General features: G+C 43.9%; 1 protein-coding gene across 2 annotated transcripts; it reads left to right on the top strand.

Annotated features, from left to right (window-relative positions):
* The first annotated feature begins 41,699 nt into the window (after positions 1 to 41,699).
* TSKU (tsukushi, small leucine rich proteoglycan) lies at positions 41,700 to 139,727 on the top strand. Of its 2 annotated transcripts, none has more exons than XM_063431609.1 (2): positions 41,700 to 41,767; positions 138,529 to 139,727. In XM_063431609.1, the coding sequence occupies exon 2, from the start codon at positions 138,537 to 138,539 to the stop codon at positions 139,590 to 139,592; it is 1,056 nt and encodes a 351-aa protein (XP_063287679.1). In that variant the 5' UTR covers positions 41,700 to 41,767; positions 138,529 to 138,536; the 3' UTR covers positions 139,593 to 139,727. The 2 variants fall into 2 exon arrangements, with proteins under 2 accessions (XP_063287679.1, XP_063287673.1); XM_063431603.1 differs by lacking the exon at positions 41,700 to 41,767 and adding an exon at positions 111,435 to 111,648.
* Positions 139,728 to 144,179: the final 4,452 nt, after the last annotated feature.

Here is a 144,179-nt window from a genome sequence, read left to right as displayed (position 1 = left end):
GTGACAGAGTGAGGGAGGGGGTGACTAGTGACAGAGTGAGGGAGGGAGGGGGTGACACAGTGACAGAGGGAGGGATGGGGTGACTAGTGACAGAGGGAGGGATGGGGTGACTAGTGACAGAGGGAGGGAGGGGTGACTAATGACAGAGGGAGGGGGTAACACAATTAAAGAGGGAGGGGGTGACACAATGACAGAGGGAGGGAGGGGGTGACACAGGGAGGGGTGACTAGTGACACAGTGACAGAGGGAGGGTGGGGGTGACACAGTGACACAGGGAGTGATTAGTGACACAGTGACGGAGGGAGGGGTTGACTAGTGACAGAGGGAGGGGTTGACTAGTGACAGAGGGAGGGGTGACTAGTGGCAGTGAGGGAGGGGGTGACACAGTGACGGGTGACTAGTGACAGAGGGAGGGGTTGACTAGTGACAGAGGGAGGGGTGACTAGTGGCAGTGAGGGAGGGGGTGACACAGTGACGGGTGACTAGTGACAGAGGGAGGGGGTGACTAGTGACAGAGGGAGAGAAGGGGTGACTAGTTACAGAGGGAGGGGGTGACTAGTGACAGAGGGAGGGGTGACTAGTGACAGAGGTAGGGAGGGGTGACAGAGAGAGGGGGTGACTAGTGACAGAGGGAGGGAGGGCTGACTAGTGACAGAGGGAGGGGGTGACTAGTGAGAGAGGGAGGGTGGGGGTGACACAGTGACGGAGGGAGGGGTGACTAGTGACACAGGGAGGGGGTGACTAGTGACACAGGGAGGGGTGACTAGTGACACAGTGACAGAGGGAGGGGGTGACACAGTGACAGAGGGAGGGAGGGGTGACTTGTGACAGAGGGAGGGGGTGACTAGTGACAGAGAAAGGGGGTGAGTAGTGACACAGTGGGTGGGTGACTAGTGACAGAGGGAGGGAGGGGTGACAGTGACAGAGAGAGGAGTTGACTAGTGACAGAGGGAGGGGGTGACTAGTGACAGAGGGAGGGGGTGACAGTGACAGAGGGAGGGGGTGACACATTGACAGAGGGAGGGGGTGACACATTGACAGAGGGAGGGGGTGACACATTGACAGAGGGAGGGGGGTGACTAGTGGCAGAGGGAGAGGGTGACAGACACATTGACAGAGGGAGGGGGTGACAGCAGGGAGGGGGGAAACACATTGACAGAGGGAGGGGGTGACTAGTGACAGAGGGAGGGGGTGACAGACACATTGACAGAGGGAGGGGGGTGACTACTGACAGAGGGAGGGGTGACTAGTGACAGAGGGAGGGAGTGACTAGTGACAGAGGGAGGGAGTGACTAGTGACAGAGGGAGGGGTGACTAGTGACAGAGGGAGGGGTGACTAGTGACAGAGGGAGGGGTGACTAGTGACAGAGGGAGGGAGTGACTAGTGACAGAGGGAGGGAGTGACTAGTGACAGAGGGAGGGAGTGACTAGTGACAGAGGGAGGGGTGACTAGTGACAGAGGGAGGGAGTGACTAGTGACAGAGAAAGGGGGTGAGTAGTGACAGAGTGGGGGGGTGACAGTGACAGAGGGAGGGGGTGAGAGACACATTGACAGAGGGAGGGGGGTGACTACTGACAGAGGGAGGGGTGACTAGTGACATAGGGAGGGGTGACTAGTGACAGAGGGAGGGGCGACTAGTGACAGAGGGAGGGAGTGACTAGTGACAGAGGGAGGGAGTGACTAGTGACAGAGAAAGGGGGTGACTAGTGACAGAGGGTGACTAGTGACAGAGGGAGGGAGTGACTAGTGACAGATAAAGGGGGTGAGTAGTGACAGAGTGGGGGGGGTGACAGTGACAGAGGGAGGGGGTGACAGACACATTGACAGAGGGAGGGGGGTGACTACTGACAGAGGGAGGGGTGACTAGTGACAGAGGGAGGGGTGACTAGTGACAGAGGGAGGGGTGACTAGTGACAGAGGGAGGGAGTGACTAGTGACAGAGGGAGGGAGTGACTAGTGACAGAGAAAGGGGGTGACTAGTGACAGAGGGTGACTAGTGACAGAGGGAGGGGGTGACACAATGACAGAGGGAGGATGGGGGTGACAGTGACAAAGAGAGGTTGGTGACAGTGGCAGAGGGAGGGGGGTGACAGACACATTGACAGAGGGAGGGGGTGACAGTGGCAGAGGGTGACAGTGACAGAGAGAGGGAGGGTGAGTAGTGACACAGTGGGGGGGGAGGTAAGGGGGGGTAAGTAGTTCCTACCTGTCTCTCTGCTCGCTATGGTCTCCCTGGCTGCTTCTCCTTCCCCTGCTGATCGGTCCTCTCCCATCACACAGAGCCGTGGGACAGGGAGAAGGAGACCTGGCAGGGAGGAGGTGAAGCTGCCAGGTCTCATGTGAGGGTAAGGGGGGAGGGGGAGATTTACAGAGCGGTAGGTTGCTGGGGTCCTGCGCTGCATCAGGGGCCCTAGCAACCTATTAAAGGAAATTATATTTTATTTTTGTTGCCGTTCCAGTTGATCTCTGATCTCTCCAGCTGGAGCTTGGCTGTGCGGCCGGGCCCCTAAATGCCTCGGGCCCTCGGTCCATGACCGATATGCCCGAGTGGTCAGTCCGCCCCTGCCTATACACACACTCTCTACAGCCACTAGCCACACATATTACACCACAAACACAAATAAAATTGACCTATTTACACAATACCACACCACAATCAGCTCACTCTACACACACGCAATCCCACAAGCAGGCTCCAAACACATGCACCATATGCTTTCCTGGCCCTTTTGTCCTCTGGTGTCCCACTTATGGAGACACCAGAGACAATTTAAAAGCAAACACAGCGCAAGCATGTTATTAAATTTGCTTACGCTGCGCAGAACAAATACAGGGCCTTTTTCTCATGCTATGGCTCTTCAGCAGGGCTCTGTGTATTGAACCAACATGCTCACTTTGAGAGGGGGCGTGCTTGTCATTAGTGATGACAAAACACACCCTCTCTGGCCCCCGTCCCCTTCTCAGGGGGCCGCTCTGATTGAAAAATGCCCGGGCTGAATTTTTTCTCCAGTCCGGCCCTGGTAACATTGCACCTTAATTATTGGACTATTTCCAGAGTGAAACTGCACCATGAAACAGACTATCCAACCAGAGGACACCTGGCCACATGGAAACCAACAAACCCATAAAGCAGATAATTGCCTCCAGCTTAAAACTTTCCTTTTCCAAATCCTTATCTTCCAAAAATCAGATTAAAGTTATCACAGTATATGCTAAACACAGCACTGATTCTAAACATTCGCAGACAGTTCACTTAGTAAAAGGTCATCTATGTTTGCAGGAAATCCAGGTGAATACATGTGTATATACATATACTGGACTGTTTCACACAGAAACGAATGCTTTCAATTATTGCTGTACGGGCTTGGTCAGACGTGGATTCTATGTGGGAGGAAAAGTCATGTTTCATCATAGTGATGGAAGTAACTCTGCAACTTATTTCAAGGAAGGGAAGATCTTGCTTTACCTAGTTGGCTGGCTGGAGCTGATAGGAGTTAGTGTTGGCTCGTCTTGTGTGCTGAAAATGTGCTTTCATATTAAAGTTTGCCAAAATCACTTATAATTCCAGTGGGGTATATTTACTCCAGTGTACTACTTAGCAGAGATTACCGTCCAGGTTACGACAGTAATGTGCTGGCTAGCGAGAAGACCTGTCAGGGGTATATTTACTATAAAAGAAATCGGTAATCCGGGTCCTGCAGGACATATATATATAGAGAGAGAGAGTGAGAGAGAAATACAGAATATGTATGCACATTGGGACTTTAGGGCCCGGACCCCTTACAGCTGTATCATCAATATCCCCTGCTGGCGGCCATGACTACAGCACATTATTAGGTGGTCTTACAGTGCATGAATATTCGCTAAAATTAGAACTACCAGGAATTCTAAATGAATTTACAATTTATAGCCGAAATAGCTAAACTGAACAACTACCCAAATATACTTTCTTCTGTCCCAGGAGAAAAGGGTACAAGTGAAAATATAAAAGGTACAATTAAATTAAAAAAAAAAACATGTTTTAACTTTGCCAGCTCTGCCACAATGTATAGAATGCCAGATTTTCCAACCTGCCAGTCACACGTTAAAGAAAACAGAATAGAACAAATATGCTAATGTTACAATCAGCGTAAAGAAGAAAACCACTGATATCCCCGATGTACGGGAAAAGCAGCTTGACAGACAATGAGATAAAGGTTATTATGAAAGTAATGTGTTTTTCGTTTATTCTTGCTGAAGACAAATTGAGCAGGTAATTATTGAAGTTATCGGCAGGATGACAGGCGGCTCATTTCCTCCGCTCAGGAAATTGATTGCTGGATGGATGAATGATAGCACTGTTTAAATTTATAATAAACAAAAAGGAGCATATCCACTAAATATCGTTGCTGCTTTACGGCAGAGCTTCAAGGTAACGGTCACTTTTCTAGAATTTACACCTTTGTATAAAACATTGAAAATCGGCTATTACTTGTATAACCAGTTTCCTTTTTATATTGAATTTTTATTAAAGATTTAGAAAATGACATCATAATCCAGTTCAGACAAGGCACAGCACAAGGCACACAATGCAAATGAGGAGGAGACATAGAAACATTGTTTCATTTCTCCTCTCCTCTGTGTGACCTCTCTGTGCTGACTGCCAGGTGGAAACAACAGATCTTATTACAATGATTGACAGGGAGCTAAGATGGAGGCGCCCAGGTGAAGGATAAAGAGGGGTGGATTTCTACATGTTATAAATACATATTTTTTAAATGTAGAGCTATGTTAAAACAGTGACACAATTGAAAATCCTGTGTAGATACAGTCCCTCTTTAAAATGCATCTATCATGAAAAACTCTATAGTTGTATTTCACATTTACCGTAAGTAATACACACAATACACCACATTTTAGTGAACAGAAAAAACAAACAATTTCTTCTTAATTTTAGTCTATCTTTTGTAATTCAGTTTTCAACATTTTATTGTTTTGTTAATAAATACCTGACAGAGCAGGATTGTCGGGTCATCGTGTTCTGCTGTACACATGTCATTCATCCAAGCTGATGGGAACACAGGAAAAATGCTTCCCTGGAGTTTATAGTATTCATATGCTTCAGAAGAGAAATTTAATAAATTAAGAATAGGGGAGTGTTCATGACACATCCTATCTTCTTTAGGTTACTTCCTGTCCTTTCTACCCAAGTAAAGATGGACGGCCACAGGGCCGATTCTTGGGTCATGACACCTGGGTGCAAGAATATTTTTGGCGCCCCCTAGGTGGGCATGGTTATATTGCTAACCCCTCTACTTTACAAACATAATACTTCTAGCCACACCCATTTTCAATGGAAACCACTCCACCTTGGGTCCCCCGACTTTACCAGGTAACATGTCACCCACTTCCTACAGTGCCAGCTTTGACAACAAAGTGTCATCTTTATGTCCAATTCCCCAGTGCCATCTTTGTCCCAATGCAGTCTCCTGTGTGAAATAGGGGCTGTAGTTGGGGTGAGGGGCTGTAATAGGAGGGTTGGAGGCTGTAGTAGGGATAGGGGCTGCAATGGGGGAATAGGGGCTGATTTTTTATTAGAAGGCTGTAGTGGGGGTTATGGGCAGTAGTAGGAGGTTTAGAGGCTGCAGTAGAAGGTAGGGGCCGTAGTAGAGGGGTTAGGAGCTGTAGAAAGGGGTAAGGGACTGTAGTAGGGGGTTTAGGGACGTAGTTGGGTTCTTAGAGCTATAGTTATGAGTAAGGGACAGTAGTGGGGGGTAGGGCTGTAGAAGGTGGTTAGGTCCATAGCTGGGAGTAAGGGGCTGCAATAGGGGATAAGGGCTAAAGAAATAAGCACTAGCATATCCTCACCTTCCTGAGGCTTACGTAGGGCCAGATAGGGGGGAATACTGTTACCAGGTGGTCTAGTAGGAGCCTGGAGTTGAATGCAAATGGGCAGAGCCTAACTTGATGGACAGAGCTTAGCGCCGCAATGTGCTTCTACCCACAGAGCGCCTGGCACTATGCACCCCGTGCACCTGACCAGGATCGACCCTGGATGGCCGTGTGAATGTGCATCATTTACCCAGGGAAGAGATGGCAGCAGGATGAACTCTGGGCAATGTTGTGCCTGGGCAATGGGAAACCTTGGGTCTTGGCATTCGTGTGGATGTTAATTTGACATATACCACCTACCTAGAGATTGTTACAGACCTCATAAACCCATTCATGGCAATGGTGTTCCCTGATGGCAGTGACCTCTTTCAGCAGGACAATGCATCTTGCTACACTGCAAACATTGTTCAGGAATGATCTAAGGAACATGACAAAGAGTCCAAGGTGTTGACTTGGCCTCCACATTTCCCAGATCTCAATCCAATTAAGCACATGTGGAATGTGCTGGAACAACAAATCCAATCCATGGAGTCCCCACCTTGAAACTTGCAGGACTTAAAGGATCTGCTGATAATGTCTTGGTGCCAGATACCACAGGACACGTTCAGAGGTCTTGTGGAATCCATACTTCAATGCATCAGAGCTGTTTTGGCAGCACGAGGGGGACCTACACAATATTAGCCAGGTGGTTTTAATGTTGTGGCTAATTAGTGTATATGTAACATGTATTCATTTCCCTGTAAATATTTGTAAAATAAATCTTGGCACATTATATAAATATATGTGTATATTTGTGTCCGGGAACATTACAGCAATATAGAATGTAATATATGGTGTAATAGGACACCATTGTATGAACAAGTTAGTTGTGGTGTGCTGAAACTGACGAGTGGTCAGGCCTGTAATAAAGATGCAAAAAGTTTAAGAATGCAAGTTTATTAAACACATAATTACAATTATCATTACAGTGCTAGGTTGTGAAAAGCAGTTCTAACTTCTCAGGTTTACGGATATACCTACTGTATGCTGATGATTTCCATCTGTTCATATTTTTTATAACATGAGTTGGTATGTTGTGATTTGATGCTGATGGGGCTGCTCCACATAACCAAATCCACTTTGGCCTGTATGTCGAAAGAAACCCTGCAATCATTGTTTGTAAGGCCGTGCAGAAGATTAAGTGACCTAGAGATAAAGGAGGATCATGAAGCTGTTGGAAATTTCTTTATCCAAAAGTAGACGTACAGTAGGTGGATCATTTGAAGCAGACTGTAGGTTAGTGCCAGTTGGAAGGGACACTATACCGTATGAAACCCTGAAGTAAAACCTTCACATTGAAATTTAGTGAGATGACAAGAGGGGTGATCAGCCAAGTAATAATGCAGAATGTCAACCTTTATTGTTGATTGTCATTGTTTAGGGTACAACTTATTGGGGCACATGGTTTTAGCGTGGGCCCTGAAACATAAGGAACAAACGTGGAGTAACCTGCAGACACTAAAACCACAACCCCGGCGTTGAAATTATTGCATGACTGAGCCTTCCCTAGAAAGATAATGGGTCTTCCCAACTATCTTTCAAATCTCTCTCCAAAGGCCTGTTAGGTAGTTCAGTGTGAGCCTGGCTGGTGGAAGAAAGGTTTGCCGAATGAGTGGTGGATATACATATAGCACAACTAGGTACCTTGAGTCCTGCAAAATGCCTACAGAACAATTCAGTGTCTATCTGGCACCAATAAGTAGCTACTCTAAACTGTGCCAGCGTAGCAGCTGCTTTTGCAAAATATTACTTATGGTAGTCGTAGAAGGAATGTCCTCCATACTTATTCCCAAGGTCCACTAATTTATGCATATATAGATCTAGTTCTATTCTACGCGATCGTTTAGTAGAACAAGTGACATCTCTATACAAGCAGAAGGCCAGAACGAAGTCTGGGATAGTCAGTTTTTCATTCGGTCTGGGGTCTCTGGTTTTCAGAACCATCGACAGGTCTCCGAAAGAATAGGACTTATTGTCCACTATGTCTTGTGATGCAATTAATAGGAACACCAAATTAACATCGTTGCCCTCGAAGATATCTTTCCTGAGATTTAAGGGTACAAGATGTGCGTGTGTGATGATCTTTCTTGGCAGACTAGCTATTGATGATAAATTTGCAGTACTCTGCTGCACAGGTTCTGGTTGTGGGATAGGTAAGCTAGTGACAGGGTCAGCATTTTGGCTGGGGGTGTTAGCTGTTTCCAGATTTTCCAACCTATTATTCACACTGGAAACAGAATCCACCAGTGATGAGATCATACACAAGATCCAGCGCACTTGTGTATTGTTTATTGTATAATATGGCCCCCAGCAGCACCCCATTTAAGCATGTTCAGGTGAGTGCAACCATCCCCCCATGTTTCATAGTGATGAGATCATGCCACGGAGTTCCGTCAAACTATTTTGTATGGAACCCTCTTGGCTGGTGCTTGGCCTTTCACTATCATTATTTGTTTCCATCAAAAATAGTTCTGCTTTCCTAGCTGTAGCAGGGAAAGGTAACTATATGTCTTTGCCTCATCCGGCCTTAATTTTAGGAATAGTCCAAGATCTGTAACTGGAGGCTGGACATGGGGCATCTGTGAGCTTGGGGAGACGGCACTATCAGGGGTGCTTGGTAAGGAGATCTCTTCCTCGTGAGCAAATACGTGAGACATACTATGAAAGTAAAGAGAATTGGTACTTAAGTCTATTGTGCTGCTCATGACTATAACCTGCGGCTAAATATAATTCCAAGTGGGGAAATTGTATTATAGGAACTGTGGTACCTAGTTGCCAAGCGGCAAGAGAGGCTCTATCTATGATGTGGCCCATGAGGTACAGAAGCCACTGACGCAGGGGCGTACCTAGAGCATATGGCACCCGGGGCGGGTCCTAGTTTTGGCACCCCCCCCCCCCCGCACTTTAAAATGTACAAAACACCCACAATTTTTTTTAATGTATGTAGCATTGAGCAGTGCTTCCATGTTTCAATGTAAGCATGCTTTTGTATGGAGTAAGTGTGAGTGAATGAATGGGTGTGTTTGTATGTAGTGTTGGCATTTTAATGCAGGCATGCTTTTGTGTGTAGTGTTGGCGAGATGCAGTGGTGTGGTTATATATAATGGTGATGTTTTAATACAGAGGTGTGTTTGTATGTAGTGTTTGCACTGGAATGCAGGGATGTGTTTGTGTGTAGTGTTGGCAAGATGCTGAGATGTGGGATTGCCATATTTAAGGACACCAAATAAGGGAGCTATCTGCTAAACAGCACCCTAATTTGGTATCTTTACATATGGAATCTCACATAAGGGCACCAATTTAGGGAATTCTCTACTAAATAGCTAAAAGATCTACATTTTAAAAGCCTTTTTCTTAATTTTAATATTTAGGTTGTTTAGTAGATAACTCACTTATTTGTTATCCTTATGTGGGATTGACATATTTAAGGACACCAAATTAGGGAGCTATCTACTAAACATATGCACAACCACAGATATACACACGCATTTAGTTATTAAGAGGTCCAACCAACCTCCCTACCTTACTCTGGGAGTGACAAGCGGTTGCTGCTGGGATCTCTGTGCTCTTCCTTCACAGCTCACTTGCACGACCAGTAGTGATGCCGATGCCAGGATGACGTCATACCCCGGCTGCCGGCTTACTGCAGGGCGTACACAAGCTCCTATATGGTCCATAAAAAATTTTAATCTCACTGCCTTCCAGTATATATCTGTCCTATCTGTCTGGGGGAATGTGACAACGTGGATGTATATGTAAGTGGGTGAGTATTACGATCAGGAGAAAGGTATATGGCAGGGTGGGACAGTGTGGTGGATACTATGTCAGTGTGTGCCATTGCACACAGTGGATTGAAGGAGGTGACTGCAGGTGAGGTGGTGAGTATATGGTGTTTTATGTCACGGGTGGGAACAATGGGATTGGGTGTTATATGGAAGAGAGGATATTATGTCAAGGCAGGGCCAGGGTGTATGGCAGGGTGTGTATTATGATACGGTGGAGGTATATAGCAGGGAGGGGATTATGGCAGTGTGGGTATTATATGACATGTTAAAGGGGTATATGCCAGGGTGGGAATTATGACCAGGTAGTGGGTTTATAGCAGGGAGGATATTATGACAAGGCAGGGGTGTATATGGCGGTGGTGTATATGGCAGAGAGGGCAGGGGTGTTGAAAGAGGGTGTGACAGAGTGACTGAGGGAGGGGGTGACAGGGAGACTGAGGGAGGGGGTGACAGGGAGACTGAGGGAGGGGGTGACAGGGAGACTGAGGGAGGGGGTGACAGGGAGACTGAGGGAGGGGGTGACAGGGTGACTGAGGGAGGGGGTGACAGGGTGACTGAGGGAGGGGGTGACAGGGTGACTGAGGGAGGGGGTGACAGGGTGACTGAGGGAGGGGGTGACAGGGTGACTGAGGGAGGGGGTGACAGGGTGACTGAGGGAGGGGGTGACAGGGTGACTGAGGGAGGGGGTGACTGGTGGCAGAGTGAGGGGGTAACAGAGTGACTGAGGGAGGGGGTGACTGGGTGACAGAGTGACTGAGGAAGGGGGTGACAGGGTGACTGAAGGAGGGGTTGACTGGTGACTGAAGGAGGGGTTGACTGGTGACTGAGGGAGGGGTTGACTGGTGACTGAGGGAGGGGGTGACTGGTGACTGAGGGAGGGGGTGACAGGGTGACTGAGGGAGGGGGTGACAGGGTGACTGAGGGAGGGGGTGACAGGGTGACTGAGGGAGGGGGTGACAGGGTGACTGAGGGAGGGGTTGACTGGTGACTGAGGAAGGGGGTGACTGGTGACTGAGGAAGGGGGTGACTGGTGACTGAGGAAGGGGGTGACTGGTGACTGAGGGAGGGGTTGACTGGTGACTGAGGGAGGGGTTGACTGGTGACTGAGGGAGGGGTTGACTGGTGACTGAGGGAGGGGTTGACTGGTGACTGAGGGAGGGGTTGACTGGTGACTGAGGGAGGGGGTGACAGGGTGACTGAGGGAGGGGGTGACAGGGTGACTGAGGGAGGGGGTGACAGGGTGACTGGTGACAGGGTGACTGGTGACAGGGTGACTGAGGGGGGTGACAGGGTGACTGGTGACAGGGTGACTGAGGGGGGTGACAGGGTGACTGGTGACAAGGTGACTGAGGGGGGTGACAGGGTGAGGGGGTGACAGAGTGACTGAGGGAGGGGGTGACAGGGTGAGGGGGGGTGACAGGGTGACTGAGTGGGGGGGTGACTGGTGACTGAGGGAGGGGGTGACAGGGTGACTGAGGGGGTGATTGGTGACAGGGTGACTGAGGGGGGTGACAGGGTGACTGGTGACAGGGTGACTGGTGACAGGGTGACTGAGGGGGGTGACAGGGTGAGGGGGGGTGACAGGGTAACTGAGTGGGGGGGGGTGACTGGTGACTGAGGGAGGGGGTGACTGGTGACTGAGGGAGGGGGTGACTGGTGATTGAGGAAGGGGGTGACTGGTGACTGAGGGAGGGGGTGACTGGTGACTGAGGGAGGGGGTGACTGGTGACTGAGGGAGGGGGTGACTGGTGACTGAGGGAGGGGGTGACTGGTGACTGAGGGAGGGGGTGACTGGGTGACTGAGGGAGGGGGTGACAGGGTGACTGAGGGGGGGTGACAGGGTGACTGAGGGGGGGTGACAGGGTGACTGAGGGGGGGTGACAGGGTGATTGAGGAGGGTGAGGGGGTGACAGGGTGAGGGGGGTGACAGGGTGACTGAGGGGGTGATTGGTGACAGGGTGACTGAGGGGGGTGACAGGGTAACTGGGGGGGTGACTGATGACAGGGTGACTGAGGGGGGGGGTGACAGGGTGACTGAGGGGGGTGACAGGGTGACTGAGGGGGGTGACAGGGTGACTGAGGGGGGTGACAGGGTGACTGAGGGGGTGATTGGTGACAGGGTGACTGAGGGAGGGGGTGAGAGGGTGACTGAGGGGGTGATTGGTGACAGGGTGACTGAGGGAGGGGGTGACAGGGTGACTGAGGGAGGGGGTGAGAGGGTGACTGAGGGAGGGGGTGAGAGGGTGACTGAGGGAGGGGGTGACAGGGTGATTGAGGGGGTGAGAGGGTGACTGAGGGAGGGGGTGAGAGGGTGACTGAGGGAGGGGGTGAGAGGGTGACTGAGGGAGGGGGTGACAGGGTGATTGAGGGAGGGGGTGACAGGGTGACTGAGGGAGGGGGTGAGAGGGTGACTGAGGGAGGGGGTGAGAGGGTGACTGAGGGAGGGGGTGACAGGGTGATTGAGGGGGTGATTGAGGGGGTGACAGGGTGACTGAGGGAGGGGGTGAGAGGGTGACAGGGTGACTGAGGGAGGGGGTGACAGGGTGATTGAAGGAGGGGGTGACAGGGTGACTGAGGGAGGGGGTGAGAGGGTGACTGAGGGAGGGGGTGAGAGGGTGACTGAGGGAGGGGGTGACAGGGTGATTGAGGGGGTGATTGAGGGGGTGACAGGGTGACTGAGGGAGGGGGTGAGAGGGTGACAGGGTGACTGAGGGAGGGGGTGAGAGGGTGACTGAGGGAGGGGGTGAGAGGGTGACTGAGGGAGGGGGTGAGGGTGAATTTACAATAATGTTTCTTACCATGATTCAGGGGCTGTCTCTCTCTATCCCAGCCCAGGCAGTGCAGGAGGTGCAGGCAGAGTGGCCGCAGGGGAGAAACCTGGCAGAATACACGCTCTGCGCCCCCTGCTGGCACACTCCATAACAGCATCCCTGGTGCTCAGTGATGACTCAGAACACAGGCTGGGAATCCCCTCCCTGTGCTCTGACTCACTCACTGAGCGCCTGAGCCGCGAGGGAGAGGACGACCAGCAGGAGGGACAGAGTGTGGCACCCCCCTACTGGATGGCACCCGGGGCGGACCGCCCCCCCCGCCCCCCCCTTAGTACGCCACTGCACTGACGTAAGTGGCAGGGTGTTGGCCTCTCGGTGACAATTACCATATATAAGTCAGATTGGGGGTGACTGATGAAGCAATGACTAATACCATTGCGCGGCTATAGCTATGAGTTGGGCCGATGGGTTTTATACGACTGAAATGGGAAGGACGTTGGCCTTGCGGTACCCCTATACTAAGGCAAAGAAGCCTATCAAATTAGCATCTATTAGTTCAATTTAAGTGGTTGGGCTGGTCCTTTATTGACACCAGGGTGAGGCATTCATAGCACAGGGAATCGTGTATTTAATATGCACCTTTGTTCTAATTGTAGTATATTAGAATAATCAATCAATCTTACAGTGACCTGATTAGGTGACTAGGATAAATAAATCAACATGAGCTATCATATTAAAGTTGCTTTTTTTTTTCAAATTGTAATAAGACTTATACATACCTTCCTTTAATTATGGCTCAGGTGTGGCACTCCTGATCTGAAATTAGGTACTATACCCAACAAAACGTGTATAATTAAACCTCCAGCGTTGCTGAAATCCCCACAGGAAAGCATTGAAAGCATTTTTCAATGCTTTCCTACAGGGAGGTCTAATGCGTTTGAGACGCATTAGGTCTCCCCCGCCGGTGGCCGCGCATGCGCAATAGGTCTCCCCCGCCGGATGACCTCAGCGGGGGAGGAGCGGGGGCGAACCCTGAACCAGCGCCGAGGGACATCGGCGATGGATACAGGTAAGTCACTGAAGGGGTTTTAACCCCTTCAGCAACTTGGGATGGGGGGTGGGAGGGAGAGGGGACCTGCAGTGCCAGGAAAACGGTTTGTTTTCCTGGTACTGGAGAGTCCCTTTAAGTCTGGGGTCTCTAGCCTTCATTACTACTGATAAATCGCCAACTGTGCAAGATTCGTTTTTGATTACATCTTGTGAAACAATGAGGAGAGATACCAGGTTAACATCTTTACCTCTAAAATATCACGTTTTAAATTTACTGGGACAAGTGTGCAGGGTTGACAATGTTTGTAGGCTTAATAGGTATTGGGTTAGAGCAGGGGTAGTCAACCTGGTCCCTACCGCCCACTAGTGGGCGGTTTTGGATTTGAGATGGGCGGTGGTGGGTTCTGTGGAAAATGTCCAGTGGGCCTCGATGGCCATGGGCCAAGGCCGGCAGGGAAGATCCTTTCATCTCCCCTGCCGGCCCATGTAGACTCAGCCTTGTTGTAAGCCTTCTCGGGCTAGTTAAGAGAGCGGGAGGGAAGGGCCTGGGAGGCTCTGTTCCTCCCGCGAGCAGGCTGGTCGGAGCGTTGTCGTGCATTACCATGGCAACGCTCAGATACAATGGGGTGCTCGCATAAGGACAGGAGAGTCAGCCTGCAGCCGGAGGGGCTGCAGGCTAAACTTAACATGCCACCACTGAACCACCAGGACTTGCAGCATTATTTCCCACCTCTCTGGTAAAAGGTAAAACTAAGGGAGAGGGAGACATTAAGATAGATTTTTCACATCTCACCCACCTACACACAGTATAGACACTATGGACTCTCCACAGTATGCCCCTCATAGACACACTACACCACTCACCAACTGCCCCCTCACTCACACAGACTTCCCCCTTCACACACACACAGACCTCCCCCTTCACACACACATTGCCCTCTCACATACACTGCACCTCTCACACACACACACAAACACACACACACAGCACCCTTCACACACAGCACCCCTCACACACATCACCTCACAGACACACATAGAAAAAAAAAGTAGAATAGAAAAAAGGTGGAAAAATAGATACATTTAAGTACATAGTATACATTTTTTTTATAAATTGCTGTTGCGCTATAAAATTAGTTACTGCTGCACTGGTCGGCGGTAAGGGAATGTTACCATCAACAAAGATACAAAAGTGGGCTGTAGGTATTAAAAGGTGTCACGTATTCATCTGCACATAAAAATGTGATTAATGGCATTTACTGTTCTGACAGGAAAAGTTGTGCTGAGCAACATTACTGTCCTGACAGGAAAAGTTGTGCCGAGCAGCAATCAATCCACAGGAGGGTTTGTGCTGAGCAGCAATCATGCAAATAGGAACCTGCTAGCTGCCTTTGGGGACAAAGGCCAGTTACAACCAATCAGATCCACAGGCAGGGTGTTTAGGCCCAGTTCTCCTCTTGCTCTGTGCCCTGTCATGGTTTCCCTTGTGGTTGTCCGAGAGCGCGTTATTGATTCTAGTTATTCTGGTATTTTGACTTTGGCATTGTTTTTGACTTTCAGTTTTCTGGCATCCCTGACCCCTGGCTTTTCCTTATCGTTGTGTCTCTTTCTGTATCCCTTGACTTCGGCTATTCCTGATTATTCTTTGGCACGTTAGTCCGGCCATTCTAAGGTCCGGTATACGTTACCTATCAGTCCTCTGTGTTACACAATTCTACGTGCTGGAACATACTGTAATCCTGACAAAAGGTTGACTACCTCTGGGTTGCAGTTACCAACGAGACTTTGTTCTGGAGGAACTATGGGTTGTTGGATAACCGGAATTACTGAATGGTTAGTGGTTTCCAGATTATCCAATTGATTATTTATAGCAGCGATAGAAGCCACCAGTAATTGATGCTTAGTTTGTAGAGGTAATAGTTGAACTTGCCCCCAGGAGGTGTACTGATACCTAAACACAATATTTTTTTAGGAGGGAAAAGAAAAAGCTGATTTAATTTATTTTTATTGGCTTCAAGGAAAAAAAAAACACCTTATAACTACCTAGTTATAATTGACTGTTTTTTTAAGACTTATAATTAGAGATGTCCCGAATAGCTTGTTCGCGTTCGCCACGGCGGGCGAACATATGCGATGTTCGGTCCGCCCCCTATTCGTCATCATTGAGTAAACTTTGACCCTGTACCTCACAGTCAGCAGACACATTCCAGCTAATCAGCAGCAGACCCTCCCTCCCAGACCCTCCCACCTCCTGGACAGCATCCATTTTAGATTCATTCGGAAGCTGCATTCTTAGTGAGAGGAGTGACAGTGTAGCTGCTGCTGATTTAATAGGTAAATCGATAGCTAGGCTAGTGTATTCAGTGTCCACTACAGTCCTGAAGGACTCATCTGATCTCTGCTGTAAGGACAGCACCCCAAAAAGCCCTTTTTACGGCTAGAACATCAGTCTGCTTTTTTTTTTTACTGTGTAATCTAATTGCAGTTGCCTGACTGCCAGCGTGTGTGTCAGGCTCACAGCGTATACTGTGCCCACTTACCCAGTGCCACCACTCATATCTGGTGTCACAATAGCTTGCAATTAAAAAAAACAAAACTTTTTTGACTGTAATATAATAGCAGTGTACATTAAAAAAAACCTAGAAATTTGACTGTGAAATAATAGCAGTCAGTTTCCTTCACACGTGTGCGATTCAGGGCCTGCCAGGGCACAGTTTCACACCAGTGCAACTCATATCTGGTGTAACAGTAGTGTACATTAAAAAAAAAAACTAGAAATTTGACTGTGAAATAATACAGTCAGTTTCCTTCACACTTGTGCGTTTCAGGGCCTGCCAGGGCACAGTGTCACACCAGTGCAACTCATATCTGGTGTAACAATAGTGTACATTTAAGAAAAACAACACTTTTTTGACTGTGAAATAATAGCAGTCAGTGTCCTTCACGCATGTGCGTTTCAGGGCCTGCCAGGGCACAGTGTCACACCAGTGCAACTCATATCTGGTGTAACAGTAGTGTACATTAAAAAAAAAAAAACTAGAAATTTGACTGTGAAATAATACAGTCAGTTTCCTTCACACTTGTGCGTTTCAGGGCCTGCCAGGGCACAGTGTCACACCAGTGCAACTCATATCTGGTGTAACAATAGTGTACATTTAAGAAAAACAACACTTTTTTGACTGTGAGATAATAGCAGTCAGTTTCCTTCACACGTGTGCGTTTCAGGGCCTGCCAGGGCACAGTGTCACACCAGTGCAACTCATATCTGGTGTAACAGTAGTGTACATTAAAAAAAAACTAGAAATTTGACTGTGAAATAATAGCAGTCAGTTTCCTTCACACTTGTGCGTTTCAGGGCCTGCCAGGGCACAGTGTCACGCCAGTGCAACTCATATCTGGTGTAACAGTAGTGTACATAAAAAAAAACAGCTGGGGGCGTGGCCTAGACTCCGAGCAACATGGACGTCTAAACCCTGAGCTCTTCGCCACCAAGCTCCTAACAGCAAAAATCTGACTGATAAACACAAGATATGGGGCGTACTAAAAAACCGGATAACCCCCAAACACCCAGGGGAGCACCCCCAGGCCCACAAACGGGGCCGATGGACGGATTCCTGCAGATTGCGGCGGGGCCTACCCACGAGGCCCAACTTACAACTATGGCGCCGATGTCGCCGGCCTCCTCCTCTACCGACCAGGAGCAGATAACACTAGCCGATATTGGCGCGGAAATAAGGCGGCTGGCTGCTACAATGGTCACGAAAGCCGACCTACAAGCTTTGGAGACATCTCTCACAGCGAAAATTACGTCGGCGGTTACCGCACTCCAAGCTGAAGTGGACACCCACGATGGCCGCATCCACATACTGGAGGAACAGGCCCGAACCGCACAACAGCAAGCAACTGCAGCAGACACAGCTATCACTCGCCAAGGCACAATGCTACTCACCCTGAGGAGGCAAGTGGAAGACCTGGATAACCGGAGCCGCCACTCCAACATCAGGGTCCGAGGAATGCCTGAACCAGACGGCGAAGAGGACGTTGGGGAGAAGCTGGCAGGCCTTTTCCGCACAATCCTCGGAGGCGAGGCTCCCGCGGACATGAGATTCGACAGGGCACACCGGGCCCTGAGACCGAGGTTGCAGGACAGCGAGCCTAGAGACATCGTATGCTGCGTACACAGTTTTGCCCTGAAGGAACAAATCATGCGGGCGGCAAGAGCACGAGCAACGTGGAGGTACCAGGGGGCGGAGGTTGCACTCTACCAAGACCTCTCCCCAGCAACCCTGGAGGCGAGACGAGCACTGAGGCCAGTCACAACTGTGCTCAGGGACAGGAATATCCCGTACAGATGGGGATTCCCATTTAGCCTCCAGGCCCGACACCGCAACAAATGGGTCACGGCACGGTGTCCCGAGGACGTCCCACTCTTCCTGCAGCGCCTTGGCCTCCAGCCTATACCCGTCCAGAACTGGATCCTCGGCCCACTGACCCGCTCCATGCCACTCCAAAGACCCCCCAGAGGCCAACGCAGAAACCTGGGGGAGGGCAACAACCGTGCACCACCATTCGTACACCCCACTGAGCCGGAGGAGTAAGCAGCGGCGGAGGGAGGGGAATCTCCTCTGTCTATGCGGGAGATCAGCCCCTAACCACGCGGGGTGGAGGAATGTCTGGCCGGAGGAGCTACACCTGAACCGTGAGTTAACTTAGCCCACTACTGCCCCCTGATACCCTCTCCAAAACCGAATACCTACTCTGGGGTGGGGAATGGGATGGGGAGCCCTAGACTGAGATTGCTGGAGACTTCGCCTCCGCATAGCTGAAAACACCCGGTGCGGCCACAATAACGCTGCTACCCGGTTGGCGGAAGGCCGGCCCCTCTACCCCTTAGAATACTCTCATGCCCCTGATGAACCACGTTGAGGATCGCGGCATTTCTGCTCCCCGACATCTGGGCCTAACCAAATGCCCGACTTGGGGTGGGGGACGGGGGGAAAGCATTGGACTGGGACTACTTATCACGCTGCCACCGCCACCTGACATACAGCGGATTGGGTTACCACCCGGTGCGGCCACAATACCGCTGATACCTGGCCTGCGGAATGCCGGCCCCCCTACCCCTCTGACTACACCTGCACCCCTGCTGACCCACATTGAGGACCGCGGCATTTATGCTCCCCGACATCCTGACCTACCCAATTGCCCGACCTGGGGTGGGGGACGGGGGGAAAGCATTGGACTGGGACTACTCATCATGCTGCCACTGCCGCCTAGTACACAGCGGAATGGGTTACCATCCGGGGAGGCCACAATAAAGCAGCTACCTGGCCCGCGGGTTGCCGGCCCCTCTGCCCCTCAGACTTCACCTGCACCCCCGTTGACCCACATTGAAGACCGCGGCATTTACGCCCCTCCGACATACTAGCCTAACCAATTGCCTAATTTGGGGTGGGGGACGGGGAGGAAAGCATGGGTTTGGGACTGCTTATCATGCCGTCACCGCCACCCGGCACATGGCGGAATGGGTTAACGCTGACACCACCTGGAGACTATCTGGAGGGGACTTCTTCCCGGACTAAGTGAGGGCCGTCTGTTCATGATAAGTTAAAAGTTTTGTTAAAGTTCTGGTGCGGCTCTGAGCCGGTATGGGGGGAGGGTGAGCCATGCACGTTGTCCCGCTAAACACACTTACACCACGTAGGGATAGTTAACTTAGCTCACAGATAGGCCCCGCTACATGACAGGTGATGCAGGCCCGGTAACTATAGTTTAAGCGATACTGGTGGCACACTCATGCCTGGCCTAGGGATACCAGACAAATGTCACGGTAGCAGAATAACCCCCAAGCCGAGCCACACGCCACATCGAAGCATACTGCCTCGTTGAGGCGCAGGCGGCCACAAGTCGCAAGCACCCGCGAGGAACGTAGGTTGATCAATATCCACACCTTGAAAACGTGCATTAGGCAGGGAAGCGGCCCCTACACCACCCATAGCCATGACCATAGCGACAGCTAAGCAAGAGGTATATGCCTCGCCCCTGCCACGCATATACGCAAGCGCTACATTCACTGGCCGACATATCCCCGGCACCTACCCCTCTAGTCTGACCGCCCCCCTGCGGGTGCCGTTCCCCCTGGGCGGCCGCCCATAGGAGCTAGCCTCCCAGATCTAAGGCACATTCTACACGCAAGCAGAGTACCACGTCTCACTAAGTCAACGACCAGCGACATAGATCTAGCTTCACCGAAGGTAACACGCACTATTATTCTAGACTGATTTGGATGGATGTCATATGTAACGGTATCGGTGGGTGTGGACCGTAATATGTGTGCTATAACTGGGACGAGGTATACCTCAGTGCAGGAAATAATGTATGCAACACCTCTGCTTGCTCACTATCTATTGTCACACACAGCTACGCCCCTTGCTGTGGCCGTTGCCCCTGGGCGGCCGTGCATGGGGGCTGGCCTCCCAGACCTAAAAGCAATATGCATGTAAGCATCTTATTGCATTCCATTAAGTTAATGGCTAGCGGCATACACTCGGCTTACCTACAATAACACGCACTATACTTTGTTGAATGACTTAGATACATGTCATCTGTAACGATACTACTAGTTGTAGAATTGAATGTATATACCAATACTGTGACAATGTGAGCCTCTGCGCAGGCGACAGGGCATGGGAACACTGTATCTGCTTCCTATCTAATGATATACTTAACCACACCATGATATCCCGGGCGGGAATTCCACGACAAGGCGTGCCCAACGCTGGTCCCCATACTACACACCCTACGCCACATGACGATGTACACGGGGTCTTGGGGGGCAAGACTGAACCATGTTTAGAGACCTTCTATTCGAGACCTGGCACACACCCCCCCCCCCCGCCCTGGCCCCCACCCTCACAGACACACGGCAACTAACTTAGCTCCCACCCCGACGGAGACGGGCAAAGCTACTAACCCACTCATCCTCATGAGGCCCATTGGGGTGCACACACCACCCCGAGACGGAGGCAAAGACACCCACAATCCCCCGCGTGGGAGGGGGGCTGTTAACCTTCCCCCGCACCAAAAAACAAAAACCAATATACACGCACATCTCGACCCCTAACACGAGCCATAACTACATCAATAACAGTCACAGATACACAGCTACACCCACGGTGGCGGAGCGATGGTAGACAACCACTCGAATCCACGTTACATATACACCAATAGGGCTCACCCACTGGGACCTTTGGACACGTCCCTGGTAGGAGAGACCACCCCCCCGCCTCAGTTCGTGTGAACACTGAAACCCTGCGGTGAGGCGCCGACGGGATACCGCCGTTGAATAACTGGTGGACCGAGTCGCTGCCTGCTACCGCAGGCACACGAACCTCCCTTCCCGGACGGGAAGGGCATCCGACACCAAACCCAGGTGTCGTAGCTGTCTCTCCCTTGAGACGCTTCCTACTACACCTTCCTTACCCACCACTACCCCACCTCACCTCCTTTCCCACCCGACCTCGGCATCGGCCGGACCGCCGGGTGCCCGCGGCCGCGGACACCTACGGGGCTCCAGGAGTCCCGACACCGCTGATGCAACACATGGATGTGCCCCCTGCCTCGTGCCCGGCAAATGTCGCACAGACAGCCAGAACCCACAAGACCTACCTTCCGGACCCATACAGAGTCCGGACTCTGAACTGCAGGGGATTAAATATCCCAGAGAGGCGATCGCAACTACTCCGAGACTTGCGTAGGGACCGTATCGCGGTGGCCTTCCTGCAAGAAACCCACTTTAAAGAAGGCTCCGCACCGCCGCTTAAAAGCAGAGAATACCCGATGGGATTCTTCAGCAACCACCCACTCGCAAAACGAGCAGGGGTAGCAATACTCCTCGCGGCAAAGCTTCAATTCCGGGAGCTAGATAGGCTGACTGACCCCCAGGGACGTTACCTCTTTCTAAAGGGCGAAATTCTGGAGCGAGTGTACACATTCGCGACACTATACGTTCCGAACAACAACCAAGCCCAACATATCCGCAGGACCCTGACCAAACTCTCCTCCTTCACGGAGGGTACCCTGATTATGGGAGGGGACCTCAACACCCCCCTACACCCGCTACTAGATTCATCCACGGGACACAGCAGCATCCCCCAGGGAGCCCTGAGGAACATTCAAACATCCTTACGCAATCTGAGACTGGTGGACTGCTGGAGGGCTGCCCACCCCACGGATCAAGAATTCACCCACTTCTCGGCTCTCCACAAGCGGTACGCAAGATTGGACTACCTATTCCTCCAACAAGACCAACTTACAAAGCTACGGTCGGTGGAAATGGCACCGGCCCTCTGGTCAGACCACGGATCGGTTACCATGGTGATAGACTCGCCGCTGATGCGCCCTGCTGCGCGGACATGGAGATTGCAAGACTCACTCCTGTTGGATCCGGGGATACGGGACAAGGTAAGCGAGGAACTGAACAGCTACTTTGATCTGAACACAACAGACGACCTGTCGGACACCACCATCTGGGAAGCACATAAGAGCGTCATCAGGGGCACTCTACTTAGACTAACAGCCAAGAAGCGGCGAGAAAACCGTCAACAGATAGCCGACCTCATCGAGAAGATCGCAACATTGGAGTCGAAACACAAACGGTCCCAGCTACTTTCGACGCATGCTGCATTATTGGAGGCGCGTAGGCTCCTTCGGGACCACATCACCCAAACCCACTACCGTTCGATCAAACGCTCAAAGGCGTTCTTTTATCAACACGCCAACAAGGGCGGCAAACTGTTGGCAAAAATGCTCAAGGGACCCCAAACCCTGTCTCAGGTACATAAGCTCCGCACAACGGATGGCACAACCACCCAACTACCGGATAGGATCGCGACTGAATTTAAGAACTTTTACGCAACTCTTTACAACATAGCCCCACCAGCCCATCAGCTGGACGAGGTGGACAAACAAAGACGGATACAGGACTACCTGAAGACTCACGTCGCGACTAGGCTCCAACCGGAGGAGAGGGATGCTATGGAAGCTCCGATCACAGAGGCGGAGATAGAAGGGGCTATCAAAACGGCTAAGACAGGACGCGCGCCCGGACCAGACGGCTTCACACTTGAGTACTATAAAAAGTTTAAGACCATACTCATCCCGAAACTCGCCCTGGCCCTCAATGCCCTCACAACGGGAGCCCAGTTCCACCATGAGTCACTCTCAGCTACCATCACAGTTCTACCCAAACCAGGGAAGAACCCCGAACAGTGCGGCAGCTACAGACCAATTTCACTCCTCAATGTAGACGTGAAGTTATTCACGAAAATACTCTCCAACAGACTAGGTCCCCGGCTGCCGAAGCTCGTCCACCCAGATCAAACCGGATTCATACCAGGAAGGGAGGCCAGAGACAGCACCCTACGAACTCTCTCCATCCACCATCTAACGCGACACCATAAGATCCAGACCCTCCTCCTATCCACGGACGCCGAAAAGGCGTTCGATCGGGTTGACTGGTCATTCCTACTGACCACGTTGCGGGAGATAGGAATGTGAGTCCACATGATGCTGTGGATACAAGCACTCAACCACCAACCGAATGCTAGGGTCAGAGTTAATGGCGTGCTCACAGACTCATTCCTGATACGGAATGGTACGAGACAAGGATGCCCATTATCCCCAATGCTCTTCGCACTCTCTCTGGAACCCTTCCTGGAAGCAGTTCGGCAGTCGGAAGACATACGGGGCTTCCCATGGCAGAACTCCACTCACAAAGTCGCCGCATATGCCGATGACCTCCTATTCTACATCGTCGAACCGGAACGTACGCTACCCAGTCTGATGACACTACTGGAGGAATATGGACGAATATCAAATTTTAAACTAAACACGACGAAATGCGAAGTGCTTAATCTTACGATACCCGCCCCAGATGCCGCCACCCTAAAAACCCGATATCCCTTTCGATGGTGCTCGACCCACATGCGTTACCTTGGATTAGCTCTCACCACAGATATGTCAGAACTATACCGGATGAACTATACACCCCTTCTCCAGCGGATTACTCAGGACCTAAAGAAATGGACTTATCCTCACATATCCTGGCTGGGTAGAATAGCGGTCCTGAAGATGAACGTGCTCCCTCGGATCCTCTACTTATATCAAACGCTACCAATAGCCGTCCCAGCGGCCTTCTTCTCCTCGCTCCGCACGGCCATGATCAGATATGCCTGGAACGGACACCAAGCAAGGATCCGACACGACGTCCTCTGCCTCCCAAGACCCTGGGGTGGCCTAGCATTTCCAGACATGCGCAAGTACCACCAAGCAGCCATCCTACAAAGGATTTTAGACTGGCACACGCACCCCCGCCACAAACAATGGGTCGCGCTAGACAAGGGACACCTCCACCCAGACCTGATCCCGAGATTATGGAACACAGGGAGCTCAGCACCCACCACCTTAGATCCCAACTCTACCGTAGCTCACACGCTGAGAGTGTGGGACCGTCTCAGGGGAGCCGCACACGTATCCCCGACCCCAAGCCCACTTATCCAAGTCCAGAATAACCCCAAGATAGGGGGGGGGTATATCCCCACAAGCCTGGAACTTTATTGCGGAAGGTGAACACATCCCTATGCACCATACACTAGCCAACGCGAACCTGAAACCGCTGCGGGAATTGACTGACGGATCCCCGGCATCAGTCATTCAAACTTTCCGATACGCACAACTCAAAAACTTCTATAGGACACTCCCAAATAGAGACGCACTTCATCGGGACCTCACATGGTTTGAGGGCCTCTGTGATAACAAAACTGCCCCTGACAAAACCCTCTCCCGCATCTACCAACACCTCCTGGTCGGCCGACTCGAAACCAAAAATGCGCACAGGAGAAGCTGGGAAAGACTGCTGGACACGACATTCACCGAGCCTCAATGGGAACAGATACTGATTCTACACCATAAAAGCTCGTCCAGTACGTATTACCAGGAAATAAACTTCAAACTCCTAACCCAGTGGTACAGAACACCAGACAAACTACATAGAATATTCCAGACGATACCGAATGTGTGTTGGAGGTGTGGCACGGGCCCGGGAACACTCACGCACATTTGGTGGGATTGCCCCCTTATCGCACCATACTGGGAAGAAATACAACATGAAACGGAGGTAATACTGGGAGATATGGGCGAATTCGACAAGAAATTGGTCCTGTTACACTCCACGCCAACCCCCATTGGAACATATCGGAAATCCATACTCCGACACCTCCTGAACGCGGCCAAAGCCCTGATACCGCAGTACTGGAAACAAACCAACACCCCAACCATCTCGCAATGGCTGGAGAGAATAGATGAGATCTACACAGCAGAATCGGTACAGGCCACCCTACGAGGATCGGAAGAGAAACACACGGATAGGTGGCGCCCATGGCTGGTCTACGTGGCGAACCGGGCGGCAGAGGAGGGGAGACACACAGGAACATAAACGGTGCGGACGAGAGGCCGGTTGGAAGACCGCCCCACAACCAGACCTGGAGCTCCGGAGGCAGTATCTAGGGGGGAGCGCCCTGAGCGAGGACGGTCCGGATGCCTTCCCTCAACCCCCCTCCCCCACCCCCCCCCTCCCCCCTCTCACCCCCCCCTCGCACCCCCCCCCCCTTTTCCCCATCCCGACTCAACAAGGTCTAAATAGACCACCACCATAACTGGGATTACACCACACATCCCATACCCACTCGACACGACCCTACCTGTCCGCCACGATACACACCACAAATCATACAATAGACGGAAGCGGGGCTACCACACCCCGACACCGAAGGACGAATACAGCATACTGGACAATATTACCTGAGGCACCCCAAAAATGTCATACACCACATCATCTAAGGGGATGAAACTAACATACGCCTCCTGAAACACACACCAAACATACCGCCTGTCCTCCCCAATCTAACACCATGCTAGGACCCAACACGCCCTACAAACCACAGCTCCGACATCATGACACACCACACCGACCCGTAGCACCTGACCTCAACACAATGTTTCCACGATATAGCGGCCCCCAACTTTCACTTCACCAATACCCCAGCTAACCTACATGATACAACTTTACTCTACCACACATCACATCTTCCCCCCCCCCATACTAATCAATATATAGCACTATCTAAGCCCAATGTATGACCTTTGCTAGAGACCTGAGGGCCCCAGAGGGAGGGAGACCTCATACGCGACATATATCTACTGCACCAACACTGAACCCGGTGGGTCACTCACATACAACACCTTCCTTCACTGATACACTACGTAACCCCGCCCCCAGGTTACCTATTTGGAATAAATGTCCTTATACCTGATTGACAAAAACGTGTATAAAAAAGGAAACAAGAACTGGACATAAATTTAGGTGTATACGAATATGTATGTATATATCTGCAGCTATATAGGAGTATGCATAGACTTACGAAGAATGTAATTGCGGAACATAACTGAGGGTCAAACCCGAACGTGACTAAAGCTACCAAGTTTGCATTGTATTTCGAGCTTGTTGAATCCCACTCTTTTTTTTCTGTACCCCCCCCCTTTTAAAAAATCCTAATAAAAATTCTTGAACAATAAAAAAAAACAGCTAGAAATTTGACAGTGAAATAATAGTAGTAAGTTTCCTTCACACATGTGCGTTTCAGGGCCTGCCAGGGCACAGTGTCACACCAGTGCAACTCATATTTGGTGTAACAGTAGTGTACATTAAAAAAAAACTAGAAATTTGACTGTGAAATAATAGCAGTCAGTTTCCTTCACACGTGTGCGTTTCAGGGCCTGCCAGGGCACAGTGTCACACCAGTGCAACTCATATCTGGTGTAACAGTAGTGTACATTAAAAAAAAAACTAGAAATGTGACTGTGAAATAATAGCAGTAAGTTTCCTTCACACATGTGCGTTTCAGGGCCTGCTAGGGCACAGTGTCACACCAGTGCAACTCATATTTGGTGTAACAGTAGTGTACATAAAAAAAAAAAAAAACTAGAAATGTGACTGTGAAATAATAGCAGTCAGTTTCCTTCACACGTGTGCGTTTCGGGGCCTGCCAGGGCACAGTGTCACACCAGTGCAACTCATATCTGGTGTAACAGTAGTGCACATTTAAAAAAAAAAATAATAATTTTTGACTGTAATAGATTAAATACCAGTTAGTTGTCTGCAAGCGTGTGTGTCAGGCCTACAGCGTCTACTCTGCCAACTTCTGCCAGTGCACAGTGCCACTCATATCTGTTGTCACAGTAGCTTGCACGCATAGTACCACTAATCGAAAAAAAAATGTCAGGCAGAGGCAGGCCACCCCGCAGGTGCCGTCGTGGTCATGGTGCTGTGATTCCCTTTGGCGCTAGAATAATGCCCAGTGTTCAGAGGCCACGTACCCTGAACTCAAAAAGTTCTGAGGACATAGTTGACTGGCTAACACAGGACACCCAATCTTCTACAGCTTCCGCTCGGAACCTTGACAAACCATCCTCCTCCAGCTTAGCTTGGGGCACCTCTCAAGTTACCACTCGCCCGCCTTCCGCCACCACCAACACTAGCACCACAGCCGCTTCACTTGATCTGTCAGAGGAGTTATTTACACATCAGTTGGAAGAAATGAGTGATGGGCAACCATTATTGCCAGAGGATGTAGATAACAGGGATATATCTCAGTCAGGCAGCATTACACACATGGACGTACGGTGTGATGATGATGATGTTGTACCCGCTGCTGCTTCCTTTGCTGAGTTGTCAGATACAAGTGAAGCGGTTGATGATGACGATGCATCCGTGGATGTCACGTGGGTGCCCGCTAGAAGAGAAGAAGAACAGGGGGAAAGTTCAGATGGGGAGACAGAGAGGAGGAGGAGACGAGTTGGAAGCAGAGGGAGGTCGTCGCAAGGAGCTAGTGGCACAGTCAGACAGCATGCATTGGCACCCGGGGTCAGCCAGACAGCACGCCAATGAACGCATGCTGTGTCCACCACCAGAATGCCGTCATTGCAGAGCTCAGCAGTGTGGCATTTTTTTGGTGTGTCTGCCTCTGACAACAGCAATGCCATTTGCAACCTGTGCCAAAAGAAACTGAGTCGTGGGAAGTCCAACACCCACCTAGGTACAACTGCTTTGCGAAGGCACATGATCGCACATCACAAACGCCTATGGGATCAACACACGAGTACAAGCAGCACACAAACTCAAAGCCGCCATCCTCCTCCTGGTCCAGCATCTTTAGCCACGTCAACCACTGCTGTCCTCCTTGCCCCCTCTCAACCATCCGCCACTCCGTGTCTCGCCTTGAGCAGTTCCTGCTCATCTGCCCACAGTCAGGTGTCTGTCAAGGAGATGATTGAGCGTAAGAAGCCAATCTCACAAAGTCACCCCTTTGCCCGGCATCTGACAGCTGGCTTGTCTGAACTCTTAGCCCGCCAACTTTTACCATACAAGCTGGTGGAGTTTGAGGCGTTCCAAAAAAATTTAGCTATTGGGACACCGCAGTGGAAGGTACCCGGACGAAATTTCTTTGCACAAAAGGCAATTCCCAACCTGTACTCGATTGTGCAAAAGGAAGTAATGGCATGTCTGGCACACAGTGTTGGGGAAAGGGTCCATCTGACCACTGATACCTGGTCTGCAAAGCATGGTCAGGGCAGGTATATCACCTACACTGCGCATTGGGTAAACCTGCTGACGGCTGCCAAGCATGGAATTCGTGGCTCTGCAGAAGAGTTGGTGACACCGCCACGACTTGCAGGCAGGCCAGCTGCCACCTCCTCTACTCCTCCTACTCCATCCTCTTCCATAACCTCCTCAACTGAGTCCTCTTCTGCTGCTGCGTCTTGCTCCACATCAATGGCACCCCTCCAGCTCCCCAGGTACTATTCCACATCCTGGATACGGCAGTGTCACGCCGTCTTGGGTTTGACTTGCTTGAAAGCAGAAAGTCACACCGGGCCAGCACTCCTGTCCGCCCTGAACGCACAGGTGGATCAGTGACTGACCTGCACCAACTGGAGATCGGCAAAGTGGTTTGTGACAACGGAAGAAATTTGTTGGCGGCATTGAATTTGGGCAAGTTGACACATGTGCCGTGCATGGCACATGTGTGTAATCTGATCGTACAACGCTTTGTGCATAAGTACCCAGGCTTACAGGACGTCCTGAAGCAGGCCAGGAAGGTGTGTGGCCATTTCAGGCGTTCCTACACGGCCATGGCGCACTTTTCAGATATCCAGCGGTGAAACAACATGCCAGTGAGGCGCTTGATTTGCGATAGCCCGACACGTTGGAATTCAACACTCCTAATGTTCGACCGCCTGCTCCAACAAGAAAAAGCCGTTAACGACTATTTGTATGACCCGGGTGCTAGGACAGCCTCTGCGGAGCTGGGAATTTTTTTGCCACGTTACTGGACGCTCATGCGCAATGCCTGTAGGCTCATGCGTCCTTTTGAGGAGGTGACAAACCTAGTCAGTTACACCGAAGGCGCCATCAGCGACATCATACCATTTGTTTTCTTCCTGGAGCGTGCCCTGCGAAGAGTGCTGGATCAGGCTGTAGATGAGCGTGAAGAGGAAGAGGAAGAGTTGTGGTCACCATCACCACCAGAAACAGCCTTATCAGCATCGCTTGCTGGACCTGCGGCAACGCTGGAAGAGGATTGTGAGGAAGAGGAGTCAGAGGAGGAATGTGGCTTTGAGGAGGAGGAGGAAGACCAACAGGCATCCCAGGGTGCTCGTTGTCACCTATCTGGTACCCGTGGTGTTGTACGTGGCTAGGGGGAAGAACATACCTTCAGTGAGATCACTGAGGACGAGGAACGGGACATGAGTAGCTCGGCATCCAAACTTGTGCAAATTGGGTCTTTCATGCTGTCGTGCCTGTTGAGGGACCCTCGTATAAAAAGGCTGAAGGAGAACGACCTGTACTGGGTGTCCACGCTACTAGACTAGTAGCTAAATGTTACCGAACTACCGCAAGTCGGAAAGGATGCAGCCGTTCCAAAATAAATTAAAAAGTATGCTTTACACAGCGTATAAGGGTGATGTCACAGCACAATGGGAATCTAACAGGGTAAGAGGTGAAAGTAATCCTCCTCCTTCCACGACCACGCCGGCAAGGACAGGACGCTTTACAGACGTGTTGTTGATGGAGGACATGCAGAGCTTTTTAAGTCCTACACATCGCCACAGCCCTTCGGGGTCCACCCTCAGAGAACGACTCGACCGACCGGTAGCAGACTACCTCGCCTTAACTGCAGATATCGACACTCTGAGGAGCGATGAACCCCTTGACTACTGGGTGTGCAGGCTTGACCTGTGGCCTGAGCTATCCCAATTTGCGATAGAACTTCTGGCCTGCCCCGCTTCAAGTGTCCCTGACACTATTGTCACTGAGAAGAGAAGTTGCCTAGGTCAAAAAAGTCTAGATTACTGTCAGGATCGGGACAGGGATCCAACACGCAAAGTACAAACAGGTACAGGGTACGTATACCGGACCTTAGAATGGCCGGACTAACGTACGGAGAGTATAGAGAATGGTCAGAGACAAGCCGAGGTCGAGGGAACGAGAGGACAGGTAAGCGAGTAACAAGCCGGGTCAAGGATAACAGAGGTAAACAGAGTAAGACAAACGAGCCGGGTCGGAACCAAAAGGATAACTGAAAAACACCAGAGCACTGTGTGACTAGACAGGCTAGAACCACGACAGGGCAATGAGCAACAGGGCGAAGTATGTTTAAATACCCTGGCTAGAGGGGATAGACACGCCTCCGACGAGTCCTGATTAGTCTCCAATGGATTGAGTGACAGGTCGTTCCGGATTGGCGTCATGACGTCGGTCTCCGGGCGCCATGCTACATAAGGAAGTGACTCCTTCGCGGCCGGCGTTTATGTGACCGGGTCGACCGCGAGGAACAGGAGAAACCTGGCGTCCGGACGGATAAACGTTTAAGTCTCTACCTCTCTCGGAGGCAGAGACCTCAGGTACCCTGACAATTACCTCACCTTTATTAAGATGAATGAGGGATGGATCCTGAAGGGACTGACAGTGGGCGATACATTCGACTAAAAAAGGCCTGATGAGGGGGATGTAACAGGGATTAAACTGATAAGAATGGTACTACTTAACACACCACTCCTATCTGGTGGCACATTAGATTGCACGCGCAGTGCCCCAAATTTGAAGTAGGAGGACCGACCAAGCATCTTTTTCCATCTCCCGGTTCCTAAAATTTATGCTATATACACGTTCCCTGATAGGGGACGTAACAGGGATTAAACTGATAAGAATAGTACTACTTAACACACTACTCCTATCTGGTGGCAGATTAGATTGCACGTGTAGTGGCCCAAATTTGAAGTAGGAGGGCCGACCAAGCATCTTTTTCCATCTCCCGGTTCCTATAATCGATGCCATATACACGTCCCCTGATAGGGGACGTAACAGGTATTAAACTGATAGGAATAGTACTACTTAACACACCTTATAATAATGCAGAGAGAGGCCACGCAGAGAGAGAGGAGTCTGAAGAAGAGGAGTCAGAGGAGGAAGGTGGCTTTGAGGAGGTGGAAGACCAAACACAGCAGGCGTCACAGGGGGCTTGTTGTCACCTTTCGGGGACCCTTGGTGTTGTACGTGGCTGGGTGGAGGAACAGACCTTCAATTACATCAGTGAGGACAAGGAACATGGCTAGCTTGGTATCCAACCTTGTGCAAATGGGGAGTTTGCGGTTCTGCAAATGGACTGTTTGCGGTTGTTTGCGGTGCGTTAAACGGGGAATTTGGTCTGTCACTGTGAAGCGGGCGTAACCCTTACACTATCAAAAGTTCATACTACACATACCCCAAGGGGGTGAGAGGCCTGATTTTCACCTTTGTTTGTGAGTTAGATATCACTACCACTTATTCACTTGGTATATATCACAGTGTTATGCTATGATCTATATATTTTGTTTTTTTAGATTCTACTACCATTGTATATAGAATATTTCTACTCTGGTCTTATTTTCAGGTTGTATACATACGTTGTATGCTTATTGGATGTGGGTTCCACTTTGTTGTCTTTTGTAACCCTTACACTACCTGATCGATACAACATCATACCTGATGTTTTAAAGCACGTTATTTCAAACAATTTTGGAATGTTAGGTGATTTATGCCCTTTATGGATTAAAACCAGACGCATCAACTATGTAATTTTCCATGGGAGTTTTGCCATGGATCCCCCTCCGGCATGCCACAGTCCAGGTGTTAGTCCCCTTGAAACAACTTTTCCATCACTATTGTGGCCAGAAAGAGTCCCTGTGGGTTTTAAAATTCGCCTGCCTATTGAAGTCTATGGTGGTTTGCCCTGTTCGCGAACATTTGCGGAAATTCGCGTTCGCCATTCACGAACGGAAAATTTTATGTTCGCGACATCTCTACTTATAATGGATTCATGGACTGCGTCGAACCAAAAATAACAACAATTATTGTGAGTTGTATTTAGAGCACATGAAGATCTCAAGACGAGAACAATAAAGTGTTAAAATATACATAGACATGGAATAAGGAGGGAAAAGAGAAGGAGTGAGGTAGAAAGAGGAATGGAGATACAAAGGTGTATTCACTAAAGTGATAATTCAAAGTAAATTTCAATTATAAGGCTAGAGTAGCCGAAATGAAAGCACAGCTGACTTAGAGAATGTTTCCAGTTCAACTATTTTGGCCTTCGATGTGAAATTCACCTTCAATTCTCACTTTATTGAATAACCCTGATGTAGAGTAAGACAAAAATGTCTGGTGCTATGAAGTGGAGGATTGCATTTCATGACGTCTCTTGAACCTTTGAGCCTCATCTCTAAGCATATTCGACAGACCCTTTGGGTGCTAAATTCAGCCTATATTTTCTATATTTTAAAATATGATGTAATCTCCCCAAGATCAAATCTTTACAGTGATTGGTTATTGAGAGGATCAGTAATTACATTCACCGTGCGCACGATCTCTCCTCTAATTTATTTTTTTTCTTTTATATGTAAATACTTAATATGTTCATTATTATACTCTGTTCCTTTAAAAAGGCATCCCTTAGCGCCCTATAGAGAGGCTGTTGTTTGTTGATCCATTGTCTCTTTATTTTAACTGCTTCTCCTCTCATTGGACTTTGTTCCTTGCAATCCCCATACACATTAGACATGTGCAATTCGTTTTGGTCCGAATTCGGATGAATTTCGGGCAATTCGGACATTCGGGTACTTCCGAATGTCCGAATTGCCGAGGTCCCCGAAGTTCCGAAATTACCAAATTTCCGAAGTGCTGAAGTGTCGAAGTTCCGAAGTTGCCGAAGTGTTGAAGGGCCGAATTGCCGAAGTCCCGAATTGCGAAAGTCCCAAATTTCAGAATGCCGAACCGAACTGAAAATTTTCCCCATGCACATGCCTAATACACATTACTAATTTTAGATTGTAAGCTTGTTAGGTGAGAACCCTCTTCACCTAATGTATCTGTATGTTAAACATGCTTTCTTAGAATTAATTGTTTGTCTTGCTTTACCTATTGTACAGCGCTGCTGAATATGTTGGTGCTGTATAAATAATTGTCATTGTCATTTAAGACTTTGTAGAACAGCGTGGGTGCAAGGGGTTCATAGTATTCAAGTTGAAAGTTATTTTGTAATCCAAACAAGTTAGACATCCCATTATTTGCCTTTTTGAGTATATTGTATACACATTTTATAGCATAGAATTTACATATTGTTGATACATGTTTAATATTCCAAATCTTTTTCCTATGTATGAAAATGCTAAGTAGTTTCCATTCCAACAATATGTTCATTATAAATTGTATTGCTCCACTGCAAGAACACAAATATAAAAATAAACCGATTGCAAGATTGATTGCTCCGCAAACTGTCATTTTATGGAGGAGAAAAAACCTGTATTTACTGAGAAAAGAAAAATCACCATATGAATGAAAGCTTTTCAGGTCGCCATGGTGCCTGTCAGTCTTGTAGAGTAGCGCTATTTGTTGCTGATTTCATTTTTATACAAGTCGTTCTTTGACTTGTGTACAGAAGGCTCCTCTGCATGATGGCTTCAGGTGGGGGCTGAAAATAAATGGAACATGGCTCTTTTAGGTTTCTTAACCCATTCCATTTTTATGTAGTGAATATTAATGTATCCCTAAAAAAAGGCTCAGCATCAAATCTCGACTAAACACAAGCAAATACCTGGTGGGCCGAGGCCATCAGGGGAGGTCACAGGATCTCCTCTGTCGGTCCATGCGGGGCCCGCGCTATCCGAGCGCCAGTCCTACTGTATTCCATGACGGGCCGTTGGGGAGATCAAAGATCTCCCTCGCCGGCCCACATGCAGTGAAACGCAGCCTCCGGCTGGGGAGGGAGAGGACCCGGGTTCCTCTCATCAGATCCACAGCGTCATCACTAGGACCACCGGGGATAGCAGCACGGTCCCCACTCACAGGGAAAAGTTAAGATAGGAGGGGTATACAATCAATGCTTGTTTATTTTAATTTTTTTAATGAATATATATTGACAATAATCTCCCCGCCAACACACCAGCCCCCAAACATATTCACACACCAGCACCCTCACTCACACACACACTGCACCCCTGACACTCACACACAGCACCTCACACAAACACAGCACCCCTCACACACACACACACACACACACACACACACACACACACACACAGCACACACTGCACTTCTCACACACACAGCACCCTCACCCACACATAGCACTCTCACTCAAACACTCATACAAACAGCATCTCTCACACACACTGCACCCTCACACACACACACACTGCACCCCTTACACACACTGCACCCCTCACACACACTGCACGCCTCACACACACACACTGCACGTCTCACACACACAGCACTCTTACCCACACAGCACCCTCACATACACACTGCACCCCTGTTGCACACACACTGCACTCCTCACACATACACTGCACCCCTTTCATAAACAGTGCACCCCTCTCACACACACAGCACCCCTCACACATACACCCCTCAAACACACCCATTACACCCTTCACACACACTTCACCCCTCACACATACACACAGCACCCCCTTAACACACTGCACCATTCACACACGCACAATACTTCCAAACATATGTTTATATATACTACAAAACCCCTCACACACTCACTGCACCCCTCACATATACTGTACCCCTAAACACATAACATTCCAGACACACCCTAGATCCTTTACCCAACTCTGGATCATCTACACACACTGGATTCCTATATACACTCTGAATCCTCTACACACACACACACTCACTAGATCTCCTACATACGCACTCTGGGTCCATCAAACACACACTAGCTTCCCTACATACCCACACACACTGCACCACCTACACACACACACTACATTCCTGAAATACACCCCTATGCACACAGTAGATTCCTTGTAAGCAAACATATACTACATTCCCAAAACACACACTCTATACAGCCCCTACACACACTACATCACATATGTAAACACACACACCACAACCGGTATGCACAAACTCGCTAAATCCCCTATACACACACTCTCTACAGCACCTAGACACACATACATTACATTACACCACAAACACAACTTGACTAAAACCAACCTATTTACACAATACCACACCACAATAAGCTAACTCTGCATTGTGATGTATGGGCAGTTGGGCTGTGTATGAGTGTGTGAGTGTACGAGTTTGTGTATTGTGATGTATGGGCATTGGGTGGTAGGGCTGTTGTTGGCTGTGAATGATGCACTTCCTTTCTTTTGGTTCTTTACTTCCTGTTCCTGTTGGCAGTTTATGGAATGTTCGAGGGATTTGAAATGGCGGCTGCAGAACCCTGTGTAACAAGGCAGCAATATGAAGATCCTGTTATATATGTATTAATAAAGTGAGTACTTCGTTATACATGAATTATTAAGTAATAGGTGGGTTGTTTGATGAGTGAGGTCACTGTTATGGGTGGGCTGTATGATGTGTGAAGTCACTGTGATTGGTGGGTGGGGCGGACTGCCAGGCACCCCAACTGGTTACCTCTGCCAATCGCTGCTTCCTAGTGCTTACCGAGTACTTCCAAGCACTCCACCAGACACCATCAGCACTGAAGTCCCCACTTCCAGCATTACAGCTTGGCCGGGGTCTCGCTGTCTTCCACCCACCCTGGACCCAAGACCAGGATAAAGCTTCCAGTGGGTAGACCTCTCCTCCAAGAGAGTGTAGCAATATGCTCTTAAAAGAGCATGTTATTATAATCCCAGGGGAGTATAGTGATATGGCAATCCCCAGAGTGATACAGCCATTTCCCCTCACACATGAGATAAGACTCTATGTTGAGGGTAAGCAGGAATCCCTTTATTGGCAGCCACAACTGGTATTATATGCAGGTCCCCATGCACGGGGAAATCCCCCCTTGGACCTGAGAGTAGACTACAGTAAAAACATACACACGATTACATTGGCTCTCAGGTCCAGGACAGTCTTGGGCGGAGGACCTGGCCTCCCATGCTCCCATTACGCTACCTTCACCGATGATCACCATACAGGCCCTACAGCGGGGATCGGGTGACACGGAACTTGCCTTGCCATGCATACAACAGTCAGGCCTGAAGCTACATGCCTACATGGCACCAGTGAAAGCCGACTAGGGTGTATTAAGCAATTATTTTGAGTTATCACGTATCCTTTTTGTTTACATTATGCTAGCAGCGATACTGTATAAGTGCCTTAGAATCCAGTGGTTCCTTCTCGTGTGTGGTCGCTGTTTGTTTTGTTTTGTTTTCAGTTTATCGGAACCTTAGCATGTCACACTTATATATATATCAGCTTAGCATTGCACACATTGCCAGCAATAACCCACTGACTACCAGATGTGTTGCCACTTTGCTGACATACCAATCGATCTGTAACTATACACCAAAATCTGTGTAATGCTTAAATAAATCATATCCTCTTAGCTCAGACACTGTTCAGCATAATGATGGGCATCCCTAATATTTTTTTAACTGGCTTAAGCCTTGTAGCATGGGGACCAGTCCCAGTGGTATATTATCCATAATGTGTACCTCTGCCATGTAGCGATATCTGAGCAATCTTACCTCTATGACACTGTTTAGTATCAGCTGCTCTTTATTTTCTCTAAGTAGGATGCTATGCATTTCCCTTATAGGTCTCTTCACCTCTAACTGACTACCTAGCATCATCTAAAAGTGGGGACATGTATATTAAGCCTGTGTACTCTCTCATTAGCTAGCCTGCTTACTTTAATTAAAAAATGGTGCTGTTTACTCGCATGCCATGTCAACTACTGTTGTTAATATGCTTGCTACTGCTGTTGTGGCATGGCAAGATTATATGTTATTGTATTCTCATGGAGGCTCCCTTGATAAAGGCATTTTGCCGAAACGTTGGGGGCTTATTGGTTGACTCTTGTCCTTCTTCTCACTAGGTCTGGTATGCTTTGTTTTCGTTGTATATATAACTACTTTTGGGTTTGTAAAATTTGGTATCCCATATAGCTATTTTGTATACTTGTATCCAGTGAGTTATGCATTATGCAGTCTGTCTATATGTCATTTTAGAACTTGTAGGTATCGCATTGTACTCTCTATTTGACATTGTGTGTCTTTTTCATTCATTTATACAGTTAATGAGAGCCTATTATTGTGACCCATTTAATTAAAAAATGTCATATATATTTGTGGTTGTGCCCCTTGTTTAAGTAATAGATTGTATTCTCATGCACAGGAAAATAAAGAATTATAAAAATGTAAATTAACACTGTTTTGGTCTTACTAATTATGTTTAAGTCCAAAATGAGATCACACACATAACAATGACTAAGGTGTCACTTGAAAGGGATGGCAAAATCCCAAAAGTTGGCAACATACACACATAACAAAGACTAAGGTGTCACTCGAAAGGGAGGGCGAAATTCCAAACGTTGCCAACATACACACATAAAAATGACTACAGTAAGGTGTCACTCGAAAGGGAGAGCAAAATCCCAAAGGTTGCCAACATACACACATAACAATGACCAAGGTGCCACTCGAAAGGGAGGGCAAAATCCCAAAAGTTGCCAACATACACACATAATAAAGACTAAGGTGTCACTCGAAAGGGAGAGCAAAATCCCAAAGGTTGCCAACATACACACATAATAAAGACTAAGGTGTCACTCGAAAGGGAGGGCAAAATCCCAAAAGTTGCCAACATACACACATAATAAAGACTAAGGTGTCACTCGAAAGGGAGGGCAAAATCCCAAAAGTTGCAAACATACACACATAACAATGACTACAGTAAGGTGTCACTCGAAAAGGAGGGCAAAATGAGGCAAAACTGCTGATCTGGAGAAATTATCTAATTCAGCAATAGTCATTTTGCTATTTTAGTCTGGGTTTTGCTGTTCAGTTTGCAAATCACCATTTAGTCAATAAACCTTTATATATTTTAGGCATTACGAAAGCTTGATGATATTCAGTTCTTCCAGATTTGTGCGATTTTGACCAACATTTACATCACAAATTCCAACAAACAGATTGTGTTTCCTCTGAGAGCCTCTTTCACAAGTCCGAAAACACAAAATATTAGAGACATATCTCACCTATGACATATCTCACCTGTGACGCACGGTGAAGAGAGTGCCCTTTTATTGCTGTTATTATCACCATTTTTGTTATACTCAAAGCTTCAGATGGATAGAAAGGGGTCGCTAAAATACACTGGGAGAATGAGAGACAAAATAACAACGATCAACTGTCATGATCTGTTGGCCATCGAACAACTGTTTAAACAATCTCATGGTAAACTCTGCGAGCTAAGCTTCATCACTACTGAAGGCAACTTTCCCCATTCTGGCTGTTTTTTGTTAACTCAAAGAATCTGAAAATAGCTCTTAATAATAGGAGTTAGAGTTCACAGGCAAGATGAGACATCAGATATTGTCTATTCAAATTGACTACGTACGAACATCAAACGGCACTTTTTTCTTTAATACAGGACTATCATTATTCCTTGTTATTAATAAATAAATATATATATATATATATATATATATATATATATATACAAAGCATTAATATACCAACACTACAAATAGAAAAGTGCTGTGGATAATAAAAGGCGCATATTCAATGATATGTAACCAATAAAATATATTTATAGCAGGCAGCTACTACACAAGTGTATGTCCCCTCAAACTTGACACATAATCACGCAGCAAACAAAGTGAACCCCGGAACGGTCGTTTTCTCTGCTGCTGGTTTGCAAAATGGAAGTGAGGCTACGATCGTGGCATCACGTAACTACCACCTAAGAAAGATCACTAAATGCAGAACAGTCGGATAGCCAACTCCTCCGTGCTCGCATTCCATCCAGTCGCTAGCTGGCAGCCAATCAGAAGAGGAAGCAGCAAGACAAATATACAGCACTTATGGAAGCAGTCATTCCGATTGAAAAAGCTGCTCTACTCGACAAAACGCATCTCAGTCTGTCAGGAGCACCCGTGGACGTTGTTTTATTGTTATTTATGGCTTTTTGGCTTGATTTTAATTTATTTTTTAAATACTTTGTTTTTATTTGTAATTAATCAAGATATCAGCCTTAACACAGTCCTGTAGATTCCTGCATTTTCCTGCTTCCAACTAAAGACGGGTTATGTCCCCTTATTGGCACATCTACCATTATACTGAGAGCCAAGTATAACTGGCTCTCAAGAAGGTGAGCAGTCACTTGCACTTTAACTATTATATTTGCACCGTGCTTATAATATTACACTAGAAGCACTTGCTTCTATTTCTTTTATCTCCTTTTCTGAGTTCCACTAAGCCAAGGGTAGAAGAGGCTTGATATCACCAAAGTATACCCCTGCCATTTGAGATCTGAGCCCATCCTTATGTGGCTCTATTCCATGTGAGTGCATACAATACCCACCAAACACATCCCCTTGTTATTTAATATTTTACACTATATATTTTTTCTTATCCCAGTGATTACCTTCATTTATATCTTCTTCTTTTTTAAGGGTAAGTGTGTGTAGCGGAATGCAGTAAGCCTGTCCTGCAAAATGCCTGTGTGACTGTATTCGTTATATTTTTACCTATGTTGGAATTGCTATTCGTCTATTTAATATGTGAATTGTATGTTATTCGGTAGTTTCCATCCGTACTATATACTTATGGAAACTACCGAACGGAGAGACCACCCCGGAGAGAAGTGTGCCAGCAATTAAGGTTCACATTCTTTCCAAACCGCAAGTTAACCGGCTCATTAACATTGTATCTGGGTGGCCGCCATTCGGCATGCGTACACGTGGCGGCGGCCATCTTACGCATGAAAATCTCAGCGGTGTTTGGTCGTCGAGTGTCTGGAACTCAAACAACCGAACACCGCTGAGACCTCCAGAGCTCCGTAACTGCCGAATGGAGAGACCTAACGAATCCCCATTCGGTAGTAACAAAGTACCGAATGAGGGAATCACTATCTAGGTGAATTTAAGTATGGATGGCAATTATAAATGTCTGTTTTAACTGCCGAACGGAGACCGACCGCAGGGCCCATTCTCATGGAACCCTTTTCGGATACCAACTCGTGTGCGGTCGGTCAAACTTCACCTTCCTGTAACTACCGAACCACCGGTCCGATCTGGGTGAATTTTGGATATTATATTCACCCAGATCAGGGCTACCTAGCGGTACCCTAATATTAAGGATATGTGATGGTTTAGGGGTACATCCAGGTTTGGGGTAAAGTACTGTACAAGTTAAGGGGATTATGACTCACTCTGAGGGGAGGGGTGGTGTGGGAGGTAACAAGCACTGCATTGGTTACTGTCCTAATTACTGTAGTTCCCTCCCTTGCATGGGAGCAGGCTTTATAAGAAACCTTGGAATAAACGATTGTCAGTTCTACTCCTGAAACTGTGTGTCGTCCAGTTATTGGGAGTGCTGTGGGGATTTTGCTGTACCTTTTTACCTGCTGGAAACTCTGCTGTGGATTTACTAATGACTTGTTCCTGAGCCTTCCTTGGATCTAAAGTGGAGAATAGCTGCGAGAAATCAGCTCTCCGCTACAGTGTGTACATTTATAGTGCTCCACTGGGTTTATTTCTAGTGGATCTAAGCCACTCAAGATAACAGTACTCTCTGTCTTCTCAAAAAATATTTCTCTTTTATTCCATCACACAAATGTCATTGTTTCATTTCTTTAGCACAGACAAAACCAATAAATATTCTACAAAACCAATTGATACAAAAAAAGCCAAATACAACAAGCACACCTTACCCACCCAGGTGCAAAGTTTAAAGACGTTCCCATGTTACGCCTTGTTACTGGATTGAACGACATGTCAATAATGTCAATGAATGTCGCAATTTAAATAAAAAGTTACTGTATATATGGTTAATTCAATGGTTAGTGTTACTAATGTGAATTTTAGTTGCCAAGTGGAATATTAGTAGATGGATAGATACAGTGCCCTCCACTAATATTGGCACCCTTGATAAAGATGAGCAAAGAAGGCTATGACAAATTGTCTTTTTATACCTTTTGTTAAAAAATACAAAAAAAATACTCTGATATCACACAATGCAAAAAAAAACTTTAAAAAAAAACTCTGTTAAATACGTGTGGCACAATTAATGGCACCCTTTTTTCAGTACGTTGTGCTACCTCCCTATGCCAACGTTAACAGCTCTGAGTCTTCTTCAGCAATATTTTGTGGATTTTCTGAATTATCTATGTAGTATGATAACTTTTAATAAAGATTCTAAAATAAATATTTGAATGTTTATTTAATAATTTTTTTTTTGTAATAGACTATTCATTTTTTTTACTATATTCAGAAATATTTTAATTGATACCTGATTTGGAAGGATAAATACAAAAGGTGTACAGGGCGTTTCTAAATAGAGTTTGCCATGGAAAAAGATTTACGGAAGGCTCTATTCCGAGCTAAGTTTGTTTATGTCAGTAGATATAAACTGGAATATATTATAAGGTGACACTACCCTGCTTGATATCTTTCAGGATCCACCCATGACATGATTTAAAGTAAATAAAATGTGCACAACCTGTTGGTCTGGACAGATCCAGTTCAGTTTTATGCAGGAAATTGTTCCACGATTAAACTGTTTTAATTTAAAGACAGAGGATTAAGAGAGACTTGGAGTTAGCCAAGGTGAATGCAGGTGTGATCCTGTAAATCAACTGTTCTGTTTAAATATTCTTCGAAGGTGGTTTTTAGTACTCTGTACAGCAATCAGTTTAGTAACTTTAGACAAAGTATTAGGAAATCAACTTTTTTCTGTATGGAAATAAATTAGGTTAACCCCTTAAGGACACATGACGTGTCTGACACGTCATGATTCCCTTTTATTCCAGAAGTTTGGTCCTTAAGGGGTTAATTTATTAATGAGGTGAGTGTGCAGCTAAAAAAAATGCTCCTACTTTGGGTAATAGGTCAAACGTTTACATCTGTTAAGTTTAGAAAAACTTTGCCTCAGAGGGGATATCATAGAATTTTACAAATATATTTGGGGCCAATACAAACCATTGTGAAAAAACTAAAAAGATTTTGGTTGGTGTATACCCAAATCAAGTATGTAACACACACCACACACACAGTGGTACTTAGCTTTTGTATAATTGATGCAGCTTCCCGGGTGGTTTTCCCAATTTACCACCCCAATTAACAGCAAAATGTACAGACAGAAAATAGTTGGAACCATTTTATCTTTTTAATTCAAGTTTGTTTTTTGATCATTTGTATGCAATAAACATATACAAATTATTGCAAGAAAGTGGCTTTTTACCTTACTGCTGACCCCTGGACGTACTGCTGGTGAAGAAGAGGTGAGGAGGGTCTTAGCCCCCCAGACTAAATCAGGGGAGGCACTTCAAGGCACAAAACTCTACATCTTTTGTGAGTCTACATCTACAACATAGAGTTTATTTAAAACTTGACATACTTCACTATGCGTCATTTGTTTATCCCTATTGTAGATGCATACCTGAATCCCAAATTTCTGTCTGTACATTTTGCAATACAAACCATTGTTTGAAAATCTATTCATAAACAGTACTATACATAGAAAACAAGGCCACGCATTTAGACTGGAAGACAGGAGATTTAGTCTAAGGCAAAGGAAAGAGGGTTTTTTTTACAGCAGGAACAATAGGGATGTTGAATTCCCTGTCTGAATAAATAGCTTTATCACTGCTTCAACCCATTTTTTTCATTCATTTCCACCAACACATATTTGAGGAAGGCTGAAATTGATAGATGCATGTCTCTTTACAGCCTGTGTAACTAATGTAATGGGACACAGATACATTATTAAATCTTTAATAATTACGAAACTTGCAGTATGGTATGTTGTTTAATCACCTGCAGAGGTTGTAACTCTCAATATCTTGGGAAAACAGGAAGCGGTCAACAGAGAATACAAGAACATCTCAAAAGTATTATTGCTTATAATGCTATTTTATTTTATTTTACATATGGCAGTTAACAGTTTCCACTGGACGTTTTGTTCCATTGTTTATTGGCATCCTTACTCCTTCCTTGAAACGCATTTCGCATTTGCTGCATTAGGATAATTATTTTTCACTGGTTATGTTTGTTAATTATTTGATTGTTAGTACCTTTTCAATTTAATCGGGGGTTAGGATCTGGAAATCCACAACGCTATTTGAAGCGCACTTATACACCTTAAAGGGAAACTATAGTGCCAGGAAAACAAACTCGTTTAACCCTGCAAGGTAATGTGCTGAAGTCGTCTGGGAGCCTACAGTGTCCCTTTAATTATTATCTTACATTGTTATTAGTAGCAAAAACAGATAATATGAGAACTCTGAGAAGGGACAAAAGATTAGAGAAACCCCATAGCTTGCCCTTCGTTAAGTTCATGCAGAGGTCTCAAAATACGTTTTGCTTATTTGTGCTGTTACTATTTGCATATCAGACCTGAGTGGGGATTTACCGAAGGACAAGCCATTCAGGTTTCTCTAAGCTTTTGCCCATTCTCAGGGTTCTCATATTCTCTGTTTTGTACTTGATCCGACTCTCCTTAAGTTAAAAGGGTAATCCAGACATGGACCCCGTGCTCACACTGCCTAGAGAGGTATCAGTTACACCTTGCTGATTAGGCCCAAACAAGGCAGAAATGATGGTCTGGAGTTGTTGTACCTCTTGTGCAGAGATAACTTCCCGAAATTTCAGTTTCTCGACTGGGCGGGATAAGTCACACACGTAAATGGTATAGGTTAAATTTGTAACGGCACAAGTGAGCAAAGATATTTTTGAGACCTGAGCGGGGACTAACTCAAGGGGCAAGCTACTGAGTTTCGCTAAGCTTTTGCCCATTCTCAGAGTTCTCATATTCTTTGTTTTTGTTGTAAAAGTTAGATATTAATCTAGTTTGAAAAAAGACTCAAGTCCATGAAGTTCAACCTGTAAAACATATAATTTTATGCTGTTGATCCAAATGAAAGCAAAAAAAAAAAAAAAAAAACTATTAAGGCCAATTATGCCACAACAATTGGCATAAAAGTTAATTCCTTCTGGACTCCATAGTGGTATCAGCAGCCAACATATGTGTTATTTACAGCCTTGAATCTGAGATTGGGCTACTATTTCACATCATTTTCCATGAGAGACATGAGAACAACCAACAAGTCCAATTAAAGTGACTTCGCATGTTAACCAACGTTCCGTCCAATATTTGGAGTTTGAGATACTTGTATGGAATGTCAGATTGGAATATAAATGATATATTAAACTGAAGAAACACAACATCATCTTACATGCATCAAGTGCACATCTACAATATCTCAAGAGAGCAATACCCTACTCACAATGTCTCTGTGTGATATAAAATCATTCAATTAAATGTAAAATATGTACTGGAACTTTCTAAATAGAGTGTGCCACAGACAGGATTTATAGAAGACGCTATTCAGAGATAAGGTTCCTGCTTTGAGGGACAGGAAGAAAGATGCAAAAGTAGAATGATGTTCCCTTTGAATTTTAAGAAAGCAACTCCAAAATTGATTGCGTCAGTAAAGAAAACTTGGAATATTTTATAAAGTGAAACTAACCTGTCTCATGTTTTTTAAGGATCTGCCCTATTTTAAACAAAATATCTGGAATGCGTTAGTGAGACCTGTTGGTTACAGACAGATCCAGTTTAGTTATATGCTGGATTCTTACAATTCTCAAATTACAAGTTGTGTTAGATGTTTAGGATCAAATAACCAGATTATGTAAGCGCTCCTAGGTACTAATCCAGATATATAATATATCAATACAGGGGCGCCTGAGAACCCTCAGGGCCCCCGGGCAAAATAAATCAAGTGCCCCCTTACAGGCCCCACCCATACTCCGCAGCAAGCGCCACCCATGTCCCGCCTCCATGCACCGCCTCCAGCCACACCCTACACAATCTTTAGACACAAGGAACAAAAGTGCAATAATCCCTTTGAGGCCCCAGTAGAGACTACAATTGAGGGCTAATGGGCCATGGAGGGGGGTCTTTCTAGCAGAGGCTATCTCAGTGTCCTTTAGAGAGTGTGTTAGAAAGAATCCCCTCCAGGCCCTATTAGAGACTACAATGGAGTCTAATAGGCTTGGAAGGGGGTCTTTCTAACAGAGGCCATCTCAGTGTCCCTGCTGGAAATAGTCGCCTCCAGGCCCCAGTAGAGACTACAATTGAGGGCTAATGGGCCATGGAGGGGGGAGTATTCTAGCAGAGGCTATCTCAGTGTCCTTTAGAGAGTGTGTTAGAAAGAATTTCCTCCAGGTCCCATTAGAGACTACAATGGAGTCTAATGGGGCCTGGAGGGGGGTCTCTCCAACACTCTGGTTCCTATTCACAATATAGCAACACAACATAGCTCGCTGATACCTAGGCCAAGTTGGCTCCGCTTACCTTAATTACTGTTGTTGGCTGGCAGTCTGTGGGCTTGCTGGAAGGCTGTGGGCTTACTGGCTGCGGCTGGCAGGCTGTGGGCTTGCTGGCAGGCTGTGGGCTTGCTGGCTACTGCCGGCAGGCTGTGGGCTTGCTGGCTGCGGCTAGCAGGCTGTTGGCTTGCTGGCTGTGGCTTGCTGGCTGGCAGGCTGTGGCTTGCTGGCTGCGGTTGGCAGGCTGTGGGCTTGCTGGCTGTAAGCCTATCTGGTGGCCTGTGGGCTGGCTGGCTACTGGCCAGCGGCCAGCCTGTGGGCTTGCTGGCTGGCCGGCCTGTGGGCTGGCTGGCTGGCCTGTGGGCTGGCTGGCTTGCTGGCTACTGGGGCACTTGGAGATTATTTAAAGAAATAATCCATGCACAATAACCACTACTGCTCTGTGTAGTCGTTATGGTGCAAGGAGGGCCGGGCCCCCCTCCCAGAGTAAGTAGTCAAACCGTTTAAGAACATTTTGACAACTTACCTGGGGTCTGCTGGGATATGAGGCTGTTGTAGGGTATAGGAGCAGTGGTGCAATGTGTAAGGGGTGCAGTGTGTGAAAGGTTCAGTGTGTGTGAGGGGGTGTAGTGTGTGAATGTGTAGGGTGTGTGGGGCAATGTGTGTATGAGGGGGCTGTGTATGTGTGTGGAAATGTTAGTATGGGGAGCTGTGTGTGTATGGGCAGTGTATGTGTGTGTGTGGCAATGTGTGTAAATGTGTATGGTGTGTGTGGGGGCAGTGTGTGTGTATGGGGGGCAGTGTGTGAATGTGTATGGTGTGTGGGGGTAGTGTGTTTATGGGGCTAGAGTTCACTCTCACCACTGCAACCACCAGGAATCCCTGGTGGTCACAGTGTTGAGAGTGAACTCTAGCCAGCAGCTCCAGGGCTAGAGTTTACTTTCGCCAGAGCCGTAACGTTGCCGTGGTAACCGCGGCAACGATCTTTGCTCGCGCAAGAAGGACCCAGAGGAGCTGCAGGCTGAGCTCCCAGGTCCTCTCTTCCTCCCTCCCCTGCCGGCTGCCCGCACGTTGCCTGCGGACAGGGGAGGGGGCAATTGCCCTCCTCTTACTCCCCCCTACCCCTCTTCTTACCCCCCTCCCCCTCTTCTTACTCCCACCTCTTCTTACTCCTCCCTCTTCTTACTCCCCCCTCTTCTTACCCTTACTCCCCCCTACCCCTCTTCTTACCCCCCCTCCCCCTCTTCTTACTCCCACCTCTTCTTACTCCTCCCTCTTCTTACTCCCCCCTCTTCTTACCCCCTCCCCCTCTTCTTACTCCCCCCTCCCCCTCTTCTTACCCCCTTCTTACTCCCGTCCCCCTCTTCTTACTCCCCTCCCCTCTTCTTACTCTTCCCTCCCCCTTCTTACTCTTCCCTCCCCCTCTTCTTACTCCCCCTGCCCCTCTTCTTACCCCTTCTTACTCCCCCCTCCCCCTCTTCTTACCCCCTTCTTACTCCCCCTCTCTTCTTACTCCCTCCCTCCTCTCTTCTTACCCCCCTCTCTCTCTTCTTAACCCCCTCCCTCTCCTTACCCCCTCTTCTTACCCCCTCCCTCTCTCTTCTTACCCCCTATCTCTTCTTACCCCATCCCCTTACCCCCTCTCTCTTTTTACCCCCCCTTTCTTTTTACCCCCCCTTTCTCTTTTTGCCCCCCTCCCCTCCCTTTTTCTTTTTGCCCCCCTCCTCCCTTTCTCTTTTTGCCCCCCCTCCCTTTCTCTTTTTGCCCTTCCCCTCCCTTTCTCTTTTTGCCCCCCTCCCTTTCTCTTTTTGCCCCCTCCCCTTCTCTTTTTGCCCCCCTCCCTTTTCTCTTTTTGCCCCCCCTCCCCTCCCTTTTCTCTTTTTGCCCCCCCTCCCCTCCTTTTCTCTTTTTGCCCCCTCCCCTTCTCTTTTTGCCCCCCTCCCCTTCTCTTTTTGCCCCCCCTCCCCTCCCTTTCTCTTTTTGCCCCCCCTCCCCTCCTTTTCTCTTTTTGCCCCCCCTCCCCTCCCCTTCTCTTTTTGCCCCCCCTCCCCTCCCCTTCTCTTTTTGCCCCCCTCCCCATCCCTTCTCTTTTTGCCCCCCTCCCCTCCCTTCTCTTTTTGCCCCCCCTCCCCTCCTTTTGCCCCCTCCCCTCCCTTTCTCTTTTTGCCCACCCCTCCCCTTCCCTCCCCTCCCTTTCTCTTTGTGCCCCCAACTGTAGCGTGACCGAGCTGCAATCCGGTCCGCGGTGCCCGGCCGGAGTGATAGGAAGGTGCACAAACACTGTGCACCTTCCTGTCAGTCCGGCCGGGTACAGGAAACAGAAACTCCTGTTCCGCGCGGAACAGGAGTTTCTGTTTCCTGTACCCGGCCGGACTGACAGGAAGGGGCACAGTGTTTGTGCACCTTCCTATCACTCCGGCCGGGCACCGCAGACCGCACAGCAGCTCGGCCACGCTACGGGGAGGGGAGGTGAGAAGCTGCAGCCGCCTGAGGCTCTTAAGAGAGTGCTCAGGCGGCTGCAGCATTTAAAGGGGCGGCCGGGCCCCCTGATGGCGGGCCCCCCTCCCGGCCGGGCCCTCGGACCATGTCCGAAGTGCCCGACCGGTCAGTCCGCCCCTGTATCAATATAAGATATATAAAGTACAAGTGACTTACTTTCAGTGAAGTCACTGACACATGGTATCATACATTGAAAACAAATAAAAATTAATAAGTATATACTGTATTTACTGTACTGGTCAATTCATAACAGAGCAACATGTTAATATAGCATAAGTAAAAAATGAAATATAAATAAATAGAATCTCTCAAATCACAGTGCCATCAGACAAGTAAAATCCGATAGATTACAAAACAACCATCAGCTAAAATTTAAAGAGAATGGGTCCAAGTCAGGCCCGGACTGGCCATCGGGCACACCGGGCAAATGCCCGATGGGCCGCGATGGCCGTGGGGCCGAGGCCGGCAGGGGAAGTCCCAGGATCTCTCCGGCCGGCCCCTGCAGGGCCAGCGCTATCCGAGCGCCGGCGCCGCTGGTTTCAATGATGGGCCGGTGGGGAGATCAAAGATCTCCCTCACCGGCCCACATACAGTATATTCCGGCCGCCAGCAGGGAGAGAGGGAGGGAGCCAGGAGAGGACCCGGCGGAGCTCTATCTTGCAGCTCCGCCGGGTTCCTCTCGCGAGATCCGGAGCGTTGCCATGGCAACGACCGGATCTCGCGAGAGTGAACTCTAGCCCGCAGGCTAGAGTTCACTCACCCACTGGACCACCAGGGATGGTGTCACCGTGCCGGTCCCCCCTCCCAGATACCAGCATGCCGGTCCCCCCCTCCCAGGCTAAAAGGTAAGAAGGGAGGGGGGGACATAATGCCTACTTGTTTTTTGTTTTTATCTACCCTCCCAAACACACACACCACTCTCACACCCATCATCCACAGCACTCTAACATACACATCACACACAGCACTCTCACACCCATCATCCACAGCACTCTCACACACAGCACTCTCACACCCATCATCCACAGCACTCTCACACACAGCACTCTAACATACACATAACACACAGCACTCTCACACCCATCATCCACACTCCACAGCACTCTCACACACAGCCCTCTAACATACACATCACACACAGCACTCTCACACCCATCATCCACAGCACTCTCACACACAGCCCTCTAACATACACATCACACACAGCCCTCTAACATACACATCACACACAGCACTCTCACACCCATCACACACAGCACTCTCACACACACAGCACTCTCACACACACAGCACTCTCACACACACAGCACTCACACACACACAGCACTCACACACACACAGCACTCACACACAGCACTCTCACACACAGCACTCTCACACACAGCACTCTCACACACACAGCACTCTCACACACACAGCCCTCTCTCACACACAGCACTCTCACACACACAGCACTCTCACACACACAGCACTCTCACACACACAGCACTCACACACACACAGCACTCACACACAGCACTCTCACACACAGCACTCTCACACACAGCACTCTCACACACACAGCACTCTCACACACACAGCACTCTCACGCACACAGCCCTCTCTCACACACAGCCCTCTCTCACACACAGCACTCTCACACACACAGCACTCTCACACACACAGCACTCTCACACACAGCACTCTCACACACAGCACTCTCACACACACAGCACTCTCACACACACAGCACTCTCACACACATCACACACAGTACTCTCACACACATAATACACAGCACCCTCACACAAATCAATCACACACAGCACCCTCACACTCAGCACCCTCACACACCTCACATACACACAGAACCCCCCGACACACTGCACCACACACATACACAATACTTCCAAACATATTTATATAATATATATATATATATATATACAGTATATATATATAATATTCACACACACAAACTATAGCCTGTATGCACACTCTTGCTACATCCCCTATACACACACATTCTCTTCAGCCCCTAGCCACATATGCATTACATTACACCACAAACACAACACGACTAAAACCCCGACCTTAAAACACAATATCACACCACAATCAGCTCACTCTGCACACACACAATGGCAGGCTCCAAAAACATGCACAATACTCTGTCCTGGCATTTTTGTCTCCTGGTATCCATTTATAGAGACACCAGAGACAAGTTGCAAGGAAACACAGTGCAAGCATGTTATTAAATTTGCTTGCGCTGTGCAGAACAAATACAGGGCTTTTATCTCATGCTAGAGCTCTTCAGCAGAGCTCTGCGCATGGTCTGCCCTGGAAGAGCATTGAACCAACATGCTCACTTTGAGAGGGGGCGTGTTTGTCATTAATGATGACAAAACACACTCTCTCTGCCCCGCCCCCTTCTTAGTGGGCCGCTGTGATAAAAAAATGCCCGGGCCGAATTTTTTTCCCAGTCCGGCCCTGGTCCAAGTACAGATCCCTGAGGTACCCCACTGGTGACAAGCCCATGCTTCGAATATACTCCATTGACTACAACCCTCTGTTGCCTGTCACTCAGCCACTGCCTTACCCATTCAACAATATTGAGATCCAAACTTAAAGATTGCAGTTTATTGATAAGCCTTCTATGTGCAACAGTGTCAAAAGCCTTGCATATTAGAAGTTTCAGCGCTTAGTAGATAATCCCCCTATTAATAAAGAGGGTCTTAAAATAAGAAACAGTGAAAGAAAATATGTGTAACACTGTAAACCATATAAAACTGAGAATAAATATGGAATAAGATAACAAATGGACTGCAAAAATAAAATAAAAAAGATTGAACTAAAGTAGAAAAATCCAACAGATAAAAATCCAAAATCAAAAGTGGAAAAATACCACTGCAAAAATCCAAAGTACGGTAAAAAAGGGAGATGTAAGTCCTGCACCAAAATCCTAATGTGTAATGGAAAGTAGGGGTCCAGATATACGGAAATACCTTAGATAAAAGGGAAACAGAAACGGTATATAGTGTAAAACCGTAACACAATTTATTCAAGTATAAAATCCCCCCCTACATAAATACTCTTACACGAAAAAAAGAGATACTCATCATATAGCAGACTGCTTCCATGCCCAGTAGTTAGTTTGAATGAAGCTGTGATTCCTCCAAGAAGACAGGAACTGCCCGGTGCACTCGGGAAAAAAAGTGTCTTTGATGTTGGTAGGGGAAACAGCGGACTTGCGGCAAATGCGGCTCAAGTTGGAAGCCGGTGGAACAGAGAATGCTGCAGATGAAGTCTCAATAGACACCTGATCAACGCGTTTCGCCCCTACTACGGGGGCTTTTTCAAGATAGGTGTCTCATGCCTAGCTTGGCAGTTATATACCTTTGCCGGGCAAAATTTCATTTAAAATTTTAAAGGTGTAGCTACAAGCAAATAAAAACTTTATCAACCAACATAAGCATTTCATATTCATTAAAAGGCTGTAACTTGAATTATACAAATCGCTGAGATGGGAATGTCTGTGCATCTTAACCCATGAAATCTGAAGTGTATTATAACAAAATTTGGAAAAAATACACATATGACTTCTGTGTGCCATATTTCCAGTGTAACAACGTCTTAGTACATTTTTCTATATAATGGCAACTAATGTATACTTCTTTTCTCCTTGAAGAGCCACAGTTTAGATATAGTGCTCTAATAATACCAACACTATAAAGTGTCCTATCAAGCATTGAAACAAATGGAAATATAATCCATACATAAAGTAGAGATAAGAAATAGAATAAAAATAAATGTAAATGTTTAGTCCAGATTAGGACCTAAGTGTAAGTATATAGCAGGGACAGTAGCGACAGTATCTGTTAGGCCATATTTTGATCCCGACATTAGTAGGGGTGTATCTCCTAAACCCTTTAAGGACCAAAATCATAGAAAACATTCAAATAGTGATATACAAATCACTATAGTATATTCATTAATTCCAGCTCTGCATTTAGACCCCAGGGGACAAGGGTCTTCAAATTGTAGATCCAGAACATTTCTCGATAAGTTAGTATTCTACTCAGCTCTCCTCCCCTCCATGGCACCTCTAGTTTTTCAATGCCGCAATATGATAGGAGTGTGGGATCACGATTGTGATGTGTATTAAAGTGATTAGAGAGTGTGTGTTTATCAAATCCTCTTTTTATATTATACACATGTTCCCTGAGCCTAGTTTTTAATGTTCTTTTGGTTTGTCCTATATACTGGAGGCCACACGGGCACTCCAACTTATATATGACCTGTTTTGTATTGCACGTGATACAGTTCTTAATCTGGAATATTTGTTTGGTTGTTGAGGACTGAAAGGTAGTACAGTTTTTTCCTATTGTGCTTAATTTGCATATGTGGCAACTGCCACATTTATAGTACCCCTTTTGGCCATTTAAAAAATGATGGGATCTAGATGGTTTACTGTAACTGTGTACCAATCTATTTCGTAACGTGGGAGCCCCCCTAAAAATGACTCTAGGTTTAGCTGGTAAAAGCATAGCCAAAGCTGCATCTTGGCGAAGTAGGTGCCAATGTTTCTGTATGCTGTTTTTGATCTTATACGCCTGGGCACTATAGTTAAAGACCAGGGGACATAGATCTTCATTATTCTTGTTTGACTCTGCACTTTTTTGTTTCTTATGTAGGATGTTTACACGTTCTATATTTGTCACTTTTTCCAGAGCTGTATCCAGTGTTTTCTCGTCATATCTTTTTTCTATGAACTGATGTTTCACTTTTTGAAGTTGTTGGGTACATACTTCAGGGTCAGAACAATTTTTCTTGACCCTTAAGAATTGTCCAAAAGTGACGCCTGAGAGCCAAGTTGGATAATGGCAACTGGACGTTAGAATGTAACTGTTGACGTCTACACTCTTGAAAAAGGTTTTCGACTTGAGGGTACTCTGTTGATCCGTATATAGGACCAAGTCCAGGAAGTCAATGCTGCTGGAACTATACTTATACGTAAAGGATAAGTTGTATTCGTTCCTGTTGATATATGCCAAAAACTCTAGTAGTTCTGTTTCTCCCCCTCTCCAGACGAAAAAACAGTCATCAATGTACCGTCTATAGAAGACCAGGTTCGCCCCCCACTGGTGTCCTTGCCAGATGGACAAGTTTTCCCAGTATGCCATAAAGATGTTCACATAGCTTGGGGCGAACCTGGTCCCCATAGCGGTACCATTGATCTGCAGGTAGATGTCATTACCATGCCAAAATAAATTATTATTGAGTATAAAATCAATACATTCTATCAAGAATTCTACTTGTTCCACCAACATGGTGGGGTCCTCATATAGAGTTTTTCTCACTGCTTTTAATCCCTGATCATGTCTAATAACAGTATACAATGACGTGACGTCGCATGTAACCATTATGTAATTCTGCTCCCATTGCAAGCTTTCAATATTTATAAGCAGATCCCCACTATCTTTTAAATATGATTTGGCCTTTTTCACAAAAGGTTGTAATATGACATCTATATACTGGGATAGGTTGCATGTTAAAGACCCTATCCCAGAAATAATAGGTCTCCCTGGGGGCTTTTCGAGGCTCTTATGGATTTTCGGTAGTTGGTAAAATACTGGTATTTTGGGATGAACCACCATGACAAATTCCAGTTCTTTTTTATCCAATATATTTAGATAGCTACCTCTCTCCAATATGCTGAACAAATGTTTTTTGATGTCAGACGTGGGGTCTCCTCTTATCTGCTTATATGTGAGGGAATCCAAAAATCTCTTACATTCTCTATTGTAATCCTCAGTGTTTAGGACCACGATTCCCCCCCCCCTTGTCCGCTGGCTTTATAGTGATATCTTTGTTGGCACTGAGCTCTTTAAGTGCTTTATTTTCCCATACACTTAAATTATGTTGGTGTTGGGCTACTTTTTTGGGGAGCTTTTCTATATCTGCCGCTACTGCCAGGTTAAAAGCTGTCATAGGTCCACTTATTAGATTGGTTGGACAGAAGGAAGACTTGTTTCTCAGGGCTGTGTGTTGGAAGATAGTTTTCTCCGGTTTTTGTATCGCCGGGATGGGATTGTTTAAGAAAAATTTCTTTAAAGTTAGTTTTCTGATATATTTTTGTACATCTAAATATGCTGAAAAAGGGTCTGATGTGGTTGTAGGAGCATATTTTAAGCCTCTGTTGAGAACTTTAATTTGATGCTTAGATAAATTAACATTAGATAGATTGAAAATTCCCATTAGGTCTACCTTCTCATTTTCTTTTCTCCTACGGTATCTCTCCCCCCCCCTGCATCCTCTAGCAGGGGTCTTTTTTTGATATTTGATTGTTGGGGCTCTGTTCGGTACCGACTGAGGTATTTCCCTCTTGGTCCTAAAAAATCCTCACTGTCTTTGGGATATATTTGATTCTTAGGTTCAGCCTTGTGGTTGGTCTCCTCTCGGTTGAGTACGTCGAACCTGTTATGAGAACGCCAATTCCGGGTTAGTTGATTTGCCCTTGGTGATTCTAACCGTCGGTTGTTCTGTGGTGTATTGGGGTTCCTTCTTTTGTGAGTGACCCTAGTCCACTCCTTGTTATATACCCTCTGAGACTGAGGTGTATGATATCTCTGTCTATGGTCCCCTCTTTCCATATGGTTATGGCCTGGTGGATTGCTGGCAGTTTTATCATATTTGAATTTAGTAGAGGTGTCGTATTTTTTGCCCCTTGATACATGTTTATAAGATCTCTCATTGGGGGTTCTCTTATAGTTCCTCACTCTATTTTCTCTAAAATCCTCCTCGTCCCTCTCAAACTTTCGTTTTTTTAAAGATATGGTATCCTCAAATGCAGAGGTCAACTTTCCTTTAATTTTGTCCATTAATTGTATGCACTCCGGTAGTGCCAGATGGGGAGACAACACTTCTTTCAAATTATTGATCTCCTCATCTAGGACCACCAGCATACGTGCACCACCCTGATTTATAATTTTAGTTACCCAATCAAAAAAATCAATAAGATTAGTTTGGCATGATCTCCCTGAAGTAAACCCATGCTGTCTCTGATCTTGAAATCCATGTGTTTTAGATGTTCAACAATCCTATCCTTTAACATGGTTTCCATCACTTTCCCCACTACTGAAGTAAGGCTTATTGGCCTATAGTTGCCCGACTCCTTTTTTTTTCAATGTATGATACCATGTGTCAGTGATTTCACTGAGAGAAAAGTCACTCGTACTTTATATATCTTATATTGATATATTATATATCTGGATTAGTCCCTAGGAGCGCTCACATAGTCTGGTTATTTGATTTCTATCTGTTAGACGCTCCCCTATGTGAAGCAGCCCACTCATATTCGATCCCTTTTCTCCATTGTGTGTGACCCTGTTTTTAATTGTTTAAGATCTTTAGGATGTGTCACTTGTGACCACATGATTCCATCCAATAGCTTTAACCCCTTAAGGACGGAGCCAAATGTACACGTTGTGAACTAAACAAAATGTAAACAAAACCTGGCATTTGCGCTATATGTCTGTCCAACCGTAATTCACCTCTTTCATATTTAATGCACCCCCCCCTTATTATATATAATTTTATTCAGGGGAAACAGGGCTTTCATTTAATATCAAATATTTAGCTATGAAACATAATTTAATATGAAAAAAATGGGAGAAAATAAGAAATTTTGTTACTTTTTTAGTTCTACGTGACATTTTAACTGTCAACGTCATAATACTGTTTGCTTTTACTGCAATAAAATACACATATTTGTATTCAGCAAAGTCTCACGTGTAAAACAGTACCCCCTATGTACAGGTTTTATGGAGTTTTGGGAAGTTACGGGGTCAAATATAGCACGTTACATTTGAAATTGAAATTCGCCAGATTGGTTACGTTGCCTTTGGGACTTTATAGTAGCCCAGGAATGAAATTTACACCCATAATGGCATACCATTTGCAATAGTAGACAACCCAAGGTATTGCAAATGGGGTATGTCCAGTCTTTTTTAGTAGCCATTTGGTCACAAACACTGGCCAAAGTTAGTGTTAGTATTTGTGTGTGAAAAATGCAAAAAACGCCAATTTGGGCCAGTGTTTGTGACTAAGTGGCTACTATAAAGACTGGACATACCCCGTTTGCAATACCTTGGGTTGTCTACTATTGCAAATGGTATGCCATCATAGGGGTACTTTTCATTCTTGGGCTACCATAAGGTCTCAAAGGCAACGTACCCAATCTGGCAGATTTTAATGTGAAAAAAATGAAACACAAGCCTTATATTTGACGCTGTGACTTTTGAAAACACCATAAAACATGTACATGAGGGGTACTGTTGTACTCGGGAGACTTCGCTGAACACAAATATTTGTGTTTCAAAACAGTAAAAAGTATCGCAGCAATAATATCGTCCGTGTAAGTGCTGTTTGTGCGTGAAAAATGCAAAAAAAGTCACTTTTACTGGCGATATCATCGTTGTAATACATTTTACTGTTTTGAAACACTAATATTTGTGTTCAGCGAAGTCCCCCGAGTAGAACAGTACCCCCCATGTACAGGTTTTATGATGTCTTGGAAAGTTATAGGGTTAAATATTGTGCTAGCAAATTAAATTCCCTTTACTTTCGGCATGGGTTGTCAGGCAGGTCCGCTAATTGTAATTAATTAAGATACCCAATTATGTAAAAATATTACATAAATATATATGTAGAATTAATATATGTATATATATGCGTATGTGAATATATATATATATATATATAATTTTTTTAAAATATTTTTATTTCTATATAGGTATATATATATATATAGTGATATATACGTATATATTTATGTATATAGATATATATATTATTTCGTTCTACGTGTTTTTTGATATAAATATATATCTATATTAATATCACAATACAGTTAGAACGAAATAACACACATCTATATATTTTTTAATTATTTTATTTATTTCATTTTTTAACGTATTTACATATTTAATTTTTTTATATTATATATAAATATATATATAACAATAATTATATATATATTTAATCAGTATCAGTCTACGTGTAATTTGATATTAATATATATATATATATATAATTATATATATATTAATATTAAAATACACCTAGACAGTGTATGTGTGTGTATGGATATGTGTATATATATACTTAGATCATATATATATAATATATATATATATGATCTAAGTATATATATTTTTTTTATTACACTTTTAACATTATTTTATTTTATTTTCAGCCAGCAGGGGGACCAACTGTCATTACAGTTAGTCCCCCTGCTGGCATTGCACCAGGCAGCTATCCCGGCCATGTGATTGTGAGGTCCTCGCAAGGACCTCACTCTCACATGGCCGGGGGGGACCGGAGGAGGAAGATCTGCCGCGGGGGGGCTCCCTGGGAGTCCCCCCAACCGCGATCGCCGGCGTGGGACCGCCGGCGACCGGGTAAGTAAGGAAAGACCGGAGGGCGTACTATTACTCCCTGCTTAGAGCCGCTTTAAAAAGGACGTAATAGTACGCCCTCCGGTCTTAAGGGGTTAATCATCCCACAATGGCAAAAAATACAGTATAAATATTAGATAACGTGCAAAACACATTATGTTATTATTATTTATTATTTATTATTGCCATTTATATAGCGCCAACAGATTCTGTAGCGCTTTACAATATTATGAGAGGGGGGATTTAACTATAAATAGGACAATTACAAATAAACTTACAGGAACAATAGGTTGAAGAGGACCCTGCTCAATCGAGCTTACATTCTATAAGATAACATCTCAATGTGGATTTGTATATATATGGAAGATGGAAACCGCGTTATATGGAAAGATCAGAGGTCACAGGTCAAACATATGTATAGAGCATCAGCTGACCACTCTAGGCCAATCAGAGGCTCCCCGGTTTCTTTATCGAATTTGAGACACAGGATGCTGCTGGGAACAGCCAGGAGCGGTGCTGAATAGCACTCTTTGGGGTAAAACTGTTTGTGAAAGGTTTAACAACTTGAGGTTAGGAACCACCTGTCACTCTAACACCTTAATATTCAATTAATGCCATGGTTCCCAGGAGTGTTCCTTTAAGTACATTACCTTCCTGCACCATATTATCGATTCTTATGTTCAATCACTCGACTAAGGCAAACATGTATTATTTCATAAACAAACCATGACTGCTGACCCTCTCCCTTTACCTTCCGTTACCCTTCCCCCCCAATAACTCACAGACAACCAAATTGTGGGTAAGGGCAACGGCCACAGCTTTTATTATTAAGCCAGCATAATTTAAACCAACTGTCAGCTGCTGGATTTTCCCAGCAAACAGCTAACATAATTTAATTCTTCCAGAGCCTCTTCAGCCTGAAGTCCGTCCTCAACCAGACCAGGCTGCGACTCCCCAAGCCCGTCCGGGCACTGCTCTCAGTTCCACTTGCTGGCGAAGGACAAACCGCAACTGTGACAAAATAAACAGACAAATAAACCACACCAAACACAACACATATAACAATAACATATCCTGTGTTCACACCAACCCAGGGAGGGTGGGCGGGAAACAGCACTGCTAGGTTCCCTCAGCGTGCTCTCCAGTGGTCTGGTAAGTATTACCCAGTGCATCCCAAACATTGTATCCCCTTGTCGCCATGCCAACCTCTCCGGGCAGCAGTCATTCTCCCCCCTCCCTTGACTGCTGACCCTCTCCCTTTACCTTCCATTACCCTTCCCCCACAATAACTCACAGATTTTTCCAGCAAACAGCTAACATAACTTAATTCTTCCAGAGCCTCTTCAGCCTGAAGTCCGTCCTCAACCAGACCAGGCTGCGACTCCCCAAGCCCGTCCGGGCACTGCTCTCAGTTCCACTTGCTGGCGAAGGACAAACCGCCACTGCAGCCTCTCCTCTATCCCTGGAGAGGACTGCGTCCCCCCCCCCCCCCCCCCCCCCGAAGCCAGCACCTGTTCAATGACTGACTGTAATCCCAAATTAAATAAATCCAGCCCAATTTCGTTTAGGTGGACCCCACCAGCCCTCATTATGTTTGCGTTGTTCCCTTCCAGCTCCACATGACGAGCCACAAAGCCACCCAGCCTACGCACAAAACATGAAATCGTCATGTTGAACCGTCGCCTACAGCGCTCCACCGCCCTGGCGTGTGGCAGCGCCCCCCAAGCCGGACGAGGAATGACTTCAGACCACATCAGTGTGACCTCGCTGAAAAGCGCCATACAGCGAGCCAAGTCGTGCTTGCAAGCGTAAATTAAATCCACTGCGCGGCACCGTCCCAAGTCATTCCCCCCAGCATGAACTACCAGAACCACTGACCCGGTCACGAAGCGATGGAGCGCAACACACTCCGGATACACTTGATGCCACACCAAACCCCGTTTCCCCACCATCGAACCCTAACCTGCTCATGCGGGATCCCTAGATTCCGGCCGTATGGTCTCTGCTCGGCACACCTAGCCGCCCAATAAATAAAGGAGTGACCGATGATCCAAACATACCGGGGGAAACCTGTAGAGAAAACAACACATCATAACTACCAACAGCCTATAACAGATGAGGACGAATATACAGCTGAAACCTGCGGGAATCCCATCGACCCATGCGCTGAATTGCAGCATCGGACAGCTCTACCTGCCGTGCCTGCGTTGCTGCACCAATCCGGAAGGAGTGGGGAGAGTATCCCTTATCCTCTATGCCCAAAGCCCGCAAACTAGCCTTAAAAACACTGGAGAACACTGGAGAACTGAGACCGAGTTAAGACTGACCCATCTGCGTGAAGCAAGAAGGACTCTGCTGCCTTCGGCCGTAAACGTACGTATTGCCCTATCAGCGCCACCGGACACCACCTACCCCCAGTAGCACCAATGCTAACCGACCTCCCCCGTCCTAACTGATCTGTTTTGGACTTCCGAATGAAAACCTCCACTCCACTCTGCCCTGTGCGAACGCCCCCCCCTCCGAAGAGATGCCGGAGCCCTAGCCGACGCGGCCACCAACTCTCCTATCCGCAGCATGGCGTGAAAACACAGAGAAAAGGCTACCCTGAAAAGCAGCGCCTCGAAGGAGGAGAAGCACGCCGCAGAGAGAACACCACACAGAGCATCCAATAGGTGGACGGACACCGCACGTCTACAATCCTTCCTCCGTCCCCGAAGCACCCTCTGGACCACGAACTCTTTTGAAACGTCCTCCCACCCCATACAACGCATCAGAAAGGAAAGAGCCACTAAACTGCGTTCCACCGATGCCACCGATGCTGCACGCTCCAGTAAGGAGGACATGTAAGCCAAAGTAGACAGCAACCTACCCTCAGTGGAATACAAACCGAACTCTCCCGCATAGACCAGCCACCGATCCCACACTGCCCGATAGGCTGTCCACGAAGCGGGAGCCAGCGATCTCCTGAACAGGTCTGCTAGGTTCCGAAATCGAGGGTCCACAAGCACGTGGGACTGTGGGAATATTTATGGAATAATAATAGTAAACAGTTGAGAATTACCCACTATTTTAATTCTCAGATCCCAAAGATCGTTATCGTGTAAGTGAAATGTATTTCATATAAATAAAATCACAATTTGTTATAAAAATAGATACAATTTATTTTTATATTCAAATAATAATAATAAGTAACATGCGTGACAATAATCAATGGAAATTCAGTATAACATAGTATGTAATACAATATGGTAATATAAAAACATCTCCTAATGACTAAGACAAGATTTATGACTGCCTTTCACAGAGACAAAGAAAAAGTTTCACAGAGAGAACAGAATTCCTCAGAGTGCAGCGTGAGGTCGTAAAAACTTTAGCTGACAGTTAGAATAACCCTTTCAATGCTGGCTAGACCTCTTCTAGGCATTTAAGATCTATTCTTATGTAATTTTTAAATAAAATAAAATTTAAACCAGTCATTAGTCATTTCCTGGACCCATCCAATAAAAGAAATCTACGAAATTCTGCAAGCGGAATTTTAATTTGTCTAAACAGATACTCTATCTTCTTTTAGAGCAAATCAATACACCGGGATAAATATCACGATATGCTAACATGTGATATGTCACAGAAATACACACATATCCTAATTCCATCTGCAGCATGGAATGGTTATAAATATATACTTCTTAGTTAACTAAGATTCTAAATACCGGAATCTGATCGTGATTTATCCAGTCACATATCATGCTATTAGAAAATTTAAATTAATTTAAATTAATTAAATGAAGCCAGTATATTTACCAGTTAAATAGATATTCTCACCAGATGTTCTCAGGTAGCTAAGTGTCAAGGAATGTTTCTTTCTCGCTCTGACTCTGCTTGCTTCTTAGCCTGCTTCCGACTCTTTTGCCCCTTTGCTTTCTCTGCTCTTGATTTTCTTAATTACCTCTCTCTTCCCTTTGTCTTAACTTTTTAAAGGGAAAGATTCTCTGTTCGTAGACCAATAGAAATTTGGAGGTGTGATTATCTTTTAGATAGCAACTTAATATTTGGTCTATAGAGGGCAGTCTCGCCCCATTAAACATACCTATCCAGGAAAGAGTTAACTTTTCCTGGTGGCTATTTTGACATCATTTTGGCTTATCTATATGGTTTCTATAACTCACGTTTTCTGTCAGATCAAACTGTTTCTTTGGGCTTTCTTCAGACTATGTGTCTCCAAATTCTGCTGTAATTTCTAATATGACAGTTCTTGAACTTAAAATCACCTTTCACTTACAATGGGATCTTGTTAGATATAGAAAGTAAAATTAAATTATTTAATCTTCTCTGTCACCTATGTCTGGGTTTAGAATTTATTCTATTCCATTAGCAATTAGACAGTCTCTTATCACTTGGTTTGTTTATACTATACATTCCTTAGCTCTGGCAAAGCGGTCAGTTTTACAGAAGGGATTGAAATCTTGTGTCTTTTGTTAACTTGAAAATAACAAAATGGAGTCTTGTCTGTTCAGAGTGACTCAGAATATACACTTTTAATTTTTATCATAGCACAAAATGTCTGCCGATATAAATACCCTGACAGGACATACCAGACCATCTTCCTCGGCTCCCGGGGCGACTTCCCGAAAACGATCCCACTGAAAGCGAGAAAGAGAATCGGCAATAACATTAGACTCCGGGAACATGGATTGCTCGGAACCAAATGTTAAATTCCAAACAACGCAGAACCAACCGACGCAACAGAGCCAATACTGGATCCGAGCCAGATGATAAACGATTCACCACATGGACCACACTCATGTTGTCCGTGTGAAAAACCACCTGCCTGTTCGCGAGCTCCTCCCCCCACAATTCCACTGCTACCACAATAGGGAAAAGCTCGAGAAAAGTCAAGTTACGTATCAGGTCCGCCTCGTGCCATGCCGCAGGCCAAGGCTCCGCACACCAACGTCCCCGAAAAAATGCCCCAAAGCCCAAGGAGCCGGAGGCATCCGTAAACAACTCCAGGGCCACATTAGATATCGCTTCCCGTCGCCAAAATGTCCGACCATTGTACCCTGCGAGGAACTCACTCCAGACATTCAAATCGTCCTTAAGCCGCTTGGTAACCCGGACAAAATGATGGGGAAGACTAATGCCGACGGTAGCTAGAGACAGCCGTCTACAAAACACCTGACCCATAGGGATGATCCGACATGCAAGTGGCCCAACAGGGATTGCATCTGACGAAATGCAAGTGGCCCAACAGGGATTGCATTGCCACTGGAACCCCCAAATCTTACATAACTGCCTTAAACTGTCCCAACAAATCCTCACATCGCGAAGAATGTGCCGGACCGACGAACAGAAAATCGTCAAGATAGTGCAAGAGAGAAGAAAAACACCTCCGTTACGATCCATTCCAGCAATGTGCTAAAAACTTCAAAATAATAACAAGAAATCGAGCAACCCATGGGAAGGCACATATCATAGAAAAAATCCCCTTGAAACTGACACCCCAACAAATGAAAACAGGAAGGGTGAACTGGGAGCAACCGAAAGGCCGATTGAATATCCGACTTAGCCATCAGGGCCCTGGGCCCTGCTTCCCCAACGAGATCCAGAGCCCGATCAAAAGAAGCGTATCGGACCCGACTATCCTCCTTCGCAATCCCGTCATTAACCGAAGCCCCTGCTGGAAAAGACAGGTGATGAAACACCCGATTCCTTCTTAGGAACGAGGTCCAATAGGGACACCCGCAAATTATCAAACGGAGGAACGGAAAACGGTCCCGCCATCCGTCCCATCTCCACTTCTTTTCTCAGCTTAGCCGCCAGCATCCCTTCCTTACCCCGAATTGAGGACAAATTGTGCGCAAACGACGCCTCCCCCGACGGAGTAAATGGGATCCTAAAACCTTCGGTGAAACCTTCCTAAAGCACCCGCGCGTCCCTACGCCTGGGATACCGTGCGAGCCACGGAAGCAGTCTTTAGAACACCGAACCGCCGGGTGAGCCCCACCACAGTGGGAACACTCATGTTTAAATCGACAACTGTTGTACCACCTGCAATGACTCTCATTGAAGAGCCAGCAGATGCCCTTCTTGCTGGCCGATGCTCCACCAGGAGCGCCGGCGGCCGAAGGAAAGGACAATGTGGCTGGACGGCACGGGTCATGAGAAGCAACCAAAGATTACCATCTTGCATGCCAAAATGCATGTGTGGTCGCATCGCCGTTTTTGGCCTAAATTGCTGGTCATATTTAAACCAGCATTGACCCCCATAAACTTTATAAGCCCCCCAAATTAAATCTAAATAAGAAAACAACGACGGGGCCCGCTCTGGAAACCTCATCGACAGAATACTAGCATAAGTTGCAAATCCTTGCAACCAATTACCGAAGGTACAGGGGAGCTCCTTACCTTTTCAACTCTCCGTCACCTCACCGTGTTGCGGTTTATCAGCGGATTCTCTATCAAACGGGACTAACGATATGAGGTCCACATACTCACCCTTCAGGATCTTCTCCCTCACCTCCAGCGACACATGCATCCCCAGGGGGGCTATGTCACACACCGGCCTCACTCGGCCCCGGAGAGGTAGTAGCTGGTGGCACAGCCCTGGCTCTCCGCACCGGACTGGGGGACAATCTGGATGGCGGCCTGGAACGGCGGGCACGACGTCCTCTGGTGGGCCCGGACCACTCCTGAGACTCCTGGGCGTCTTGGACACTGTGAAGCAGCGCAGCATAGGACTCTGCGCTGTGGGTCCTCTGGAAGGCAGCAGTTTTGATTTTTTCAGGGTGACCAGAAACATCACTCAGTGTGCTCTCCAGTGGTCCGGTCCAGGTGCATCCCAAACATTGTATCCCCTTGTCGCCATGCCAACCTCTCCGGGCAGCAGTCATGCTCCCCCCTCCTTATCCTCTCCGGGGGTTGGCCTTTACATGAACTTTTTTTTATAATTACATCATATTTCCTTCTTCACTTTGACATAGTAAACAGACGTGAATGTTAATGTTCTACCACAAGAAATCAATAACATTCTTTTATATTTTTTGGTTGTTTTTTTTATATTCAGTGCCAGTCATGTTTTTATAGTGCAGATCTATGGCAGTACAGAGATTTCACTGCAATTTATATATTGTAAGTCAGTGGTTCTTTTTTTTAGCAGGAGCCCAAATGTATTTGGGTTTAGTCTAGCGATAAATTCATCATTTTTAAATCTAGCACGGTAAACCATTCCTCAATGTAAATAATACTAAAGGAGATGCAAAAAAAGGATACAAATATTGTAAACCTTTTCCTGTGCCCTCGATGAATGTACTAACAAAATTTGAGCCTGACCAATGAATTAAGAAATAATTTTCTAAGTTAATAAGGTTAACCATATGTCAGGATCGGGACAGGGATCCAACACGCAGAGTACAAAGAGTAGCAGATACGTATACCGGACCTTAGAATGGCCGGACTTAACGTAATACTACGTATAGAATGGTCAGGGACAAGCCGAGGTCGAGGGAACGAGAAGACAGGAAAGCGAGAGACAAGCCGGGTCAAGGATAACAGAGAAGACAGGCCTGATTCGTGTCCGGGATTTGACTGACAGGTCGGGCTAGAATAGCGTCATGACGTCGACTATTGAGCGTCACGTTACAAAAAGGCATAGTTCTCTCGCGGCCGGCGTTTACATGCGCGAGGGGACCGCGAGGAACGGGAGAATCATGCCGTCTGGATGGAAAAACGTCTAAGTCTCTACCCGTCTCAGGGGTAGAGACTACAGGTACCCTGACACCATAGGAACATTTATTGATGAACAGTAATGGAATGAAACACGGCAGGGCCAAAGCGACCCACGGAGATACAGAGAGATTTTTCGGTGGGCCTGCATTCCGTAGGGCCACAATTGTTGGGTGACGGCTATGAAGGGAGCACATAGCACTGCCAGTAACTTCATGTAGCGTGACTGCACTATACTGAGAGCACACTCTATCAGATGTGTTTATATGATAAAGAGTGCAGATCTTAATAGAAATTGGCACTTTTATAAAATAACAAAGTTACACACCCTCGGCTGTGAATCAGACGACTGGTTCTGTTAGTTCCTGAAAAGACTCTGGGTGGGGTTGAAAGGAGAGGGGGGGGGGCTTGCAAAGGCAGCAAGCAAGAAATCTGCAAGCTGTTTTTAAAGGATCACTATAGGGTCAGGAACACAAATATGTATTCCTGACCCTATAGTGTTAAAACCACAATCTAGCCCCCCTGTGCCCCTCATGCTCCATAAATATAGTAAAATTCTTACTGTATTCAAGCCAGAAGCTGTAACTTTGCATGCTGGTAGACTCAGAAAAACAAGCAGTCTGCTGACATCATGAGAAGTGATAGCCTGATCCAATCACAGTGATTCTCCATAGGATTGGCTGAGACTGACAAAGAGGCAGATCAGGGGCAGAGCCAGCACAATTTAAACAAATCCCTGGCCAATCAGCATCTCCTAAAAGAGATTAATTGAATCAATGAATCTCTATGAGGAAAGTTCAGTGTCTGCGTGCAGAGGGAGGAGATACTGAATGTTTGGATGCATTTTAGGCAGCCATGACCCAGGAAGGATCTAACAGCCATCTGGGGAGTGGCCAGTGAAGTTATCACTAGGCTGTAATGTAAACACTGCATTTTCTCTGAAAAGACAGTGTTTACAGCAAAAAGCCTTAAGGTAATGATTCTACTCACCAGAACAAATGCAATAAGCTGTAGTTGTTCTGGTGACTATAGTGTCCCTTTAACATACCCCAATGAAAATATGCATAATTAAATGCATGTATGTTTTCATTTGGGATACATGCACTAAACAGTGATTTGTATGTTTTGTATTTGGGCAGTGCAGTGTCCCTTTAATTAAAACACAAAACCTATCAAGTGATAGAGCTGCTTTAAAGAATGCTTGAAAATCCTTATTTTAAAATACAAAGTTTCACATAACTGTGCACAATTGTGCACATCCTCAATACTCTGCAAGACTGCCACACCTGCATATCTAATATGCACTGCAAGACTATTTATTCCATGACTGCCCTATTTTTTTCATATTCTTTATTTTTGTTGTTCATATTGGATGCACACAAGCTGATAATGCCACGACAGCGTGTACCAGCAAGCAGCTCATCGTTAACAGTCGTATGGCGCAAAATAAGAATGCACAGATTTTCTTTTTTAACCAAGCTTGCAAGAGGCAATGATAATTCACACGATAGACATCTAGCACATTTCTTGAACAATGCCAGAGAGCAGAACACTTTGCATGCTTCAGGTTAGGCATATATGTTATTAAAGCTAAGTAGTAGATATATGCAATTTGTTTCGTTCCGAATGCAAATTTGGCCGAATTTCGGAAATTCTGACATTCGAATGCTTCCGAATGTCCAAAGTTCCGAATTGTCAAATTTCCATGGTGCCGAATTTTGGAATGCTGAACCTACCCGAATTTCCGAAGTGGCGAATTTCGGAGTGGCGAATTTCGGAATGCCGAACCAAATTGCAGAAGTACCGAATTTTGGAAGTGCTGAAGTGCTTTGGATGGTTGGGGTAGGGATAGGGTTAGGGGTAGGGTTAGTGGTTGGGGTAGGGTTAGTGGTTGGAGTAGGGTTAGGAGTAGGGATAGGGCAACCCTATTCCTAACCCTACCCCTAACCCTATTCCTAACCCTACCCTAACCCTACCCCTAACCCTACACTTCTCTGAAGTGCTGAAGTTCCGAAGTGCTGAAGTTCTGAAGTGCTGAAGTCCCGAATTTTGGAATGCCGAACCAAATATTTTTCCATGCACATCCCTAGTAAGTAGGTGAAGACTTGCAACTTGTCATGCATATTAACGTTTGACTGACCTATTTTTATGGAAAACCCTTCCTCACCCATTAGACTTTCTCCTAGCCTAGTGTCCTTTAAATGGACACTCCACTGGCTAAATAAATAAAAAGTTATATCTTAAAGCCCCTTGCAAATCTTGCAGTGCTCTTGTCTGCTGCCTTTGCAAATCACAGACTTCACAATGTAGCTCAATGAGAAGTCTTTTTGCAAGATAGGTGCTCTGGGCAATTGCAGACCTTTGAGTTTAGCTCCACTGAGCTGACCAAACCAGGAAGTAACAGGACCAGTTATCTGACCGACAGCCAGGGGGGTGTAACCAGGTTAATTTATAAAAGTGTCAGACTCTTTTGAAATCTGCACTTTTTGCAAAATGAAAAAAAAAAACGGATAAATTCTTTACAACTAACATTTTCCAGCAAGCTACAGTTCTTTAAGGGTCTGCAATGTCCCTTTAAGAAAACCCATAAAAGCTGACTTCCGTAAGAACTGTCTAACTAATTAGACACTTTTCACCTTCCCTGGTTATCTCTTATACTATTTATAGTATTTGTAGTGTTGGTACACCCAGCAATCAATCTTCAATGTACTTTGGACTTTACTACTTGTGTATACCCTACTTCACGCAGACAGTAAGTTCTTGTGAATACCGTAGGAGCTTCAGCATTCACTCCTCTTTTAGGTTACGCTAGTTTAGTTGGAGTCCCTGCATTCACCCATTGTACAAAATTGCCCGTTATAAATCATAAAAATGGCAGCCTTGCCGAAAAAAGCACACTAACTAAAGAAACCAAAAGTTTACTTAAAGGAACACTATAGTCACCTAAATTACTTTAGCTAAATAAAGCAGTTTTCGTGTATAGATCATTCCCCTGCAATTTCCCTGCTCAATTCACTGTCATTTAGGAGTTAAATCACTTTGTTTCTGTTTATGCAGCCCTAGCCACACCTCCCCTGGCTATGATTGGCAGAGCCTGCATGAAAAAAAAAACTGGTTTCACTTTCAAACAGATGTAATTTACCTTAAATACTTGTATCTCAATCTCTAAGTTGAACTGTAATCACATACAGGAGGCTCTTGCAGGGTCTATCAAGCTATTAACATAGCAGGGGATAAGAAAATCTTAATTAACCAGAACTTGCAATAAAGAAAGCCTAAATAGGTCTCTCTTTACACGAAGTGTTTATGGAAGGCTGTGCAAGTCACATGCAGGGAGGTGTGACTAGGGTTCATAAACAAAGGGATTTAACTCCTAAATGGCAGAGGATTGAGCAGTGAGGCTGCAGGGGCATGTTCTATACAACAAAACTGCTTCATTAAGCTAAAGTTGTTCAGGTGACTATAGTGTCCCTTTAAACAAAAGACAAAAAGGCTATGTATTCAAAACGAAGATTGATTTCCAGGTATACAAACAATATACAGGATATACATATAATGTGACATAATTGATAGACAGATGGTAAAGACAACGTGGTGGTAAGACAGAGGTCTAATATTATGTGAAACAGAAATCACTAATTACACCAATCTCCCGTTTCAGAGGTGACAGTGCCTCTTTTAGTGCTTCTTCACACCTTGATGTCAATGCCAGTTGCAACGTTGATCCGTTTGGTAGTAAGAGGTTTCTTTAAAATGTGTGCAGGAAGTTTAAAGAAAAAAAGGTCTTGCTTATGTGTATAATTGTTTCATCTTTATTTATTACCGGTAATTTCTTTCAGTTTAAAAAAAAAAACTTGTTATTAAAAACATTATAGAACCAACAATGAAGAGAATGATAAATAAAATGACAAGTCCATAGATTACAAAAAAAGGACATATTGTAGGTTACAGGTTTTTAAAAAGTGGAAATATTTATTTGTGAGTATTTAGTGTAATGTGTATAAACATGTTTCCTCTCTTTAATACGTATTCACCCCGAGCCTTATTTCCCCTTATTTCTTTAAAAAATCTCAAATTTGTGTCACCACGGCCTTTACATGTAAAATAAAACTCTCAGTAATATTATAAAGGTATGTCTTTCAATTTGCAATGTTTTATTATAGCAAAGCAAGTTGAAAAAATGATCGCACAGCCAATTAAGCTGACATAAAAACAAAACAGACAGTTAGTATAGAAAAGTTTCATCTGGACATAGGACATATTATTAATCTGTCACCTATGGTAGTGTCTGCTACAAGTTGCATAAAAGATTACTAATGCCGTTAGATATTCGCTTTAACTTAACGCTTTGGTGTGGGAGGTCGTGACCTACCCTGGAGACTTGTAATGCGTGAGAGTATTTCAGTGACCCCTATATCATTTAAAGGGACTCAAAAGGAAGGAATTGTCCCCCATTTTAATGCATTATTTATATAATACAGTTAGAGACAGTCTAAGGAACAAAATGACTATATTTACATTTAGTGGTTTTGGTGCCTAGATACAACAATGTAAAACACTGCTGTCTGGATGAAAACATGTCTTTAGTGGCTATCAGACAGAAACCACTAGAACCTCTTTAACCCCTTAAGGACCAAACTTCTGGATTAAAAGGGAATCATGACGTGTCACACATGTCATGTGTCCTTAAAGGGTTAAATCCTCCAATTTTCAAAGGACATCTCGTAGAGAAGCACTGGATGTATTGCTTTTCAAATAGAAGTACTGCATTGGCCATTCACATTGATTGCTACATATCCATGATGTGTGCTCAGTGAGTCTCTATGAGACGTATCTTATTAAAGAAAAAGTCATCGCCATTAATGGCTTCACTGGATCTGGCTGGTGCAAGGATACTGTCCTAGTGCTGGATTAAAGGTAAGTTTAGTTTGTAAAAGTTTTTTTTAAAAACACCTAATCTAGGCAAAAAAATAATGGGGATTTAGTTACATTATATGACCACAACGTCAATGTACCCCATCGTTGGCAGGTCCTACTCTCACAGTCTAATGTCTGCTCTTTTTTGCCTAGATTAGGTGTTTTTAAAAAAACTTTTACAAACTAATAAAATCTGTCAACATTGAAGTTGCTGTTTAGTAGATAGGAGAGTGCGCTGGATCTTGTGTATTGTTTATTGTATAATATGGCCCCCAGCAGCACCCCATTTAAGCATGTTCAGGCGAGTGCAACCATCCCCCCATGTTTCCTATGATTAAAAATAAATATATATATATTTTTTTTAAATAAATAATAAATAAAATAAATATATATATATTTTTTTAAATAAATAATAAATAAAATAAATATATATATTTTTTTTATAAATAAATAAATAATAAAAAAATAACAAAATTTGAATAAATATTAAATAAAATAAATATAACTTTCTAAAAAATAAATAAATAATAAATAAAATAAATATAATTGTTTGTATATGCGGCTTAAACTCTTAAAAGCGCTTTTAGGATTGTGCTTATTACATTACATAGATTCCATGATTTTAAAAATTCCTTTGTTTTTAGTAATACTGAGAGACACCCAGCAACGGCCAGCGGGCCAGACTGCTCACCTCCCAAAACTGCCAAACACACAATAGCCATATATATGTGTGTTACATAACAATGAGTCAGCCTCACGTTCAGTTATGGACCCCCATTATACAGCCCAAGTGTCCCTATTTAGGAATGACAGTCCCACACTCCACTGAGGTTTAGAATTAGTATAAATGATCCAGCGTGAACCAGCAATTAATGTGTAAAATGAAGAGATCACAATGGTCTGCACATTTTTCTCCCAAATGACTATTTTTGAAGACTGAGAATCCCTGGTTCAGGAGCGGTTAATGTATTATAATATGGGACGGCTATAATTTTTGATGGCACAGCCACTTCAAAGCTTTTGCTGGTTCTAAATATGTGACTGATTATATGGATCATTATTCTGTAAAGGTCACTCTTCCTCATTCATGTCTTTATGTAACCCATGCTCGAAATGTTGAGGACGAAATGGAATAAATTATCAGAGCTTGAATGTAAGGCAGAAAGACCTACATTTCTGCTAAGTTAAAGTAAAGAGAAAAGTCTTGATTCAGAGAAAAAAAAAATGAGTTCATCTAATGCTAGGGATTTATTCACTAAAAAAGTGAGTTTCCAACCTAAATTGCTTAATTAGAAAAAAAAAAAAAGAAAAAAAAACTTGATTTGGACCTTTGGGCCTACAGTTTTCATGTTGTTTACAATCATTTACAATTTTATATGTTTCATCTTGCCAACTAGCTTTGTACAGAGATTATGTATTTAGGAACCAGTACGGATTACTCACAGTACAATACACAATTGCTCAGCTGGTTACAAGTTGGAAGCATGGGATTTTAATGCCAGTCAGATCACCTGATCAGTATGTATCCGTGGGCAAGGTACCTACCTCAAATCTTTATACATGTGGAAGCTTGTTTGAGCAGGGACCTTTTTACCTCTAATATAACCCCTTTCTATAATTGTAAAGTACTGCAGGATAGAAATGATAATAATATATACTCAACAGGAAGACTAGAGATTCAAATTGTCTTACTTAACCCCTTAAGGACACATGACATGTGTGACATGTCATGATTCCCTTTTATTCCAGAAGTTTGGTCCTTAAGGGGTTAAAGAATCACTGTCACTGTCTGGGGACTTTACGGAATTCACAAAGACCCGCGATGGTGACATCACTGCTGGGGATCCGGTGGCCAGGGGGCAGGTAAATATTAGTTCTACTTTCCTGTCCCTCGTGGGTGTAGCTATCTTCTTCTGGTGGGTCCTCTTCAGCTCCTGGCGCTTGCCGACGTCACTGCTGTACTCTCGCGCATGTGCGAGAGTACTGCATTGATTTTCTATGGAGGATCTCGCGTGATCGTCCACAGACAGAGCCAATTTCCTGCAGCTGTCATGGATGACGGGGGGGATTGTGTAATTGCTGAAAAGGGGTCCCTCAAAAAAAAGGGAGGGGCCCTAAGAAGGGAGGACTAAAGGAGAATAAATGCCCTTAGAAGTAGCCTTGAATTACCTCAGTACCATGGTGAAAACCACTAATGCCTACCTAAACCACCTGCCCTATTAATTCAAGAAATAATAAAGATATAAGCAACAAAGTGTAGAAAAAAATGCTACCCATAGTGTAAAGTGAAAACTTTAGAAGGCGATAGCTCCGCCCAGTGTCTAGAAGTGTCAGGAGGAGGAAATATACAGAGACAAAGTAGTCCCTAATTTGTCTCAGTATATCTCATGACTGGGTTGGAGTTTCTGTGAGATTACAGCACAGTCAATATGAGTGTTTCATACTGATTATATCTTGATGAAATACTTATTTTTCGGAGGTGGGGCACAGTGTCGCTTTACAATATAGCCTCTGTAGTCTGGACTGGGCCATAAATTGGCTTGTGTAAATACCTTGAGGTTATTTATGTTTGACCCAGAGCCGTTTATTGTATGTGTCATCCAATCCTCCCTCAGGTGTTGTTGCCTCCTTAGAGAACAGACACTCATTTCCATACAAGCAATGCTTCTTTTACTATGAATGCCACCCATCATTTCAATAATGCCCATTGTCTCATAAAGTAGGATCTCCAGTCAGATATGCTTTTACAAGGCCTTGGACTAAGATTTAGGACACTCAATCTATTTAATAAGAACTAACCATTGATACCTTTTCTAGAGCCAAAGCAGTATAAGTCCAAAACTGACTTTTTATAATGCATATATCATATTTATTAAAAAGTATAATACATTTATAGTATATTTAGTCATAGTTTCTTTACACCCTTTAAAGGACCACTATAGTGCCTGGAAAACAAACTTGTTTTCCTGGCACTATAGTGTCCTGAGGGTGCGCCCACCCTCAGGGTCCCACTCCCGCCAGGCTGAAAGACTTACCTTTCTCCAGCGCCGGGCTCCCTCGGCGCTGGGAACTCTCCTCCTCCTTCGGTCGTCATCGGCTGAATGCGCATGCTTTCCTATGGATGCTGGCGTCTTCTCACTGTGAAAATCAATGAGACACCCACTAGAGTCAGGATTAACCCTAAAGTAAACATAGCAGTTTCTCTGAAACTATGTTTACAGCTGCAGGGTTAACCCTAGATGGACCTGGCACCCAGACCACTTCATTGAGCTAAAGTGGTCTGGGTGCCTATAGTGGTCCTTTAACCCCTTAAGGACACATGATTCCCTTTTATTCCAGAAGTTTGGTCCTTAAGGGGTTAACGTCCATAAAATTAAATTATAGAAACAGTTTTTTCAAAGTTTATTTCAATTTGTTATAATTGATTTTAGCAAGTTATATGAAACATTATTATGCACTAAGTGTAGGTTGTCAAACTGTTTGCAAGTCACTTTCACTTTCCTGTAAAACACTTGTAGCTGTTTTCAAGACATAATGTGTCTGATAGGACTAAATAAATAAGGGATGTTTAACAGCTGAGAAAAGTAGGCAGGTGAAAGGCACGGCTATCAAATCTACTAAGTTAAAAGTACAGCCTATACCAAACACCCATTATGAAAACAGCAAGAGTTTAAATAAAAAATAAAAAATAAATAAATAAATTATATAGAAAATGTATTACAGAAATTGTAAAGCGTGTACCTATTAAAGTGACTAGTATAACAGCCGGGGTTATTTACAAATGTGTGACTTATCATAAATACAAAGTAAATTCAAAGTGGATTTCACATTTCAGGCCAAAGTAGCAGATTGTTAATCATAACTTACTTGGGGGGAAAAAAACTCTAATTTGTCTATTTTTGCCTAAAATTTTTAATTCATTTTATATTCTTGACAATTCTCATTTTGTATTAAATAAAAACCTTTTCTGGAATGTTGCCTTCAAATACTTGTCTAGCAAATACTCCTTAGAAAAGTAAAACATAATACAACCAGCATAGAGTAACTTTATGTTTATTGAACAGCGTCACATTGTGACTCATTTGTAAATAAGGTGTACAAGGTTCTCTATGTAACCTACTTTGTATAATGCATTTAAAGGACCACTCTAGGCACCCAGACCACTTCAGCTTAATGAAGTGGTCTGGGTGCCAGGTCCAGCTAGGGTTAACCCATTTTTTTTATAAACATAGCAGTTTCAGAGAAACTGCTATGTTTATAAATGGGTTAATCCAGCCTCCAAATCCTCTAGTGGCTGTCTCACTGACAGCCGCTAGAGGCGCTTGCGTGATTCTCACTGTGAAAATCACAGTGAGAGCACGCAAGCGTCCATAGGAAAGCATTGCTTGCGCACTCAGCTGAATGGGAGGAGAGGAGGAGGAGAGCTCCCCGCCCGGCGCTGGAATAAAGGTAAGTTTTAACCCTTACTCTCCATCCAGCCCGGCGGGAGGGGGTCCCTGAGGGTGGGGGCACCCTCAGGGCACTATAGTGGTCCTTTAAAGAGTTAATTATGTATTCCACTGCGATGTACGTATTGGAAAAAATAAAGCCACTTGATGCAAAAGTCTTTTGTTTATTAGCTAAAAATAGAATATAGGATATAGAATAGGACATAGAAAAAAACAAACTCAAAGACGCTTTTTCACTAAACCATAAATTGCAGTGAACTTAAAATTAAACTGCGCAATTCAGAATAAAATATGTCCATAGCTGATTTGAAGATTTTTTTTTTATGGATCAGCTATTTTCGCCAATTTTTTTTTTTTTTTTCTCCTTACGATTCTCAGAGTCACCTAAATCCAGGAACATGTTCAGGCATAGTCTGACTGGCTTAAAGTTTAGGGTGAGTCACTGTCTGCTATGGAATATAGGGAGTTTACCAAAAAGCTATTATCTTCTGTTACATAATTCTCAAGAGAAAGAAATCATTATTCATTATTACTGTCGTTTTCAATCGCCCTTTCGCAATCTTCATAAGCATAAACAATGAGAAGTGCTGAATACTCTATAAAGCTTTATAAACAAAAGACAATTATATTTAATTATTTCTAATTAATTCGAAGTAAACATGCTGGGGGTATTAATTACTAACAGCAGAATACTTTAAGAGTATCAGTTCAATTTTGTGATATTAGATATTATTCCAAAATCCTCATCTCATCTCTCCAAATCTTTTGTGCTACAAACTTCCTGGGGGGGGAAATGTTCTTGCGCAAATCTTTTTTTTTTTTAATTCTTTATTTATTCCAAGATGCGATCACACATCCAATACACACAAAACAGACATCGTTTGTATCATGATTATCCGGTTCACTGTTGTGATAGTGATAGTCAGGATTCTAAGTTTCTTATTGATATGGTATTATGCATTTTAAACATGACATCTCTTAGATTCGAACAAGTTCGTGCATTAGGAAAATGTTTCATATCTGTATTGGAAAGTGTGTCTGCTCTGGTATTTTATATAATAAAATTTAAGAAAGTTTTAACATAACATAAATATGATCAGTAAAGTAACAATGCGATCGGTTGTCGGGTCTAAAAGGATATGGTATCTGAATGGTATTTGCATTTCATCTACGATGCTTTCATGTATCCCTTTTGGGGGTATATTTATTTCCTTGTCCTGTTTCTGTTGAGTTTGTTTGCCCACATAGTATAATCATGCATTGTATTGTATTTAGTTAGTAGAAGTGTTATAACAAAACTGTGGGAGTTTTTCATAATGTGTCGTGGGTGCAGAGGGTGAAGAGGGTGGTTAAGGGTAGTGGGTGGGTAGTCAGGGTTTGTCTGGAGTCACATGGGGTAGGGGTGCATCGGCCGGTCCCCCAGTTCCTCCCATCCCCCTGGGTCATGGGCCCAGGCTTTCGTTGAGTGTTATGGGTGCTGGGGGTGTGCTGTAGCATGGGTGTATCTCTGTTGGTGCGGTATCGTGAGGTTAGGTCTCTGGTGGGGTGTATTGCTTTGGGTGTTATTACCAGGGTAGTGAAGTGTTTCCGTTTAGCCATGGGTCCCAAATCCTATGGTATTGTGTGGTTGTCTCATGTATCAGGGCTGTTATTCTGTCCATGTTTGCGTTATCTTGTATCTTGTGTGTGATAGTGGTTTGCGAAGGGATGTGTGGTGTTGCCCACTGTTCTGCGATCGCTCTGCGGGCTGCGAGCGTTATTCTGGCTATAAGTTTGTTTTCCCTTCTTGTGTAGGCGTCTATGGGTTTGGATAGTAGCAGTAGCCAGGGATCCATGGGGCATGGTCTGTCGAATAGTCTAGTGATCAGGGCTATAATGCTTTGCCATAATGGTTTCAATTTAGGACATGACCACCAGCAGTGGAGGAAGGTGCCTACCTCTCCGCATCCTTTCCAGCAATGGTTGGGGTGAGTTGTTTTCATAGTGGCTAGCCGTTGTGGCGTCAGGTACCATCGGAACAGCATTTTATATGCTTGCTCCTTATGGGTGACACATATTGAAGTGGTGGCTATGGATTCTCATATTTCAGACCATTATGTGGGGTCTTCCAATGTGCCTAGGTCTTTTTCCCATGCTCTAATGTAGGGGAGCTTCACCTGGGTAGGGTGTGTTGCTATGGTGATATAGAGGTCTGAGATTTGGCCCTTTCTCAGTGGGTGTTCCATGCTGTCTCGTTCAAATCGCGTGAGGGGGTCTGTGTCTGCCTGTTTGATGATGGGTGTGGAGGCAAAACTTCTGAGTTGGATGTATCTGAAGTGGTCAAATGTGTTTAGTGTGTCTTTGTCTGGTAGGTCGTTGTATGCAATGATTGCGTCTGCTGCGTATAGGTGTTTTAGTCTGCAGATGTTCCTGTTATCAAAGCTTGCGAAGTGTGTCGGGGTTAGTCCTGGTGGGAACAGTTTGTTTCTCCAGATTGGGGAGATCGGGGATAAGTAGGATGACAGGTCGTATTTGTCTTTCGTTTTGTCCCATAGATCCAGGGAGTGTGTTATCGCGGGGGATGTGGGTGGTGGCAATGGTCTTTGTGCTTTGGGTAACCACATGTATAGAGATGGATGGTCCCTACCAAATATCAGGTGCTCCAGGTCTACCCATCGTTTTTTGCTTGGTGGGAGATGCCATTGTTGTATTTGGGCTAGGCGTGTTGCTGTCATATAGTGTGTGAAGTTCGGGAGTCCTAGGCCGCCTGCCTGTTTTGGGGACATATAGCGTGGTCTTTTGTACCCTTGGTTTTCGGCCGTTCCAGACAAAGGAATCTACCTCTCTCTGAAGTGCTTTAAGGACTTATTTGTGGGTGGGGATGGGCAAGGTTTGAAACATGTACAGGAATCTGGGCAAGAGATTCATTTTAATTGAGATTACCCTGCCTAGCCATGATATCCCTAGTGGTTGCCATCGTTTTAGGTCTTCACGTGCCCGTTGAAGCATGGGTTTGTAATTCGCTTGATATAGGTGCGCTAAATCATTTGTCAGGTGGATTCCTAGGTACGTGATGGAGTCAAGGCAGGTACATAATGGGAATAGATTTTGTAGGTGTTCCAATCGTGTTTTGTTTATGTTTATCGGTAGGAGCTCTGATTTTGTGACGTTGAGTCTATAGGCACTTAATGTGGAATACGTTTGTATGAGGGTCAGTAGGGTTTCTATTGATGTTTCGGGGTCAGTGAGTGTTAGCAGGATGTCGTCTGCGTACGCTGTGACTTTGAAGTCTTCCCCTCTGATTTGTAATCCTTCAATGTCAGGATTGATGCGGATTGCTTGCATTAGGGGTTCCAGCGAGATCGCGAATAGGAGGGGTGAGAGAGGGCATCCTTGTTGTGTTCCATTCGCAATAGTAAAGCGTGGTGGGGTGATGTTGGGGAGCAGAAGGGCACCTTGTGGTTTGTGGTATATGGCTTTTAAAAAGGTGATGAGGGGGGGCGGAGTCTAACTGCGAAGCAGAGAGGTCGCATGGCGCCGGAGCTCCTGAGCAAATATAACAAAAAACGCTGCTACGGCCCGACAAAACCGTCTAAAAAAGCCACAGATATCGGCACAAGGGTGCAGAACACCAATGGGTCGAAAAACCAAAAAGCCGAAGCCGGATCGGCCAAGCCAGAACCACGATATTGGGGTAATGTGGAGACAGGCCCATGGAGCCTCAGGGCCCAAGATGGCTACCTTCGCCGACACGTACTCCGACCTCTCGGACGAATACTCCCTGGAGGAGGACACAATAGCAACACCGAGACAACCGGTGGCCGTGTCCAAGCCCCAGGACCCTGATGGAGCACCAGTTACAACAGCGGTATTGAAGAATTTGCTGGCAGGCCTGCAATCCACGCTCCAAGGGGACATAGCCACCCTCCGCGCGGAGCTACAAGGCATCACCTCGAGGTTAGACACCCTGGAAGGCACCTCGGCAGCACAAGACCTAAACATCACCTCCATGCAATCGGAGATTACGCTCCTCAAACACAAGACCACAGCACTCGAGCGGCGGTTCACCGCGGCGGAGGATGGGCGCAGAGCTGCCAACATTAAGGTACGGGGGATACCTGATGACGTGCCCACCGAAGAGCTACCTCACTATGTACGCAGGCTACTCACGGCCCTACACACACCAAAAGCAGCCAAGGCCATCTCACTAAAGAGCATATTCCGGATCCCAAAGCCGGCCAAAGCCCCAGCGACAGCCTCCCGCGACCTTATACTACGCTTCCAGTTCCGGAAAGACAAGGCCGCAACCATGGCAGCGGCTAGGAACCGGGCGCAACTCATATTTGAAGGCCATCCACTATTATTCTTTCCAGACCTAACAGGCGATACCTTGGCCTGGAGAGGCACATTAAAGCCCTTTACCACGCTCCTCAGACAGAGGGGTATACCGTACAGATGGCGTCCAGACCGCTCCCTTCTCATCACAAGGGGTGAAAACAAGCACGTAGTCCATGACCTCCAAGAGGCCCGAAACATGCTACAAGTATTAGGCCTACCCCAGGACACCATGCACCATACGGCACCCCAGAAGACCACAAGACTTACACTTGAATGGAACCCGGATCAGGTTAAGCCCTTTGTGCCGAGACAATCTAGACAAGAACCCTCTGAGGAGGCTGGGGCACGGGGACCCTGAAGGGCACACAAGCCGCATATTGCCTCTACTAGGACATTGCATAATAACATGTTTACCCATAGCCCCATGGTGTCATGATCTGATCCGATTTTACTATATCCCTCCACATGTTTTTTGTGACCGATAACTATCTCCAGATGCCAGCACTGGGAGACCGACAACTTAGACACTTCTCTGCTCCCACCACACATAGCCAACACGACTAGGATGTATTCAGACCCCCCCCCCCCTCCCCTGTTGGTCAAGTGGACCCTCGGGGTGACACGCGAGAGAACATCAAAAAGTACCACCACTACTTATGCAAACACTAGCCCAACTGAGCACTGACCGACCCGACGCCCACCACACAAGCCCAAGCCCAGCTCCTGACAAAGAGTGAAGGCCAGAAAACAAAGTACTACCACCCACTTGACTGCAAGACAGGAGGGTTCACAGTTTTGGGGTGACTGACCCGACAAAGCTTAGCTAGCCGACTATTCTGCTGGGACCCTCTTGTTCCTTCACGACTACCCTCACAACTTAAACCCAGTTGTCATTCTACCCTAACGCCAGCTACCATTGTTACCTGTCTTAAGCAACAACTGTTAAATTTCGCTAGTTCTTTCTTACTTACCGTTACTTTACTATAAAAATGTGTAATGCCTATATGTCACTATTGTGTTATAAAGTGAAATGTTCAAGCTTACGACCGCTATTGTGGCAGAGTAAGTCGTGTTGTAAACCTCACGCACTCAAAAATAAAGAATTAAAAAAAAAAAAAAAGGTGATGAAGTTGTTTGGGAAACTGTATCGCTTAAGGGTGTGGTATAGATATGGCCAGAGAAGGCGGTCAAATGCCTTCTCGGCGTCAAGTGAAATGACTGTCATGGGGATCCGTCTGTGCTGCGCAACCCACATTAGGTCTATGGCTCTGCGTGTGTTATCTAGAGCTTGTCTATTGGGAATGAACCCCACCTGGTCTGGGTGTATTAACTGTTCTAAGTGGGAGTTCAGTCTGTTGGCCATGACTTTGGTGAGAATTCTAAGATCCACATTAAGGAAGAAGATTGATCTGAAGTGTTCAGGTTGTGTGTGGTCTTTGTTAGGTTTCGGTATTAGGCAAATGTGAGCTGTAGTCATGTCCGTTGGTAGCGTATCTCCTTGTAATAGGGTGTTAAATACTCGTGTGAGGTGTGGTAGTAGGATGGGGCTAAATTCTTTGTAATATAATGCCGTGTAACCATCTGGGCCTGGGCTTTTGTTGGGTTTAAAGGTTTTAAGTGCCGTTGCTATTTCTTCCACCTCTGCTAGTGTGGTTCTGGCGGTCTGGGATAAGATGGGGACTGGCCGTTTCGTCAGGTTGTCCTGTTCCACTTGATGTGGAGGAGTGGTTGTATAGAGCTGCGAAATAGTTGTGGAATGTTTCTCCTATCCTATCTGGATTGTTGCTCAGTTGTCCCGATTGGGTCCTTATTTTATGTATTTGTAACATCGTGTCTGCTTTGTTATTCTTTTCATAATGAGTTTGTTTAAGCCACATCATGGCTTTTGCTGTGTCGGCTTGCGTGAGCTGTTTCACTAGGCGTCGTACGTCTGTCAGTTGGGCTAGGGTGGCCGGCTTAGGGTGTCTCTTGTGTTCTGTTTCCAGTTGGCGGAGATCCATTAGGGCAGTTAAGAGGCTTTGTTGCCTTTGTCGTTTCTTGGCTGATGCTAGACTAATCAAGTGTCCCCTGATGACTGTTTTGTGAGCTGCCCATAGGAAGATTGGGGAGGTATCAGCTGTGGAGTTTAGTTCGAAGTAATCTGTGTGGTTTTTAGTGATTTCCGTTGTGAGTGTTGTGTCGTGTAGTAGGAGAGGGTTGAGCCTCCACGTCCAGTGCCTTCTCAGATGGGGTATATTTAGGGTCAGTGTGATGTTAGCATGGTCGGACCATGCTATCGTTCCTATGGTTGTGTCAGTTATTTGGGAGAGTAGTTTCGGGGATATTAAAAATGTGTCTATGCGTGAGTATGATGCATGTGGGTGTGAGTAAAAGGTAAAGTCTTTCGTGGTCGGGTGTTGGGCCCTCCAGATATCTATAAGATGTTGGGTAGATAGAAAGTTGGCAAATAGAGTGTCATTTCTATTCTGTTGTGTTCTGGGTCGGTGTTGTCTGTCGATAGCCAGGGTGCAGACTGCGTTGTAGTCTCCCCCGATGATGATCGGTATATTTGTGTACGTCTGTAGGTGTGTCGAGTATAGGAGCAAGAAAGTAGATTCAGGTATATTCGGAGCATATATGGTGCTAAATGCGTATTGATTGGTCCCTATGTATCCCATGATGGTTAGGAAACGGCCTTGGGGGTCTGCTGCGCTTGTTATGCCCGTAATCGGGCAGGATGAGCGTATTAGAATGGCCACCCCTTTCGTTTTTGTGTTTAGCGAGCTTGCAAAGTAACTTCGGTTATAGTATCTATTCATTAGGGGAAATGCTCTTTGGGCAGTGAAGTGGGTCTCTTGGACAAAGAGTATGTCCGCTTTGAGTTTGTAGGCCCATCTCAGGAGGCTGTGTCGTTTGGAGGGGGAGTTGAGTCCCTGTGCGTTGATTGACACGCACTTGATTGTAAGGGGCATTGTGGTTACTGAGCTTCTGTGTCTGGGTTACTATCTGGATATGAGGTGTGTTTGTGTGTTCCTGGTTATGGGTATCTCATGCCCTGGGTGTAGGGTCACCCTAGGGGCCCGGTCGATGCAGGGAGAGTGGAAGAGGTAAGTCTACTTGTCTTATCCTTGGGGCCAGTAGGAGTTGGCGTAGTCGTCTGGCAGCTCCTTGGCTGTTTTGTCGTGGGTTGTGGTGTAGGTGTGTAGTGGGTCTTGTCAGCCTGTCAGAGTCTCGCTTGCAGGCTGTGATGGTGGAATGGTCATTTTACTCACAAGTCTGTGTCCTGAGGTTCAGTTGTGTGTTTGTTTTCAACATCAAGCATCAAACAATAAACATTAAACATTTAACATGTTGTTCAGTCCCTGTTAGCGCGCCAATAAGATCCCGCCCGCCGCGTCCGCCGCCCAGCCGGGGGTAGGGGGAGGGGGGGTGGCACACCACCCCCCGCCTCCCCAGGTTATCCCGCCCATAATTCAGTATTGGTAGCTAGTATCATTGGTTGGTAGAGTATCTCTTTTCAGGGTTCAACCGAACCTAATGCAATATGTTTAAATGAGCAAAAAAGGGCGAAGAAAAAATCTATATACTGGCGTTTTGTACAAAACCCTAATATAGCAAGCTATATACATGGAAAGAGCTTGTAATAGCAGCTGTATCATCAATTGTAATCCTACCACATACAACATGAATACCATAAAGTTGGTGTAGCTCTACCTCCGGATTTCATACAAGTCTAAGTTCTCAGCAGCACCCACCCCCGCACCGGCCACACGGGAGACGACATCATCAGAGCGCCCCGAGAGAGAGATTAAGACACAATCCCAGAGCTCCCCAACAACATCATCCCCCCCGCGACCCACCCGGGAGCGAGCGCCACCAGGAACCCTGCTTTATATGCTGTCTAACTGGGTGCCCGTTCTTCAGGTGGATGCTGCGTGGATTCACAGCAGGAGCTGGGGTTTATGTGTTCCCCCCAGGGGTGACCTGGCTTTGCCCTCTGTTATACCTAGTGGGGCTCGTGGCGGGGCCGGAGAGCCCCCCTCACCCCCCGGGCGAAGGCCAGGGGGGAGGGGCAGGGCCACCCTGCCCGCCCGAGAGGTGGTCGGGGGCCCCCGCCCGGGCCCCGCAGGGGCGAGCCCAGAGTGGGAGCCCGGGAGGAGAGCGTGTTATGCTGGAGCGTGGGGTTTCCCCCTGGGGCAGCTTTCTACGGTTTGGGCCGGGCGGGGCCCCCAGTATACTTGCTGTCTCTTGGATTGTCTCTATTTCTGGATACGTTGTAAGGTATTTCAGTCTCTTTCTTTGTGCGTGAAGAGGTGTCTCTGTTCTTTGTGACGGGCGTGCAGCGGGCGGTCGGGCGATCTCTGGGCTCTTGGTTGCGTGGGTCGAGACGCTGTTAGGTATCTGGAGGTTGGCGTGCCTATATGGCTAGTGTTAGTCTCTGTGTTCTGTGGGTCCTCCAGGGCCTCTACGTTGTTGGGAGGGGGCTCTAGCCTGCGACTGGTGTGGTCCTTGGTCCAGACCTGTGATCCCGAGATGTTCTGCAAATTCTGCCGTTTCTGACAGGTGGTGGAGGGTAAAGGTCTGGTTGTCCTTACGCACCAGGAGCTTAAACGGGTGGCCCCATGCATATCTGATTCTTTGTTGGGTCAGCGCTTGTGTGAGGGGCCTTAGCTCCCTTCGTTTACGTAGAGTGCTCGGGGCCAGGTCCTGGAAGAATTGGACCTGATGGCCTTCGATTTGTAGCGGGGTATCCCGCGTTGCTCTCATAATGGCCTCCTTGACATGAAAGTAGTGCATGCGCACTATTACGTCTCTGGGTAAAGTCGCGTTTAAGGCTGGGGCTCTCAGAGCTCTGTGCGCTCTGTCCATGAGTAACTCTGCCGGTGGCGCTTCTGGCAATAGGCCGCAGAGGGTTTCTCTTAATGTGGCTGTTAAAGTGTCCATGGTGATGGATTCAGGGATCCCCCTGATTCTAATATTATTTAGCCTTGAGCGGTTATTCAAATCTTTCTGTGCATCTTCAAGGGCTCTGACTTGCTCTTTTAGTTCCAGGATAGTTTGTGCTTGGGTAGTGGAGGCTGAGGTGACCTGCTCTATTCTGTCTTCTATATCTAATGTTCTTTTACTCAGGTCAGCCATTTCTTCTTTTAGGGGAGCTAAGTGCTTTGTGAATTCTGCTGCCATGTTACTTTTAATGTCGTGTAGGAGGCTTTGCAGGTCTCTTTTAGTGAGGGGACCCTGGTCCTGTGTGTGACTAGTTTCACTTACGTCTGACTCTGATTCAGAGTCTTGTCCGCCGTTGCCGCCATTGCCACGTGGTCTTTCGAGTTCTCCGCTGCTCCGGAATATCGGGGCGACTGCTGCGTTGGATTTCAATTTTCTGCCTCCCCCCATGGTGTGCCGCGTTTGTGGGGCTTTGTGCTGTGGAGTGCTGGGTTTGGATTTGTAGTCGACTGCTACTGTGGGCTATTGTGTGCCTGCTTCCCGCGGAGCTCTAACACCGAGCAGCCATCTTCCCCGGAAGCCAGACGCCGCCCCATCGCGCAAATCTTAATATTGTATAATATAGCATAAATAATAGCATTGGGTTATTGCCTAAATTACAAATAACAGGCTAAAATCAGACAAGTTGTAAATAATGGTTACTATAAAAGAGGTGGTTATCTATCGTGAGATTAATTATTGCGGTCTAAAAGTCAGTTGTTAAAAAGACACTACCATATCACAATTTTAAAATTAATTTTATAGAGCAAAAGGTTAACACTCATACACGCACTCACAGAATTCTGACCTGAGGTTTGAGAGCTAAGGTTTCAGACGAGCTTGGGGAACCAGGAAGTAAACCACCCTGGCTGTCTGATTGACAGCTAATGGGGTGTGTCATTAATTATTCATAGAAAATCTAATAGCAAACGGCCACTGTTATAAACTGTCATTATAATGGCATACTCCTCACAAACTGAAGTGCTTTATGGGAGTGGAGTGGTCCTTTAATCACAAGAGAATAAAATATTTTTGAAGTTTAAAAAACAGACTCGTCACTGAGCACTTTTTTTTTAACTTTTTTTTTTTTTACTGTATTGTTGTTATGAATTTGTTATTCATTCCAAACAGGGCGCTCTGCAGGGATGGTATTATGCTAGTAATTGATCCCCTAATCCTACGACAGTGTTTATTTCTCTGGCTCTGCCTCTTCTCCCCAACCCCTCTCTGTTGGCGTTCCCCAAGGTTCTATCCTTGGTCCCCTACTCGATCTATACTGCCTCCCTTGGTAAACTCATCAGCTCCTTTTGCTTCCATTATCATTTATATGTAGATGACACACAAATCTACCTGTCCTCTCCTTATCTCTCTCCTTCCCTCTTGACTCGTGTCTTTGATTGCCTCTCTGCGATTTTTTAACTGAATGGCTGCACACTTCCTTAAACTCAACGTGTCCAAAACAGAACATCTGGTCTTTCCTCCCTTAAATGTAGCTACTCCCTTGTCTGTCTCCCTCCAAGTCAACAGCGCTACCATCACCTCTACCTCACAGGCTCACTGCCTCTGTGTTCTCTTTGACTCCAACTTCTCCTTCACTCCAGTCGATCGCCAAATCCTACCGCTTCCATCTCAAACACATAGCGCGCATCAGCCCCTATTTAACGCTGGATGCGGTTAAGGTTCTGGTAAATGCAGTTCTTTCTCGCCTTGACAACTGCAATCCGGTTCTCTTACATGTTCCCAGCTTGCACTGTTGCAATCTATAATGAATACGGTCGCCAGGCTCCTGTTTGCCCACACCTCGGTTTAAGATTCTGGTGCTTGCTTACAAGTCTCTACATAATGCTGCTCCATGTTATGGAGCTCCAGTACGCCAACCAAGTACCTTCACCAAGTCCACTTCCTCGTAGCTATCAGGGACCCTGGAGCACTTCAGACCCAGTCGCCGAGGCTTGACTGGGATCTCTGAGGGCCGTGTCCACCCTGGACCAGGCTACTAAGATTCTAGCCCTGAACACCCTTTTCATCAGCAGATTATATCCATCTCCTCAAACCAGACGACACTTGGTGAAGGTTAAAACAGCAAATAACTTTAATACACATAGCACATATATTTATGCTCCCAAAACCCTAATTTAAATACAATAGGGTGAATAGAGCAGTATAGTACTTGGAAGGGTGGGGCCAGACAATAGCAAGGGCTGATGGGAGATTGAGGAGGGAAAGCACAGCTAGTTTGAACTGGTCTGGCAGTGTCCCTAGAACCATGGGACAAGGTCCTGCTGGGGAAACAATAGGACAGGTTAAAGGGAGGAGGGAGAAAGGCCCATACAACCAGGACAATAGATACATTCAACATATCCTGCACCAATAATGGGCACAGGGTGCCAAAACACAAGAGGAATCTGGGGACCAACACATTGTGTCTGTCTTCCATCCTCAGTGATGGTGACTACCATCACACTCCAACCTACCTATCCTCCCTAATACACAAGTATGTCCCGTCTAGGCCTCTGCACTCTGCTGAAGACCGACGTTTATCCTCTGTTCATACTCCCTCCTCTGATGCTCGCCTCCATGACTTCTCCAGGTGTACACCTTCTCTGTGGAACTCCCTTCCCTTCTCCATTAGACTTTCAGCCAGTCTAAATTGCTTAACAATTGCTTCAAGAAAGCATATAATTTAAACTGTTAACAGCTTTTAATCCATTTACCCTGACTCCTTTCCTGCAACTGTAAAAAAATAACCAACTGAGCCCTCTGTAAATACTTTTCTAGCAACCTACTTTGATACCCCTACTTTTACCCTTTGTGTCACTATACAACACTCCCTCTAGCATGTAAGCTCATTGAACAGGGCCCTCAACCCCTCTGTTCCTGTGTGTCCAACTTGTCCGTTTACAGTTACTAGTTAATCGACCCATTGTACGGGTCTACGGAATTTGCTGGCACTTTATAAATATAATAATAATAATAGTGTCCAATGGCTTTTTGCTGGGGGCTAGAAAATTAATCAGGAGAATGGAAGATCTAGGTTATGAAGAATGTATAGAAAAAGTGAGCTGAACTTCACAAAAAAAGGCTTATTTACTAGTTATCTTTAAATGTCTTGATTGAGGAGGGTCCTTTTTTACCATGGGTGAAAAAATTACCATAAAAAACAACGAAACGACTGCAAAATAGTTGAAGAATATTACTGCAAAAAAAAATAATGTGCGTAAAAAAAAAAAAAGTAGATTATCCCGGTCATTGGGTGGAGGTTTTAGCAACGCCAAGCTCTATAATGTGCAGAAGTCATTATATACCCCTGGCAACTTGAAAGGTTTTCACAGCAATGTGTCTGATTGACTTGCAAAGGGCTGGAAGGACTAAAAAATCTTTTTTTTTTTTTTTTTTTTTTTTTTTACTAGAACAGTTAATCAGGAAAAATAATACATTTTCTAGTTCAACACTATAAAAGTGACAAGAGCAATTAAAGGGCACATCTCCTGTAAAGTATAACTTTGTGAGAAATCTGATATATACATTGTATATATAGCACATACATAGATGGAAAAATACTTCTCTATATATTTTTTAATACCGTGTTACTGAAGTAAAGGCTGCATGGGTTGTGCATAACAGAGAAAGGACGGAATTCCTAATTGCAGCCCCATTGTTATTGGAATTAGATATGTGCAATAATACCATGTATGCGTGATGAGTTGCTATGTATCCATTTATAGGCTAATGTGATCCCAATTATTCTTCTATAAATCTTCTGCGGCAATCTCGCACCTTTGTCTTTTTCAAACTCAGGGTTCTGTTATGTTCCATCCCATGCTAAATCCTTTTGTATAATTTTATTGCTCTTATTTCATGTTACGCGACATGTATCCTAACTCTTACATCTCCTTGCTTCCTCTAACCTTGCTGTTTTAAATATACAGAGAAAAAAAGGAGGAACATGCATTTCTCAATTGTGGTCTTTACGGCGCTCCATTACTGAGAAATGCATTTTCTGGGTGTGCCCCCAATTACCGCTTTTTTTTCTATGTATAATTGGAATCCAGTCCAGATTTTTTGGGTGGTTGAGCACCCCACCCCTCCACTGTAGGTGCCCTTTTTGCGGTGACCACAGGAAAGTGTAGGACCCACCGATATAGGGGTACTGTTATGTAACGGTGGGCTTAAAGTTCTAAGGTTTAAATTTGGCATATAACTTTTCCCTTTAATTCATATATTGTTTATGATAAACGTTTATACAAAAAAAAAACATACAGAATTTGTTGTAATGTACAGCTTTTTAATTATATCTGACTTTTTTTATCACTTTATTCTAAATTGTCTAAGGGCGCAATTTTTTTAGAAATCAGTATATGGTTACCTATGAACTAAATTAATTTATCATTTAATTTATTTTCTTTACGTATGAACTAAATTCATTTATCATTTCATTTCTTTTCTTTTAGCTTACTGGCACAAAAATAACTTTTACCAACTAAGCTCTTTATAAGGTCACACTGACCATAATTAAACATGTAACCTGTGTTTTACCATCATTTGCATAGACATTTATGAATTCCGTCTCACACCCATGAAGTTAGTTTATGCCATTTATTTCTTCAAACACTGCTTTACAGAGAAGAATCTAATTCTGGGAATATGGCAATTCAATGCAAACTGGCAAAATTAATGTGCTTGTCTTCATTTATTTTATTGCAGGAAGTCTTGAAAAGTGTGACGCAGTCTTTACGTGATTTTGTCACTTTTATATGAAGCCAGTATTGTGATCTCACCTCTCCCTATCTCCTTGCCAATATTAGAAATGTATCTTAAATCAAATGCATTTCTTTCTTCTTTAATTTTATAAATATATAATTCTGTGTGTCCTTCCAAAATATCGATACACAGCATACTTACAGTTTCTCTCACTTTATTCTGCTTGATAATTAAAAAATATATAAAAAATATAGGTCTTACAAGAATAATAAGCTAGTATCATGGAGTAAGGAGTGATGACAGATGTTCAACCTTTTTCTGTCTTAGACATTGTTACCAACAACAAAATACAAGTTTGTGGAAATTAGATTGTGATTGCTATGATAATTTTCATATTAGACTGGTCAAAAGTAAAACTGATTCAGTATCTACTCTGGATTGTAATTTAGGTCCTACTTAAAGGAGCACTATAGTGCCAGGAAAACAAACTAGTTTTCCTGGCACTATAGGGTAATAAGGTCCCCCCCACCCTCGGGGCTCCCCCCCCTACTTACCTTTCTCCAGCGCTCGGCTCCCCTCGGCTCTGGGGAACTCGACTCTCTCTGCTGACGTCAGCTCTGAATGCGCATGCGCAGCAAGTGCCGCGCGCCCATTCAAACTGCCCATAGGAAAGCATTACTCAATGCTTTCCTATGGACGTCCAGCGTCTTCTCACTGTAATTATTACAGGGAGAATCGTGGAAGCACCTCTAGAGGCTGTCAGTGAGACAGCCACTAGAGGCTGGATTAACTCCCAGTAAAACAAGCAGTTTCTCTGAAACTGCTATGTTTTTAGCTGCAGGGTTAAAACTAGGGGGACCTGGCACCCAAACTACTTCATTGAGCTGAAGTGGTCTGTGTGCCTAGAGTGGTCCTTTAAAGGACCACTCTAGGCACCCAGACCACTTCAGCTTAATGAAGTGGTCTGGGTGCCAGGTCCAGCTAGGGTTAACTAATTGTTTTATAAACATAGCAGTTTCAGAGAAACTGCTATGTTTATCAATTAGTTAAGCCTTCCCCCTAATCCTCTAGTGGCTGTCTCATTGACAGCCGCTAGAGGCGCTTGCGTGATTCTCACTGTGAAAATCACAGTGAGAGCACGCAAGCGTCCATAGGAAAGCATTATGAATGCTTTCCTATGTGACCGGCTGAATGCGCGCGCAGCTCTTGCCGCGCGTGCGCATTCAGCCGACGGGGAGGATCGGAGGCGGAGAGGAGGAGGAGAGCTCTCCGTCCAGCGCTGGAAAAAGGTAAGTTTAACCCCTTTTACCCTTTCCAGAGCCGGGCGGGAGGGGGTCCCTGAGGGTGGGGGCACCCTCAGGGCACTCTAGTGCCAGGAAAACGAGTATGCTTTCCTGGCACTAGAGTGGTCCTTTAATAAAATATGTGTAATAATGTTTTAGCTAGTAGTGTAGTTTAGTTCTGTATAACAATGTTACAAGCAAGGTACAGTTTGAGAAGTGTGGTATGAAATACAACATATCAGATGCATTGACACATACTACCAGAAAAGGATCAATCTTCCAGCTCTTGTAAACACACAGTCTAGTGGGAGATTGGGGATATAGATAGAGGAGAGGCAGGGATCGCATGGTAGAAATGGTAGATTATGAGAAATTAGTCACTGGCTAATTGAGTTGTTTAGCAATTCAGAATAGGTTTGCTATATACGTAAGTGATACATTTCGCCTGTAAAACATTTACAAAAAACACTATTAACAACTTAGGGCCATTACTTGCTGAAGAGTCTCTTGTTAGTGTTAGCAAGCAGCAAATGTGTACCAGCTTCAAAATGTCACCAGTACCATGAGGGCGTCCCCGACTTTCACTGCTCAAAGTGTTTAACGGGACACTGGAGGGATCTCAATGAAATGGTCTGACCATGCAATGTTAAACATTGTAGTTTTAGAGAAACAGAAATGTTTCTATAGCAGTGCTAAGACTGGTAGACAGCCACTAGAGGCGCTTCCTGCTGTTTCACTGAGTCTAACTCCATGAAGTGAGTCTAACTCCAGGACAGCATTGGTTCAGTGATTACTATGGGGAAGGCCTAATGCATGCACGCCACTCTTCATTCATGCACTTTAGGTTCCCCAAGCACGCTTGAATCAGGTAAGTGAATAAAAAGTTTTTAACCCTTTTCATGGCTGGGGGGAACCAGGCGGGGGTCACGGTGGCAGCGGGACACTGTAGTGTTTGGAATTTTGTGTGTTTGTTTTCCTAACACGATAGTTGCTCCTTTAAGACATTATAACCAATGCCATTACCTCCTGCTAAGGTGACGTTATATTAAAATCATAATAGATGATGTCACAGACACCGTGTTGAGTAAAGCCCCCAATCTCAGAGCAGCACTGGCCATACATATCCAGTTCTGCCTGAGATTTGTTAGAGTTATATTCCAGCTCAGCAGTTGCTATTTGAAGCTGTCAGCATTCGTCTCTCTCCAGAAGTTGTTATACTGGGAGACAAGCCGAAGAGATGAAGAGATTCTCTCTCTTCAGTTCCTTTCCAAATTCCTAGGCATATCATTAAAGGGAGACGGGCTGGATTGAGGGCAGCAGCCACATGTAGTAACCTTTACCTGGTTATAAAAAACAATTGTAACACGTATGCCCCAGTGGAGCCTTTTAACTAATGGATTCCTAACCCTAACCTAAGCCCTAACTTTAATGTTAAAAAGTCGTGTCATTTAAAAAAAAAATATTAGAAGTGCGTATTAAGATAAAATAATGCAATCACAAAATTCTCAAGACGTTTATAAACATCTGATCTTTGTTCTCATCATTTAAAATGATGTCTCCAGACGTCCTTGATGACCATATTATTTTTTTAAATGTTCACTTCAGTGTTAAAGGAACACTATAGGGTCAGGAACACAACCATGTATTCCTGTATTCCTGACCCTATAGTGTTTAAAGGACCACTATAGTGCCAGGAAAACATACTTGTTTTCCATAAATTGTACATTGTGTTCATTTGTCCAGACAATAACATGCGCCAGCTCTCACCCTCTAAAATAAAATAAAATAAATCTAATTGCAGAACCACTTCGAATTTTCCCTATTTCTTAAATATAAAAAAATATATAAATGTTGCAAAAAATAAAATAAAATAGGGCTTCAACAATATAACATAGACTATATGTGTTTTCTTACTCAAAGTGTTAAAACGTATCAAACAGAAATAAAATTTCTATGTGATTGTGGAAAAACACGGAAACAGGCTTTTAATAAATCTTCAACTCTGTGAATCATGCCGCACTTACTGGCCTCTGTGTTATGTGCATGCATTGTCAGGTTTCATGTGGCTTCTCTGTTCAGCTGTGCTTGCAAAGTTCTTCTTAGTAACCCACTATTACGTACTGATTTTTAGTGGCTTTATTCCTTTCATAATAAATTGTAGGGAATTGAAAACCGAAGTACAGAGGCTACGGAGTTGGATTTTTTTTTTCTCCCCCAAATCCATGCTTTTTGCATAAATATTGCAATTTAGAATTTAGTTCTCTATAATTTGTCGTCCAGTAAAACATTTATTATTTGATGTTTGCAGGCTAGTTTTCTGAGTAAGAGTGTCTCTGGAAACTTGCCCTCGGTTTTTATGATGTTTATGACAACCCGTTGCCCGGCATTATATTTTTGACCTCCTCGGAGGTGTATTGTTATGGTGTAAGGATCAGTCATTCCTCTTTCTATGTCTAGCTTTCTGTTTAACCTTTCTAAGTACAGTGCTGCTATCCCAGCTAGGGATTACTTTTCTACCCACATTGCCAAAAGAGGCGCATCTTGTAGCGACTGAATCAAGATAACAGCAGTGCACAGACATATTGGTCATGCTAAAATAGGAAAAAAGTTGGGGATGGAGAAGGAAAAGGTGCACAGGGGTAGGGAGGCACAAACTGGGGATAAGAGGTTAAGGAGCTACAGAATTGGAAAGAAAGGAGCATAGAGGCAATTAAGGAGAGCGCGGCAGGAAGACACAAAAATGGGGATAACAGGTTAATGAGTTACAGAATCAAAAAGAAAGGAGTGTGGAGGCAAGTAAGAAGAGAAGGCGGTAGGGAGACACAAAAATGGGGATAACAGGTTAATGAGTTACAGAATCAAAAAGAAAGGAGTGTGGAGGCAATTAAGAAAATAAGGCGGTAGGGAGACACAAAAAAGGAAAGCATGGGATGGGGAAGCACTGAGGATAGAAAGTACACAAAGAAGGGGGTAGGGAACACCAGAAAAGAGGAGAAAGGGGTCTTGGTAGGGAGACACCAAAATGAGTAGAAGGGAGTTACTGGGGAAAGATATGAAAGGAGGTGGTTATTGGGGGAGATACAAATGAATGGGGGTAGGAAGACACCGGGAAAGGAGAGAACATGATTTTGGGGACTAAAGACGAGACTCAAAAGAGCAGTAGGGTGAGATAGTCAAAAGTAGAAGGTAGGGTATTTCTCCATTAAAAAAGGGAGAAGAGGGTTTTGATGAAAGACACTTAATGTATTCATGGGTCCCCTAACATTATTGTAAAGTATATGCCATGTTAGTGCCCTCATACCAAGAAGCTTATCTTAGATGTCCATGGGCTTCAGTGGAATCCAACTGCAATGCCTATAGTGTCCCTTTAAGTGGAAATCGTCAAGGATTCAAAATGAATACAATGTGATATCACTTTGTAGGCCACAATACAGAAAACACAATTTCTGTGTTTTCAGTTCATTTCTCACCAACTCATACTTTAGTGAAATATTCTGTTAAAGGTAAGACTGCTCAAGGGAACTCCATGCACCATAACAACTTAACTGAGAATAAGTAGTTATGGTTCCTGGAGGATTCTTTTAATTTGATAGAAATCCACTCTGAGACGGGAACTGGAGACTTTACTCTACTTGTACTATTGAATATAACATTGAAGTCAGTATGACGCGTTTTACAAATCACTCCCATTGTAGAATATTTTTCACAGTGTTCTGAAAAGCGACAGTTATTTACTCTCATTGAATTGATCATATTTATTAAAGTTTTCTAAAGGTGATCTAAAAAGGGACATTTTTTTTTCCCGTAGTAAATTCTTGCGGTTTTTGAGAAAACAAAAATTCCATTTCAGAAGACTGGCAAATATAGAGTGGAGGAAGAAATAGTAGTCAAATAGAATCCTTTCTTGTTGTTAACAGTGGTGGAAAGACTGATACGATTGCGTTACTGGAAAATTTGCATATAGAAAAAAATGGTTAGGGCACAAAAGAAGCAATAAATAAAAAAAAAAAAAACCCGGACTGATTCAATAAATTGCACCAAAAATTTGACGTAAATGTGTTGGCGGCACAGATAAATCTCTCCAATTATGTCATTTTTCTCTTTTATGTATGCTTTCTCTATGCCGACTGCCAGGTGTTTACAAGAATAATAATTGACAGAAGGCTATAATGGAGCGCCCCAGTTGCAGAATGAAGATGTGTGGATTTCTACATTTAAACAAACATAATATTAAAAATGCAAGAAAGTGTCAATTTTGCTTTAAAAAAAATAAAATAAACTCCTGTTGATTGTTCAGAAGTGCCCAGTCCTGTGGTTTTCAGCAGTGGCAATTTTGCATTTTCTTTTGTTCTGTCTAAAATGTAAGCTCATTGAGCAGGGCCCTCCACCCCTCTGTTCCTGCACGTCCAGTTGTCTGGTTACAATTACATGTCTGTTAGTCCACTTATTGTACTGCGCTACGGAATCTGATGGCGCTATATAAATAATAAAATAATAATAATAATAATAATATGCTGAGGTTAAAATGTGGCACAAAGTGCGTTCAAATATCTGCTCTAAATGAACAAGCTTTAAATGAAAATCATAACATTTATATAAATTGAAAACTGAATTGCAAATTTAGGCAAAAATACTCAAGTAAGAAAAAAAAAAATCTTCAACATAGCCTAAATGTTTGCAGTTTGTTTTATAATTCACCACAACTCCATGCTAAGTGAGCAAGCCCTGTATGTTTAATTGCATAGTATAAAGGGACGGGTTCTTTCTTAATATAATTTATTATGTTTGTTATTGAGGTGGATGTATGGCAAAAAAAAAGCAAATACCCATCCCTGTTGGCTTAAACTGTGTCTGTTAAGCAAATAGAGTCATTTTATAGGTTACCAAAGAAAATAAAAGAAAAAAACCTTTTCATTAAAGGGACACTCAAAGCACCATATTCACTACAGCTGACTGCAGTCATTGTAATTATAATGCTGGAAAGTTGCCTGTAAATATTCACTTTTAAAATCTCACAAACATTATTGATTTCCAGCGTATTCTGTGACACCCGGATATTAGCCCTAACCAGCTGACGTTTTATAAAGAAGTAATGCATCCCCTGTGGGTCATCCAATGGGGGCCTATTTGTGCCTTGAATTCCAGATGGACTGTGTGAGCACCCAGCAGGTCACAGCACTATTGCCCTTTAATTTGGGTCTGTTGAAAAATAACACAGTTATCAGAAATGTATAGCCAAATTATTTCACCTTAATGAAGCAGTGTTGGTATATAGATCATGCCCCTGCAGTCTCACTGCTCAGTTACCTGCTATTTAAAAGTTAAATACATTTGTTTATGCAGCCCTAGCCACACCTCTGCGTGTGACTTGCACAGCCTTCCTAAACACTTACTGTAAAGAGACATCTAATCTTTAAGCTTCCTTTATTGCACAGTCTTTTTAATTTAGAATTCCATATCTCTAGCTCTGTTAATAGCATTCTAGACCCTGCAGGAGCCCGAATGTGTTTGATTAAAGTTCAATTTACAGGTGGAGATAACAACTTCTAAAGTAACACAAAATAAAAAGTGGGGTGATGAATCCACCTACAAATTAGATGGGACCCACTCCACACAGATCACCTCTAGAAGTTAAAATATAGAGATGTCGCGAACATAACAGTTTCCTTTCGCAAACGGCAAACGCAAATTTCTGCAAATGTTCGCGAACGGGCGAACAGGGCGAACCGCCATAGACTTCAATGGGCAGGCGAATTTTAAAACCCACAGGGACTCTTTCTGGCCACAATAGTGATGGAAAAGTTGTTTCAAGGGACTGTGGCATGTCGGAGGGGGATCCATGGCAAAACTCCCATGGAAAATTACATAGTTGATGCAGAGTCTGGTTTTAATCCATAAAGGGCATAAATCACCTAACATTCCTAAATTGTTTGGAATAACGTGCTTTAAAACATCAGGTATGATGTTGTATCGATCAGGTAGTGTAAGGGTTACGCCCGCTTCACAGTGACAGACCAAACTCCCCGTTTAACGCACCGCAAACACCGCAAACTGTTGTCAGAGGCAGACACACCCAAAAAATGCCACAATGCTGAGCTCTGTTGTACCTAGGTGGGTGTTGGACTTCCCATGACTCAGTTTCTTTTGGCACAGGTTGCAAATGGCATCGCTGTTGTCACAGGCAGACACACAAAAAAAATGCCACACTGCTGAGCTCTGCAATGACGGCGTTCTGGTGGTGGACACAGCATGCGTTGATTGGCGTGCTGTCTGGCTGACCCCGGGTGCCGATGCATGCAGTCTGACTGTGCCACTAGCTCCTTGCGACAACCTCCCCCTGCTTCCAACTCATCTCCTCCTCCTCTCTGTCTCCCCATATGAACTTTCCCCCTGTTCTTCTTCTCTTCTAGCGGGCACCCATGTGACATCCACGGACGCATCGTCATCATCAACCGCTTCACTTGTATCTGACAACTCAGCAAAGGAAGCAGCAGCGGGTACAACATCATCATCATCACACCGTCCTTCCATGTGTGTAATGCTGCCTGACTGAGACATATCCCTGTTATCTACATCCTCTGGCAATAATGGTTGCGCATCACTCATTTCTTCCAAATGATGTGTAAATAACTCCTCTGACAGATCAAGTGAAGCGGCTGTGGTGCTAGTGTTGGTGGTGGCGGCAGGCGGGCGAGTGGTAACTTGAGAGGTGCCCGAAGCTAAGCTGGAGGAGGTTGGTGCGTAAAGGTTCCGAGCGGAAGCTGTAGAAGATTGGGTGTCCTGTGTTAGCCAGTCAACTATGTCCTCAGAACTTTTCGAGTTCAGGGTACGTGGCCTCTGAACACTGGGCATTATTCTAGGGCCAAAGGGAATCACAGCACCATGACCATGACGGCCCCTGCGGGGTGGCCTGCCTCTGCTTGTCATTTTTTTTTCGATTAGTGGTACTATGCGTGCAAGCTACTGTGACAACAGATATGAGTGGCACTGTGCACTGGCAGAAGTTGGCAGAGTAGACGATGTAGGCCTGACACACGCTTGCAGACAACTAACTGCTATTCAATCTATTACAGTCAAAATTTTTATTTTATTTTTTAAATGTACACTACTGTTACACCAGATATGAGTTGCACTGGTGTGAAGGAAACTGACTGCTATTATATTACAGTCAAAAGTTTTTTTTTTTAAATGCAAGCTATTGTGACACCAGATATGAGTGGTGGCACTGGGCAAGTGGGCACAGTATAGGCTGTGAGCCTGACACACACGCTGGCAGGCAGGCAACTGCAATTAGATTACACAGGAAAAAAAAAAAAGCAGACTGATGTTCTAGCCCTAAAAAGGGCTTTTTGGGGTGCTGTCCTTAGAGCAGAGATCAGATGAGTCCTTCAGGACTGTAGTGGACACTGAATACACTAGCCTAGCTATCGATTTCCCCATTAAATCAGCAGCAGCTACACTGTCCCTCCTCTCACTAAGAATGCAGCTTCCGGGGGGCGGGGCCTAGCTGTCATGGAGGAAAGACGCACTTCGTGTGAGCTCCCTCAATATCTCACTTTAAGCAACTATCAACAAGCGAATTTCACCCCAGAAGGGGCTGACCCAGCAATGTTGCTCCTACCTGACCGACCCAACATGCTTAATAGCGGTCAGCAACTCGACAGAGTCTTACTTACCTCCGCGTGGCAAGTAGGGCCTGGTGCTCACCGGGCGGGAGAGGGGTTATCCCGGTCCACCCCTGAGAGGCTGTCTGGAGTTAATGGACACACAGAGCACAGCCGCCCAGGCTGACATACTCATCTGCGACTCTCCCAATATGGCGGCAGCCACGTGTCCTCCTGGTACCAGCAAAGCATGGCAGGATATTGAGTCTAAGCTGGACAGACTCTTTAATCAATTTTGGAAGCAAATAACAAGCAGGAAGCCCCAACAAGCTCCACCACAGCCCCAACAAACTCCACCACAGCTAAGTGAAGCAGTCCCCATTAAAATCCACCAACGCAAAAGGCGTTGAAGACGGGACCGGAGGCACAAACAGAAATGCAGAGCCTGCCCCACGTCAAGCACTCGCCTCCACCTTAAGCCACCTCAATCCCGCACCGGACGTGAAGCACCACCGGGACAGATCCGACCACCCGACAAAACAAGCTTCCACCACCTCAAGCAGCGAACCCGGCACTCAGCCAGAGACTTGCCTTTGTTGTTCCAGGTATCAGGGACTCCCAGGGTCTGCACCTGGCACCCAGAAGGGATCGGATGAGCACAAGCAGTAAACAGCAGCCTGCCAAGCATGTCCCACTATAGCCGATCCTCCACACCATGCCTTTGATCACATGAACTGCTCTCTGCACATTAACTAATCGTAAAGTAGCAAGTGTTTAAACATGTCATTATTTCACCTCCTAAAGAGTTTATTGTCGTAGTTCCTTACATGCCTTTACCTTAACCGTTCATGTATTATGTTATTCACTAGTCTCATTTCATGGGGCGACTCACACTTGATTTATAACTAGTGGTGGAGCATAAATGACATAAATACACAGTTGATAACGTGCAAGCTACACCCTAAACATGACAGCCATCTTTCACAACAATGTACTGCTATATACTCATACCCTCAGTGCAACTAGCCATGATATACGCACGTTCAGCCTAGCATGCTCAAATATAACACACTTCTGTCTAAAAAAAAAAAAGAATGCAGCTTCCGAATGAACCTAAAATGGATGCTGTCCAGGAGGTGGGAGGGTCTGGGAGGGAGGGTCTGCTGCTGATTGACTGGAATGTGTCTGCTGACTGTGAGGTACAGGGTCAAGGTTTACTCAATGATGACGAATAGGGGGTGGACCGAACATGGCATATGTTCGCCATCCGTGGCGAACGCGATCAAGCTATGTTCGCCAGGAACTATTTGCCAGAAAACTATTCGAGACATCTCTATTAAAATATCATCATTGTGGTATAAACCTTTATTACAAAACCAAATACAGTAAATAAATAATATATACAAAAAATGTGTAAACCTACAGTGTATAAATCATACTAAACAAAAATAAAGTAGTGATACACCTTTTAAAAGCTTGGGGGGATAGGGGCGGAGCTAAGCAACCGAGAGGGAAAGTCACATGGCACATGAGCTCCTGCATAACCAGGCTCAAACTCACCAAAATTAAGCATTTGGCATCTCCTACCGGCATTATAACAGCCGACCGAGCCGACCGATACAAGGACAACATAATGGGGCAACAATCAAATAAGCCCAAGCAAGATAACCCAAGACAGGGCCCAAATATAGCCGAGCTGCTACGCCAAACACAGGGGGCGTCCAGGCCCAAAATGGCCGCTTACCCGGAAACCTTCCCTGAATTCTCAGACGACTTCTCCTCGGTTGAGGAGGATGCAGACCTCCCGGTGGAGCCAACACCAAAACTGGTTACTCAGAGGGCAGACACCTCACCTGTGACAACGGCGGTGCTGAAATCGCTGTTGGCTGACCTCCAATGCACCCTGCAGTCGGACGTGGCGTCCCTGCGGGCCGATACCCACGGCTTAACGGGGAGAATAGGTGCCCTAGAGACGGAATCCACTCGCCACGCTTCCCAAATAGCAGCTCTGCAACTGGAGATACAGGGCCTCAAAAGCCAGAACGAGGGACATGAGCGCAGATTTGCGGCACTCGAAGACGCAAGGCGGGCCAATAACTTAAAAATCCGGGGCATCCCTGAGGACACCCCAGCAGACGAACTGCCACACATATTGCGACGCCTACTGACGACCCTGCTACCGCCACGACAAGCCAAAACAGCGCAGCTGGACGGCTTCTTCCGAGCCCCAAAGCCTGCTACGGCACCCACTGCAACACCCAGAGACCTTATCATAAAATTCCAGCACCACAGAACAAGATAGCGGTCGTGGCGGCGACCAGGGAAAGCTCACCCTACCAGTTCGAATCAATGGATCTTTCATTCTACGCTGACCTTACTGGCAGTACACTCGCTTGGAGAAGGTCCCTCGGGCCATTCACCATGCTGCTGAGGCAGAAAAACATACCCTACAAGTGGCTGATAACCCGGGCCTTATGGATCCAGAAAGGAGAAACCAATCACATAGTAAGCACCCTAACAGACGGACTCTCTACACCCATCTGCGATAAGCGCTACCACCTCGACGCATATGTGGAACCTGGACCGGGTGACCCCCTTCGTCCCACGAGGTTCAACCAGGGAACAATATGAAGCAGCATCAACCTGAAACTAGCAGGCCAGAGCCAACACCCTAAGGACACTATACTAAAGTCCAAGTTTTTTTTCCATAATTTCTCAGTTTTAAGCGTTCTCCTTATTACATAGTTACATAGTTACATAGTTAGATAGCTGAAAAGAGACTTGCGTCCATCAAGTTCAGCCTTCCTCACACCTGTTTTTTGCTGTTGATCCAAAAGAAAAGAAAAAAAAAAAAAAAAAAAGAAAAAAACCCAGTTTGAAGCACAATTTTGCAACAAGCTAGGACAAAAAATTCCTTCTTGACCCCAGAATGGCAGTCAGATTTATCCTTGAATCAAGCAGTTATTACCCTACATTGAAAGATTATATCCTTGAATATTCTGTCTTTGCAAGTATGCATCTAGTAGCTGTTTGAACATCTGTATGGACTCTGATAAAACCACTTCTTCAGGCAGAGAATTCCACATCCTGATTGTTCTTACAGTAAAAAAACCTTTCCTTTGCCTTAGACGAAATCTTCTTTCTTCCAGTCTAAACGCATGGCCTCGTGTCCTATGTAAAGTCCGGTTTGTGAATAGATTTCCACACAATGGTTTGTATTGGCCCCGAATATATTTGTATAATGTTATCATATCCCCTCTCAGGCGACGTTTTTCTAAACTAAATAGGTTTAAATTTGTTAACCTTTCTTCATAGCTGATATGTTCCATTCCTTTTATTAATTTTGTAGCCCGCCTCTGCACTTTTTCTAGTGCCATGATATCCTTCTTTAGAACAGGTGCCCAAAATTGCACAGCATATTCAATATGTGGTCTTACCAGTGATTTATAGAGAGGCAAAATGATATTCTCGTCCCGAGAATGAATGCCCTTTTTCATGCATGACAATACCTTACTGGCCTTGGCCACTGCTGATTGACATTGCACATTGTTGCATAGTTTGTTGTCTATAACAATTCCCAAGTCCTTTTCGTGTGTTGTTATCCCTAATTCGCTTCCATTAAGGGTATACGTTGCTTGTGTATTCTTTACGCCGAAGTGCATAACTTTGCATTTTTCAACATTAAATTTCATCTGCCATTTGAGTGCCCAGTCCCCCAGTCTATCTAAATCCTTCTGCAGCAAAGTAATATCTTGCTCACATTGTATTATTTTACAAAGTTTTGTGTCATCTGCAAACACTGAAACATGACTTTCAATGCTGTCTTCAAGATCATTTATAAAAATGTTAAATAGAAGGGGTCCCAGAACAGACCCCTGAGGGACACCACTTGCCACCTCTGTCCAGCTTGAAAATTTACCATTAACGACAACTCTTTGTATTCTGTTTTTAAGCCAATGTTCTACCCAAGAACAAGCATTTTCATCGAGACCGATTTCCTTGAGTTTGAACACTAATCTTTTGTGTGGAACTGTATCAAATGCCTTGGCAAAATCCAAATAGATCACATCCACTGCAACACCCTGATCTATACTTCTACTTACTTCTTCGTAGAAAGCAATCAAGTTAGTTTGACATGACCTGTGCTTCATAAAACCGTGCTGATTTTTGCTGATAACCATATTCTTCTCAAGGAATTCTTGAATATTATCCCTTAATACCCTTTCAAATATTTTACCAGCCACAGAAGTTAAGCTCACAGGTCTATAATTTCCAGGCAAGGATTTTGAACCCTTTTTGAATATAGGAACCACATCTGCCTTCCTCCAATCCTCCGGAACACTTCCTGAAAGAAAAGAATCTTGAAAGAATAAAAACAGAGGTTCACTTATTTCTACACTTAGTTCCTTAAGTACACGTGGATGGATACCGTCAGGCCCTGGAGCTTTGTTTATATTAACTTTCTTTAGTTGCTGCAGCACATTGTCTTGAGTTAACCAATTACAATTATTCTGCAAGTTTTTAGTAGCAATCATTTGCACATCTATTGCCATGGGTTCTTCTTTAATATATACGGAGGAGAAATAGTTATTTAGAATTCCTGCCTTTTCTTGGTCTTCATTAACCAACACCCCCGTTTCAGTTTATACTGTTTTGAAGTTACCATGACGACCGACCCTACACATAATCCTGTTGGCCATAAACCATTACCCCCCCCCCCCCCGCCTGACAGAATTTAAGCAGGGAACGCACAACCCCAGGCGTAACACCAAGCTAAGCACAACGTGACACGATATCCCACTATAGGGAACGTGTCACTTAAACGCAACATTCACTAATATCCTACCCGGGACATACCAGGCATACCTGACGGGTCAGACTCGGGCTTACCTGCACGCACGCAGAGCAAACTGCATTTTCCACCCGAGCCTCACCTCGCCAGGTGCACAACGGGGACAACAAGCTCATATGGGACACGAATCCCTATAGAGACTACTTTGTATAACGCGACCAAAATTAAAAATGTGCATGATATGACAAGCCATGCAATGTTACTGAATGTTTAATGCTCTGTCGCAAAACTGTTGTGGCAATGCAACTAAATGTGTTACTATACGCACAACTAAAATAAAGAATTAAAAAAAAAAAAGCTGGGGGGAGAGGTAAACTCCATATTTTTGTACAGAGATTACTCATGTAAACGTAGTCTATATCCTGGACGGGATCGATACATACAAAAAGCCTCTTATGCAGGAGTATACTAACTGGTCAGGTCTGAAATATTTAGAGACTGTACAGAGATGGGAACAAAAGAGTCAAAGGTAGTAGCAAATGAAGGGTACTAAGAAACAAATTTGTATCAACTAAATTGTAGGGGATACGAAAAAGGATACAATTTGTTAACAAGAGCAACATTTCTAAATTGAAAGGAGGAGATAAAGCAGGATAGATAGATAGATAGATAGATAGATAAAAAGTACTCAGTTAATGATTCTTGACTAGTGGCAGGTCTATTCTACTTCCTGGTCAGCTCTCACTACTTATCCTGACTCAAAATGACAGGTAAGCCGATGGTAGTATAGTCAAAGATCTCATAGGCTGTTTGTAAGAGGTACTACCTTCTCAGCCTATAAGGTTGCCGCCTAGTAATGTAGACAGGGATTATGAGCACAGGCTATACATAAAGCTACTAATAGAAAAATATACAAGAAAAGTGCCTAATAATATGACCTGAGGCTAAGTATGCTATCTATAGCTGCAAGATTGTTGTTAGTTTAGTTAGAAAGAAAGCCAGAAGCTGAAAATTCAGTCTAAACACCCAGTTAATCACAGCTGCTTGGAGGCAGCCTGTCTAATAGTTCCCGGGTAACTACTTACAGTCGGTCAAAGAAACAACTCAGAACCATGTCTACCCAGAAAAAACAACCACCCCAGTAGATCAAATCTTTAAAAGCAAAATAAGTGCATCAGCAAAAAACTCGTTCAACACGCGTTTCGGCGTAAATGTACGCCTTTGTCAAGAGCTCTTTTAAAGATGTGATCCTTTTTCGTATCCCCTACAATCGAGTTGATACAAATTTGTTTCTTAGTACCCTTCATTTGCAACTACCTTTGACTCTTTTGTTCCCATCTCTGTACAGTCTCTAAATATTTCAGACCTGACCAGTTAGTATACTCCTACATAAGAGGCTTTTTGTATGTACCGATCCCGTCTAGGATATAGACTACGTTTACATGAGTAATATCTGTACAAAAATACGGAGTTTACCTCTCCCCCCAGCTTTTAAAAGGTGTACAACTAGTTTATTTCTGTTTAGATTGATTTATACACTGTAGGTTTACACATTTTTGTATATATTATTTATTTACTGTTTTTGGTTTTGTAATTAAGGTTTATACCACAAGGATGATATTTTAACTTCTGGAGGTGATCTGTGTGGAGTGGGTCCCATCTACTTTGTAGGTGGATTCATCACCCCACTTTATATTTTGTGCTACTAGTGTATCTAGGGTTCATGCTCTTTATTACCTCCGTAACCTACTGTGTGGCAACAGTGTAGGTGTGTCCTACATCTGTAGCCTCATCTTCAACTTCTAAAGTAAGTGAACATCTGGTTGAATATGAAACAATATTTTTTTTCATTCAAGCTGTGTGATAGCAAAAATTTATAACAAATATATATGTTGGGGAAAAACCTAAATAAAAACAATATTTCTCCCACTTGTCAACCAATTCTTTGGCATAGACAAAAAAATGGATTGATCGGGAGCGCAGACCTCCCACAGTCGTTCCTTCCTTTCCAAGCATATCAATCGCAGTACGTGCGTGGTGGTTTCTGTGGTATCTCACCAGCTGACACGAGTAGAGCTGGTTATGGAGCATAGTCATGTCACGTTTGCCATTACCCTTACACTCAGGAAACAGGATTCCCACAGTGAGTGAGGGGCTAAAACGCCATATTACTGGGCCTTAGAACAGCATATTAGAAGAAAGAATCAAAGTCAGGAATAGCCAAGGTCAGGAATACAGAGATACGGATACACGAAAAACAAGCAATGTCAAGATACCAGAAATACACGGTTTAGGGCATTTTGGTCGCATGCATTTTGGTCGCATGCATTTTGGTCGAGGCAATCTGGTCGCCATGCATTTTGGTCGCATGGCATTGTGATTGCATGCATTTTTGTCGCCATTTTAACTACACATTTACTCCCCTTTCCCCTTATTACCTTACTTTGCAGGGGGGAAGAGGGAGCAAGCTGCTGATCATCCCTGGTGATCCAGTGGGCTAGTGATGTGGTCTGTACCTCCGCAGGGTACAGACCATGCCTTCCTCTCGCGATCTCCGATATTTTCAGAGCGTTGCCACGGCAACGCTCTGAAAATATCGGAGATCGCGAGAGGGCTGCCCTGCGTGCAGCCTGGAGGCGCTGTGCTCCGTATCCAAAATGGAACGGAGCACTTCAGAGCCTCTCTCCAGGCTAATCTGTTGTGCTTGAGCCGGCAGGGGAGATATTTTGACCTAACCCTAACCCTTACCCTTACCCTTACCCTTACCCTAACGCTTACCCTAAGATATTGACACCTTATATTACCCAAATGACACCTTATATCAAAATGCGGCCAAAATGAATGGCGACCAAATTGCATGCGATCAAAATGCACAAACAGTGTAATTCGACCAATTTGTCACGACCAAAATGCATGCGACCAAATTGCATGCGATCAAAATGCTTGATATGGAAATACACAGGTCAAAATACAAGTCGGAATGGCGCTATGCTACCTTACGACACAATCCTGCGAGCATTAAATTAAATATTAGAGCGTTCACAAATAGAGGAAACACTTTACATCAGCCTAGCGTTCCCTATAAGCGGCTCAGTATCTATAAGTGTTCAACGTAGGTCTTGCTGGACATACATTTCATACACTGACCATTATCTCACTTGGCTACCGCCGATAGGAAAGCTTAAATTTTATCGGCTACGCTATGCTTATCTATTGTCTATTCATCTTCTTACCATAAAATTAGAAACCTCTATAGAGCAACAATTAAGGCCCAGAACAGCCTTTAAATAGGCTCACATGAGTTTTCATTGGTACACGTCATCTATGTGACTCCGAACAGCATGGGGTAGTCTAAATGACGCGGCACCTTTAAGGGCATGACGTCATGATTTATACAATTTATTTTACGGGGCTGTAGTTCGACCCATGAACCACCGAAAGTAAGCATTTTTTCCTATTCGGGCCGCAGGACCACGTGGATCGTTCGGCCCAAAAAAAGGGAGCGGCGCAGGCGCCAGGTACAGGTAAGTCTATAAGAAGTCACTACGTTCAGGCAACGGCATGCTGGTATCCCCAAACAGGACATACTAATGAAAACAATGGCGATGGTGCATTGAAGGTGAGGTAATTTTAAATTGAATATACCATGTATCTCTGTGATAAAATATGTGTTCAAAACATACGGGGGGGGGGGGGGCGGGGCCTGACCGCCATGCAGACAAGTCGCACATAGTGAGAGCTCCTGGAGAAATTTCTTAAAACCTCAAAATTAACGAATATCCACACGAGAGATCAAGAAAAAACTCTGTTGGAGCACCTCTACAAGCACGGGAGACAGCTTTTTAAGGCATCCCACTGAATTACCGGAGGTCGCACCCTGAAGCCTCTTTGGGCCTACTTGTGAGCGCAGCCGAGAGGATACGGCCGGTCCTCCGGCTGCCTACACTGCTGTGGTACATAAAGGTGAGAGAGACCCCCGTTTCCCCCCCTGCCGTTGAGGGACATCACGGCACCCGCACAAGCGAGAAAAGCCCGCCGAGAGGCACCAGACCGCAGAGACGAAGCTAAAATGGCCGCCCATCGTAAGCCCAAGAAACGGAGCACACACGCCCAACATGCCGCGAACCCTCTACTGGAGCTCGATCGGCTCTGCGCGAGCCTCTGGGCAATGCTGTGGGACCGTGGGATGGCTCGCAAACTGGCAGTCAAGCTAGTGGCTACATGGATCCGGCCTAAGACCCGTCGCCTCCACTACAGGCACCCCCCGCAAGCACCCAGAAAGGCCGCCATGACACGTAAAGGCCAGCGACCCCAAGGGCGGGACAGGATGCCTGGCTACTTGAACAAACACACGGGCACACACACACAGGTGAGCGAAACCGCGAAACCTGGCCCCCACACAAGCCACTCACCTGATCCGGGAGCCGGTGCACGGCACAGCTCATATCCTCCACTTCACACCACAGCTGCAAAGCAAGAAGCCGCAAAGCTGCACACTCCACTGAATACAGAGAGTGCTCATCCCCGGTCCAGAGGTGCCCCTGAGACGCACACCGCAGGCAAGATACAAATCACGGCAATGGGCATAGGCTAAAGGGACTACCTCGATGCCCCCTGAGCGAGCACGCCACAATGGGGACAGTCAGCGACCACCGGTCTCTCCTGCCAGCCCCCATCTTAAGGGACAATACTAGACTGACATTTCACTTTTTACTTTACAATCGATAAACAGCCTCCCCATTACCTAGCTTGTTTAGTAACAAGCCTGACCGTGCTTTTATGCAATATGCTTAAATGTGTACGACTGCAATAATAGCCAGACATGTTTTTGTTATCGTGATATATTTCTCTCCTTATCAGCTATCAGACATAGAAATCTTAGCCTGTTCTAACACTGGCAAATGATAGCAATGTTATGCTTATTGATTTTCCCTTTTATTTTTAAAATCAAATAGTCAAGCTAGCACATTTATATATTTTCACCTACTTTCTTTTGGAGTTCTGTTCATCTGGTCCCCCCAGATTCCATGCCATACAGGGCGCTGAAGGGGACTGGGTATACGTATGATTCTAATGTATTAGCTAATTGCATATACTTCTACTCTATGCCCGATATATATATGTGTCCACATACCCATTGGCTTGCCCCTTGACAGCATGCACCTGGCGGGGACTCTTACTCATAAAGTAGCCTGCTCATATGCTTTTCACACACTACCACTGAACCATAGCCTGCTACTCTGCTGACCACATCTTACAATAGGATGTTTTTCATGTTTAGTAAGAATTCATAGTAAGCGTGATTTTCTGCCTACATGTAGCTCAATATTCAGAACCAACATATCTATACATTAAGCTTACTAGTCCTATATACCAACATATCTATACATTAAGCTTACTAGTCCTATATACCAACATATCTTTTCAAGCTTGTCCAGCCTGCAATTTACACTGTGTTGGTTTCTGTTGGAATTATTACCTTTGCCTCCCAGCTACTAACCATATAGATTTAGCTACACGTATACTATGCCTAGGCAGACTAGACGCACGTCTCACCACATTGCTAAACAGGTTGCCGTGTACTTACCTAAACAGCTTTGTTCACATAAGGTTACTATCTGCCTTGTTTCACCATTTTGTCGATCCTTGACTAATCTTACCTAACAAGACCATATGCCATACCAGCATGATCAATCTGATGTTATTCTAATGTTAAACTATACCCTTTATAAAAACAAAAAGTGCTGTTCATCTGACATGTAATATATGCTGCTGGATAATCTTCAATGTTGCCAATTGCAATGTCTATGTAAACCTGTAAGTTAATGCAAAGCACTACAAAAATAAAGAATTAAAAAAAAAAAAAAAAAAAAAAACATACGGGGGGGGGATTTATCTTAAAGTGACCCTATTATGTCATTTTTTTTTTTTTTTAGAAAGTTTACATTTATAAATAATTATTAAAATCCCCAGAATGAGGCTGACTGGACTTATATTCTACATAGCAAGCAATTCCCTCAATAATTAATCACATTAGATTTATATCCTAACTCCTATCACTCTCAGAAGAATCTCAGGTGAGGATGAGTGGGGGCAGGCAGCTTCTTGCACTAAATTGATGGTATATAAACTCCCCACAGAGTGACTTGTGGGTACTTCTTACCCCTGACCTTTGCATCTAGGAAGGGCAGAGGTCACAATCCAGAAATGTTAATGGTTTTTCTTTGTCAGGGTGTTATAGAGTTTCGTTGCCCGTAGCAAGGTAGCAGAAGCTTTAACACTGTGAGTGTAACAGCTTAACCAAGCCATCTAGAGTTAGCATGCTGCGTGTGTGCTCTGAATGCTAACACCATATGCGAAAAAGGCACTAAACTGATATTGCCAATCAATGCCAGGAAGAGAATATTCCAGCAGGCTGATTGACAGCTGCGGGAGGCGGCCCTACACACAGATAAAAAGTATGTACCCTCAGAAGTAAACATATCTTAAAATATAGGCTGCAAGTGGTGATGGTGCATTTCAAATTGAGTCGCTCTGGTGACAATCTTTCCCTCACACAGACACACCAAGCAGTGTGGAGGTGAACATAGCAATGGGAAGGGACAGGGGCAACTAAATGAGCATCATAGCATTAGAGAAGAAAATGGATGGAGGACATTGATGACAAAAGGAAAGTTGTTATCAGAGAGGGAAGGAACATTTAGACGGCATACTATAGGAACTATAGGAACTCGTACGGCCAACTCGCGCTTGCAGGACTTCTCACGGGCGGCTCCCTTCCTATGGAATAGCCTGCCTACCACCATCAGACTCTCCCCTAGTCTTGCATCTTTTAAGAAGTGCCTTAAAACCCATCTCTTTAGGAAAGCTTATGGCCTCCAAGACTAACCAATACCTCACATACCTGTCTCTTGCCCTCTCCTAAAGGGCAGCCCACCTTATTTGATTGCAAATTCCTGTCCTAATGTGTTTTACACCCCACCTCCTATAGAATGTAAGCTCGTTTGAGCAGGGTCCTCTTCAACCTATTGTTCCTGTAAGTTTATTTGTAATTGTCCTATTTATAGTTAAATCCCCCTCTCATAATATTGTAAAGCGCTACGGAATCTGTTGGCGCTATATAAATGGCAATAATAAATAAATAAATAAAAATATGGAAGATAAAAAAGACCAGGAAGGCGGATATAGGAGAGGACAAGGAAGATATATTTGCTGGGATAATTGGTGTCGGAGAATACAGGAATGTGACATGATGTCAGGAACTAAACAGGACCTCGATGGCTGGTAAAATTAGGACGTTGGTGGACAAAGCATAGAGAAAAAACAAGGACATTGCCATAACAGCAGAAAGATGGTGATTAAGATATGATTAAAGGCCCAGGAAAGGTGGAATAGGAGAGACCAGGGACTGGGCGTTGGGCACAACATAGTGAATAAACAAAGAGTTGGCAACACAAGATAAAATGATGGATTATGTCCTGATAAAACGTGCTCTGTGTAGTCTCCAAATTGATTTGAAAGTTTTCCAGTTGGAACTTTGGAACTTCAGTGAGATTCTTATCAGAGCGCATTGTTCCTGAGCAAACAGTAAATATGTGCATATAATTACACTATACACACAGGTAAACAGACAGCTAAACAGTAACTTTATAACTGCTCCCATTATAGTTCTTCTGACGAACACTTTACAAGCTATGTCAAGCAACATTAATGTATTTTTTTTACTTTGCTTATAAAAGTGAAAAATACAAATACCTGTATTCCCATTGGATGTTCCCTGTATTTCTGTTTTATGTTGGCACTTTAAGTTATGGCACTTGGAAAGTCTGATCTTCAATAATAATTAAAAAAAATAATATAAATAAATAAATAAATGTGCACTTGGCATGCAACGTTTCTTACAGTGCAGATATCAGATACAAGATGGCGGGGAACCTCATAATATGGGACAAAATAATCCCTTTTCAATTTTGCAACAGGAGGCGCACAGGGAAGCCCTGGGGCAAGAATATATATATAGACATAAACTCAGATACAAATTTTGCCTCCACTGGGCCCTTTTACTAAATGGATCCCATTTATACATATTATGCGCAAATATATCACTTTACCGGGTTAATCATTAAAGTGGGACATCAAAGTGATTTTTAAAGGGACACTATAGGCACCCAGACCACTTCAGCTCATTGGATTGGTCTGAGTGCGTAGTCCCAGGTCTGAAATAATTACCTTTAAAGGGTTAATTCCACCTCTAGTGGCTGTCTACCAGACAACGCCTAGAGGGACTTCTGGGTCAGCGTCACCCAAAATCCCATAGGAAAGCATTACAAATGCTTTCCCATGGGAGGAATACTACTGCATGCACAGCCATTGCCGCACATGCGCACTAGGTCTACCCTGCCGGCTGACGTCGGCTGGGAAGGAGCGGAGGCGGAGTCCAAACCAGCGCTGAGGAACATTGGCTCTAGACTCAGGTAAGTGACAGAAGGGGGGAGGGAGCGAGGATGGGGGAAAAAAAACTTAGTTTGCCCGGCACTATAGTTTCCCTTTAAATTCAAGGTCAAACTAGCAGAATTGGGGAAAACTCTCTACGTCAGCTATGCTTTTCGTTCGGCTACTGTGGCTGGAAATGTGAAATTGACACTTTAGTAAATAAACCTGCAGGACTGTAAATAAAAACCTTTAGTCCTGAGGATTGGGAAAAAGTTATGGAAAGAAATGCCTTGCTGGAATAAGTCACTCTGGTAAATGAGCAAATAAATAAAAACAACAAAACAAAAACTAAAACAGGAATTTGCCAAATAACTGATTTAATAAAAAATACTCTAAATCAAGAATTACTTAATAACTGATTTAATACAAAAATAAAAAATACTCTAAATCAAGAATTACTTAATAACTGATTTAATACAAAAATAAAAAATACTCTAAATTTAGAATTACTAAATAACTGATTTAATAAAAAAAAATAAAAAATACTCTAAATCAAGAAATAGCCCAATAACTGATTTAATAAATAAAATTTAAAAAAAATACCTTAAATCAAAAATTAACTGATTTCTTTAAAAAACAAACAAACAAAAAAATTGTCCAGTTTTTGGATTCCCCAGATCTGATCTTACAGCCAGCTTTTCGCCAGCCCTGCGGCCTGACATTGGCTGATGGTGCCTTAGCAGGGAGTCAGGCTTTTTTTTTTTGTTTCCTTCGTTTCCGGCGCTTTTGAGACGCTCCCTGAGTGCAGCCTGTGCAGGAGAATGCGGGCCCTGCCGGACCGCTCTTAGCTCCCCCCCCCAGCCCAGCACGGGAGGGGGAGGAGGCTATAGGTGTCTGTTGCATTGTGATTTTGGAAAGCCAGAAGAGTTTGCCCTAGATGAGAGAGAGGATTATAAAGTGGGAGCTCTCAGCCCGCAGAGCACATGAGAGCCCACGCTGACCCTGCACCTCTTAGGACCTGGCACTGCCCCCCGGAGGAGAAGGTAAGCCAGGGATTAAATGACCCACTGCCACCCAATAGGCATAGAATGGGGGCACTACATCCCCAACTGCCTCCACCCCTGGGAGTCTAGCCCAGCACAGAAAGTGGGGGTACACTAAACAGGGAGTGTTGGGGTGAACCCCAATACCTGGGGTGTGGGGGCTTAGAACTTTTTTTTTTATCTGAAATGTACAACTATCTCAGTACTTTATAGGAAGTGGCAGAAACCCACAGAGGGGGGGGAGTGGGTCTCCTAAACACTGGGGTTACCCCCTGTACCCCAATACATGGACATTGGGTACCCCAACTATCCCCATATTCCTGGGATCTGGCACAAAAGTGAGTGTACTAAATATTGTAGTTTTGGGTTAATTCCTTCCCACCAGTAACTTAAGGGGAATTGAGATGGGGGGAGGACAAGACCCCTAACTCTGCCAGCACCCATCCAGGAGGGAGGTCTCCCCCAAATCACTGGATTTCTGCTCCATCTCCCCCCTCTGTTGCAGGAGGGCATGGATTAAGGGGACAGTGGGGGATTTTATTTGCCAGTTCCCAACTCCATGCTGTAAATATAAAGCTTATTATATGATAGCTGTGCTGAGCGATCTGTACAGAACACGTTCTATTGCCAACATGTAACATTTTATATACTGTGTGTGTGTGTGTGTATATATATATATATATATATATATATATATATATATATATATATATATATTAATAGTACATATCTTCATCTGCCATGAAGTGTCAAACATTGAAAGGGAACTGTTAGATGTGTTGCATTGCTCACTATCTGGAAGAGCTGAGATTAAACATTTTAAGATTTTCATGATTCTTCCCCCCTCCCCCCCCCCCCCCCCATGCTATCTGTTCTGACTGTGACCTCTTTTCTGAGAGTCCTTAAAACTTTTGACTGGGGTTATGGACAGAAAACTGCACTCAATATCCATTAGGAATAACTATTTCATTTAGCCATGGCATGTAGAAGCTTATTGATCTATGCTTCACTCCCCAATCCATGGGTAATTGTGTTCCTTTTAGTTCAATTCTCCTTTTTGTGTTTTAGTGTAATTTTAAACCCGGATCTGAGTCATAAAATTCTGTGGTTCTTAGAGGGTTAATAACAGTGTAGTAAATAATGGGATCCTGTGGTATAACCTATTTTGTAAAGGCTGGCATCTGGTCTAAAGAGCTTGCAATCTAATCATCCATACAGGATGGGGCTAACGGTTACATGCGTAAAACTGTTACAGTACACACATGTCATTGTTTTTGTTGTATGTGCAAGTCGACACAGGATTTCTGCAGAGCACAGACCTGAAACATCATGTGTTCTGTCGTGTGTGCAACCTGAACAATTTGGACAACAGTACCCTACATCTTTATTATTATTATTTATAGAGCACCGTCAAATTCCGCAGCGCTTTACAATGCGTGGACTAACAGACATCAGACTGTGAATGGTATTTTTACTATTGGTCTTTTCCATATTCATTTTTTTTTTTTTTTTTTTTTTTTTTTTATTTCTTTCATTTTTTTTTTTCCCTTCTCGGTTCCATCTCTTGGGTTGAAATTGCCACGGCTGCAAGTAATTTGATCACCAGCTGCACTCCATGTGCCTTCCTCTTCTGCTGCTCCGAGCCCCTTCCCACTGCTTTGTAACAGGCGGCGCAGAGCGATTTTTCTCCCCAATAAGAGTGCGTAGAATTTGGAAGATTTACAAATTACTTGGATAAAGCTGGTGCCAGATCTGGAGCGGTGGTCATCCAACCCGTGTTTCCCTGTAGTAATACCACCCGCTCCCCTCCCAATCCACATAGTTAAATCCAGAATATAAATATGTATCGTTTACTTCTGTTTGGTGACCAATTATGCCCTGCTTTTAAAACCGTATTCTTTAGTGTCTCCTTAACTTGCTCTTTCTTTCCATTGTGCTTTTGATTTGGTCTGAGATTTAAGAAAGTAATAACTTGTGTTTTTATTGCGCCAATGTAAACTGTAGCGCAGATCAGGATTGGATTGAAATGTAAACAGACTTTCTCCTGCTTGCTAAATGTCATTTTCAGGCTTGTTTTGTTTTATTTATTGCCAATTTAATTTGTTTGCCGTGTGTATCTTTTACTTGCAGGAGTGTCTGTGCACTCTAGAACTCTGGGGTGTGCCTAATATATTGCCATTAATTTGAACATCTTGCTCCAGCTGTGATCCCGGGAGCAGTTTTCCAGAATTCAAGTATACACGCCAGAAACGCCAGAGTCACAGCTGTTTTGGAACAAAGCTTTTTTGCTTTTGCAGTTTAACTAGGTTAACCATCTATATTAAAGTTTATTATAATTTTATATAGAGAGGTTTTTCTTCCAATCCAGGAATCCAACCCTTTAGAGCACACTCTCAGATTATTACTGATTTGGCAGGAGATCAATAGATGCTCCTATTTACTAACTTAATGGTACTTATCCTCTCCTCTCGGGAGGATGAAAAGACCGAGTTTATTTTGCCAAGATAAGTCCCTGCAATCCTGGAGTTTGAACATAAACCTTTCTTTTAAAAATAATTCTTTTGAAATGACCGTTTTTCTATTTTTCATGGCCGATACTTGCCATATTATATTGTTCATGACAAATAGTTTTAATGTTTGTGAATGCATTGATATGTTCATTCCCGGACCCACACCCTTTTCTTGGCATTCCTGCCCATTGGATTGCTTCCTCCCAGAGCAGGAAGTAACTCTGACACTTTCAAACAGATGTAATTTACCTTAAATAATTGTATCTCAATCTCTAAATTGAACTTTAATCACATACAGGAGGCTCTTGCAGGGTCTAGCAAGCTATTAACATAGCAGAGGATATAATTGAACAGTTTGTTTAAAACAACTGTCATAAACCTTGCTTTTTGTAACTGCCTGAGAACATGCTTACCCCTATAACATTTGTTTATTTTTGTTTCTGCTTAGCACTGCAAGAGGTGGCGGATTGTGGAAATGTTCGTTATTGTGCTCCCAGTACCTCCAGGGGCTTGCGTTACATTTTAATCTCTCTTATTATTTATATTATTATTATTACCATTTAAAAAGCGCCAACAGATTCCGTAGAACTTTACAATATTCTAAGGGGGGTCAACTATAAATAGGACAATTACAAAAAACCTACAGGAACGGTATGTTAAAGGAACACTATAGTCACCTAAATTACTTTAGCTAAATAAAGCAGTTTTAGTGTATAGATCATTCCCCTGCAATTTCACTGCTCAATTTACTGTCATTTAGGAGTTAAATCACTTTGTTTCTGTTTATGCAGCCCTAGCCACACCTCCCCTGACTATGATTGACAGAGCCTGCATGAAAAAAAAACTGGTTTCACTTTCAAACAGATGTAATTTACCTTAAATAATTGTATCTCAATCTCTAAATTGAACTTTAATCACATACAGGAGGCTCTTGCAGGGTCTAGCAAGCTATTAACATAGCAGAGGATATAATTGAACAGTTTGTTTAAAACAACTGTCATAAACCTTGCTTTTTGTAACTGCCTGAGAACATGCTTACCCCTATAACATTTGTTTATTTTTGTTTCTGCTTAGCACTGCAAGAGGTGGCGGATTGTGGAAATGTTCGTTATTGTGCTCCCAGTACCTCCAGGGGCTTGCGTTACATTTTAATCTCTCTTATTATTTATATTATTATTATTACCATTTAAAAAGCGCCAACAGATTCCGTAGAACTTTACAATATTCTAAGGGGGGTCAACTATAAATAGGACAATTACAAAAAACCTACAGGAACGGTATGTTAAAGGAACACTATAGTCACCTAAATTACTTTAGCTAAATAAAGCAGTTTTAGTGTATAGATCATTCCCCTGCAATTTCACTGCTCAATTTACTGTCATTTAGGAGTTAAATCACTTTGTTTCTGTTTATGCAGCCCTAGCCACACCTCCCCTGACTATGATTGACAGAGCCTGCATGAAAAAAAAACTGGTTTCACTTTCAAACAGATGTAATTTACCTTAAATAATTGTATCTCAATCTCTAAATTGAACTTTAATCACATACAGGAGGCTCTTGCAGGGTCTAGCAAGCTATTAACATAGCAGGGGATAAGAAAATCTTAATTAAACATAACTTGCACTAAAGAAAGCCTAAATAGGGCGCTCTTTACAGGAAGTGTTTATGGAAGGCTGTGCAAGTCACATGCAGGGAGGTGTGACTAGGGTTCATAAACAAAGGGATTTAACTCCTAAATGGCAGAGGATTGAGCAGTGAGACTGCAGGGGCAAGTGCTATACACCAAAACTGCTTCATTAAGCTAAAGTTGTTCAGGTGACTATAGTGTCCCTTTAAAGATGACCCTGCTCAAACTAGCTTACGGTTTATAAATCCCTCTTTTGGAAAATTTATATTCATATCCACAGGTTTAATTCACACAACCTTAACAACGTCTACCTGTAAATTGCATCATGGCTATCTCAAACCCTCGTTTCTTACTTTTAGAGGGCATAAAAATAATTATTACACATTTAGCAGTAAAAGTATCGGCCAATGTTGCACTTCAGTACAATGTGGGCATGTACCAAACTAAACGTTTAATACATTTTGTTACATTACTTTTTATATAGTTTATTCCACCAGGTGGCAGCACTGACATCTTTTGGTAATCTGTACAGTAGTAGAATATGGTTGTGTGCATGGCAGGGAATTTGGCACGACTGAACCATTTAAAAAAAAAAAATAAAAAAATATGGGATACCTGAATGTTGGCTCGGCAGAATTTCAGAAATCAGAGGTTCTGATTCGGAAACAGTCAAAAGATCAAAAAAGGCACCAAACTGTAAAAATAATCTTCTGAGTATATTTTGCAGTATAGTGGTAGAAGTATTTCCTGCCCTTTGGCTTGTATATCAAGTTAGAAAAAGTAACCAAAGAGGGAAAAACTGGAAGAGTACTAACACATAAATCTGTTTTATTTAATATATATATAATTTTTTTTATATATTTTTTTTTTTTGTGCCTCCTTTTTCCGCTATATTACTCACTTTATCTGTGTATAAAATCAACCCTTAGTGGCTGTCCCCTAGCCATCAAGCTTTTTGGAGCCAGTCTGAATCCTGATACCGAACGTGTTTGGCATTTTGCAGTTGACTCTAATTTCCAGCACAGCTGCAGTTCTGTCATTCCTAATAATGGGAGGAGTCCTTACCTGTACTGCGCATTCACAAGGAGCTACTGGTTATCCTAAAGCCCTGGCATTTATTGCTTCACTTTAGTGGGAGACCAATGGTTGGCAGAAGAGATCTTGTGGGGAAAAAATGTTTTTATTTTTTTTATTTTAAGATACATCGAATGTTGTTGTGTATAAAAATTGGTCTAAAATACAAAATGTGCAGATTAAAAAAAAAAAATACAAAATGTGGGACATTTACCATGGAAACCAGTGAACCACTTCATAGAACAGACTTTTTATACATAACTTTGTTTGTTTTTTCCTGGGGGGGGGGGAGGGGTTTACATCAATTGGTGAATTGAAATGAATAACAAACTCTGTTGAATTGAAAAGGGAATTTAAAAAAATGTAAATAAAAATAAAATGAAAACCCTCGAGCCAAACTGGAGACATGATTGTTATCTTTGTGATTAGGCCTTAAATTTACAGCCCGCTGTCTGTAGTGGTTAGGGGCAGGAGTACCATGGGCGGTTCCCTGTTAATGAGGTATATATTTTAAACAACAGTTTGCCCCTTACTTTGGTCCCCGTCAGACCCGATGCCCCCTGGTGGTCTGGTGACGCACTTCTGCAGAGTCACAGAAGTTGGAAGCAGCGGCCGTAGAAATTTCTCATTTGATCGGTCTCTGCCAATGACTGACTTTCTCTGCAATGAAAGTTACAAAGAATTGACATCAACCAACCTGGAATTGGGGTGATGACACCCGAATGCTGCTACCAAAGGTGGAATTTCACCCCCCACCTAAAGGGGTTAATCTCAGTATGTGCGGCATTTCAACGAGGAACAGTACACATACAAAAATTGCAGACCCCATGATGACTTCAAATCACTAAAGTGGTCTTGGTGATTTGAAGTAACCCTTTACTGATAGACCCTAGATTACTTTATTGTTACTAAGGCACACCACAAACCCCCAATAACATGTCAAACTCTTCTTACACTGGGTGAATGCCAAGGCACTCCTGGCACCATAACCACTACAGCTTGCTATTGGTGTTTGGTGTGTTCTTTTCTGTACATCTTGATTAGTCTTACGTGGTCCTTTTGAGTCCATTGAAGACCCAATCCTTCATGGTTTTTCTTACTAAACAGTGAATTGAAAACTGAATTGTAAAATGTAGGCCAAAATAGAACACCCCAAGTTTGAGAATAGTTTCAAATAAGCTATTTGGGCGTGAAACTTGCAATTTCATTAAAATGCGCTGTTTAGCGAATACATTCCTGTTTAGCTTCTAGATCAGACGAACTGTGGAAGTTGCAGTTGGATGAGCAAGAGATAAAGTGCCTAATTAAATCTTTGTATAAAAACAATTATAAAGCAATTTTCCAACATTATCTATTTTAATGATTCACAGGGATTTTGTAAGATATAGTTTTTTTTTTTTTAATTCTTTATTTTTGGATGCATGAGTGAACATATCAGCTTATTCTGCCACAATAGCCGTGATAAGCTCAGTAATACAATGCTTCACAATTATGGCAGTTAAGAAATGCTAATTTTTCAAGTATATAGCTAATGAGTGGTAGCAGGTAGCGGAAAGCAGGACATATGTCAAGTGTTACGGTTCACAAGTGAGTAAGGCAAGCAATATACATTCACCTGAACATAAATATCACTGCGAGCGAGGATCATGTAACTGTTAAGCAAGCGGTGCACGTTTGTTAGGAGAGGGAAGCAAAGTGAGAAAAAACATTTAGGCCTGCCCGACTGACTAAACACGCTTAATAGTAAATTTACTGAGGCTGTCTGCATTCATGCTTCTGCGCTTAGTTCTAGTATTCCACCCCCCTGACGCTTGGTGTCTGCTTCTGGTCGGACTCTCAAGGTTTTTAACTTTGGGGGCTCCCCGCCCGCAAAGGCAGTCGTGCAACCAGGCTTGATCCGTGAGGGGGTAAGCAGGGGCTTTTTAGAGGGTCCGACGCTTGTCTGCAGGTTCGGGCTCTGTGGCCCGTGTATGCTGCGTGTTGTCCTGCGGGCAGAGCTGTTTGCAGGTAGATGCAGATGCTGTTCTCGGCTTCAGTCGCGTCGCCGCCATTTTGTCGCCCAGGCGTAGGATGTGGGGTGCTAGGTGTGCTCGGAGGGTCAGTTAGGTGGTGGTTCCCTCCAGTGAGGACTGGGATATCTCCCCACCCCCCCGGTCCATTGGGGGGGGGGGGGGGGAGCAGGGACCCGTGAGACATAATACTGGGCTATTGTGCGGCAGCCAGGTTCCGAAGCAGGACGGCGGCCGTCCGCCCCGCTCTCCACCCACATAGGCCGCAGACCCTGAAGTCTCGCATCTCCCCCTGGGGCTGCAAAACTCCCGATCTCGGGGACCGCAGTGGCACCGGCAACCACCCGGACATGAGAGGTGGTCTCTTGGCTCTGAGTTAGGCTTTAAGCTTGGATCTTTCCTCCAAATTAGGCCAGATCCTGCAGGAGCCTCTCCAGCCCGCGACTGGTCAGCATGGCGGTCGGGCCCCGCCCCCATAGTTTTTTATTTTTTATTTATTTTTTCTTGTTTGTGCTTAACCTCTTCAGAACCAGAACAAAACCTAAAATTTGTGCTCTGTGTTTGCTCAACAATGTTTACTCTTATCATAGAGCGCACCCATGAATTATATATGATTTTTGTAAGCGCTGTATGAGCTTTCTTTTGATACCCTATAAAGGGGGAGAAATGCAGTTTTTTTTTTTTTTTTTTTTCTAATAATTTCTATACCACATGTGTAACTAAAGAGGACGGAAAATTTAAAACAGATTCACTCGTACTGATTGTTAAATGCCTAATAGAATTTCCATTTATTGTTGGTAGTTATAAGACAAATTCTGTACAGAGTGTAAAGCTAAGACGTAATAATAATAATATTATTTCCATTTATATAGCGCCAACAGATTCTGTAGGGGAACTACAACTTTTATAGCCATCACAGAATCCAAAATCTCCTTATAGAGGCAGGTGTTTTACTTCTGTAATTCCCATGTACGGTCTGCTTGCGCTCCACCTGCGGCCTTCGCTGATTTCCTCTGCTTGGGGACACTTCCGAAAGCGGAGTAAACCGCCTCCATGACGCCAACACGCTGGCTTTGTTGCCAACTGTCATACCAAAGCATGAGTTGGCCTTTGATATATGTTCTGAGTTGTTTTTTTGTTAACGTTGGGATAACATTTATTGTGGGCTCTGATCGTACACCAGGACTTGGCCATACAACTTCTAGATAACCATCACCAGAGCTGGACATAGGGCATTGTAAAAGGTATTGGTGCATATCCCTTGAAGACCCCAAAGTCAGAGGACAAGATAGTTTAAAGAAAATATGGAGTGGGCAATAAACTGCCAGGCCAAACCGCTCTGACCCACCCAGGGGGCTGCCCACTTAGAAACCTCTAGTTTTGAGTTCTATAATGAGGATGTTGGACAATCCAGGGGAGTTTTTCTTTTTTCAACAACTACTTGGAGACCTGTAACATCTGAATCTCCCACAATAATTATATATATATATATATATATAGGGGGTTAATATATGTAAGGACCTTTTGTGGTTTCTCCTATTTTATTTTATGGACTGTTTTGCAATTTGTTATCTGTGTTTCTGTATGTCATTTGTGTTTCTGTGTTTCTGTATGTCATTTACTTCTGTATTTTTGTACCCAGCACTCTGAATCCTTTTTGTCAGATTTAAATGTTTACTTAATCAGCTTGTGTCTTTGTTCGCTATGAGCTCACTCTTCTGAGGAAAGCTCAGGTAAACACGTTACCAAAGGGTTAATTATATATGTCTGATCAGTAAAGTAGGGTTGTGATACTATAATTCTACTGTGTGTGTGGGGTAACCTAAGACGCCCGGATTTAAATTCTTTGTGGTGGCAGTAAGGTGTGTACTAGGGTGTTGGTGTAGAAGGTATTGCATCGGTTAATTTAGCGGTTGCGGAGACTAGCAACAGGTAACTAGGGGTCTGGTGTCATTAACCCTTTCACTTCCACACTCTCCCCACTGTCTCGGCTAGGCCAATAGCTCACGTTCATGACACCAACATACCAGTGTCTTAACAGAGTGATGTCACTCCGTTCCTAAACTCCTTAGCCAGCGCTATCAGGACTGGCTAGAGAGTTAACATAGCAACCACTGTGCATGCACTGTGGTTGCTATGGGTGGAGGAGAGCAGAAGGATTGCCTCTGCTCTCCCTGTCAATCAACTCTTCAGTATAGAGTAGACAATGCTGAATAATTGATTGGGAGGGGGAGAAAAACCTATTTTTAAATGTGTAGATTAAATATTATGCTCTTTCCAAAGTATTTGTGGTATGGGGATTGCAGGTGTAAGTGCCCATCACTCTTGGCAGGTAGGCACTCGATCAGGGCCTTTTCAGACCCTGTGCGATCCCTCTGGATTCTGACCCAATCGCCATGGATGAGCAAAGATCCTGCATCAAGAGACCTTAAAGCTCACTCTTTCTAGAATGACATTGGTCGTCCTAAGGTCATTAAGGGGTTAAAAAATGTCTAAGTAAATTTTCACATGTCATAGATGATATCAAATTTTATATATATATAATCAGTGTTTATGATTTCTATCAAAGTTTTCAAAGCATTTTGAGGGTACTTCATAGCATCACATGTGGTCTGTTATGCATTTTGACATATATATAATTTTCTCCATGCTAATCATGGATTTCTGGCTATGTACGGTTTAATGGATTACTTCTGCCTCTTTTGTGTAAGTGGATAACCTGCGGAGCCACAAGAGATGGGCTTTGGTGGGTTTCTCCTCTTGCCCCCGGGACATTAATACGAGTGTACAGTGTGTTTTAGACCCCCAGTGAGCGATCTGTGCAGCAGGCAGTTTGTTGACATTGTTTCGACATTGTGCATGCGTGCAGCACAGGCGTGTTGCTGAACTTAACCGATTAGATTGCTGATAACTTTGATAATGATTAATGCTTTTGTGACTATGCTAAACGCTTGCAGTCGGAAATGTGTTTTGTTTTAGTTGTTTAGCAATTTTTGAAGCTGGCCGGCGAGTTTCCGAAGTTTGCGTGTACAACAATTCTCAGTCTTTTTTTTGCGTGCATGTTGCTCGGGCCTCGGGGTACTCTTTTTTTGTATTTTTGTTTTATTTTCTGAGATCAGAATATTCTGCATAGAGTTTTGAATAATGTAATGGGTTAGCAGGAATGAAGGGGGGAGGGAGTAGTTTAGGGGGGGGGCTCTGCTTTCTGGTTGCCTAAGTTTTTGTATTTATAAACCTCATCATATATGACATAAGTGAACTCCGTTAACCCTGCAAAGAATGAGCAGTTCTCAAGATCTTTGCTTAAAGTTATATATTTTTTTTCTGTTTCACTCAGTCCCCTAGGTTTTTGATTTGCGTTGCTAGAGCAGATTTTTTGACATTTTCAAGGCTACTTTGTGTCCAAGGCGTTCGTGGAAATGTGCTGTTGTGAAGCCTGTTTGTGGTTTAAGTGAAGCTTGGGAGTGTTTTTGCATCCTGCTCTGGTCGGGTTTCTGTTCAGTTTGGTGAAGTTTGAGGCTTCACAGTGTGTGGACGGAATACTAAGTATCCTGCCTCTTTCCTTCTGTATTCAGCCAGTGCAGTCTTGCTTTATGGCCACTGGCATCTTCCAGTTGTAAACATGCGACTAATTGAAGCCTCCGAAAGTCACGTATACCCCCAGCGTTCGGTAACTGATTGCAGTAGTAAAATCCCATTACCACAGGTTAAAGTCTTACTTTAAAGGAAAAAAAGTCCTGAAGGTTTTATCCTACTACTGTTACCAACTGTAGCTAGTTCTGGCAGGTGATACGCGAACACTCCAATATTTAGTAATAATGAAGACCGCTAGGAGTTTTTATTTTACTTGTAACTAAATTTCAGTGAAATATCGTTTTGAATTCAATTTAGAGACGTTGAATTACCGAAAATGGCTGTCATTGTTCTCTTATTTAAAAATAAACACACCCAAATCAAGCGTAATTTGCTCACTCACTGCAGGAATGCTTCTAATGTAGAAACATTGGATTCAATTTGGGTTCAGGTCAATAATAAAAAAAAAAAAAGTGTCCAAAAACTAGACATAATGGTATGACTGCTCTATAAAACATCTGACAATTGCTCTTTTACTTGAAGGGCATATTAATTGGCTTTAAAAAAAAAAATCAAGTTCTGTAACTCAAGAATGGGATGTAATTTTGCCCTCCAGAGAGCGCTTTGGGAATTATGACTTGATGGGAGAATTATCTTGTTTCGAGGGAGGAATTTGAACTCCTGAACACTGGCTTGTTGCGGTTGAATTTGTGTACTCTCGCTCTGGAAAGCTTGTGATGTCTTGTTGTGCTTGGTTTAGCTTGGGCCCTGCCATAAAAGCAAACCGATTGTGAAAGTCCAGTGTGCCTTATCTCTACTCTTTAGACACCGCAATGACTGGATAGTCATTCCAGATCTTCCAGATCCGCAATGACTGGATAGAAAACATTACTTATTAAATAGCCGTGAACTTGCAGATCTCATCTGCCTCGTTATCTTTTAATTTTTATCTGTGGAGTTGTCTTTGTTGTGTAGGTGTTTTTGTTGCCACAGTAACACCCCAATATAACTGTGTGTGTGTTAAGGCTGTGGCCTGAGGAATTACCCGGCCGATGTAAACTCGGGCAACCCCCTTACCTGGGCCTTTGCCGTTCATGTCACTCCACCCTACCTCTCCCCTCTTTCTAATATCACTACCTTGGTGGGCCCTCTTATTTGCAGGCCTACCTGTACATCTGTTTTGGCACACCACAACCAACTTTGCTTCCTATCACGGCTTTTGTTCACGACCATATATATGCCATCACTACAGCTTCACACTTGTCTGTTTGTGTTTCAGTCTTTTTTTTTTTTTTTTATTGCCAAGAAAAAAACTCATTTATTTTAAATGTCAAGTTTATACAAGTTCATCACTGTGTGTTAGGCTACAGGTGAACTTTTGACAAGCGTGTTTGTGCTGTGGGTTATAAATACCCTGGGGAAACCACTGTCCCCTCTCACCCCCTCTCGCTCTCTGCCTGACTCTTCTCTCTCTCCCTCTCCCCCAGAATACATAGATTTATTTTGCTTTATTCCGATGTCACCAAACCGGCCATCTACAGTGCCAATACATTTTATGGTAGTTTTGTTTTATTCACATGTATGATTGTGGTTTTATCTTTGTGCAGTGCTGTGTTGCTTGGGTTCAACTTTTCAGACCAAGTACTTTTCCAGCCATCCAATCTGCAGGATTTGTCGGTGGTGGCGTACCTGCGTATGGCCAGGTGATGGAACTTATTAGATATGAAGCATGAAACACGGCTAGGCATTCATGTCAAACTGGGTGCTCTGTCACTGAGATCTCATTATCTCGGCAATTGGCCCCTCCTGGCCCTAACAAGGCAACGTGCAGACCATGGAACAGTTGGGCAGTTGACTGTTTTGGCTGTGTATAGTACGATTGTATTTTAATCTGATAAATGATATCTGTAAACTGGAAGTCTATTGTGTTTAATAACTAGTGGCAGCCTGATGTATCTAATGCCTCTTCATCAGTGCAGTGTTAAATGTTAGGCGGGAAACCTGTGGAATTAATGCTGGTTTTGTTCTAGTGTCTAATGTTTCTATTGCATTGAATAGATACAATTCTATTTCCCATAAAACCTCTTCTTCTGCTTTTAATAGCAATTTGGCCACCATATGTTGCTCGTAAAATGATTTTCCGATTTCACTATGATTAACTTATAAAGTAAAAATCTAGACTGCTATTTGGGTGCCAGAGAGCACCCCAGTTTTTGTCAAATCTGAGGGTTTTTTTTTGTTTGTTTTAGTAGGTGTTCATGTATCCTTTAAAAAAAAGAAAAGAAAAAAAATGCACATCAAAAACATTATTTCATTATAAATGTTTTTTTGTACAGCTCGTAGGATATTAGCGCTTTAAAACCTAAACCGCACAGTACGTCGTGTCTTTCTTCATTCCTATGCGTTATTAAATTTTTTTTTTTTTTACGTTTTTCTCCAATTTTTTGTTCCTTGTACTAGGATTTAGCTAAATAGTAACCCAACTGAGAGATACAGTGCTCGATAATTAACCAGTATTTCTAATTATCTGTTGTGGATACCCCAAAGGTTACCCACATATTTCATCTCCCATCTGACAGTGCTATTAGGCACCCTGCACTTTCCAGGTGTTTGTAAAGAGACTCTTATTTACCGCCCTCTCCATTGCTTTCCGGCTGGCCACATAAATAAAATGGCAAACCAAGCACATTGATAATCCATGCAAATTTATTACTGTTAAGTGCTCCTCGGTGCAACATAAAAATGGAGTTTTAAAATCAGAAATTGCCTTTAAAAAAGAGCAGACTATAATTTTGCTACAAATGCTACAGCTTGGCGAGCAGGAAACGCACAATAAGAGAGCCTTTGGTCAGGCTCCTGCTGTTAGCACTGTCCTAATTAACTGCACATGTTTTCCCAGAAGGCTTTGCTGCTGGGGCGCACGGCTGTTCTTCTTAGAACTTCGAGAGGGAAAAGGTTTAACTTTTTATTAGTTGCTTCTAGCGACAGCCTGCAGTGTTTTTTTTTTTTTGGTTTTTTTTTTTTGGTTTTCCATCATTCTTTAGCGCACTGTTGCCTATCTGATCAATACTTGTACAGTCTTTTCAACTTCTTTTGAAGATGTTTTTATTTTCCTTTCTTTTATTTCATTTTGCTACATCAATGTATCGAAAAACTAATTGCAAATGTAGTTGATTGGCTATTGTTTTGACTACCTTTTTTTTGCAATTCACATTCAGTAAGCAGACGTTATTTCCTCAGGTGAATAATTAGCTGTGTGCGTTTGTGCTATGTATGCGTAACTTTGTTGATATTTGGGTGTGTTGATGCTAGTACTATGTTTCTGTGCGGCCCACAAGATATAAGACGATACGGCTAATTTGGTGGGTGCGAGCGAGAGTGGTTGACTAAATATATTGGTGCGTTTGGTTAATTTGGTGGAAAAGTGTGAATATTTCGGTGCATAAGAAAGTTTGGCTAATAAGATCTGTTTTAGGCCAACTCTTGTGTGCGACTTATCGCTGACCTTTTTGTCTGGTTTATTAGTTTTGGCCTTTGCTCTTAAAGGGACACTATGTTGGGTATTCCAAGCTCTATTCTCCTCTGCATTTAGCTACAAGTCTCTTCCCTCCCAACTCCCCAAGCGACTTCATCTGCCTGCATGACTTTGCGTCGATTCTTCTTCTTCTTGTTTAAGACGAAAAAAAATGGAAGTTGGCTGTGAGAACTGGGTTTGACTGGGTTCTCTCAGTGGAAGCCCCTCTACTGGCTGTCGGGAGAAAGGCATATTTAACCTTACAATGGAAAAATTGACGTGCATATACCTCCTCATTGAGATGTAGTGCTGCCTTAAGTGATTCTTTAGGGATTTTTGTAATTTTGTGCATCCATACAAGAATAAACGTTGCTTTGAAACCAGAGTATCAGTTGTATAAAGCTATCCCGTCAACTACAAACTTGGTCATGGTGGTAGGAGTCTAAATGTGTAACATTTTTTGCCAGCTGTAGATGCACAACATACATTTTTTGTTTTTGTATATTGGACCTTTGCAAAAATGCTTCTCCTGCCACTGTTCATTTTATTAAATGTGGTGTCGTTTTTTTTTTTTTTTTTTGCTCATTTAGTTTCTATTAATGAGAACCATGGGTTATTGTCCATCTGTTAATCCTGCCTGTTATTTGGTTATGACTACAGACTCAGACCTGGCACATATAGATTCTAGGGGTAAAGTAGCCCATTGGGCTTGCTTTGGTATGCCTTTTCATCACCTGATCTTATCTAAAACATGTGTATATATATTTTTTAATTTACTTATATTACTTCTATATTTTACCTGTATCAGTGGAGCAAGCTACTAGACTTTCTGTCTCTCCTTGTGTTTTGTCTGGTATATTTGTCAGGGTTGTCCTATAGAGTCCAGATGTGACTGTTTTCAAGGTGCTGTATGGAGAGCGGCATCTTTCGAAGTCTCTCTGTGACTTCATGTGCTGTCAAACCCCTATTAGTGGCCAGTTCTCATTAAACACGGACCGAATGGTATGAACAAGCCAGTCAAAACTACAATGTGACTGTGTACAGACAAGTAGCAAAGCGAAGATGTTTAATAACCGCATTACAGACAAGTATAATGAAACCAGAACAGACCCTCAGGCTGTAGACACTTCGAGCATTTGCTGCCAGAGAAATTCACTTCTTGCTCACATTTTCCAGATCCCCAAGCCAGGTACAGCTCCGATCATACGAGCGGCTTTTGAAGGCTTCCCATACGTGGGAATTCCCTTTCAGATGTTCTCTTCCAGTCTGACCTGCTTTGTGTTTGGTGACCTGTTATTAAGTTAAACTTTTGATCTGTACATTCGTGACTAAATATATGTACATTTTTATAAGCCTGAAAATCTGGCCCTTCAGGATACACTTAAGGATTACACAAGTTATGTGTAAATCCTGATTAAACACTGTATGGGGCTGGGTTTGCGTTAAAGAAAACTGAGATTTAGCTTGTTTTACTCTGTTGTAACCAGCCTTTAACGTGTTCATATTTCAAACTATTTTATGTTTATTTAAGCGTTTTGAAGCTTGACTTTTGTTTTTTCGTTCTAGTAAGAATGTCAGGATTACGGTGCATAATTTTTTTTATTTTTTTTATTTTTTTTTTTAACTCATTACTCCAATTTCACATTTTGGACAAACATGGCCAAAGAATAACAGTTAGATTTGTATTTATTTTTTTTAAAAATCTTCTAATTTAGCCTAGATTTTAAAATCCCCTTGTTTCCCAGCAAATCGTAGTTTATTTTGTGTGTTTGTTTGTTGTTTGTTAATTTTTTTTTATTTTTTTTTGTGGATGTTGCCATGCTTTGACTGTTTCTAGCATGTCTCAACAGAACTTTGATTCCACATTGATTCGTTTTTTTTGTTTGTTTGTTTTTCTTGCCTCAATTAACCTGCTTTTATTTCTTCATCAGATTTTCTTGCACATGACTTTCCATCAAATATACACTGTTTCTTAAAGGATCAAAGTAGGCACCATAACTACTGTTTTATGGATCTCGCTGCAGTGGTTTTAGTGCCAGGAATTTCGCAACGGCTCCCATTGTAAGGAGTCAAACCATTTTTAAAGTCTTTGACTTTCTTACCCACAGTCTTTAAATTGTCTGTATCTTTAAATAAAATGTGTCTTTGTTTTTAAAATAAATTCTAATTTGAATACATTAAAGGAATGCACGTTTGTATTCATAAAGATATAGTGCCCTAGATGCCCTTTAGGTGACTGAGCCCCTGTTGCAAGGGTTAAAAATCTGATTTGACTTACCTTTTCTTCCTCGCAGTGCTAGTCTCTGACGTGATCTCAGCTAATCCATATGGAGACTGTGGGGAACTGAGCCTCGTCACGTGTTCTTGGAGGGGCCTGCTGGCTAGCTTCTTGCCCACCGACTATGGGTCAGGTCAGCGACTGTAAAAACCCATATTTTATTTCCCCTGGTTCGGCACTTTCCATTCGTGCGCATAGAACCGAAGGCTAGCTCCGCTGCCAGCTGTTCGCATGGACCAAAACCGCGAATAGTTTCAGGGCTTTCGTGGCTAAGTCCCCCTGAAGTCTATTTTCGGCATTAAGACTTTAGGGTTCATGGTTGGTCCCCAGCGGCACTTAGCTGAGATTCCATGGAATTATTTTCGTCATGAAGACTTCGCAGTTCCCGGTTGGTACCCAGCGGCACTTAGCCATGATTCTATGGAACTATTTTCGGCTAGGGGACCATGCGTGCTCTCCGTCAAATTATGACTTCCAGGAAATTCCTGAACCTATCTGTGTGATTTCTGGATATGAGGGGATGTGACTTTTGTGGGGTTTTTATGTATTTTAAAGGTACTTTGGGGGTGTTTGGGAAATGTGTTGCTGTTTTTTTTTTTTTTTTTTGTGCTTAGAGATAATTGAGTTTAATACCGTGCTTGACTGAATTATCTCCCAGGCACAGGGGAGGGATTGACCTATTTTGTATGGAAGTGTCCTGGATCTGAGAGCCAATGTAATTGTGTATATGTTTTTACTGTAGTCTACTCTCGGGTCCAAGGGGGAGTGCCCCTTGCATGGGGACCTGCATATAAGGCAAGTTGTGGCTGCCATTAAACATAATTCGTTTTACTCTTCATGAAGTCTAGGCTCATGTTTGGGGGATTGGAGAGCTATATTCACTCTGGGGATTGCTATAATCACTATACTCCCTTGGATCACAACACTTGCTCTTGTAAGAGCAGCCTGCTTCTCTCTCTGGACTATGAGAGGTCTACCCACTGGATCCTGGTCTTGGGTCCAGGCTGGGAGGAGGACAGCGAGACCCCAACCAAGCTGCGGCGGTTTGTTGTGTGGTTTACAGTGGTTATGGTGCTTGCAAGTACTAGGAGACAGCGATTGACGGAGGTACCCGGTCAGGGTGCCAGGCGGTCCGACACAGAGACTAGTGCGCATGTGTAGCTTTTAATCACTGTAACGGGTGTAAAGATATTGTAATGAAGCATTTGAGATTTTAACTCTGTAAAGGCCACTCCAGTCCCCTAAAGCATTTCATCTTACATGGTCACATACAGTGGCGTACATACCGGGGTCGCAGGGGTCGCGGCTGCGACCGGGCCCGGCCCACCAGGGGGCCCGGCCGCCCTGCGACCCGGTATGTATGTCACTGGGCCAGCCTCTTCTCCTGGGGGGCCCAGGAGCCGGCCACCTCCGGGCCCCCCGAGGCTGGCCCTGCTGTCATCCGGCTGGCCGGTACTGCGGGCGCGCGAGGGAGCACTGTCTCCTGGGTGCTTCCTCTTCAGCTCCCTCGCGCACCGCACTGATACCGGAGCCGGAAGATGACGTCATCTTCCGGCTCCGGCATCAGTACGCGGCGCGCGAGGGAGCTGAAGAGGAAGCACTCAGGAGACAGTGCTCCCTCGCGCGCCCGCCAGCCTGCCTGCCCACCGGGTGACCGGCCCCCCAGGAGCCCAGCAGCACCACTGGACCCCAGGGAATCCCCTCAGCTCTCCCACAGGTAAGGAGGCTGGGGGGATTTAAAAAAAAAATGTGTTTGTGAGTGTGTGTTAGAGTGTGAGTGTATGTTAGTGTGTGTTTGTGAGTGTGTTAGTGTGTGTTTGTGAGTGTATGTTAGTGTGTGTTTGTGAGTGTGTTAGTGTGTGTTTGTGAGTGTATGTTAGTGTTAGTGAGTGTATGTGTTAGAGTGTGAGTGTATGTGTTAGAGTGTGAGTGTATGTGTTAGAGTGTGAGTGTATGTGTTAGAGTGTGAGTGTATGTGTTAGAGTGTGAGTGTATGTGTTAGAGTGTGAGTGTATGTGTTAGAGTGTGAGTGTATGTGTTAGAGTGTGAGTGTATGTGTTAGAGTGTGAGTGTATGTGTTAGAGTGTGAGTGTATGTGTTAGAGTGTGTGAGTGTGTGTTAGAGTGTGTGAGTGTGTGTTAGGGTGTGAGTGTGTGTTTGTGAGTGTGTGTTAGTGAGTGTATGTTAGTGTTAGTGAGTGTATGTTAGTGTTAGTGAGTGTATGTTAGTGTTAGTGAGTGTATGTTAGTGTTAGTGAGTGTATGTTAGTGTTAGTGAGTGTATGTTAGTGTTAGTGAGTGTATGTTAGTGTTAGTGAGTGTATGTTAGTGTTAGTGAGTGTGTGTGTTTGAGTGTGAGTGTGAGTGTATGTTAGTGAGTGTGTGTTTGTGAGTGTATGTTAGTGTTAGTGAGTGTATGTTAGTGTGTGTTTGTGAGTGTGTTAGTGTGTGTTTGTGAGTGTATGTTAGTGTTAGTGAGTGTATGTTAGTGTTAGTGAGTGTATGTTAGTGTTAGTGAGTGTATGTTAGTGTTAGTGAGTGTATGTTAGTGTTAGTGAGTGTATGTTAGTGTTAGTGAGTGTGTGTGTTTGAGTGTGAGTGTATGTTAGTGAGTGTGTGTTTGTGAGTGTATGTTAGTGTTAGTGAGTGTATGTTAGTGTTAGTGAGTGTATGTTAGTGTTAGTGAGTGTATGTTAGTGTTAGTGAGTGTATGTTAGTGTTAGTGAGTGTATGTTAGTGTTAGTGAGTGTATGTTAGTGTTAGTGAGTGTATGTGTTAGAGTGTGAGTGTATGTGTTAGAGTGTGAGTGTATGTGTTAGAGTGTGAGTGTATGTGTTAGAGTGTGAGTGTATGTGTTAGAGTGTGAGTGTATGTGTTAGAGTGTGAGTGTATGTGTTAGAGTGTGAGTGTATGTGTTAGAGTGTGAGTGTGTGTTAGAGTGTGTGAGTGTGTGTTAGGGTGTGTGAGTGTGTGTTAGGGTGTGAGTGTGTGTTAGGGTGTGAGTGTGTGTTAGGGTGTGAGTGTATGTTAGTGTTAGTGAGTGTATGTTAGTGTTAGTGAGTGTATGTTAGTGTTAGTGAGTGTATGTTAGTGTTAGTGAGTGTATGTTAGTGTTAGTGAGTGTATGTTAGTGTTAGTGAGTGTATGTTAGTGTTAGTGAGTGTATGTTAGTGTTAGTGAGTGTGTGTTAGTGTTAGTGAGTGTGTGTTAGTGTTAGTGAGTGTGTGTTAGTGTTAGTGAGTGTGTGTTTGTGAGTGTATGTTTGTGAGTGTATGTTAGTGAGTGTGTGTTAGTGAGTGTATGTTAGTGTTAGTGAGTGTATGTTAGTGTTAGTGAGTGTATGTTAGTGTTAGTGAGTGTATGTTAGTGTTAGTGAGTGTGTGTGTTTGAGTGTGAGTGTATGTTAGTGAGTGTGTGTTTGTGAGTGTATGTTAGTGTTAGTGAGTGTATGTTAGTGTTAGTGAGTGTATGTTAGTGTGTGTTTGTGAGTGTGTTAGTGTGTGTTTGTGAGTGTATGTTAGTGTTAGTGAGTGTATGTTAGTGTTAGTGAGTGTATGTGTTAGAGTGTGAGTGTATGTGTTAGAGTGTGAGTGTATGTGTTAGAGTGTGAGTGTATGTGTTAGAGTGTGAGTGTATGTGTTAGAGTGTGAGTGTATGTGTTAGAGTGTGAGTGTATGTGTTAGAGTGTGAGTGTGTGTTAGAGTGTGTGAGTGTGTGTTAGAGTGTGTGAGTGTGTGTTAGAGTGTGTGAGTGTGTGTTAGGGTGTGTGAGTGTGTGTTAGGGTGTGAGTGTGTGTTAGGGTGTGAGTGTGTGTTTGTGAGTGTGAGTGTATGTTAGTGTTAGTGAGTGTATGTTAGTGTTAGTGAGTGTATGTTAGTGTTAGTGAGTGTATGTTAGTGTTAGTGAGTGTATGTTAGTGTTAGTGAGTGTATGTTAGTGTTAGTGAGTGTATGTTAGTGTTAGTGAGTGTATGTTAGTGTTAGTGAGTGTGTGTTAGTGTTAGTGAGTGTGTGTTAGTGTTAGTGAGTGTGTGTTAGTGTTAGTGAGTGTGTGTTAGAGTGTGAGTGTATGTTAGTGAGTGTATGTTTGTGAGTGTATGTTAGTGAGTGTGTGTTTGTGAGTGTATGTTAGTGTTAGTGAGTGTATGTTAGTGTGTGTTTGTGAGTGTGAGTGTATGTTAGTGTTAGCGAGTGTGTGTTTGTGAGTGTGAGTTAGTGTGTGTGTTAGTGTATGTTAGTGTGTGTTTGTGAGTGTGAGTGTATGTTAGTGTGTGTGAGTGTATGTTAGTGTGTGTGAGTGTATGTTAGTGTGTGTGAGTGTGTGTTAGTGTGTGTGAGTGTGTGTTAGTGTGTGTGAGTGTATGTTAGTGTGTGAGTGTATGTTAGTGTGTGTGTGTGTTAGTGTGTGTGTCTGTTACTGAGTATGTTTGTGTGCATCTATTAGTTAGTGAGTGTGTATGTATGTCTGTCACTGAGTGTGTGTCTGTCAGTAAATGTGTGCGTCTGTTCATGAGAGTCTGTGTGTGTGTGTCTTAAGCACTTACCTTTCTCCAGCGCCGGACTCCCTTGGTGCTGGGAATCTCTCCGCCTCTCAGCTCCGAATACGCATGCGTGGCAAGAGCCACGCGCGCATTCAAACCGCCCATAGGAAAGCATTATTCAATGCTTTCCTATGGACGTTCAGCGTCTTCTCACTGTGATTTTCACAGTGAGAATCAGAAAATCCTCTAGCGGCTGTCAATGAGACAGCCACTAGAGGCTGGATTAACCCTCAGTGAAACATAGCCGTTTCTCTGAAACGGCTATGTTTTCAGCTGCAGGGTTAAAACTAGAGACCTGGCACCCAGACCACTTCATTGAGCTGATGTGATCTGGGTGTCTGTAGTGGTCCTTAAAGTGTATGTGTTTATGCATGCACTGGCGTACATACCGCGGTCACACAGGTCGCAGCCCTGCGACCCGGTGCCCGCCGCCATGTGTTGCGGCCCCTGCCCGCGCAGCGTAAGCGCGCGCGCGGGAGGGGCCCACGGATCAGTTTTCGCACCGGGGCCCCATGGGTTGTGTGTACGCCACTGGTCACATAGTTACATAGCTGAAAAGAGACTTGCGTCCATGAAGTTCAGCCTTCCTCACATATGTTTTTGCTGTTGATCCAAAAGATCTTACTGAATGCATGTCCTGTCTATTTTATAGACATGTCGATTTTAAAGAGCTATCTGCAGTTCTGTAAATGCACTTCGTGTGACCTTAGTGCCTCACTCGCTCTGTACTGAGGGTCAAAGCGTAATGACTACTTCTTGTAGAGAAGGATGGTTTCAATATACTGTTGGTTCGTGGCATGGTTTGTCCCACTACTTCTCTAGGGCTGACTTCTGATTGAACTCTCTCAGCACTGGAATAAATGTACATTTTAACACTTTCATTGCCAATACAATGTGTTTTTTTTTTGGGGGGGGGGGGGTGGGGGAGAGGTTTGTGTTCCTTTAAATGTTTTCTGTTGACGTCCTTGTCCAAAGCATGCACTTGACGTGTTTCCGACTGTCTGACTGTTTGTAGTCTTCCTGTCCGTTGCTGCTGTAATCACCGCGTGCCTTCTGCTGATGTCATTGAGTAGATCCGCTTCACTGAATGTGCCTCAATGTGAGTACTAGAATTGGGAGTGTGCATTGAGGTGCTTCTTGTACATTACAAACAATGGCTGAATTTGTCATTAGGCAAATTAAGGTTATGCATCACAGGTGTGGCAGGATAGGCTATGCAGGTGTGTTTTTATTTTCAGACATTTTCTGAATTTAAAGGGACACTACACGCACCCAGACCACTTCACCTCATTAAAGTGGTCTGGGTGCAATGTCCTTGTCTCCTTAACCCCGTAATTGTTGTTTTCACTGTTTTTGAGAAACTGCAATAATAACCTTGCAGGGTTAACTCCACCTCAGTAACTAGAGGCGTTTTCGGGTCCTTAGCGGACTTTTGGTCTGCTAAATGATGCTGGACGTCCTTCCTCTAAAACCCCACAGGAAAGCATTGATTCAGTGCTTTACCATGGGGAGGCCAAATGCGATTGCAGTGCTCGACGCGCATGCATGTTGAACCCCCCTCCCCCCCCCCCCCCCTGCCAGCTGATGGCGGAGGAGGAGCAGAGGCAGAGCCTGACCCAGCGCTGAGACATCAGAGCTGGAATCGGGTGAGTGCCAAGAGTTTCTAACCCTTTGAGCTCTGCAAGAGAGGGGGGCAGTACAGTTTCCCTTTAAAACTATGAGCCAAGATATATGATTCTATTCGGGTTACCTACAGCCATCTACTTTTAGAAAATGTCAGACCATAGGAAGAGTTTATTATTTTTTTTTTTTTTTTTTTTCAATGAAACAAGTAATTCTAAAACACAAGGTCAAAGTAAAAAGAGTGTTTTTTGTTTTGTGTTTTTTTTTTTTTTTTTTTTTTCATTTACTGTAGCTGACGTAATGATTGTAAGAAGGCAGACAAAATAACCTGCAACGTACTTCACACCCGGTTTTACCGGAGAGGGAGAGAGATCATTGATCCTGCTGCTTTCCACTTTGCTCCAACATTTTTGCAATATTTCTGAATTTACGTCATGGGGTTAGCCCTTAGAGGTGTGATTCCTCCCCCTCAGGATGTTTTAAAGTGGCTGACAGACTCTTATAATGGAATCTTGTCTAAACTAGAATTTGTCATCAGCTGACACTATAGTCATTGAAAGGAGTTTATCTCTGCTGCTCATGTGCCAATTCGGAACACGTTTTCCCAGGAGCAACTACAGAGAGTGAGAGAGTGAGGATGAGGAGTAGACCTCTTATACCACCATTAAAATACCCGTCATTGAATGCTGAGAGCTAAACTGGTTCACACGAACCAGGTAAGGACTTTGCATGGTAAGTCTGGACTTGGTAGCCACGTCTCCCAGATTGTGATCCTTTATACTAGGGGATTTTGTATAATTCGATAGCGAGCAAAATTATTTCAGGATTTATTTTATTATATATTTTTTTTATAATGAACGGTTACTTCTACACATCCCCTTAGTATGTTGATTATTCTCTATGGTCAGGACTCCCATTTCAGGATCTTGTTGGAATTCACAGTGGCACGTTTGATTCCTGCCAGGGTCCTGGGTTAAAGGAACATTAGAACCCATTACATTTTATTAACCTCACACTTTTAAGGTTATTAAATCTAATGGGTTCTGGAATACTCCTGAAACTAGAGGAAGCTAAACTGATCTGTCTATTTGTTCTAGATAAAGTTCACTGTAACCTTTTTTATTGTTCTAAAATGAGTCCTGTATGCACCATAACTTGTAATGTTACTCTACCGGAAAATGTGTTTAGCTTTATGTAACAGAATGATATCCTAACCAGAACTGTGTTGTGTTTTGTCGTAATAATTTTGTATGATTTGTGGCTCCGTTTTTGTACTGCAATCACAAGCGGAGACAGCATTATCTTCGAAAGTGGTCTCTTTTTTATATAAAATTGTATTTTGATTGTCCTTATGAAGGATGCAAAGCTGGCTTGATATACTCCGTGCTTCCAGTAATAGAGGCAGTGGCTGAATCTTCATAACCTGTGGGTTCTAGCGATTGAATGGTCATAGGGGTAAATTATTCTGTGTGCTAACTTAATGTACATTCAGGCCACTAGAGATAATTAGCCAGTGATTACATGAAGATCTTCAGAGGCCACACATGTATAAATTGCTAATGAATTCTGTTCAGCAACAAAAAGAAAAACACATTGCATTTTAACTCCCCTCTGACTTGAACTGCACACTGTAATTGTGCACTGTTTTTTATTTATTTTTTTTGTGTATTTTTTTTTATTTTGTCTAGTTTTTGCATGCATCTGGGAGATCATTCCATATACGATTACAAGTACAAATGTTTGGGTTACTACATGTTTATTTTAAAAAATAAAAATAATAAAATGAATGACAGGCTGGGAAACCACAACAAAAGCAAACACGGTCATGCTGTAATACATTCTACGACACTACTGACGTTACTAAGAACAAAACAAAAACAAAAAGTCCTAAAATATGCACTAGGGAAATGTGAACCTCGAGTGTGTCTTTTTTTTTTTTTTAAATTGGTAAAAATAAAATGCTTCGAAAGAGTAAACGGACACAAAAACAGAGGACTAAAGAGTCCCATTCTCCACATAACTAGTTTGGTGTATGAGATACCTGATCTTTTTTGCACAAACACCAGTCTACTCAGACTATTCAAAGTAGGTATAGAGAATATATATATTTAAAAAAAAAAGACACACTTGAGGTTCACATTTCCCTAGTGCATATTTTAGGACTTTTTGTTTTGGTTTTGTTCTTAGTAACGTCAGTAGTGTCGTAGAATGTATTACAGCATGACCGTGTTTGCTTTTGTTGTGGTTTCCCAGCCTGTCATTCATTTCTTTTGAGGCACATTTGCAACAGCTCACCTAAAACCTAGTCCTCTTAAACGTACCTGTTATGATGTGTCCTTTTTATATCCAGTAAGTATTTTACTACTTGCAATGTGAACGTTTGCGTGCGTGTTTTATGTGTTTGGGAACAAGCATAGTTTGCACGTCATGCAATTACTTAGACCGAGATGAAACATTAAAGGAACATTATAGAGTTGGGAATACAAATGTGTATTCCAAATGCTTTAGTGCCCTGGTAGCCATTTAGGTTCCCGGATTATTTTTATTACTGTGATTTCTCTGTGTATGGGTAGGCTTTTCAGTTAATAATTTTTTTTTTTTTTTCTGCAATTCTAAGCAGTTATGAACAGATGCACAGGTAGTTAAAATGCTTGCCCACCCCTCCCCCTGGGTCCTCCTGGCAGCATAGCAAATACATTTAGATGAAGTTATGGTGACCAGAATGCCCTTTAAATGCCTTTTTTAATTGTTTGGTTTTGTGTTGTTTTTTTTTGTTTGTTTGTATTTTTTAGATTCCTATTTCCCCCATAGGAAAGAATTTGACTGACTGACTGACTGAGATTGTCAATTCTGATGATCAGGGGCAGAGCGAAATGCTGCCCTGGCCAATCGGCATCTCCTCATAGAGATGCATTGGATCAATGCATCTCTAGGAGGAAAGTTGAGTGTCTCCATGCAGTGGGTGGAAATACTGAATGCCAGTGCTCCACACTGTGCAGCACTGCTCCAGGAAGCACCTCTAGTAAACCTTCTGAGGAGTGGCCACTGAAGGTGTCCCTAGGCTGTAATGTAAAAAAAGTGTTTACTGCAAAAAGTCTACAGGGACAGACTATACTCACCAGAACAACTACATTAAGCATTAATGGACTATCGGTGTCCCTTTAAGCATGTGAGGTTGACTGTATCAGCACTGAAAAACCATTCCGAGAAAAAAAAAAAACACAGGAAAGTTATTTCTCAATGCTCAATATTATGTAACAATGGGAAACCTCCAAATATTGTTGGACTACAGCTCACATAATTCTCTTCAGCTTTCCATAGTAACAGTAGTAGCAGCTGCTGGACTGCACTTGTGGTATGTTAGGAACATTTAAACATTTCAACATTGTGAAAGCACAATCAATGTAGAGGTTTATTTATCTTTAAAAGGACACCATAGTCATTGAAAGAACTTTAGCTGAATGAAGCCGTTTCTGTGTATAGATCATGCCTCACAAGTTTCACTGCCATTTAGGAGCTAAATCGCTTTTGTTTGTTTACGCAGCCCTAGCTACACCTCCCCTGGCTGTGACTAACACAACCTGCATGAAAACAACATGGCTTCCTTTTCAATCAAATGTAACTTGCCTTAAAAGTTTTTATCTCCTGCTATGTAAATTGAAACTTCAATTACACACAAGAGGCTTCTACAGGGTCTAGCTATTAACAGAGAAGGAGATAAGACATTCTAAATTAAACAGAATTTGCTATAAAGGAAGTGCAAACATTAGATGACTCTTTACAGGAAGTGTTCAGGAAGGCTGCAAAAACAAAGGGATTTAACTCCTAAAGGGCACAGAATTGAGCAGTGAGACTGCAGGGGTATAATCATTACATCAAAACCGCTTGATTAAGCTAAAGTTGTTTTGGTGACTATAGTGTCCCTTTTATTTATGTAAAATGTTTGAAGGAAATTAATTTGATATGTTTTGAAGAAACTCTTGCCAATTTACATTTTTATAATCTGTTGTAAAGCTTATTGTTTATGAAAGATGTTCCCTTTAACATCTTGCATTTAGTGTTTTGACATTCTATACTTCTAGTAAGTTTTTATATTTTTGACCATGTCCTTTTTTTGTTTTCCTTTTTTGAAGGTGTAACCATGGGACTCTTGAACTGGTTCTATGTTTTGGTGGTCTGCAGTATAGCTGGTACAAGCAAGCCTTGCTTCCCAGGATGTCGATGTGATGTGGAGACTTACGGCCTCTTTGACAGCTTCAGTTTGACCAAAGTTGATTGCAGTAATGTTGGAGCTAATGTTGTTCCAGTTTCCATTCCTTTAGATACATCTTACCTGGATCTTTCCTCAAATAAGCTGGAAGTGATCAATGAGTCTCTGTTGTCTGGACCAGGTTACACTACATTGGTTAACCTTAATCTTAGTTACAACCAAATAGTGAAAATATCTGCTACAACGTTTTCTAAACTAAGATACTTGGAATCCTTGGATTTGAGTCACAACCATCTTGAGGTCCTACCACCTCAAAGCTTTTTTTATTCTCGTTTAGCAGACCTTGACCTAAGTTCCAACCATCTAGTGGAAGTTCAAATGGGTGCTTTCACATCGAAGAGTCAAGGAAAAGCTATTGATATTGATCTTTCAAACAATCTTATTGTTTCAATTTTGAGAGGTCCTGATGCTTCCCAACCAAACATTTGGAGTTTAACATTGTCTGGAAATAAACTTAAGTCAGTGCCAGATCTTCAGGGAATCCCACTACGATACCTTAATTTAGATCAGAACCCAATTTTCAAGATTGAGGAGCACAACTTTTTGGGTCTTAGAGGTTTGACCCACTTGTCTCTCAGTGACATGCAATATTTACAAGAAATTGCACCTTATAGTTTCAAAGAGTTGCAATTTCTTCAAATACTCGACCTTTCGAACAATTATAAGCTGAAATCTTTAAGTACGGAAGTATTTGTTGGCTTGAGTTCTTTACAAGAGCTGAACTTGTTAAATTCTGGAGTTGCATCCCTACCTAAAGATACACTCCACTATTTACCATCAATGAAGAGTGTCACCTGGGGCCAGAACATTCACTGCTTAAAGACGGTAAAGGAAAGTCAGTTCCATCTAAAGAATGGACATGTTCGAAAGGAGGTCTTAGTTTGCCACAATAAGAATGGTGCTGTATCAGCACAGGATGTTTTGTAACATACAGTGTACTGCCCTGGTGGACAATGTGCCTTTTGTGGTTTTTTTTTCTCAATAATTTATTTATACGTTTCCACATGTAATTTTACTTTAAATTTTGCATTTTTTCCTGGTTTTGTTCTTTGGTCAATTTAAGTTGCTTAGTGAATTTTCAGAATAATTAAAAAAAAAACAAAAGGCTTAATTTTTTTTAATTGAATTTTGGGGTTTTTAGCTAATGAGCAACATGTAAAGAGATGGTTTTTGTTTTCTTTGTTGTAAAAAAAAATAAACAAACAAAAAAATACTACTGGTTGTCATATCACAAGAATTAATTTGTAATGTCATTCCATGACCACTTCACATGAAGAAAAGTGCCTTCGGACATTATTAATTTTGTTTTGGTTAGTAATTTTCTTTATACTCACTGCAGTTATTCAGCATGATAATGAATCACTTTACTTTGCCTAAGTCATCTCTTAAATAAATGACATCATAGATGCCTATTCTAAAACTTGCCATTATTTTAACATGTTGATCAATGCTGTTTTCTCAGTTATTAATTTTTTGTTTTTGTTTTTTCAAACAACTTTTTTTTTTTTTTCCTGATGCTTAATTTCGTGCATGACCTTCTGTCCCAAATTAACGCAGACCTGTTAAGAGGCAGTTTATTGTAAGGTTCTTGTAGGGCGGTGATTTCCTTCCATCAAAATTTAAGGCAAAACTAAATACTGATTTTCTGCACATTCCGTTATCTGGCCCTAGTAGCCTAGTCTGGAACACGGGGAACCAACGGACAGAAAACTCTTTGCACTGGTTTTATTGTTTGGCAATTGTGGTACATTTTCCATATCCTCACTTATCATCTCACGAAAATCTTATATTAATTTGCACTGTGCACTTTTATAATTCTGTGTGTTTGATGTTCCTACCCCTCTTTTGGCCAGGACTAATTCTTGACTGGCTTTTTTTGTTTGTTTTTTTAAAAAAGAGAGTAGATGATCGTTGGGGTACTAAGAGGTAAATTTTCACAGCATAGAACCGTTCAAGCATCTCCTGTTCATCTGTCAGTATTATACTTCATTGTGGTATTGCTGGATCAACATGTGGAACTCTTTCTTAAGGGAAAATGATTGTCAAAACACACCGTTTGCATATAGGTACTGTCATGTTGTTGTGTACTCTACAATGCTCGAATAGGTATGGCATAACCTAGGTATTGGCTACATTATTGGTATGTAGTCCACAGCATCAAAACACATTTTTCATATGCGATGTTTATATTTGATATGTAATAAAATTGTCTTCATCCTACTGCCCAACACAATCTATTTGAGCCATATTGTTAAAGGAACACTGTAGCATTAGATATAAGTATCTGTGTTCTGACCGATACAGGCCTTTTGGTCATTTAGGCCCCCCACCTGTATAATAAAATTTTTACCGATTACTCTCCTTTTCTTCAGCGCCAAGCTCCTGTGACCTCCTTCAGGATGAAAGACCCATCCAGTGCTCCGGGGAACGAAGGTGCATGCGCTGTGCTCGCTGTGATGCGCCTTACATTCCTCCGTAGAGAACTATTGTACTCAATGCTTCTCTATGGCTGATCATGACGTCACTGTGGATGCGAGTATGATATCATGGTATGTTACAGGATGAGAGCTGGGAAGCAAGATTGCCAGCTCTCATACCCAGAGAGCTGGTAGCCATGCTTCCAAGCCTTCTATTTAGTTTAATATAGGGTTTTAAGGGATAGGACAGGGTGGAAAGCACCAAAGGCGCTATAACAGCTTCAATCAGATGAAGTTGCGAAGTGCCTACAGTGTTCCTTTGACACATGACCCACCTTCTTCACCAGTCCAGTTGGCCAGTGTGCAAAGCTATAAAACATTCCTGCAATTATTACAGCTAAGAGTCTCGTGTGTGTGATCCTGTTCCATTTACTTAAACAGCCGATAATTTCACAGTATAGAAGCTTGAAGGATTTGTTGCAAAATCTGCTTGTTAAAATGTTAATAATTCTGTTAATGGTTATCAAGAATAAAGATTTTTAAAAATATATATATTTTTTTTTATATTCAAAAACAAAAAGCCTTCCGTTTTTCTTTGTAACTTGTGTTCTCTTTGTGATTTATATTTATTTATATTTTGGTATGTATGGGAGCAATTGGTGAGGCATGCAATAAGGATTTAGTTATACCAGTAGTAGCCAAGTCGGTTGTGGCTTGCTGAAACAGACGAACTTGGTAAGCCTGAAAAAAGGGCAAAAATATTAAAGCTACCTAAACTCTTAACTAGATAATAACCACGTCCTGTAGTGTTGAAGCATACTTGTACCTGGATTAATACTGCAACTGTACACACCGCAAAAACTTCCATGTTAGGAAGATAGCATCGAGGTACTAAACGTTTCCGTAATGATAAATTCTTATTCTTGCTTCTGCCATGCCTAGTATTGTAGCAGCATTTATAGCCATACCTGAAAGAGAAAGGAAAATGTTAGCGGGTGCAACTGCATAATATTCCAGGTACTGGTTTACCTATGTTATGCCAAGTGGTGAAACAGTTAAGCTAAATGGGTGACTTGGAAAGCTAACTAGTTGGCAGGTGGCGATGAGAGGCTCTACCTATGATTTGGCCTGTTGGGTAGATTTGTCATCGAGCGTTGTGCTGAGTCAGTGACGCTTAAATAGATTCAAGAAAAGTTGGCCGTGAAAGTATAGTAAAAGACCCAGTCGACCTCGTGCTAAAACAGCCCTAGATATTTAAAGGTTGGGTAAGAAGCCTACATAGTGCAATTTGATGTACAGATATGCCCGCTTCGTATATAGATACGCACGATAGGCTATAAAGGAGGTGGTCATACTAGTGAAAAAACGACCCCTGAGGTATATACCAAGAAATTAGATTGAGTTGTGGATAACCAGACGCAAGTCTGGAGCAAGTTGTCATTGTTTAAACAGAACGGTGATGATTTATAACGGCTTGAATAAAATTAACTGAGTGTGCACACAAACCTATGTAGATCTGTACTTTATCATACACATTTATGTGTGTATGTTCATGTACACATCTATATACAGATATGGGGGGGGGGGGGGAGATGCTTACTCTATACCCTAGACCAGGGATAGGCAGCCTTTGGCACTCCAGATGTTGTGGACTACATCCCCCCCGTAATGCTCTTAAACTCATAATGCTGGCAAAGGAGGTGTAGTCAAAAACATCTGGAGTGTCGAAGGTTGCCTATGCCTTCTCTAGACCAGTGGCTCTCAACTCAGTCCTCAAGTACACCTAACAGTCCAGAATTTAGGGATTACCCTGTTTGGTCTAAATTTATTTATTTTTTTAAAAAATTTTTTCCCCCTTATGCTTCTTAAAAATACCTTGGACACAACAGGGTAATGCCTAAATTCTAGACCATTAGGGGGTTCTTGAGGACTGGGTTGGGGAACCCCTGGTCTAGACTGAGACAAGCAGAGAAATTTATTGTATCCGATTTATTGGGTTGCACCTTCTATTTGGGATTGTAGTTATTGAGAGCAATCGTTTTATTTCTCGAGAAACCTACTGCACTGAGTGGAGGTGCTGTTTGTTGAAACGTTAAAAGGACAACGCCGCACTTCCTGAATCTACATTTAGAAGATACCAGGGGGGCAGTGGACATTACCGCTGGAGGTAACTTTTGGGGTTAAACTGTACGAGAAAAATATTTGTGTTCAGCAAAGTCTCCCGAGTAAAACAGTACCCTTCATGTACAGGTTTTATGGTGTTTTCAAAAGTTAGAGTCAAATATTATAAGGCTTGCGTTCCAGTTTTTTCACATTGAAATTCGCCAGATTGGTTATGTTGCCTTTGAGACCGTATGGTAGCCCAGGAATGAAAATTACCCCCATGATGGCATACCATTTGCAATAGTAGGCAACCCAAGGTATTGTGAATGGGGTATGTCCAGTCTTTTTTAGTAGCCACTTAGTCACAAACACTGGCCAAAATTTTCGTTTTTTGCATTTTTCACTCACAAACAAATATGAACGCTAAATTTTGCCAGTGTTTGTGACCAATTGGCTACTAAAAAAGACTGGACATACCCCATTTGTAATACCTTGGGTTGTCTACTATTGCAAATGGTATGCCATCATGGGGGTAATTCTCATTCCTGGGCTACCATACGCTCTCAAAGGCAACATAACCAATCTGGCAAATTTCAATGTCAAAAAAATGAAATGCAAGCCTTAAATGTGACTCTCTAACGTTCCAAAACACCATAAAACCTGTACATGGGGGGTACTGTTTTAAACGTGAGCCATTGCCGAATACAAATGTGTATTTTATTGCGGTAAAAGCTAACCGTATTATGACATTCACAGTTAAAATATCATGCAGAACTAAAAAAATAACATTGCTTATTTTCTCCCTTTTTTTATTCATATGAAATTGTTTCATAGCTAAATATTTTATATTAAGTGAAAGCTCTGTTTCCCCTTAATAAAATGATATTTAATATGAAAGAGGTGAATTACGGTTGAACAGACATATAGTCAAATGCCAGGTTTTGTTTACATTTGTTTTGATCACAACGTGTACATTTGGCTCAGTCCTTAAGGG

This window comes from Pelobates fuscus, chromosome 1 (genome assembly GCF_036172605.1).
Source record: "Pelobates fuscus isolate aPelFus1 chromosome 1, aPelFus1.pri, whole genome shotgun sequence".
NCBI lineage: Eukaryota > Metazoa > Chordata > Amphibia > Anura > Pelobatidae > Pelobates > Pelobates fuscus.
The sequence above is the reverse complement of the archived record's forward strand: the minus strand, read 5'-3'. Positions and strand labels throughout refer to the sequence as shown.

What these genes read in the sequence shown, in the direction of transcription:
- TSKU (XM_063431609.1), top strand. Translation starts at nt 138,537, where the DNA reads ATGGGACTCTTGAACTGGTTCTATGTTTTGGTGGTCTGCAGTATAGCT.